Here is a 134530-nt window from a genome sequence, read left to right as displayed (position 1 = left end):
ACAGCTGTTATGACCCTGTGGGGACTATTGGTAACAACGCAATGTTAAAGGTCCCCACAGAAGACATTGGCTGGAGGTAACCTGCCATGTCGCTCACCGTTGTTCTTCAGGGACACAGTCCCACTAAAGGCTGAGGGCTTTATTTTACTGCCTGACTTGTGTTCAATTCACAGGGCAGTGGAAGGGCCAGGAAATGCACACTCCCGATCCCAGAGCAGCTGTAAGCAGCGGTGGGCAAGGCTCAGGGTCCACACCCTGGTATATGTGGGGTGACAGAGCTCTGGGTGTGCTTTGTGCCAGCTCACAGGGTCTTGCCAGCAGCACAAAGCCTGGCTACCCATGGGCCATCTGCCCCTCCCTGTCTCATCCCTTCATCCCACCAAGGACTTCTTTCTTCACCTCCCCAATGAATTCCTTGCACTTGGAGACTGTCCCTGGGGAAATTTTTGTGAGAGTAAGACTTAGGCAAGGAACTGCTATTTTACTTCGTCACTGTCCTGTGGTTCCCAGCTACACAGTAACGTGAGAAAAAGAGCCACAGATGGAAGGGTTGGAAAGGAAAGAGCAAAACTTGCTTGTTCTATGATTTGTTGTGTCAGCAGACCCCAAAGAAACACTATCCAGTTAGCTGACTGCAAAATCAATATAAAGGAATCAATTCTATTTACAATGAATGGTTAGAAAATGAAATGCTAAAAAGATTTACTTCTACAAAGCTTGAAAATCAAGTGGAATAAATGGAAAAGATACGTAAGATTACCACGGAGAAAATGATAGGGGAGAAGGTAAATACTACTTGAAATAGATATGCTCTGTGTGGACATAAAACTCAATATTGTAAAAGTGCCAATTATCCTCCAAACTGCTACATAGATTCAATGTCACCCTAATAATGTCAACATGCTCTTTCCTCTTGGATTTTCTTCTTGTTTTATGGGAATTGACAAGGTGATTCTACAATATGTAGATATTTGTAAATAAGACACTTTTGAAGGAAAAAAAACTGTCCAGGTGGTTATTAAAACTTATTATAGAGCTTTAGGAATGAAGACAAACAGTGCATTCTCTGGACCAGTGTGGTGGCATAACAGGCTAAACCTCTGCTTGCAGCACTGGCAACCCATAGGGGCAACAGTTTGAGTCCTGGCTATTCCTTTTCTGATCCAGCTCCTTATGACCTGGAAAGGCAGCAGACAATGGCTCAAGTCCTTGAACCCCTGCATTCCATGTGAGAGAACCCTCAAGGCCCTCAGGGAGGCCTCTGATAATCAGGTTTTTGCTTCTGAGCTGTTGCCTGGGGCTGGGACACTGTGAGTTCCCATGATCAGGAGGGGGCCAGAGGAGAGCAGGAGAGGGTGGGAAAGCTGGAGAATATTCTGCAGGCAGGGGTTCTAAAGTGGGGAGATTAAAGTGAGAAGAGGAGTCTGACGCGGTAACCTAGTGGCTAAAGTCCTCACCTTACACACACCAGGATCCCATATGGCCTCTAGTTTATATCCCAGCTGCTCAACTTCCCATTTAACTCCCTACCTGTGGCCTGGGAAAGCAGTCGAGGATGGGCCAAAGCCTTGGGACCCTGCACCTGGGTGGGACACCCAGAAGAAGCTCCTGGTTTCTGATTGGCTTAGCTCCAGCTGTGGCAGCCACTTGTGGGATGATCATCAGACAGATCTTAGTGTATCTCCTTCTCTCTGTATATCTGCCTTTCCAATAAAAATAAGTCTTAAAGAAAAAATCAGTGGGAAGAGAAATGGGTTCCTGCAAAGACTAGGGGTGCAACAGGAGGGAAGGAGGTGACCTTGGGGCCACCTTGGGAATGGAGTGATGACAGGAAAAGATCTCTGACCCCTTCCCTTCTAACGTGGAGGCATTGGCAGGTAGGCTGCCTGGGGTCTTCCCAGTGCCCACCCTGCTCCACGGCCCCTCCACCTGGACTCAGAAGCCGCCCACACCAAGTCTTCCTCCCGTGATGGGGGTTCATCACGTGCTGTGAGAGTGAGGTGGGGGGAGGGGCACAGCCAGTAACAATGCCCATGCACTGGGCCTTCTCTGCCCGACAGCCATTGGGGACCACAGCCCACAGTGTGGCACCAGACTCAGGCCTGGTGACTGGAGCATCCAGGGTCCCTTCCCCTGTTGCCTATGAGCTCCAGAGACCCCCCCCCCCCAAGCCCTTTCCCCAAGGCAGGATGCTGGGCAGGGCGAGAGGTACCCTGCTCTGATTTTTTTTAATGTTTTTTAATGTTTTGTTTTTTGTATAATGAGCTTCTATTTATGTATAGAGACATTAGTTTTCCACTTAAAGTGACAATTTTCATTCGAGTAATTCTCCTTAAATAAATTTTTAAAAAAATGCATGAATCAACTTAAGGAGTCAGGAACAGTGGCAGAAAAATATGCCCTAATTCTGTCGGTGTTTCTCTAATAACCGGATTTTGGGAAAATTATGTGAAAGCTATAATGCTTGCATTTTGTGAAACTAAATCTATCAGTGATTATTGGCAACTTTGGTACAATCCACAGTTGTAATTCACCCATTTAAAATGATTTGGGGGGGGATAGCATTGGAGCATGGCAGAGCAATCCTGTGCCTGTGGTGCCACCATCCCATATGGGTGCTGGTTCAAGTCCTAGCTCTTCCACTTTGATCTAGCTCCCTGTTCATGGTGGAGGGTGACCCAAGTCTTTGGGCCCCTGCACCCACATGGGAGACTGAAAGAAAGCTCCTGGCTCCTGATTTCAGATCAGCTCACATCCAGCCATTGCAATTATTTGGAGAGTGAATCACTGGATGGAAGATCTCGCCTTTCTATAATTCTGCCTTTCAAATAAAAATGATTTGGTGGTATACTTCCAGTGTGCCCACGACTGCCATCACTTTGGTAACATTTTCTTCATCTTGTGCTCCCATGTGGTCACCCTCCATTCTCCCCTCAGTCACCCCAGTCAGCCTGGGCCAGTCACTATGTCTCCCTGCAGGTGCCTGTTCGGAACATTTCACAAAATTGGAATCATGCAGCAGGCATTCTTTTGTGTTCAAGGCCATCCATGTTGGAGCATGATGGGTCAGCACTTCATTTGTTGTTGCTGATGAATAATTTATTGTACGGATAGAGCATGGCTGCTTTACCCATTGCTCAGTGGATGGGTCCTTGAATTGTTTTCAGTTGTTGGCTATTGTGCGTAACACAGCTGCGAGCATTCAAGAGCGAGTTTTTATATGGACGGATGTTTTCTGTCCTCAGACTGTGAATCTGGGTGTAACCCTTTGAGGAACTGTTGGCCTGTTCTTGGCAGCAGGTGCACCATTTTTTTTTAAAAGATTGTTTACATAATTGAGAGGGATGCATGCCCATATGGCCTCAGCTTAGGGTGGAGAGAGTTGAGAGATATGGAGGAAAGTGGGTGGAATAAGTGTTTCAACTTTCTTCTTTTTCTCCTGTATCTGTAGAATGTGGGGATTGGGAAAGGGAGGAGAAAGTGTCACTCCTTGCTGTCAAACTACATCAGCACCCTGGGATGGGAGGTGGCCCTTTGATGATGCCTTAAAGATCCCGAAGGTGGGAAAGCATGTTCTCAGCATGTTCCTTGAGTGGTTTTGATAGTTCTAACACATCGTTGGCTTCATTGTTCCAGGGTTGAGAAGTGTTTTCAAAATCTATTGGTTGACAATGTCCGCCTTAGTGAATCGACAGACCCAGACACTTGCTGCAAAGCTTGGCCAGGAGAGCCGTCTGTCCTGCTCTGCTTTCCCTCCTCTGATGATACACTTAATATCAGCTGCTGGCCTAGATGAGCTGGCTGCCATGTCCTTGTGTGCATCTGTGTATGTTTTTCCACTGCATGGGCATCAGGAACTGAGGGGTCCCAGACCTGATATGTACACGCCAAGGTTGGATCACAGATCCTGTGGATTTCCCCGTTGCCAGGGTCTGAGTCCAATGGTCTAGTGCCCTTTGCCTGGGACAACCACAAACTTGACTTGTGTGCACGAGCCAGTGCAAGGTCAGGCTCTATCTGCCACCTGCACCAGCCAAAGCACAAACCAGTGGATGCAGTTTCCTAGTCAGATCCACCCCAAGACCCATATCTCATGCAAACCAACAGGTGCTATGGCATAGCCCAACCCAGTCCACCACAAATTCAGCCTTTATACACACCAGCAAGAACTTCAGCCTAGTCAGGGCAACTCCTAGTAACCCCTACCAGGCCTGTCCCAAGCCCCATTCCTGCATGTACTGGTATGTGTTGTGGCCTAGCCTGGTCCATCCCATATCCCACTCAGCTTTCATACATATTCACCGTTGTTGTAGCTTAGCTCAATCTGCCCCTCCTCCATATGTGTGGCCTAGCCCACACATATGCCAATGGGTTCTACTGTTTTGTCCAGCCTGGCACAACCTACCCACAGCTCTGGTTCTCGTGCTCACCAGTGGGAGCTGCAATCTAGCAAGGGAGTGCCCACAGCTCCCGAATCAGGACTGCTCCTAGCCCTGGATCCTGAGTCTGCCCCTAGCCCTGGATCCTGAGTCTGCCAGTGGGTATTGCAGCCCAGCCTGACATGACTTGCACCCACTCCTGGCTCATGCCAACAAATGCTGTGTGGTAAAACTCAGTTGACCTGCACCTAATCTGGCTCATGTGTGGCCAGCTGGTATGAATGCCCTGCCCAGCCCAGCCCAGTCCTCCCCCAGCTCCAGCTCACATGCCAGTCAACGGGTATTGCAGCTCTGCCCGGCCCACCTTGCCCCAAGTCCAAGCCCTCACGCTTACCAGTGGAAGTAGCAACTTAGCAAGGAAATCACTGAACTCCCCTAACAGGTCTACTCCCAGCTCCAGATCTTATGAATGCTGATAGATGCCACAGCCCAGTCTGGCAATGCCCACCCCATTTCAACATTTGATGCTGGGTGTTGCAGCCTCGCTCTGCCTGGCCTGCCCTTGCCCCAGCTCACACTGAGGAGTGCTACAGCCTAATCCAGCCTGGCCAGTACCTAGCCATGGCCTTCATGTGAACTGGCAGGTGTTATGGCCCAAGCTGGCCCAGGCTGCACCCTATCCTGGCTCTTGCACATGCCAGCAGGTTCTTTGGACTGGCCCAGCCTGGTCCACCCCCAGACCTGGCCTACACACATATGCCAATAGGTACTATAGCTCTGCCTTGCCTGAGATGCCCCCCAACCCTGGGCTCTTGCACTCACCAGCAGGAACTGTGGCCTACCAAAGGAGTTTCCAAGTTTCCTTCCAGGCCTGCTCCCAGTCAAGGATCTCCTAAGCACTGGTGTATGTGCAGCCCAGCCTGATATGGCCTACCTGGTCTGTCACTCACCAGCAGGTACTGAGGTCCTCCCCAATAGACCTGCACCCATTCTAGTTCTTGCTAACAGTGCAACAGATCCAGCCCTGCCTGGCCCACTCCCAGACCTAACTCTCGTGTACATCTGTGGATGCTGTGGCATAGCCTAGCCCGTCCTGCACCCACTCTGGTTCTTGTGAGTACCAGTGGAATACTGGGGCCTAGCCCAATCCAGCCTGTCCCTGGACCCAGATTATATGCATGTTGAGGGGTGCTACAGCCACCTTCAGTCCAGTCTGTCCCCCACCTTAGCTCTCATCCTCACCAATGGGAGCTGCAGCCTGGCAGGGGACTCTCCCCAGTTCCGCCTCACAGCCCCAGTCTTTCCACCTTTAAACGCCCTGGTGGGTGCTTCAACCTAGCCTGGTGTGGCCCATCCACAGGCTTGGCATTTGTCAGCAGATATTGTAACCTCACTCACCCCCAGGCCCAACTCTTGCTGGTAGGTGCTGCAGCCCAGCGCAGACTAACCTAGCCTGCCCCCAGCCCTGGCTCTCATGAGAACTGGCAGGCACAGCTGACTAAGCCAGCTCAGCCCACACCATGTCCTGGCTCACAGATGAGCCAGCAGGTGCTAAGACCAAGCCAAATCTAGCCCACTGCCACATCCAGCCCATATAGGTGCCAACCAGTGCTGCAGCCTTGCTTGGCCTGGCCCGGCCTACCCCTAGTTCAAGTGCTCACCAGTGTCTGGGGCTGGGTCTGCTATACGGTGTGGGCCCAGGCTGGCACACAATATTATTCTCCTTCAGAAACACCTGTGCTTCCAGTTTCCCCACATTCTCACCCCCTTGACTTTTTTCTTTCTTAGAGTCTTCTTAAGAAGATTCACTTCGCTAAGGCATTTCACTGTGATTTTGATTTGTATTTGTCCAATAGCTACTGGTGGTAACACATGTGCTTCGTGCCAATTTGTATGTATTTTTGGAAAAATACCTGTTTGGATTTTTCCTCATTTTATCATTTTAAATTTATTTATTTGAGAAGGAGGAGAGAACCTCACATACTAGTTCACTGCACACTCTGGGCTGGAGACAGAACCTGGAGCCAGGAACTTGGTGCAGGTCTCCTGCAGGGTGACTGGGACGCAACTGCCAGAGCCATCACCTGCTGCCTCCCAGGATCTGCCTTAGCAGGAAGCTGGAGTCAGGAATTGAACCCAGGCCCTCTGATGGGGGATGCAAGCACCCAACCACACTTAACCACTAGGCCTAATGCTGACTCGCTTCCCCTTTTAAAAAAAGATTTATTTCATTTTTATTTGAAAGGCAGAATTACAGAGAGAAAGAATCATCTGTCCCTGGTTTACTTCCCCAAATGGCTGCAATGGTTGGAGCTGGGCTAGTCTGGAGCCAGGAGCTTCTTTTGGGTCTTCCATTTGGGTGCAGCATGCTAATCAAAAGTAGAGCATCTGGGATTCTAGCCAGTGCCCACATGGGATGCTGGTGCTTCAAGTAGTGGCTTAGCCTATGCCAAGGTGAAGGTCACCCACTTTTCCTGTTTTTAAGTGAAATGATTTGGTTTTCTTAGCGGGGCCTTCACCTTTTCAGAATCGAATTTGGTTGTGAACTCGGAAAGAGAGATCATGAAAGAAACACACACAGCACCCTGGGTCTCTCCCACCTATCTGGATTGAGGGTCTGTGTCACAGAAGGGTGCATGCCCCACCCCATGGTGTCACTGGGTGTACTGTGGCTTTCAGGGACAGAATCTGGACTCACCAGCCTTGTCTGAGGTCAGGTGCGCTAGGCTTTTGCACTTCCAGAGATTCCAGCACCCCTCTGAGGGAGCAGCTGAACTTGAACCCATCCCCAGTCTGCCCACCATCTGTCCATTCAATTGTCATGGTCATCTGAGGCTCTGTTTACCTGTCCCTCCACAGGCTGCCCCTAGAGCCGAAGACTCTGCTGTTGTCTGGAAATTTGTACCAACAGTGACTGAGGGGCCCGGCACATTGGCTCAACTAGCTGATCTGCTTGCAAACACTGGCATCCCATAAGGATACCAATTCATGTCCCAGCTGCTCCGCTTCCCATCCAGATCCCTGCTTGTGGCCTGGGAAAGCAGCAGAGGATGGCCCAAAAAAAACCTTGGGACCTGCACCTACCTATTGGGAGACCTGGAAGAAGCTCCTGGCTCCTGGCTTTGGATTGGTTCGGCTCTGACCATTGCAGCCACTCAGTGGGTGAACCAGCGAATGCAAGATCTTTCTTTCTGTGTCTCTCCTTCTCTCTATAAGTCTGCTTTTGTAATTTAAATAAATGTTAAAAAAAAAAAAGTTACTGAAACCTGGAGCAAAAGAGGCAAAGAATGGAGGTGAAGGGAGAGAGGCTGGCCAGGAAGAGGGGAGAGGGGAAGGGAGATTTGGCACTCTCCTAATGACAAGGGAGAGGTCCCTACCCCCGGAAGCTGGGGCCTGTTGAAGATGCTGGCCCAGGGCTCCTCCTGAGGCCCTTCTCCTGCCCGGAGAGGGGCAGACCCAGGTGGGAGAGTGGCAGGCAGGTCCCTCTAGGAGCTCATCTGCTTGGTCTCACAATCCTGGCAAGGGGTCCCCCAGCAGCTCCTGCCCCCAGTGAGGCCCAGGAGAGCTGCAGGTGCAAGGCTGGGCTCAGGCAGAGGATAGGGGACACTGAGATCCAATGACCCCCATTTGGCCCCAGAAAGCACCAGAAGTTTCTCATGCCCACTTTGGGAGCCTCCCCTACCACACGCAAGGCAAGACAGGTGTCACAGTCGGCCTCAGTTGCTCCCACTTGGGGCTCTCTGGAGGTGCCTGGGAGAGGGCACCAGGAGGCCCTGGAAGAGAGCAGCAGCCATTTTGCTGGGACTGGATCCCTCGCAAGTGCTACTCCAGAGCCAGGAGTTGGGGGTCCTCAGAACGTCTCTGCTGCGGTTCCCCTGCCAACACACACACACACACACACACACACACACACACACACACACACACAACTTTGAACTGGAGCTGCAAGTAGGTCTGAGGGGGGTGACGGTAAAGGATCAATGAGAGTGGATAGTGAAAGTTGATTCCTCAGGGAGAAGTACTCCTTCCAGAAAGCACAAATGCTAGGACTTTAGGCTATAGAAGGCAAATCTGCTTTGAGTTCAGGTTACCACTGAGAGCCAAAGGGTCCCATACCTAAACAGAGAGATAGATTGTCTCTCTGCTGCTTTGTTCACTAAATGGCTACAATAGCCAGGTCTGGGCCAGGCTGAGGCCAACGGTACTGGTTCACTCCCCAGGTGGCAACAATCGTCAGAACTGAGCCAATCCTAAGCAACGAACCAGGAGCTTCCTCTGGGCTCTCCCACATGGGTGCAGGGTCCCAAGGCTTTAGGTCATTCTCTGCTGCTTCCTCAGACTACAAGCAGGGAGCTGGGTGGGAAGTGGAGCAGCCAGGACATGGACTGGCACCCATATGCAATCCTAGCACTTGGAGGTGGAGGATTAGCCAGTTGACTCAATGCACTGGCCCCAGGGGTGCCATTTTTAAACTCCCCCTTCCCACCTGCTTTACATCAAGCACTTTGCTTTGCAACATATGCATGTCATCTCCTTTAATCACTCAATAATCCAAGGAGTCACTCATTTTACATGTAAATCTCTCAGGTCAAAGAGCTACCTCATGGAGATGCTGTCGCACAGCATATTAAACCTCCCACATATTCTCAACTGCTCCATTTCTGATCTAGCTCCCTGTTAATATCCCTGGGACAACCACACAGGATGGCCCAAATGCTTGGGCCCCTGTACTCACGTGGAACACCAGGATGAAGCTCCTGGCTGTAGCTATTGTAGCCATATGGGGAGTGAACCAGTGCATGGAAGATTTCTCTCTACATAATTGCTTTTCAAATAAATGAATATTATTTAAAACCAGAGCTGCCTCCATGCAGGAATTCACCCTTACCCTTAGCCCCAAGGAGTCTCTAGACCCCTTCTCCGATCCTCTGCTCTGTGGCCCCTGTGAGGTTTCTGGAAAGAAGAAATTATCATCACATGCTAGTTTCTGGAAGGGGTTGGAAGGATCAATGAGGCCATGACAAGGTCAACTTGGTGCTTTCACCCTGACCTTGTAGGACTGTTTTGGAAGGCTGGTTCCCAGGTGCCCCATACCCCTGGCTTGCCTGTGGGAGGAAGGAAGACTTTCCCACCAAGCCCCCAGGGAGTGAGGTGTGTGAGGGCAATGCTCTGCCATGCTGCACAGTCTGGCAAACTGAGTTAGTGGGAGGGCTGCTGGCTGAAGTCCAGCCAATGGGACACTGACAATGTCCATCTGAGGGTGGCCAAGGCATTTGTGAGCCATTAGTGATGTCTGGGACAAATCTGAGGAGAAGCGAGGCATCTTGCTCCCCAAGGTGATTTCAGAACTCCACACGTGGGCACCATCTCTCTCCTCTCCTGGGTCCAGTAGCCATTTTCTCCTCACCCTTGATTGACTCCTTGCTTCCCTCCCTCAGAGCCCAGGGACCAGGATGGACCTGAAGGGGGTCTTCAACTCTGACATGGTTCCTAAGGCCCAGAAAGAGGAGGTGACCCACAGGGAGGAGGCCCTGATATAGGTGACGGCTGACCTTGGCCAGGCACACAGAGTCCAGCCCCAGGGTGACAGAGGGGGCCAGGATGGCTGAGAGAAATGTCTGGAAGCTTGGCCTTGCAAGGAGATTCCTCATGTGGCCACTGGAGGGTGCTCCCACTTCCTCTCACAGACCCTTTTTGATATTCAAAGTACAGCCGCAGTGTGATAGGCATTTGATCAAGATACAGTGGTGCTGGCAGACAGTGGTTTGAGAAGTGGACAGGTGTGGAAGCAGGGGCACTGCCTGGGGCTGAGATTGTGCAGGTGGGATATGATGATGCCTTGGACTCCAGGCAGTGATGGAAGGGTCGCTTGGCCCTGTCCTCCCTGTCCTTGGAGGTACCCCAGCCTTTTCTCCTTTCAAAGCCCCTGTCACCATGGCAGCTGTGCTCCTCCAGAGCTGGGATTGGTTGCTAAGCCACGTCCTTCATCCTATGGCTGACCTCGCAGCAAGGACTGGTTGCCATGGTTCTCTCACATAGGCAAACAAGGAGCTGCTATCCTCTCCCATCTCAAGGGACCTGACTAACCTCCTCATGTGTCATGGAAAATTCTGGAGAGGGGATGGCATTAGAACTGGAGGACCATGGAAGGGCCAGAGTCAGCTGGCTCGGGACTTCCTGGGATGGAGCCGGGTATTGAGACTGCCAGGAGGGGAGTGAGGCAGGGGGCCAGTGGCAACCCCCACCTCAGCACCAGAGTGCAAAGTCCCATTTTGAAACTTTACCCCTCCTCCTCTGAGCTGCAATAATTCCTCAAAACTTCTCTGATTGTTTCAAGAAAGGCTTTGACCCAACTTTGGATTTACTCAAGTCAGTTTCCAAGCAACCTCTTTCCACAGACTTAACTGGAGGCAGAGTAGGACTGGACCAGGTGAGAACCTCAGAAACAAGAGCAGGAGCTGAATGTAGGGGTTGCGGGGGTAGGGGAGGGCAGAGGACACAGGACCAGCTGCCTGAGGTCCTGGTCCCTGAGCCCTCCTGTCATTATGGGTCATGTCTAAAGCAGGTGAGAACAGGTGGATCAGAGTCAACCTGCCGTGGCCTTCCAGTGCATCCAGCTGGTCTCCCTTCCTCCTTCTCCCACCCCTCGACCCTGGGTCAAGTACGACTGTGACATGCCCTGCCTTCCGTTGTCTCTCAGCATTGGGTCTCTTAGACTGCAGACCTGCCAGCGCCATAGGAGAATCTTGCAGCTGAGGGCTGGGCATGTGAGACGTGGTGTGGGCCATTGCTCCGGGGAGTGGGAGCCCAGCCAGGCACCCAGCCCAACCAATCCCCAGTTGTCCTCTGCTTGTGTGCTCTCTCTCTCAGCACCTCTAAACCCAGATCATTTGATTTTCACAAATGGGCACACCTGGGCAGGTGTCAAGACTATCCACTATGGAATGCAGAGGAATGAAGACACTCTTGCATTGAGGTGTTGATGCTACCAACATTTGTCCTCTGCTTGTATGACATAGCTAAACATGACACAGCCCTATACTTATTTATACATAGTTATTAGCTAAGTTGATCTTTTTCATGAACCCTCCTTTTTCTCATCACACCTTTCTTTCTTTGTTATTTAACTCACATTTGTAAAGGTCTGAGCTTCACTCCACTTGGTCAGTGCACTCAACAGGGAAGTATGACCTGCAACATACAAGGAATCAGGAACTTAGCTGCAATGGGACCAACAGGTGTCTGGCCTCGTGTCCTATGGCTCTTCTGAGATCGCTCAGAAGATAGCAGCAAGTAGGCAGAGTCTGCAGGGGGACAGCTTCTTCCTACAGACCCTGTGAGTTTTCTGGAAGCCAGAAGAAACCATACGACTGCTCCAGGAAGCTGTGGAGCACCAAGGATGGAATCACCTCAGAGCTCATCCTCCGTGTCTTCAGGACTGAGCTGGTGCTGAGGTACTCCAGCATTGCCTTCAGTTGGTGCAAGCAAGCTGAGGCAGGTCCCATATGAACACTCTAGGGCTGACTCCCAGTTGCCCTGGCAGTGACCTGCTCACCATTCTTTTCATTTGCTTCCTCCTTCCCCTCTCTCGCCTTCCCCTTCCATCATTTTTGCTTTTAGTTATAACCAGCCACTAAGCCACCTGCATCCAACCTTGACCTCAAGTTTCCTTTGGATGAACCCAAACTAAAATGTGTTTTAGACTCAACCCTAGGTTTAGCATACAGTGGGAAACAAGACAAAGTCCCTGCTTCCATGATCTTGGAATTACTTCATGACATTACAAGTGACAAGAAAAGTCCCAGCTTCTCACCTGGTCCACATGACCATCAGCACCTTGTCCCCTGCCACACTGTCTCTTCTGAAGGTATTTCATACTTCCAGCCTAATGTGTGTGCTCACAAATCAGTCTCCTCTGTTCTTGTCAAGTTCAGCTGGGTTGGTTCATATTGCCTACCCCTATTTATGCAGTTCTCTCTACCCATAAGAATACCCAATATACCTTGTCCATCTGAGGCTGAAAAGTCATCTCAGTATCCCCTCTCCTTACTGTGTCTTCTCCGACCCTCTCAGCACCTCTTATACCTGATTTTATGCCCCCCTTTCACTGTGCAAACACAAGGTTTAACTCTATACCTTGTAGGTAACTACATAGCTGCTTTTGTTCCTCTTTTGGGTCAGGGCATTGTGATGTAACTCATTTCTGTATCTCAAGTTCACAGGATAGTGCCTAGACACAGGATATGTTCTCAGCAAATATTGATCTAACTGCAGTTGAATACATATGGTAGAGGGGGAAAAAAGGCTACATCTGAGAGGATATTAGTGGTCCCCTTGTCAAACTGGTATAAAGTTTTCACTAAAGTATCTTCTAGGGTGCAGTGCATTGGCTCAACTGGCTAATCTTCCCCCTACATGCACCAGGATCCCATATGGCCTAGTATCTGTCCTGGCTATTTCATTTCCCATCAAGCTCCCTGCTAGTGACCTAGCAAAGCAGCAGAGGATAGTCCAAAGCCTTGGGACCTTGCATCTGCATGGGAGACCTGGAAGAAACTCCTGGCTTCAGATTGGCTCAGCTCTGGTCATTGCAGCCATTTCTTAAGTGAACTAGCTGATTGGAGATCTTTCTCTCTGTCTCTCCTTCTCTCTGTGAAATCTGACTTGCTAATAAATTAGACAAATATTGAAGAAGGAGGAGGAGGAAGAATAGGAGAAGGAGGAAGAGGAAGAAAAGGAAGAGGAGAAGAAGAACTTGCCTACCAGTTTGACAGCTTGTGATCTTGACTGACTTCAAAGGCGAGAGATTTGAGAAGGCCTCAGTAGTAGAGCAACTTAGGCACTGGCCCTTGAGGCCTGGGCTGGATTTCATTAGAAAGTGAAGATGTATGAGTAATGTGGAAGAAGATTAAGACATTGGAAATCAGGAAGACTTGGTGACTGGGTAGTTCTGGGACAGGTGGAGGTAAAGCTGCAAACGTTAGGTTTGATTGCAGAAGGAGAGGCTGCATGATTTAGACCTGATTTTTAGGAAGCACTGAGAAACCACTGAAATGTTGTAGTCAAGGAAATAACGCAATTACAGGATAGCTTGGAGAACAGGGACAGAGAGGAAACAGGTGAAAAAACAAACAAAAACCCAGTTAGCATAGTGAGGCAATGGGTTACATGTGCTAGCCTGAAATTGAGCAGAGATGGGGCAGATAGACAGGAAACACCTTTGAGACATGGATTGTAAAGTATGTTAGTAGACCTTGACAATTGTCTGGGTTTTTGGTGGAGAAACAGAAGCCATGCCAACATTTTGAGAGCTGTTGATTGGAAAAATAATCATGCTTCTCCTAGAAAAAAAAGGATGACTAGAGAAAGACTGACCTGGGGGAAGCCTTGTTGGAAAGCCAGATGCCTCTCAGGAACAATATTCCACAAGTATCTCCTCTTTCCTCTGGTTTAATGTTTCCTCTTTAACTGCTAAGCAGCTCTTCAGAACAAATATACTAGTATAGCTCCCATGTGAAACGCAAAAGTGTAAAAAAAAAGAAAGAAAAACTTGATTTCTGCTCCTGCTAATGTAGAGTGTTCTGTGCAATGATGCTGGAGAGCAGGTGAGGGGAGTGTGGGAAACTAGAACCAGAAAGTGGGAGGGGAGCTGGAACCAGTCCTCACCTCTATGGACAACAAAGGCTCAAGCTCACCAGAGACTTGAGGAGCTGTGCAGAATATGCCTGCAGCTGCTTGCCGGAAATCTGCAGGGGAACTCGGCTCCCTGACCAGCTTCTCAGCCTTTTTGGTTTGAGATAGCTCAGGCCAATGAGACCTGCATGGAGAGGTTTACGCATGCGTCAGGATGGCTGCATGGCTTGGGCGGGGTAGGGAAAGGGCAGGCCCTCACTGCAGGGATAGCTAAGTCCTAGGGGTAGAAAGCTGGAGAGGTGGCAGACATTTGGGACGACAGTTAGGGGCTCTTGCAATACCCCATGTCTGTCAGTGGAGTGCCTGTTTGCTGCCTGACTCCTTCCCTTTCGATCAGCTTCCTGCTAATGTACCCCTTGGGAGGAGCAGGTGAGCATGCTCTAAATAATTGAGTTCCTGCCATCCACATGAGGGACCAAAATGGAGCTCCATACACCTGTCTTTGGCCCACTCAGCTGGCATTTGGGGAGTTGAGCGGTAGATGGAAAACCTCTTTCTTTCTCTTTCTCCCCTCCCTGCCTTGCAAATAAAATAAGGATAAGTATGTAAAAAGTAAACAAAGATGCTTAGAGCTGAGCTGGGCAGTGGAGGCAAGGTGGTGCTCCCTGGCTCTGTGGCTCCTGTTTGGGTCCCATGCAGCAGAGGCTGAAGTAGAGAGATGGCTTTGGAGGAGGAAGTGAGACAGGTTGCCAGCTGTGTGATGGCAACATGTTAAAGCCAGATTAGCTGGAGTCCACACCTTCCCAAGGCACCAGGAACCTGCAGCCAGCAAGAAAGTTGAGGATACCAGGCAACTAACTCCCAGGAGGGCACAGAGTCCAGTGCTGTCTGAAAGATCCCTGTTGAGAATTATGCTTGCATGGAGACATTTACTGATAGTGGAAGCCGCTGAGTATGCGCTGGAGTTCTGACTACGGGTGAGACTGGGGAGGGGAGGCAACAGGGCAGCTCACAGTCTGAGAAGAGTAAGGTCTCTGGTTTAGAGCAAACAACCACAGAGTCTTCTCATTTTTGCCTGGGGTGGCAGAAGGCCATGACTTTAAACGAGGGAATGGCAGCAGATTGGTTCTTGTTCATGAAACAGTCAAGCCCCATGCCATCTGAGGAATCCTAAATTAAAATTATCTTAAATTTCTAAAGAAAAGAAAAAAAAAGGTAGGACACAGTACAATAGCTCAACTGACTAATCCTCCACCTCCAAGGGCCAGCATCTCATATGGATGCTAGTTTCATATTCCATCTACTCTACTTCCCATACAGCTCCCTGCTACGGCCTGCAAAAGCTGGAAGGAATGGCCTAATGCCTAGGGACCCTGCGCCTCCATGGGAAACCCAGAAAAGGCTCCTGGCTTCAGATCAGTTCGGGCCATTGTGGCTGTTTGGAGATGTAAATTTGTCTTACAAATAAAAATAAATAACTCTTAAAGAAAATAAAAAAGGAGAGGAAAGAAAAAAGGTAAAGACCAAATGAAAGAAAGAGACATACAAAGATACAAAGCCATCGACTGCTCTACTTCCCAAATAACCACAGCAAGCTGGGGCTGGGCCAGGCCTGAGCCAAGATCCAGGAACTCCGTCTGGGACTCCCAGCTGGGGGCACGCATCCAAGCACATTAGCCCTCATCTACTGCTCCCTGGAAGCTGGGATCCAAGCCCTGGAACTCCACTAGGAGAGGTGGGTGGGCCACACTGCCGAATGCCCAGCCCTGAGTAATCCCCCAAACATCTGAAAGAAATAAGGAAAAATCCTCTCTAGCAGAATGTATTGAGGTATGTCTCAAATTATATCTGAGTTTTTAAGAACATCATGTGCAGTACATAATTAAATAGTCACAAGAGGCAATAAGACAGTTGGGGTGAAAAGCAGCAGAAATGACAAAGTCAGAAACAGAACCAGGGGTGCAAATGGAGCAGCTTGCTGCTTACTCTGATCAAGGCAACAGAAGGAAAATTGAGAAACGTTTAGCAGAGAAAAAGGCATTGACACTTCCCAAGTAAGTTTGGAAAACAAAAGAGATCTTCTAGAATTTTAAAAAACGCTATTCAAGTTAAAACTTTATGAGATTGGAGGCTAATACAATCAAACAGCTAAACAGAGAATTCTCAGAATTATAGCCTAGGACAAAAACAATATCTGGATGAAGTATGGAGAAGCAAAGGATGATAATGCAGAAGTGAGAACAAAAACAACATGAAGACGGTGTTGTGGCACATCGGTAAAGCAGCTACCTGTGATGCCTGCATCCCACATGAAAATGCTCCTGGCTGCTCCACTTTGATCCAGCTCCCTACTACTGTGCCTGGGAACCCAGCAGAAGATGATCCAAGTGCTTAGGCTCCTGAATCCCCACCGTGGGAGATACACATGGTTGGACTTCTGGCTCCTGATTTTGGCTTGGCAGATCCTAGGCTGTGGCAGCCATCTGGGGAGTGAACCAGCAAACAAAAATCTATCTACAGCCCGGCACAGTGACCTAGTGGCTTGGGAAAGCAGTCGAGGACGGCCCAAAGCCTTGGGACCCTGTATCTGCATGGGAGACCCAGAAGAGTTCCTGGCTCCTGACCGCGGATCGGCGCAGCTCTAGCCATTGCAATCACTTGGGGAATGAATCATCAGACAGAAGATCGTCCTCTCTGTCTCTCCTGCTTTCTGATATCTGACTTTGCAATAAATATAAAATAAATCTTTTTTAAAAAATCTATCTCTAGTTGTGCATTTCTTTTTCCTTTTTAAGATTTATTTATTTTTATTTGAAAGGCAGATTTTCCAGAGGAGAGATAAAGAAAAAGTCTTCCATCTGCTGGTTCACTTCCCAGATGACTGCAATGGCCAGAGCTGAGCTGATCCGATCCAAAGCTGAAATCCAGGAGTCTCTTCAGGGTCTCCCACATGGGTGCAGGGGCCCTAGAACCTAGGCAGTCCTCTGCTGTTTTCCTAGGTCATAAGCAGAGAATTGGATCAGAAGTGGAGCAGCCAGGATACAGACCAGTGCCCATATGAAATGCCAATGTGACAAGATAGAGGATTAGCTTGATGTACCACAGCACTAGCCCTTAGTTCTAAATTTCAAGAAAAAAACACACACACACATATACACACTCACACTCACACATAGGACCAGGACAATAGCTTCTGTTTGCAGTGCTGGCATCCCACATAGGCATAGGTTCAAATCCTAGATGCTCCACTTGCAATTCAGCTACCTGCTGATGGCCTGAGGAAACACTAGACAATGGCGAAAGTCCTTGGGCCTCTGCAACCAAGTGGGAGACCTAGAAGAAGCTTCTAGCAAAGTCAGCTATATATAGAGAGAGAGAAGAAGAGACAGAGGAAGATCTCCCGTCCACTAATTCATTCCCCAACTGACTGCACTGGCCAGAGCTATGCCAATCCATAGCCAGGAGCCAGGAACTCTTCTGGGTCTCCCATGCAGATACAGGGTCCCAAGGCTTTGAGCCATCCTTGACTGCTTTCCCAAGCCACAAGCAGGGAGCTGTATGGGAAGCTGGGCTGTCGGGATTAGAACCGTCACCCATATGGGATCCTGGCATGTTCAAGGAGAGGACTTGAGCCGCTAAGCCACATGCTGGGCCCTAAACATTTTGAAAAAAAAAACAAAAAAACAAAACACCTATGATACTGTAATCGTGTTCAACACATGTTTTACTGAAGACCTAAAAAGAGAGGATGAGAAGATGCAATGCTCAGAATTTGTGGCTTAGAATTTTCTTTCTTTTTCAAAGATGTATTTGTTTGAAAGGCAGAGTCACACAGAAAGGAGGAGAGACAGAGAGAAGGAGACAGAACCTTCATCTGCTGGTTCACTCCCCCAGTGACCACAAAGTCAAGTCAAAGTCGAGCCAGGAGCTTCTTCTGGATCTTCCACATAGGAGCTGGGTACCAAGGACTTGAGCCATCCTCTGTTGCTTTCCCAGGCCACAAACATGGAGCTGGAGCCGATGTAGAGCAGCTAGGACATGAATAGGCACACATATGGGATGGCAACAATGCAGGCTGAGGCTTAGCTCACTATGCCATGGCACCAGCCCCTAAAGGGAGTTATTTAAAGCAGATAAAGCATGACGATCTTCCTCGAAAAATTTAGCATTGCGACGTAGAGCAGGAGCTGGTGAGAGCAGGTGCTTTGTTCCTGCTCCTAGGGAAAGATTTTCTTCGCTGTGTGTGCTGCCTGCCACCAGGAAGCAGGCGTCTTTTCCCATGTGCCTCATGGTGCTGCTCTGCTCACTGTGATCTCATGGTGGCTCACTGTGGCTGGTTTGCAGACGGCCTTCGTCAGCGTGAGGTCCCTTCTTTTGCTGCTTTGCTCATAGATATGTTTCTTTTTTTTAAGATTTATTTGTTTTCATTGGAAAGTCAGATATACAGAGAAGAGGAGAGACAGAGAGGAAGAGCTTCCATCCTAAGTGGCCGCATGGCTGGAGCTGTGCCAATTTGAAGCCAGGAACTTCTTTTTTTTTTAAATATAATTTATTTTTATATTCTTTACATACTTAGTTAGAGTAAGAAGGTTCAAGGGCTACAGGAAAGTGGATAATACTAGTATGTTTTCCATATTGTTACCTTCATGTTTAAAAGGGGGGTATTAAGGGAGAAGGCCAACCCAATTTCCCACCCTCCCCAAGTCCCGGGTGTAGGGCATGCTCTGAGGTTCTTGCTCGAGTGGTTTTGATGTTGCAACAGTTATGAATCGCTGTCAATCTCGCCACTCCAAGCACTATGAGGTCTTTGAAGAATCCACTGATTGACATAGTCCATCATAGCTGAGATGGTTGGTTGACCTGTTCTGTCTTCTCTCTTTTCTTCGTTAGGGTTCTGAGTCCAGCGTTTAGATTAGGAAGATCTCCAAAGAAACTTCTTGTATGTGCTAACAAGTACAGGGCCAGGCACCGTCCATCGCTCCAATCAGCTGGTGGTTGTAATTGCTGGGTTGGTTCTGTTTTCACTCCCGACTTCCACTGGAACCAATGGGTGTTGCAGTCCAGCCTGGTTCTGCCCCGCACATATTTGGCCCTCACATAAACCAGTGGGAGCTGCAGCCTAGTTGGAGCGACCCACAATAACCCCCACCAGGACCGCCCCTACCCTGGTTTGCCAGTAAGTGTAGCAGTAATCCAGTCTGCCCCACACCCCATTCCACCCCAGCCACTGTTTAGTTTTATGTCCTCCCGTGGAAGTGGTAACCCAAGAGGGATGAGCCCACTATTACCCTCCCAGGCCTCTCCCACTCCCAGATTCCAGCTGCCCAAAACAACCCTCGCCCACTTTAATTCTGTTTGCACCAGTAGGGATAATCTGCCCAGCCTGGCTTTTCCCTGATCTAGTCCACATGAGGCGCACAGGTGTGGTAGCTCTGCCTAGTCTGGTCTGCCTCCATCCCAGCCTATGCTCTCCTGCGGGAGTAGCTGTCCTGCAAAGGAACCCTCCCTTATTCCCCTGCTGGCTCTGCCTACTTCCTTTCTTGTTCTCAGGCTGGTTGGGCGCTGCGGTCCCCTCCGGTACAGGCAACCTCACCTTGGCATTCCATATTGTGCACTAGTCTTTGTTGCAACCGAACCTAGGTCGACCCACACTGGTGCCTGGATTTGCCAGTGGATGACGTGGACAGATTCAGCCTGGTCTTGCCCCTACGTCTGCCAAGTGTATGCCAGTGGGTAGCTTTCCATGGCCTGTTCTGGGCTGTTTCCTATCGTGTTTCTTGCGCTGACCTGCCGGGTCTATGTCCTGCCAGAGGAGTTGCCCAGGCTCCTCCATCAGAACCTCTCCCAATGCCAGGTTACACGCTTACCAGTGGGTCCATGAGCCAATCCTACTCAGTCCACCTCCTGTCATAGCAGGAACTGTGGTGAAGCCAGGAACTTCTTTTAGATCTGCCACACAGCTGCAGAGTTCCAAAGCATTGAGCTATCCTCGACCGCTATCCCAGACCACAAGCAGGGAGCTGGATGGGAAACAGGGCAGCTGGGATTAGAACTGGCACTTATATGGGACCCTAGTACATGCAAGGTGAGGACTTCAGCCACTAGGTTACCGTGCTGGGCCCCAGAGGTATGTTTTAAGCATGAGTGTAAATTCGATTTCGTCAAATACTTTGTCTGCATCCGTTGTTTTGCTTGTGTGGTTTCTCCTCCTAAACTGTTAAGATGTTAGATTCTAGAGATGGATTAGAGAGAGAGAGAGAAATAGTGTGAGTGTGCATGTGTGTGTGTGTGAGAGAAAGAGAAAGAGAGAGAGAGAAAAAGAGAGAGAGAGAGAGAGATCTTCCATCCTCTAATTCACTGCCTAATTGGGCATAACAAACAGTGGACTCATGTTGGAGACCCAGAAAAGGCTCCTGACTTTGGATTGGTTCAGCTTTGGCTCTTGTGGTCATTTGAAGAGTGAACCAGCAGTTGAAAGATCTCTCTCTCTCTTTCTCTCTCTTTCTCTCTCTTTCTCTCTCTTTCTCTGTGTCTCTTCTCTCTGTAAATCTGCCTCTCAAATAAAAAGAAAAATTAATCTTTAAAAAAAGGAGAGTAAAGGAGATGTTATGGTTCTGCTTTCAACAAACAAGTTTTAATAACTCACAAAGGGAAGAACTTAAAATACTTGTTCAGATATTGTCTATTTCCTTTTTTAAAAAGATATATTTATTTATTCAACAGGAAGACTGACAGTTCACCTCCCAAATGCCCTGAACAGCCAGAGCTGGGCCAGGCTCAAGCCAGGAGCCAGTGACTCCATTCAGAACTCCTACATGGATGCAAAACCCCCATCACTTAATGATTTACAACAGCCAGGCTGGACTGAGCCTGAAGTCCATAGCTTCAATCCAGATCTCCCATATGGGTGGGGGCAGGAACCCAGCTACCTGAGCCATCACCCCTGCCTCTCAGGATCTGCGTGGTGAGGAAGCTGGTATCAAGATCTGGGATCTGGATTTGAACCCAGGCCCTCTGATGTAGACCATACATGTCTTAGGGGCTAGATCAATTGCACGCACCCTAATTGGGTAATGTCTATGGATCCATTTTCAAGTTAAGTGATTTTTCCGTCATTCCTTACCATGCTGTTGGCCTCTGCAGTAGATTTTTCTCGTGTTCAGCCTATTTGTCTGTCCTTGAGTGGCACATTAGAGAAACAGAACAGCCAGAGCTCAGAACTGATCCCAGGGGACTCACAGATAATAGCAAAGGGTACATATGTAGGCAAATGCACAGCAACCCACTGAGGAGTCTAAGGAAGAGAATGTCAATGTCCAATTTTAAAAGACCACAGGGAACTGTTGGAAAATGTATTGAATGGGGCAAGGCTAGAACCCATAGATCTGTAAGGATGTATTTGTCTTGGTCTAGGAGCTGAGCGCCTGGCTGTGCATGCTACCCAGATTTCACCTGAGGCTCAGGGTTCTGCAGAGCCCCCAGCCTTTCCAGGAAGCTGCTGCAGACTGCTGTCACCATGGCAGCGGTGCCTCTTGGCCCGGATGGATCACTGGAGTGACATCATTACAGAAGCAACCCCCCATCCCTGCCATGAGAGAGCTGGTTGCCATGGTGCCACTAAGTAGGCAAACAAGAATCTTCCATTCTTATCCGGGCTCTGTGTCCTTGCACCCACAGACAGGGGCTCTGTACCCAAAGAAAAATTAGGGAGAGAGAGTGGATCACGATATAAGAGCCAGAAAGAGGCTGCCAGGTAGGTGGTTGTGAATCACCATAACTTAAGACTTACCTAGCTCAAGGTTGCTGGTACAGCCTGTGATGCATTGGAGGAGGCAGGGGAGCTGACGTGGAGTGGGGAGAGCCCACGGCAAGGAGGCTCATGAACTCCAAACCCCATTTTCCTCTCACTTCAGAGGGCATCTTCATGCTGTTTCCTCCTCTGAGCAAAGCTGTGTAACAGATTAAGGCCTCCTACCTTCTCCCCATTGCCCTAGGAGAACCTGCGGATAGACTTCAAGAGTGGGTTTTGTGAAATTTTAAAATATGTATTTATTCATTTATATTATTTTACATTATATCATTTGTGTTATTTATATTTATATTATTCATATTATTTTATTTATTTTATATTTATTTATTTTTATGGATTTACAGAGAGAAGGAGAAACAGATAATAGATCTTTCTGTTCTGCTGGTTCACTTCCCAAGTGACTGCAACAACCAGAATTGAACTGATCTGAAGCCAGGAGCCAGGAGCTCCTTCAAGGTCTCCCTTGCCGGTGCAGGATCCCAAGGCTTTGGGCCGTCCTCGACTGCTTTCCCAAGCCACAAGCACGGAACTGATGGGAAGTGGAGCAGCCAGGACACAAACCGGTGCCCATATGGGATCCTGGCACATTCAAGGCAAGGTTTTAGCCATTAGGCTATCATTTAAGGCCCTAGATTTGTGAAATTTTTTTACTTAGGCTTGTCTGGAAGCAGGGCTGTGGGTCCCAGCCAAAGCAAGGCAGGCTAGGACAAGGCAGGATCCCAGGCTTTCTTCATCCTCTGCCCTCCAGCCATGCTCTGCAAGGGTCTTCATCCCCTTGGGAAAGGAAGTCCCTCTCTAGGAGCCCTGAGAACCTGCTTGGCCTTCAGAGGGCATTGCTGTATGAATCAGAATCCCTATCACCATCCCCACCCCCAGCAATGAGCAGTAGAAAGAAGCGCAGCATCAAGGCTGGGACTCTTCATCCTTCTGCCAGCGATGCCCCAAGTAGCCTGAAATCTGAAAGGGGAGAGAGGATCGCCTTGGCTTAGCTCACCCCAAGGCCATATGGCCCTCTTTCTCACAGTGTGTTCTCTCAATTACTCCTTGGCTTCAAATGATTTCTATAACTCACTTAAAAATGACGTGTCCTGGGGCCTGGCGGCGTGGCCTAGCGGCTAAAGTCCTCGCCTTGAACGCACCAGGATCTCATATGGGAGCCGTTTCTAATCCTGGTAGTTCTACTTCCCATCCAGCTCCCTGCTTGTAGCCTGGGAAAGCAGTCAAGGACGGCCCAAAGCTTTGGGACCCTGCACCCGTGTGGGATACCCGGAAAAAGTTCCTGGATCCTGGCTTCGAATCGGCATTGCATCGGCCGTTGTGCTCACTTGGGGAGTGAATCATTGGACGGAAGATCTTCCTCTCTCTCTCCCCTCCTCTCTGTATATCTGGCTTTCCAATAAATAATAAATAAATCTTTATTTAAAAAAAAATGACGTGTCCTGCACAAGGTGATAATCCAGTAACCCTCTACTTCCTAACATGACCAAGCACCTTGAAGCAGAGTCACATAATGAAACTGGAGATATGTATCATGTCCTAACCAAACAAAATACAAAAATAACTGCACAAATGCGTGGAGGAGCCCAACCGATGGTGAGAGAAACTGAAGGGATTAGAATCCTTGGAAAAGGGGGAGCCCCCGGGGGAAGAGAGGGGCTCTCATTAGCCTAGAGATCTCTTGCAGCTCACCCCAGCACAGAGACCGAGGCCTCATGGGGACACAGAGGTCCTTCTGGCTGGCGAGGAGAACCCACAGTGCCCATACACACAGCCCCCACACCCTCAGCTGTCTTCTCAAGGGCACGTATTCAGGGTGAGAGTTCAAGGAACTAAATGGGAGAGTCATTAAAGATCTGGATTTTAGAAGCTGCCACAGTGTTGCGGAGGCTGAGATTGGTGTTCAGGACTCATAAATGCAGAAGGCCTGGGTCAGCCTTGAGGTTTGCAATGCAACCTCTGAAGGAACACGGATCAGGTGTGAGTGCCACATCCCAGGACTAAGGGATATAGCAAAGGGTTAACAGCACAGATGAGGGGCTGGTGTGGTGGGACAACATGCTAGGCTGCCACCTGCGACAGAGGCATCACATGTGGGAACACCAGGTCAAGTCATGACTGCTCCTCCTCTGATTCATCTCCAGGCTAAAGTGCTCAGAAAGGCAGCAGATGATGTTCCTCGGGCCCCTGCCACCCACATGGTAGACCTGGATGAAGCTCCTGGCTCCTGGCTTCAGCCTGGCCTGGCCATTGTGGCCATTTGGTAATTAAACCAGCAGATGGACAATCTCTCTTTCTTTCTCCCTCTCTCTCCATACACTCCCTCTCTCCCTCTCTTTGTAACTCTGCCTTTCAAATAAATAAATCAGTTTTTTAAAAGGAACATAACCGAAATATTCCTACCCTAACCCGGCTTATTCAGGATTCAGATTTTCTGCCCAAAGTGTAATTTCCTGCCAAAACAAACTGAACAGCCTTGAAGGGAAGATAATGTTATTTAGAATTTCCATAATATGTCAGCCCAAAATGTCTAGCAAGCCTCAGAGTAACATGTAAGTGGCAGGGCTTGGAAAGCTCACACACAGGTCTATAAGTAGACAGGGGAGGTAAGCGGTCCCTTAGAGAGTTAGGTGTTACAATAACTGTGTTTAAGAAGCGGGCCTTGAGGTCAGGGTGGGCGTAGTGGATTAAGCTGCTGCCTGTGATGCTGGTACCCTATATGTCCCAAGTTATGTCCCTACTGTTCCACTTCTGAGTCAACTCTTCAGTAATGGCCTGGGAAAAGCAACAAAAGGTGACCCAGCAGTTTGGGCCTCTGCCATCCATGTATAAGACCTGGAAGAAGCATTTGGCTTCAGCCTGACCCAGTGCTGGCTGTTGTAGCCCTCTGATAATGGTCATCTGGCTGGAGGAAGATGACCCTTCTCTCTGTCACTCCTTCTGTCTGTAACTCTTTCAAAGAAAGGAATCTTTACAGTATATATGCATAACAGTAAAAAGTACCTATCTTTTAAAAGAAGAAACTGGCCTTGAAGTAGAGTGGGTTAAGACTCCTGTTGTGACTTTGGCATCATATGAGTGCCAGTTTCAGTCCCTCGCTGTTCCACTTCTGATCTAATTTCCTGGTAATGTGCAGGGTGGAGTTCCAGGTTCCTGGCTGCAGATAGCCCCAGCCCCTGGCCCTTACTGGCATTTGGGGAGTGAACCAGCAGATGGAAGTGATCTCTCTGCCTTTCAAATAACATGAAACCTAATTAATGAATTAATTAATTAAAGGGCTCAGTGGTCTGGACCTAGGGTGACAGCAATAATGCTTGTGGAGTAAAGACAGAATCCACAAGATTGCCAAAGATCTTTGAGAGGGTGAGGGTCAGGTATGAAACAGGAATAATAAAATTCGAGTGTCCTTTCCTTACAACAAGCCCAGGAGGTAGGTACTGTTCCTGCCTATGGCCCACGTGGATTTACTTATATAATCTGGGACCTGCGGGTAGAACTGGTGGCCTCTGCGGCCTTGCTGACGTCAAAAAGGCTTGGACTAGAAACTGCCAGAGGTGCTGGATGCGGGAGGGGAGGCGATAAGGAGAAGGAGGGGTTGGGTAGGAGTCTGCAAGAGCGAGGCCGGTTGCGATTGGCTCGCTGGCAGTGGGAAGCGACCGCCCGGTTCAGTCCCTCCGGCCGCTGTCGCCACCTGCATTGCGACTCTGGTGGAGGTGAGAGCGGCCAGAGCCGAGAGGATGCGGCGCCCGCCGAGGCTTGGGGGCTTCGGTGGTCTGCGGCTGCTTGTTGGCCTCCTCCTGCTAAACAGCAGCCCTGGGGACTGCGGCGACGTTGGTACCCACGGTCAGGAGGAACTTGGGGGTGTGAAGGGGTGGAGAGGGGAGATGGCGGGCTCTGGCAGGGTCGGGGCATGATTCTGAGAGAATTGGGTTGGTGGCCAGGAGGCTGGGCAACTCAAGAGAAGAAAGTTCGGGGCGGTGAGAAGAGGTGGGAGTGGAGAGCGTCCCGCCCAAAGAGGCGGAGGCTTGCGAAGGGGCTTGGCCCAGGGAACCTGGACCCACGCAACGGGTTCCCAAAGAGACTGGGGGATTTAGGAAGGGGACGGGAAGACAAATGCACAGAGTTACAACCGACCTATGTGACCACTGGAGAAGCGAGAGATCCCTTGGTAATAAAGAAGCTGAGGCCAGGGCCGAGGCAAGGGATGTGGTCTGCAAGGTGCCCGCATCCCGGCCCCAGGGAGAAGGCTGGACCGGGTGTTACGATTTCCAATAAGAAAAACACGCCCCCCCCCCTCCCGCCCCGGCTTGGGGTAAACATCCCCACCTGACTCCCGCCTCCTCATTGAGGTAATAGGCGACGCTGACTCACGTCTCGTCTGTTCGAGTGCGCAGACGCTGCAATTACGAGTTGCGCGAAGGGAGGAGCTCAACCTGCTAGTCACACGTCGAGTCTCCCCCTCCTGATTCCCGGGTTCAGGGGCTCCAGCAGAGATTTCGTAGGTGCAGAGGGGAGGTGAAAGATGGGGAGCAGAGGACGAGGGGGCCTCCCAGAGTGGTTACTGCACCGCGTCTTGACCACGTCTCAGCACCACGGACAGTGCTAGCCAAGCCGCAGGTGCCTGCAGGGCGGTTTCCTTGCCCTGGGTGCATATTTCTTTCAGCTCTTTTCTTTATGGGTAGGGTGCTGGAGGCTTCACTGACTACTAGGTCTCTTCTTAAAATCAGTCCAGAACGATTCTACAATTCCGTGACAAGAGAGTTGACTCTTCGGTAGCTCTCCTCAGGTTCCACATTAGGGAATTCAAACAATTGCGGATGAAAAATGTTTAAGAAAAAAAAAGTGTTTGTGTTAAACCAGATGTATGTCTTATTGTTACTCCCTAAACAAAACAGTAAAACAGCTATTTACATACCATTTACATGTTACTTAGATGTTAGAAGCAAGCAAGAGATGATTTAAAGTGTATGGGTTAGGAACATTGCATAGGTGATATACAATGCCATTTTCCATCACAGACTTGAAAGATTTTGGTGTCTGTTGGGAGGAGGCTCTGGAAGCAATTCACTGAAGATACTGAGGAACCCAGAAGAAGTCTTGGAACATAGGATTAAAAGATAACCTCACTTTTGTGGAAAGCTTTGTAAAAATTTGCTCATGGGTTTATCATAATGCACATTTTCTATTAAGTGTTCCTTTGAAACATTTCAAGCCTCCTCTAACCCCTCCAGGCTCCAAAGCTTTCCTTAAGATTCAACTCACCTGCTTCCCAGACTCTACCTAGCCACCTAGGTACCCATTCCATGTGGTAGCTTTCTGAGTCTCTGTTCCCCTGACCCTACACAGGCTGCTTTTTGTAAGTTTGGATCTCCCTTGGCCGTTGGTCCTAAGGATGAGTGAGGCCCAGGGCTGAAGAACAGGCAAGGTGATAAATGGGAAAAGAAAAGATGAAATGGAAACGTGAGGACTGGAAGATGGGAAGGAAGCCTGGTGCAATGGGATAGGATGGGTAGAAAAACAAACAGGGGTTCCCGCAGTGACCCTCGAAGGGCACTGCTTCTCTTTAAATGGGATCTGGAAGGCTTTTGGGATCCATGCTGACACCACCATCTTATCTTTAGATGGCCAGGGCCAAGTGGGAGTGGGACAGCTCTGGTCTCTCCAAGGGCTCACCGCTCCAGTCTTCCGGCACGTGCAAGTTGTACTCCAGCAGATCATACCTCATGGTAAGTGAAAGCTGGAGAACAGAGGCTGGAGCTTGGAAAGATGAGAACAGTGTGATGGGCTTTGTGAACTAACAATAGGATTTCTTTTTCCTGAATGCCTCTACTGGAAACTTTGTCAGCTACACCTCATGGAGGGAAGGGTAAGGCAGAAGCTAGATGCGTGGGCTGTTTGCAAGAGAGCCCAGTGAGAAACTTCTAGAAGAAACTCCTAGAAAAGGCCAGCTTGCAACTACATGATACTAATCTTAGTCCCTGCACTGACTCAATTCTCAGCTGGGAGGCCACACCTCACCCTCTAAGAAGGAAGCAGGGAAAAGTATATGAGACATAGAGGAGAGGTTGTGAGAGAGTGGAGACCTACTGAGACAGACGGCTGATCCTTCCCTGGAGAAATTGATGAATGAGTGGGAGAGTTATATAGGAAATCTGCTTTGAGTTCATATTGCTATAGGTATGTCTAGTATGTGTGTAGTGCCTTAAAGCAGTAGTTTCCTAAGTGAATTCTGGGCCAGCAGCATCAGCATCCCTGGGGATATTATTGGAAGTGCTAAAGCTTGATTTTCATCCCAGACCTCCTACACCAGAAACCCTGGATGTGACAAACAGTAACCTGTGTTTTGAGAAATCTTGCAAGAGATTCAGATGAGAGACACAACCTTAGTGTTTTCTAAGCTCTGTTTACATTTGTAAGTTCATTTGATCTTCACATGGTAACTCCAGTGAATCAATAAGAGATTATCATTATAATCCCAATTCAATATGGCATGTCCAGAACTGCGCTAAACAAACTTTATGTCAGTTCATTCTTATCACAAAATGTAATCTGACATTTACATGAGGCAGAGGTCACTCTGGTCCCTAATGTGGGTAAAATAGTGTCCCTCATGTAAATTCAACCTATGCTTTGTTCTGCAGGTCTGTTCTGGAAGAATGACATCACCCAGGATGTGATGACCCAAAAGATGGGACACATCAGCAGACTCTACCCCCAAGATTCATGTATGAGAGACGGGAAGGCAGTCTTCCCCACTAAAACCAATGGGGTGAGGTGGGTAAGGCTGACAGCTGACCCATGCTGGGTGGTAGACAGAAACTGGAGTCTCTGTGTAGATCCTGAAACTGGAGTTAGGAGCCAGTTGGAATGGCAGGAGGAGAATGAGGCAGAGGTCCCATGTGGAGTCTGTGACCCATTGGTAGTATCAGCAAAAGGATGGGAGGTGGGTGGTAGCAAGCCTGGATCTTGTTTGTCTTCTTGTCTCCTCCAGAGGCAAGAAAGAGGATAAACTTCAACTCCTATTCCCCAAGGTGAGATGCATGCATCGTCCCAGCAGTTGTGAATCCCTGACTTCCCCTTTACTTTCCCTCTTGGGCACCCTCATCCTTCCTATCTTCTTGACTACCAGCTTCTCTCCTCACAGAGCCCAGTAGCCAAGATGAACAAAGATCAATGCTTTACCTCCAATGTAGTTTCAAAGACCTTGAAAAGAGAGGCAGCGCACCCTGCCAAGGTGAGGGACTCACTTTCAGTATGGACGCCAACATATCTGAGTGAGGGAGGCAAGCATGTGGGAGGTAATCTGAAGCAAAGCACCAATCTAAAGGGATCCCCACTTCCCTGTATCTCCTAGAGTCTTCCTGTGGAGGATAAAGCATGATGCAGGTGCTAGGAGCAGCTAAAGAAGAAATGCTTGCTAAGATCATACATGGATATCAAGCTTGAAATAGGCCTTGAAAGGCAGGTGTTTGACCCAACGGTTAAAGTGCTGGTTAAGACACCCATTTTCCATATCAGAGAGCCCGAGTCTAATGCCTGGTTCCAGCTTCTGAGTCTAGATTCCTGCTAATGAATACCCTGGGAGGCAGCAGTAAAAATGCAAGTGATTGGATTCTTGCTACCTGGGTGGAAGATCTGGACTGGGTTCCTGGTCCTGGCCTCATTCCCCTTCCTGTCCCATTCTTGGCACTTGGAAAATGCGCCAGTAGATGGAAGTGAGGGGTGAACTGTCCCAAACAGCCTCCTCCATGTTCAAAAAAGTCTTTTTTGTTTTGATATGAAACTTATATTGCAAGAAGAGGACAGTCAGAGGCAGCTTGAAAGGACATCCTGGGCAGAAAGCATTGCAGCCACCAATGCCCTGAGCCAGGGATGTCACAGACAGAAAAACCAGTGTGGAAGAAGCAGGCTCAAGGTCAAGGACTTGGCTTTTATGCTAAGGACAGAAAGAGATTAATCAGGAAGCTTTCTGGAAGAGATATCACAGTGTGAGACATCATTTTGAAAGGCCTGTGGGTGTTGGCGAATGACAGATGAGAAGAGCCAGAGTGGAGGCTGAGAGACCTGTAAGGAGCCCACATCCTCTCCTGGGAGATGGGGGTGTCTTGGTCTTGGGTGGTTGGGGAGAGCTGAGTGGAGCTGAGCATCCCACTCCCAGCTGTGTGCCCTCCATCCAGAGGCAGCACGAACCTTGGGGTTCCAGGCCCTCCTGCTCTTCAAAGAATCATCTGTCTGTCATACCCGTAATGTAGCAGCTAGGCTTTCTAAGGCTGGGATGGTTGCTGAGGCAACCTGATCAGTTCTAAGTAGCAGAGCCTACCTGTTCAGACTGGCTGCCTTGGCACTTCTGGGAATGCAAACATGATATTCCGGAACAATACTCCCATTTTTCTCCAGCTCCAACCTGAGGGAAGATCAAGGAGAGGGTGGAGCTTGATGTGGGAGCCAAGGGGCCGCGTCACTGCAGTCTCATTATAATTGGGCTGCTGTTGAAGCATTGGGGGAGAAAGGGCAGGGGACACATCCTTGTTCAAATTCCTTGTTTCTTCTTGTGACACAGGGCTTCTTCGAGCCACTCCCCACTGTAGGCCACAACCTGGTCGCTGACTGAGACCTCATGAGACATCTCCCCACTCCAGGCCTTCCCAGGGAACAGTTCTCAGCCAACCCACATCTGGATCATTAAAGTGAAATTTCATGCAAAACACTTCTGTTTGCTTGTGCTGTTTGCTTGTGCTTGTCTTGAGGCAGGATGGGTGGGAACTGAACTTGGCCAGAGCCTCCTAAGCTGGAGCGCTGGAATCCCAGCACAGCTCTTGGTGCTGAAGGAGAGCAGCTCTCTGCCCTTTCCAGCCCCCTCCCATTGACCCTTCCTGAAGTGAAGTGGAGAGCGAGGGAGGGCCTTCCCTGCTCATTTCCCAGCCATGCTTTGTTGTCTGTCTGCCCATATCCTTGTGTGTCATGGAGGACAGAATACTATTTGTAGCCAATCATTCTTCCACTTTGAAACCAAACAGGCCTGAATCATATTGTTTTCTGAGGGTCTCTACTCCAGCTGTATAAGCCTTGCTGGAGCTGCCCTCAATGATCAAACAGCAGTGTCAGGGTCAAAGTGTGCACACACTTAACACTTCTTTGGCTCTTCTATTTAGTTTATTTCTGTTAGCATGAAATTTTGAAAGACAGTGGTAATCTGCCCAACCAAACAGCAGAATGTTGTATTTGCAAAGCACTTTCTTTCTGGAAACACTTTTAAAATTCATTAGATAGTGCTCAGTGTGGAGGCCTAGTAGCTAAAGTCCTCACCTTGCATGTGCTGGGATCCCATATGGGCACCGGTTCTAATCCTGGCAGCTCCAGTTCCCATCCAGCTCCCTGCTTGTGGCCTGGGAAAGCAGTCGAGGATGGCCCAAAGCCTTGGGATCCTGCACCCACATGGGAGATCTTGAAGAAGTTCCTGGCTCCTGGATCTGGATCAACACAGCTCTGGCGTTGTGGTCACTTGGAGAGTGAATCAATGGATGGACGATTTTCTTCTCTCTCTTTCCTCTGTATATCTGACTTTCCAATAAAAAAAATAATATAAATCTTTTAAAATATAAAAAATAAATAAAATTCACCGGATACTGACAGGTGTAAACCAGTGGGCAGGTGTCAGAATTGTGCTTCGTCAAGACATTAGGACTTGGCCACACCATCTCTCATCCACTTAAGCAATCTAGAGAAATAAAGCAACTGGTTCATGGTAGTAGAGATGCCCAGTCATGCAGCTGTGTTTGCTCTCTCCTCCCTACTAGTTGTGTTCTAGGACATAGCTAAACTTAATACCAGGTCAGTAGTACTCACTGGAACCCAGGTCCCACCAAATCAGTTCATCACTGCCAGTCACCCATTATTTCCTCTATTTTTTTCATTCATTCTCAAACTCTGGACTTCATTATGCCTTTCTCCTGCGAGCATGTTAGATTCCACAGGGAGTGTCCCCCGCCTTCTTTCCTGCTCACATCTCCTTTCACCGGCAGCTGCAAGTAGACAGTCCCTGCAAGTGGACATCTCCACTTCAAGCCCTGGCACTCATCCTGGGAGTTTTCTGGAAAGCTGGTGCTTTCACATAGCCCTTAAGTACCTGGGATTTGACATCACCAGAGAAAACCCTCAACTAGTGTATGACTGAATAGAGTGCAGGAATTCCATTCCTTAGTTTACAATGCTGAGAAATGTTTAGTACTATTCTCCAAAGAGTGCCCAAAGAGTCAGCTTCTGTCCACAGCCCCGCAATGACACCCATTTAACAAGATGCCTGCCATGACTGACCAATCTCTCATTATTGGTCCACCTCCCTGAACCTCATTTATGCTACCTGGGCTCATCTCCCACACAAGCTAGCTGCACTCAAATTCTTATCTCAGTTTGCTTTTGGATCAATCCACACTAAGCCTACTATGTGCTGGACACCCTTGTATAGGATGCAGCTGTAAATAAGGCAAAGTACTCACTGTCTTGAATTTTGGTTATAAATCATTTATTAACCATAATGCTCACGGGGGAAAAGCCTAATATATTGACCTGGCCTACAGAAAACTCAAGTTTTTGCCTCATCCACATCTTCAGTACTGGAGTCTTCCCTTACTCTGCCACCTGTTTGCTCCAGTTGGCCAGCCCTGCTTATATTTTCAAAATGTCCTCAGATGGTTCATGCTTCTAGGCCCCTGTGTATGCAGTCTCCAACACACACTATCACCCTCATGTTAAAAATCTAAATTCTTAGGGCCAGCAGGTATAACACCTGAAGATACTGCCAGCATTGCTGGCATCCCCACCTGGAGTCCTGGCCACTCAACTTTTAATCGAACTTTCTGCTAATGTGCCTAGGAAAGCATCAGAGGATACCCAAGTACTTGGGTCCCTACATTCATGTGGGATACCTGGAAAAAGCTCCTGGCTCCTGGCTTTGTCCTAGCTTAGCACTGGCTGCTGTGGCCATTTGCACAATTAACCAGTGGATGGAAGATTCCTCTCTCTTCTATCTCTTTCAAATAAATAAAAAATAAATAAATGTCTTTGGGTCCAGCACAGTGGCCTAGTGGCTAAAGTCCTCATCTTGAACGCACCAGAATCCCATATGAACTCTGGTTCTAATCCAGGCAGCTCCACTTCCCATCCAGTTCCCTACTTGTGGCCTGGGAAAGCAGTTGAGAATGGCCCAAAGCCTTGGGACCCTGCACCCAAGTGGGAAACCCGGAAGAGGTTCCTGGTTCCTGGCTTCGGATCAGCACAGCACCAGCCGTTGCACTCACTTGGGGCAGTGAATCATCGCATGGAAGATCTTCCTCTCTGTCTCTCCTCTCTGTATATCTGACTTTGTAACAAAATAAATAAATCTTTAAAATAAATAAATAAATAAATGTCTTTAAAACATTAAATTTCCTCTGTAGTGTACTCTCCGACCATTCTAATATCTGCAGATTCTGGAAAAATAAAATTGATAGGGGAAGTGAAGCAATGAGATAATTCTGACTGAGAAAGTGAGTAGAAAAGGTGGGAAAGTAAAATGAACTTTAAAGGCAAGCAGACTAGTTCTGACTGAAAAGGACTGGGCTTTTATGATTTAGATCTGATTTGATAGACAATGAGGAGCCCCAAAGGTTTTTGTTTTTGTTTATTTATTTTTTTAAGCAAAAGAATCACACCATAAAATGCCGGAGGCCTGCTCTGGCCGACTCGAGAGCTTGCAAAGGATGTGTGGATCAGCGAGACAATAAGAAGAGAAGAGATATGAGGGAGAGGCAGAGGAGGCATGGACCATTACGGCATGATGCTCATAATGGACAACTCAGAAAAATTGCCTTCTTTATTTATACACAAATCATCACAAGCTTTTACACAATATCCAATTGTTTCATTTTTACTTCATGGTTAAAAGAATGATTACAAAAACAATTGTAAAAAAGCATTATTATTTCACTTCAAAGAAAATATATTCAGAAAATCATTACTCATTCAAACCTGCAGTCACCCGGCAGAAGCCAGGAACTCCATGGTTGGCAGCACATGTGGTTACATAGTGACAAGTGGTTTACTTATATCCAAAATCAATTTTTGCTAAACACAAACTAACTAATATTGCTTAAAATATTAGGAGTACAGAATTAAAAGATCATAAATGAAAGGATTTTATAAAAGCATATAACATATTCTTTGCTAAACCTCATAATCAAATCATGCATTAATTACTGTCATCTTCACCTAGTGCTGATTCAACTGTTTTTGTTCTTAGTGCTGATTCAACTGTTTTTTTATTCTTTTGTTAAAGGGCAGTGAAAGGGATCAAGGCAACTCAGCCAATCTACAGAGGGCCTTTACAAGAAACTTCCTTTTATCTTTATAAACTGTTTTCTTTCCCTAAATATGAGTGCCAATATAAGATAGAAGCTTTTATAAACTGTTTTCTTTACCTAAATATAAGTACCAGTATAAGGTTGAGATTTTAAGCCATTTTTGGGGTGATTCACATTTGTTTCCTTTTAGAAGATGCCCCATATACTTTTTGCTTTCTGTGGTGAGAAACTAAAATACGTCATATCATGTGTTGTAACAGTTGGAGGTGCATGGTAAACAAACTCTTTGTACCTCCATGATTGCCATCTGTTCCAAGATTTATCAAGCCATTTCTTAAGGAAAACATTACTTATATTAGGGCAAACTTCAGGACAAAGGTGAGCACATAACAGGATTTTGGAGACATTGTAGGCTCAATTGTACTATTGTATACTTTTAGCTGTGTGTCATAGCCTGATGTCGCTAAAGATGTTTTTTATCATAACAGGATTGATCAATTTGAGGTATTATACCAGTTACAGGAATCATTTCACATTAACAGAAAAACAACAACACCCTCAGGAAAATTCTATGAAACATCAGAGAGGTGATTGAGTGTCCTCACAATGGGGTGAGGCAGCAAGGAGGTGACCAGAGACATTCTGCCGGGCCTTGCCACGCAGCCAGAAACTCCCCGTAGCCTTGCTAACCGAGGAGTGGTGCTCATCACACACCCATGCCATCCGACCCAACTGCATGGCTCACCACAATGAAAGATGTATTTAAGAATAATCTATGGGGCCCAGAGTGGTAGCCTAGCAGCTAAAGTCATCATCTTGTGTGTGTCAAGATCCCATATGGATGCCGGTTCTAATCCCAGAGCCCCCAGCTTCCCATCCAGCTCCCTGTTTGTGGCCTGGGAAAGCAGTTGAGGGCGGCCCGAAGCCTTGGGACCCTGCACCTCTGTGGCAGACCCAGAAAAAGTTCTTGGCTCCTGGCTTCAGATTGGCTCAGCTCCAGCCATTGCAGCTGCTTGGAGAATGAATTATGGAACAGAAGATCTTCCTCTCTGTCTCTCCTGTTCTCTGTATATCTTTCTAATAAAAATAAAATAAATCTTAGAAAAAAAAAATCTATGGGCCTGGCACAAGAACCTAGTGGGTAAATCTCACCTTGCGTGCGCCAGGATCCCATAATGGCGCCGGTCCATGTCCCAGCTACTCCCCTTCCAGAACCCTATTTTCAGCCTGGGAAAACAGTAGAGGATGGCCCAAAGACTTGGTATCCTGCATCCACGCAGGAGGAAGAAGCTCCTAGCTTCAATGGTTGTGGCTATTTGCCGAGTGAACCTGCAGAGGAAGGATCTTTCTCTCTGTCTCTCATTAACTCTATAAATCTGACTTGCCGATAAAAATAATAAATAAATCTTTAAAAAAAGAAAAAGAAAAATTAGAGAGCAGATGAGAGGGAACATTGGAAAAGCAGTTGGAGGGTGGGTTTGCCACAAGGGGACCTGGCTGTGAGGACATTATGAGAGATAGTTTAAGTAACGAGTTAGCAGGTCTAGGAATGCATTGCAGAATAAATTCTACCCCCTTCAGTGTTTCTTTTTTTTTTTTTAAGATTTATTTATTTTATTGGAAAGGCAGATGCACAGCAAGGAGGAGAAACAGAACGGAAGATCTTCCATCCAATGGTTCACTCCCCAAGTGAGCGCAACGGCTGGTGCTGCGCCAATCTGAAGCCAGGAGCCAGGAACTTCTTTCCGGGTTTCCCACGCGGGTGCAGGGTCCTAAGGCTTTGGGCCATTCTCAACTGCTTTCCCAGGCCACAAGCAGGGAGCTGGATGGGAAGTGGAGCTGCCGGGATTAGAACTGGTGTCCATATGGGATCCTGGCTCGTGCAAGGCGAGGACCTTAACCATTATGCTATTGCGCCGGGCTCTCCCCTTCAGTTTTGATTGTTGATGTCCTAAATGCCAGGGGCTCAGAATGTAGCCTTATTTGTAAACAGCTGTTGCAGGCATTACTTAAATTAGGGTGAACTCATTAGGATAGACACTCATCCAATATGACTAGTGTCTTTGTTAAGAAGAGGAAGTTGGAGACAGACACCCAGTGAGGGAAGACAGCGTGAGGAGATGAGGGCTGTGCACACAGCAAGGAGAGCGGCCTCAAGCGGATTCTCACTCACGCCCCTCAGAACACATCACCCTGCCAACACCTGGGCTGCAGATTTCCAGCCTGACTCGGAAGGTTGGGGCATGGAACCCTAATTTTCTATTGCTCAACCAGTGAGGCCTGGCGTACTTTGTTCTGGTAGCAAAACAAGTAAATTTGGACAACTCAGTGTTGTCAGCAAGAGGAGCCATTCCTGAATTTAGAGCTGTTTTGCCTAAGACAATAACAGTAGCACTCACAGAATAGCAATGTTTGCAGAATTGGTTGAGGAAGGAAAATGGATATCACTGTTAATGGTTAAAGCAAGGAGCTTATTCAAGGACATGACATTGCAATTTCCTCTTGCCACCTCTCTCTCTTACTTTTTTTTTTTTTTAAATCTCTTGGCTTATTAGTTTTTCCATGGATGCCTGACTACTTCCATCAACATGTAGTTGTGCCTTAATGTCACCTAGACTGAAAGCTTCTTCTCACTTTCTGTTTCAGGTAATGGTGCATTAAATAATTCATTTTGCTCAACAGCCTGCTTAGGACAATTCACCCCTGTGAAAGATAGCATGGCTTATTCTGATTCCTCCCCAAATCAAAGCCTGTGATAAAGGCATACTTAGCGATCACTTAATTTAGGAACTCACAGATTGAAAGTGGAGAGGTGCCAGCATGATGGCTCAGTTAGTTCATCCTCCCTTTACAAGTGCCAAATCATTTTCGGGAGCTAGTTCACATCATACCTGCTCCACTTCCCATCCAGCTCCCTTTTTGTGGCCTGGGAAAGCAGCAGAGGACGGCCCAAAGCCTTGGGACCCACATTCACGTGGGAGACTCAAAAGAAGCTCCTGGCCTCTGGCTTCAAATCATTTCAGTTCTGGCTGTTGTGGCCTTTTGGGGACTGAACCAGCAAATAGAAGTTCTTTCTCTCTGCTTCTCCTTCTCTGTAAATCTGCCTTTTCAATAAAAATATATCTTTAAAAAAAAGTGAGTGGAAAGACTGAAAGTGGGAGAATGGAAAGAATCAAGGAAGAGAAACTTGTAAAGCCAACTGGAGAGCACATCAATGAGTTGTGGGCAACCAGGCACCTGTTCTTTTTCTGGGGACTCCAATAGCATCACCAAGATGTACTTTAGAATTGCCCTGCTGTAGAAAAGTGTGTGTCCTCTGGTTCACATACTGCATTGAATCAAAATGTCCTCGTACACCCAAGTTATCACGGATGTGAATGACTTAACAGATTCCCAGAGATGTCTCTGGCTGTTAAGCAGGGAAGACCCAAACCAAAAACCAAGTGAGATGGGTGATGTCAGATTGTTGATAGAAAAAGCAGGAAGATTAGCAGCAATATACACGTCCAGGACAGAACATGTCAGTCAACTTAATCTGACATTGAGAAGATACCATCCAAAAACAGAGAAAAGAGAAAGCTAGATTTAAGCTGCATAGCCCATTTTCCTATCCTTATTCATGTTCCACCTTTCTGTACCTGGTCTGTGTTCTTGAACGGATATATGACCAGAGGTCATTGTCACTGATTTGCCCAGTAGTAGGTACTCATGAGAGATCAGAAGCCAGAAAGAAATATAGATCAAAGTAGACACGTCTCTGGCTCCCTTCATGGCTGGCTGGGAGTTGGGCAAGGTCTGCATTCCTTTGCTTGCATGCAATAGTACCTTCACTATGCTCTTCTCATCTACTCTGAGTGTGACATTTGTTTCCAGCCAAGTTAAAATCTGACACTTTTTGTTTGTTTGTTTTTTATTTTTAGATTTATTTATTTTTATTATTACAAAGTCAGATATACAGAGAGGAGGAGAGAGAGAGAGGAAGATCTTCCGTCCGATGATTCACTCCCCAAGTGGGCGCAATGGCCGGTGCTGCGCTGATCCGAAGCCAGGAACCAGGGACTTCTTCAAGGTCTCCCATGTGGGTGCAGGGTCCCAAGCCTTTGGGCCGTCCTCGACTGTTTTCCCAGGCCACAAGCAGAGAGCTGGATGGGAAGCAGAGCTGCTGGGATTAGAACCAGCGCCCATATGGGATCCTGGCGCATTCAAGTCAGGACTTTAACCGCTAAGCCACGCCGCAGGGCCCTGACACTTGGTATTAGTACCCAAGAATGTATATAACTGAAGTAAAAATTAGCTAACTGGAATGCAGTTCAAAGAGAAGTCTCTAGAATGAAATGTAGAGAGACATCAGAATGAAAAATAAGAGAAAAAATGGAAAATAGGGCCTGGTGTGGTAGCCTAGCAGCTCAAGTTCTCACCTTGAACATGCCAGGATCCCATATGGACACAAGTTCTAATCCAGGCAGCCCCACTTCCCATCCAGCTCCCTGCTTGTGGCCTGGGAAAGCAGTTGAGAATGGCCCAAAGCCTTGGGACCCTGAACTTGCGTGGGAAACCTGGAAGAAGCTCCAGGCTCTTGGCTTTGGATTGGCGCAGCTCTGGCCATTGCGGTCACTTGGGAAGTGAATCATCGGATGGAAGATCTTCCTCTCTGTCTCCCTCCTCTCTGATATCTGATGCTGCAGTAAAAATAAATAAATCTTAAAAAAGAAAAGAATGGAAAATACAAAAATTAAGACAAAACCAGAGATGAAACCACATAAAAGTCTAACATACATTTGTTCAAAGTCTCAGAAAGAAAGGAACAAGAAAATGGGGAAGAATTGCTATTTAAGGAGACAGTGACTGAGAATATTTCAAACTTGATGAAAGATATCAAGCCACATATTCAACAAGCCTGTTGACTCCTAAAGAGAATACACAAAAAGAAATCTCTAAGTCGTTACATTCTAGTGAAACTGTTGGTGATCAAAGACAGGTTGCTGACACAAGATCAGAAATTATGCTTACAGGTGACCTCTGAAATAGAGTTGGGGAAAGAGAGACTCAAGTAAATGTATCCTAGTTAGCTCCTATCCACTCTGCTGCTATCTGCACCATGTCTCCTGTTCCAGCAGGCTGATCTTGAATGAATTCCTTCTTCCCCTGGATTCTGATTAGATCAGGACTATAGGAATACTAGAAAGGGAGGAGAATGAGAATAGTATATTTATTTCCCTAACTACCTTTGTGTGAAACTATTTCAGGCTAGCTGCTTCCCTGAGATGCCCATGTGCAACAGAAAATTAAACCCCATTCATGATAACCCAAGACTAGAAATAATACAAAATCCATCAACAGTTAAGAATGTATGCTTAGGTTATAAAATTGTAAGAAAATCAAAGAAACATGATTAACCAAAAAAAAAAATCTGAAAATGCTGACCTTTGGGAACAAGTAATGACTAGGGAACACAGCAGGCTGCTGACTCAGGTTCCTGCCAATGCACACCCCGGTGACAGCAGATGACGGCTCAAGTATTCGGGTCCCTATCCTGCCCCCACATGGGCGATCTAGACGGAGTTCCTGGCTCCTTCCTTTGACCTTCTCTCTCTCTCTCTTAGAATCTTATCTCTGTGCACCAAAAGAGTCCAAAAGCAGCATCACCCTCATAACCATGATCACCCCTAAACTCAGATTGTGGTCTCTGAAATCAGTCCTTACCAAACGCCACCAAGTCTCTGCAGAGAAATGTCCAGCTTCCAGTCTGGGGCCGAGAGTACAAAGAGACCAGTAGGTCTTAAAGTGCTGGAGAGCAATGAAACTTACACTGATTAATGGTGCATTTCAAAAGGACATCTTAGCCAGGTTACAGGAGCTTTCACTGACATATCTATGACAATTTCAGTGTCCAAAAATAATTACTGTGATAGACTAATGCATACTGAGTAAACGAATAAAGAAGAATCTGTGTTTTTACACTAACAATTAAAATTGGCCACTGACACAGATAACTATTACAACTTAGTACTCTGCAAATGACTAAACGGAGAAAACAAAGAATACATTTTACCTTTACAGTTGAAATTGCCTGGTAGGGAAACTAAAACCAGCTAATGAGAGAAAATTCTTCTTTTATAATATAAACTAATAAACAAAAAATTGAATTATAGAAGAAGAAAATTTATTATTTTGCAACCATTAATGAAGTAATTCAGTCAAGCTGGCAAAACTATTCAGTGAAAAACTGGTGTGGAACTGGATTTTCTCACTGTGCCCAATATTCAACCCATTGATTCCATGCTGGTCCCCTTAGCAAAAGATAAGTTTGTACCCAAAGGTTTGGCTTTACCTCAAACCTTGGTCAATTTTAGCTTTACTAATAGTAAGATAGCTGGACATCATGCATTTTCTGAAATGACACAATCAAAAGTGCTTTGCTTAAATAAAAAAAAGAAAAGAAAAGAAAAACCCCACTTGCTCCAATCAGGACTTCAGGTGCAGTTTCTAGTTTATAATCAATAGGGGGACTACATAGATACTGGGAAACACACTGCCAGGAGACAGACATATACAGAAAGCGAGATTTTTGAAAGACAAATTGATCTGATCTCTTCAACGAGATAATGGCAAAAATGAGAGGGGAGGGGACTCAGCGTCCAAGGACCTTGACTGGCTCCTGCTTTGAACAAAACAATTGAGGAAAGGACATTTGGAGTGAATCTGAGAAGTGTGAATATGAACTGAGCATTAAATGGCTAAGGGAATTATTGAACATCTTACTAGACATCCTAAACATGTTTTGGTTAGATAGGAAACTATCCTTGTTTCTTGGTAACGCTACTGAAATATTTATAAGGGAAATATGCCTATCATATCTCCTGCTTTAATACTACAAAGCAAATATGGCATAATCTCCGATATTGTTAAGTCTAGATGACGAATGTATGAGTTTTCATAAGGCATTCCCCCTTCTATTTTTGTATTTTAGTAGAAAGCAGAGAGTAAAAATATTAAATTTGACCTTTAAAAAGCACAGTTCCTGGCTTCTCGGGGCGGGGGCAGTGAGGGGGAGACAAAGAATGAAGGCAAAAGACGAGTTAGGATAGAATGCTTGCGGCGGTGCCTACAGCACAATGGTTTAAGTGGAGGGGGCAGGATGCAGTGAGATCGCCGGTGGGAGCTGGGATCGTGGAGAGAACCTACAAGGCTGCCGAAAGGCCGGGGGTGGGCCAGGATGCGGTGCAGTAGGTGCCAACCCAGCCACGGTCTTCAGTGCCGCACCGAAGCCTCGAAGCCACCTGAAGGCGTGAGTCCAGCCAGCACATGCACTTTGCAGGAAGGGAGCTTGGGCGCAAACAGGTTGTGCGACTTGCCCACGGTTCTCCCCTTCGTCGGTAGCCCTGTTAGAAGGGGAGCCAGGCGAGCTCAGGAGGATGGCAGCGAACTTGTCACTTTCGAAGGTACAGGAGGGGGCGTATTCTACTCGCTCTGGACTCATCCTGGGGTGTGCACTTGCCGTCCACGCGTCTTTCCTGCTCCTCCTCCCCAACTCCTGCTACCCTCTTGCCAACTCTAGGACCGGGGGACAGAGGCTATAGTCCTTGGACGGGGAATACAGGTCAAAAGAAGGTGGGCCCATCCGGGTGTTCTGGTGAGGCGCCCACTACTTAGCAGAGGAGGAACCGGTCGGGTAGCGGCCCCCGGGTAAGACGCGGCTCTTACGCCATCTGTGACGCAAATGAGCGTAAGAGCTGGGGGTGGAGGTGTCGTCAGCACCCCTCGCAGTTGGCCGAGTAGAGAGGGGCTGTAGACCCCGCCTCTAGGTGGGTGGGGAGTGCCAGGCCCCGCCTCGACCCCGCTCGCCCGAGCCCGCCAGAGTCGCTGTGGTCCGCCGGGGAAGCAAGCACGCAGAGCCCGGGAGGATGCGGCGCCCGCGGCGGCCCGGGAGTCCTGGCGGCTCCGGGGGTCTCCGGCTGCTCCTCTGCCTCCTACTGCTGAGCACCCGCCCCGGGGGCTGCAGCGCCATTAGTGCCCACGGTCAGGAGGGAACTTGGGGGGCGGGTGGAGGATGCCATTTGGGCCCGAAGAAAACTCGGGGGTCGGGGGCGGGGAAGAGATGGAGGAAGTTCTGCGAAGGTGGGAAGCGCAGATAGATTTGGGGCGGAGGTGGGGGAAGGAGCACCTTGCGAGGTGGCAGAGGAGAGGAAAGGGGCGTAGGCCTGGAGGTGGGGCCGGAGAGACGGGGGCGGGACCTAAGAAGTGGACTGAGGAAAGATTGTGGGTTCCGGAGGAGCCATGGGGTTGCATGTGCTCCGGGGGACCCGCTGAGAGGCTAGGGGAGAAGCAGTTGTCCGCCGAGGTACCAGCGAGGCGGTGACCCGCGCCGGGGAGGGCGAGGGAGGAAGAAGAGGAAGCGCGCAGTGGGAGCTGGGGTTTAAGCCTAGAGAGGTGGATTGCTGATCTCCTATAAGAGGGAGAGTTGGGTGGGAGACCAGAGAAGGATGAAGAACGGAATATCCGCTCCTGTCCCCCTCCCCACGGCCCGGCCTGGTGCTGATTCACATCTGTGTGGACACAGTCAGCGCTGACTCACTGGCCGGGAGTGGGGGTGGGAAGGTGACGCGCGGGGGAAGGGGCGCAGCCTTGCCAACTGGCGCCCCCTTTCCCTACCCGGGAAGACCGACGCGGGGTACTTCCTGTGACGCTGTGGGCTGGCAGGATGGAACGGAGGGTCGGGTCCGTGAAGACTCTTCGCTCCCGCCACCCTCTGCCACCACGCCAGCCCTCGGCCGCGCCGGGCCAGGGTTTCAGCACCGCGGACAGTGTCCGCAACCCCGGGCTTGGGGCAGTGCTGCACACTGCCTTAGAAGAGAGCCCACCCTTCCCTCATACCCTCATACTCTTCATACCCCCCACGAGGAGGTGTGCTAGGGTTCCCACTTTTTATAAGTTCCATGCTATCATAGTTAGGATGCTTTGGGAGGCTTAGAAGGAAGAACGCTCTCCTTCCAGAATTTGACCTCAAACTCTCATAGTAGCAAGTGTGTGAGATGGGAGCATGTGATCCTCCCCCTCAGCCACGAACCTGGAAGGTGTCTTCTCGTCATTCAGTTAAGCACAGTCTTGTATAGATCAGACTCACAGATATAAGTCCAAGGCTGTATCTCATGCCTCCTTCTTTGAAGAATGCTAGACCTCTTCTCTCTTCTTTCTTCAGCTTGAAGACTCCCTAGAATGAAAGAACAGCCCCCTGTCTTCTTTTCCCTGCTCCTCTCCCCTTGACCTTAATGATCATTCTCTGTGTGTGACTGTCTGAGCTTCTGCTGTCCCCCTATAGGTTGTCTGTTTGACCGCAGACTCTGTTCCCACCTGGAAGTCTGTATTCAGGGTGAGTGAGACTCAGAAGAAACAGGGAGATACAAAAATAAGTAGGTGGGTGGATGGGGCTGAGAAGGGAGGAGGGTTACTGGGCTTGAGGGAGCAGGGGGACAGACCTGGAGGATCAGAGCTCTCTGGAGCTATGAGGAAGTAGAAAAATACCAGTTTGTTACCTGAACTTTGGAAGTCCTTGTCCCCTGCTAACACCACTTTTGTGCTTGTAGATGGCTTGTTTGGACAGTGCCAGGTGGGAGTGGGGCAGGCCCGGCCCCTTTTGCAAGTTACTTCCCCAGTGCTCCAACGCTTGCAAGGTGTACTCCGACAACTCATGTCCCAAGGTGAGGTCTGGTGCACTGGAGAAGAAAGATTGGAGCTTGGTTAGATACTGGTGAAGAAGTGAGAGGGGTTTGACTCAAGGATTGTCATGAAATACACGCATTTCCCAGATGTCACTGGAGAAGGGGGCAAGACTAGAGTGAAGGTGAGACCCTAAACATAGAATACCCACTGTGGAACTCTTGAGAGGAGTCCAGAGGGAATTTGTAGAATAAGTCATTGAAACAGGCCAGTAGTCACATCTTGAGGATAATTTCCACTCACTGGCCTAAATGTTCCAGCAGCATGAATCCTGGAGTCCTCAGTAAGGAGAACACCCCATCTTACTCAGTTCACTCAAACAGGAAGTATATTTGTTGAATACTTAATATGAGACAGGGATAGTTGTATATGTTTAGAATGTATCTGAAAATGGAACAAAGATCTCTGCTTGATGGAGTTTCTGATTGTCACACAAGGGGAGGGACATCCTGTGTAAATTATGAAATATACAATATGTTGGAAGGTAAGTGCCATATAAAATCACAAGATAAAGGCACCAGGAATGGTAAGGTCTGAAGTTGCAGTGTTAAGTTGGGTGGTTAAGGTAGACATTATTGAGGCTTTGAAATCTGAGCAGACTCTAAGGAGGTGGAGGAGTTTGTCGGAGCATTCAGGAACAGTGTTTTTTTTGGGAAGTTGTCTAAGGAAAGAGTGTTTTCAGGGAGGCCTAGCAGCTAGCTCAAAAGCCACAGGCAGAAACTTGAGGAACATCGTGGAGGCCAGTTTGATTGTCAGGAAGTAATGGAGAGGAACAGTTGAAGGTGCAGTCAGATAGGTAATGGGGGAAGGGGCTCAATTCATTGTGAGCCCATAGAGGAGACTGTGTGTGGACACTATCTCTATTCTGAGCAAAAGAGGAAACCACTACACCTGCTGGAAAAGAATCACTCTCTTGCTGGGTTGAGAATGGGAGACCATTCAAAGCTACCACAATAATTCAAGAAGACTGTAGATTGGATCAAGGATGCAGAAAAGTACTGATGAATGATAGAATTCTTCATATATTTTTGAGAGAGTCATCATGATTTCCTGAAATATTGGAAATGATTACAAAGAAGGCCATTAAGAATGACACCCAGGTCTTATAACCTAAATGACTGGGGCAGTGAAAATGTCATTAATTATGATGTAGAAAAAATGCACAAGGATCAGCTTTGGGGTGATATCTGACCACTTTTGAACATAGTGACTTCAAGATGTCTATTCAAGTACAATGAGAATTTGAGTACTGGATATGAGATTCGATTGAGAGAAAGGTCAAGAGTGAATATAAAAAGATGGAATTCTTTGGCTTACAGATAACTAAATCCTTGAGGGGTAAATAGACTTCAGTGTAGATGAATTGTAGTATTAGAAAGCTCAGAGAAAGGTGAAGAACTATCAGTAGAGATTGACAGGCAGAAGTTAGCAAGATGGGAGAAAAAGTGAAAGTGTTTGGAGTTATGGACGCCACACGGAAGTGTCTCAAGAAGGAGGGAGGCGGGGACAGTGAGGGCCAATGATGACAAAAGGTTAGGAGACCTGGGGATTGGCCACTGGATTAGAATGCGCAGAAGTCACTGGTGACTTTGATTCAAATAGCCTTGGTACACTAATTATGAATAAAATCCAAGTAGAGGATTAAAAAAGAATGGGAGGGAAATAAGTAGGAGCAGCTAATACTCAGGGAGCTCTTGCAGGGATCTCATTGAAAAGAAAAATCCAAGAAACAGAGGGGAAAGTTAGGTCGAGCAGTATTTTTTCAAGATGGAAGAAACTGTAGCATGTATGCACAGTAATAAACGTAATTCAATAGTCATCAGACAACAGGATGATGTAGGGAACATAGAAGGAGTGTAGGGAATGTTCTTGAGTCATTGAAAGAGTAAAATTTAGTGTCCAAGTGGAGGGACTGACTTTAAATAGCAACAAAGTAGTTCATTTAGCATTGATAGGCAAGAAGGTAGGTTTGTGTGTATTAATAGATCACAGATCTATATCAATATCAATAGATTATGAATTAAGAACAACACTGGTTATAAATCCAAAAAGGGAAGAAGAATGGGGGGTGAGAGAGTATGTCTTTAGCATGGGTGACTGATCTTCCCTAAGCGCAAAGTTCAAGGGCAGAGACTCCACCAAAGCACTTCCTCAAGAGATGATCATGATAACGACCCAACAGCAGTGAGGACAATCTGGGTGTCTTTCTGAGCATTTTCGTTTCCACACTTGGTCTTCATAATAGCCTCACAAAATATGTAGTATTATTATTCCCACTTTATGAATCAAGAAAACTGAACTTCAGGATCAACAAAAAGAATGATAGTAACAATAATTCTGGTAATGATAGCGTTTGTGGAAAGTTCTCTGTGTGACAGGCACTGTGCTAGCCATGTTGATAAATGTTTATCAGTTACTACACCGGTTTTGGGAAGTGTCAGTACCCATTTGACAGATGGCAGAATCGCAAATCAGAGGGAATTGAGGCTCAGCAGTTTGTGTGCAGTCAAGATAATTCATCAATAGCTGGGACAGGACCAGAATACAGGCTGACTGCTAAGAGCCATCCCTGAAAGCAGGAAGGGAACAGCTAGGATCACCCACTTAGCCCCATGGCCCTCACCACTGCCCCTCTGGGCTGCCAAAGCCAGTGCAATGCAGGAACATGCGGCTGGGATGCCCTCTGGCCCCTGATCCTGGGGCCCTAAGCCCACCTCCCTCTGTCCTTTGCCCGACAGGACTGTCCTGGCACGATGACCTCACTCAGTATGTGATCTCCCAGGAGATGGAACGCATCCCCCGGCTTCGTCCCCCAGAGCCCCTTCCAAGGGACAGGTAGGCAGCCCTTCTCAATAACCACAGTGTGGTAAGGTTGGTGATCTGCAGTCCTCCACGTGGGATAAGGGGAAGGAGGGGACCCCAAGGTCTCTGGACTGGATCACAGAGAATGGTAATTCCAGCATACTTACATGCTCAAAGGAACTGAGCCCATTCCTAAAAATCCAACAAAATATGGAAACTTAAAAAAAGAGTTTTGAAAAATACTGACACTTAATATCTTAAAGGAAGCATCAAAGCAATCATCAAGGACAGGTTGGGCTTTTATTTTGCCCTCAAGTTGCACGATGCCCCATTTCATTACCATGTGGGATCACCTGTGGTGGGAGGCGCCATCACCTTTTGGTGGTTAAGGCAAATTGAGGCCCCACAAAGTGGAGGAAAGGAAATGAGGCCCACAGGGCTCAGATGACGCTGGGATGAAGAAGGCCAAGTGGCAAGGGAGCAGAGGGAGGGGCAGTCCTGACCATTTGAACACACACTCGGAGAGCCAGGGATGGGGACGAAGCATGGAGGATCAGCTAGGCCAGCTGCAGGCAGTTTCCTCAGACAGGTTATCGGCTCCTATTCTCCCCTCCATCCCTAGTCTTATGGTTTCCCCAGCCTCTGCAGCTGTATGTCAGGGACCCAGGTATCCTAAGTGGGGAGGCAGGTGCCTCTGCACAAGGCTTGGCCCTTGGCCTCACCCATCTGGGCTGTCTCTCTTCCCCATAAGGCCACTTAAAGGTCAGACCTGCTCTACACTGCTGAGCTTGACAATATCTGTCAACACACACACACACACACACACACACACACACACACACACACACACACACACTGCTGTCTTCCCCAGATCTGGTGTGGTACCCAGGCGACCTGCTCCAGCTGGGGAACTGCTCTCACAGGACATCCCCACTGGTTCCGCCCCTGCTGCCCAGCTCAGGCTTCCTCGACCTTCAGTGGGAGGGAGTGGAGCTGCGGGGGGCTCCTCCCTGACTCCTCTGCAGGCTGAGCTGCTGCCACCACTCTTGGAGCATCTGCTACTGCCCCCGCAGCCTCCCCATCCTGCTCTGAGCTATGAGCCTGCCCTGTTGCAGCCCTACCTGTTCCACCAGGTAAGCCCTGCACTCTGCCCCCACCCTTACTGGTCCCCTAGCCCTGACTGCTGCATCTTCTTACCTGCATCCCTGGTTTCCCACAGTTCGGCTCTCGCGATGGCTCACGGAGCTCCGAGATCTCCCCGAGCACGGGCAGTGAAGGCCCCCCACCCAAGGCTGAAGCCCCCGCCCTCTTCAGCAGAACCACCTCCAAGGGCATGTTTGGGGCCCACTCTGGCCACTCCTTTGGGGATCTTCCTGGACCACCACCTTCCCAGCTTTTCCAAGACACAGGGCTGCTCTACTTGGCCCAGGAACTGCCGATGCCCAGCAGGGCCAGAGCGCCACGGTTGCCAGAGCAAGGGGATAGCAGCCAGGCACAGGACTCCTCAGAGGGCTATGAAGAGAAGGAACTAGGGGGTCATGGGGAGAAGCCTCCTTCGCTGGCAGTGCAGCCAGGTAACTAAGTCCCCAGCATCCGCCCCTTTGCCTATAGTGGAAATCATAGAATGCATTTGTCTGGGGCTGAGCTGACCCTGCTGAGCATTAACGTGAGTGGGGATAGAACAGGCGTGGAAAAGTTATTTTCTTCAAAACCATCCTTGGCGGGCCTGGAGCTTAGTCTTGGGTCCATGAGAGTGAAGGGAAGGGGAGGGCTTAGAGTTTAAGCAGCAGCTCTGACGTGTGCAGGCCACACCCACCCAGACTCCCACCTCTCTCTCTCTCTCTCTCTTTGTCTGTCTGTCTCTCTCTCTCTCTCTCTCTCTCTCTCTCACACACACACACACACACACAACCTGCCATCTGCCCTAAGCTCTCTGCCTGCTTCCCAACAGATGGGCCGCTGCTGAGACTGGCTGCTGTGCTGGCAGGCTATGGGGTGGAGCTGCGTCAGCTGACCTCGGAGCAACTCTCCACTCTCCTGACCCTCCTGAAACTGCTGCCCAAGGGCACAGGAAAGAATCTCGGTGAGTGTCCTTGCAGAAAGCTCTCAGCACCCCACGGAGTAGCCTGGAGGAGGAAGCTTAGACTCAAGGTTAAGGGAAGAGAGTAAGGACATTGCCAGCAAAGGGCAAAGGGGCCAAGTGTACCAGGTTTTCAAAGTTGTTCCAGGCGGTGAGCTGAGGAGTTAGACCAGAGAAGGACTGGAAGGTGCAAGTAGAAGGTGGTGTGAGCAGGGAAAAGCAGACAAGAGGGACGCTAGGGAGAACCTGCGGAGGACATGGCCAGGGCTAAGGGGAAACCCCCAACTGATGGGCAAAGGGGGTAAGGAAGGGAAAAGGAGCCCACCCTTAGGGTGGGGCCATTGCCTGGGGCTTGGCAGCACAGAACAGGCTCTGGGTTCGGATCCTTCCTCCCCCACCATGTTGTGCTTTCTCCCAGATTTTGTTTTTTCCTGTCTCCTCAGGAGAGGCAGTCAATCTGGGAGCTGAGGTCAAGAAGGTGAGTTCCCAGCCCTTCCCCATGGCCACGTACTCCCTTGCCCAAGCCTGATTTTCAGGACCAAAACCCAGAGTCAGCTTCCTCGGATCTGCCTGATGGGCAAGCATGGGTCATTGCCCAGAGCTTCCCATCAAATTCACAGCAGAGCTGGGGCCAGAAACCAGAATTCTTTTTTCTTTTTCAAATTTATTTATTTTTATTGGAAAGGCAGATTTACAGAGAGGGGAAACAGAGAGGAAAATCTTCCATCCACTGGTTTATTCCTCAAGTGAGCCAATATGAAGCCAGGAGCTTCTTCCAGGTCTCCCATGCATGGGTGCAGGGTCCCAAGGCTTTGGGCCATTCTCTACTGCTTTCCCGGGCCACAATCAGGGAGCTGGATGGGAAACGGAGCTGCCGGGACATGAAACAGTGCTCATATGGCTCCTAGAACATGCAAGGCGAGGATTTTAGCCACTAGGCTACCACGCCAGACCCAGAAACCAGAATGTGACCATCTGCTTCTGCTGTGAATCGGTCAGACCATGCCCTGAGTACTTAGGGCGAAAGGAAGCTGCTAGCAGGTGGCCTCCGGGCCCTGGAGCCGGAGGGCCTCAGCTTCAGTTTTAACCGCAGGGACTTCTGATATTCTGAGGTTAAACAGTCTAGACTACAGCCTGCCTATTCCCCATCCCACCTTACTCTAGCTTCCCTCCCAGCCCAGCCCTAACCTGTGGCATATTAGAGACTAAATTTCCTTCATTCAGTCCTGCATGCATCTGTTCACCCACTGGCTTACATTTTGTCAGTGCCCTCTGCACAGCCAGCAGTGCCCTGGCCCCTGGGAGTAGCCACTATGGAGAGGGGATACAGCCCCAGTCCCCCAAACCCATCTGCTGCCGGATGCTACAGCTACACCTCCATCCTTCCTTCTCAATAGGCCGCAGAGGAGCAGGTACTGAGCAGAGAGGTGGCTGAGCCTCCGGCCCCCACCCCTTCCCTGCCCGGACACCCCACTGCCAGCCCCACCTCCAGCAAAGTCCAGCAGGTGGTGAGCCCTGGATCCTCTGAGCCCCTCAAGCCCTCCAACCCCCCTGCTACACCTCTCCTGCTGGAGAAGAAAAGTCCCCTGGGCCAGAGCCAGAGCCAACCCCCCGTGGCGGGGCAGCCCTCCGCACAGCCAGCAGCGGAAGAGTATGGCTACATTGTTACTGACCGAAAGTAAGGGCTACAGCCTGGGATAAGTTTCCAGTGCCTGGGAGGTGGGGGGAAGAGAGGGGGAGAAATTGGGGGTGCACGGCAGGAAATGGGCTTGCCTGCCTGGCAGAGTTGGCTACAATAGGTTTCCCACTTGCCTCCGCCCTCCCCAGGCCCCTGAGCTTGGCTGATGGAGTGAAGTTGCTGGAGATCCTGGCTGAGCACGTGCACCTGTCTTCCGCCAGCTTCATCAACATCAGGTGGGTGGACACGTGGCTGGGGTGACAGCGGGGAGCTGGAAGGCAGCCCGGTGAGGAGGCAATGGCTGCAGGGTCTCGGAGGCGTGGGGTGATGGGCCTTCGAGGAGGAAAGGAAACGTCAGAAGCGCTCTCAGCCCTATGCAAGTTTCACCCACACCTAGCCCCCGCAGTCGGCCCCACCCTCAGCGGCCACTAGAGGGCACCCTCGGCCTACTGCAACGTCTGCTGGAGCGAGGCAAGAGGCAGAGTCTAGAGTCTAGGGGTGCAGGTGGACGAGGCAGTAACTTTTCTATTCGGCAGTGTTGTGGGGCCAGCCCTCACCTTTCGGATCCGGCACAATGAGCAGAACCTGTCCCTCGCAGATGTGACTCAGCAAGCCGGTAAATAGTGCCCCAACCTCATCCCCAGGCTCATCCCCAGCTCTGGCCTTAATAGGATCTATCCAAGCCTGTGATATACATTGGGATGTAACCAGCCCACATGGCTGCCTGGCATGGCATGGCATGGAGCATAGCCCAGCTGGGGCTGCGGAAAGTTTGCCGGGCGTTCTCCCTGCAGGGTTGGTGAAGTCTGAACTGGAGGCACAGACGGGGCTGCAGATCCTGCAAACAGGAGTGGGGCAGGTAGGCACCAGCTGCAGAAGGAGGGAAAACCCCAGAAGGCTGACCCAGAGTCAGGGAAATGTGGAACTGAAAACCTCCTCTACTTGTCTGCCCCGCTCCCAGCCAACCTGCTCAGGCAAGACCGGCCCCTCCTGACCACGCAGTGGGCAGGCTTCTCCCAATGAGACCAATCTGTAGTTAGTTCCATGCTTGGCAAGAAGCAGCTGAGATGTCCTTAGCCTTCTGGAGCCCAGTCTACATTCCGAGAGAAAACCTTGCACAGGAAGGACCAGATCCAACACGCTTCCATTCTGCAGCCACACAATGCCTTGCATTCTACCTTTCACTTCTTTGGGCTCTGTCTACACTTCCCCATGCCCTGGCATAAGTCACCCATTAGGCCTTGGGTGCTTGAGTTGCTCCCATGGGGACCCCTGGATTCGCTCTCCCCCGGATTTCCTCCTTGTCCCAGAAAAGTCCTCACAGCCATTACATGCCCTGATTCTAGCCTTGTGCCCACAGAGGGAGGAGGCAGCGGCAGCCCTTCCTCGAGCAGCCCACAGCGCCTCTCCCATGCGCTCCGTGCTTCTTACTCTGGTGGCCCTGGCCGGGGTGGCCGGGCTGCTGGTGGCTCTGACGGTGGCTCTGTGCGTGCGGCAGCATGCGCGGCAGCGGGACAAGGAGCGCCTGGCAGCCCTGGGGCCCGAGGGGGCCCACGGTGACACTACCTTTGAGTACCAGGTGTGCAGCCCCCAGTGGGCTGGGGGAAGGTGGGGAGGGGAGGGAAGTGGGGGAAACTGGGTTTTGCATGCAAATGAGGGTGGGAGTTGAGTGAATGGTGGTGGAGGGGCAACTGCGAAGACTTTATCCCTGTGAGTGTTCGGGCAGATGCCATGGGACATCTCAAACAGATGGCATTGGAAGCAGATGGTTCTAAGGTAGTGGAATTTCATCTGTGATGCCCTAAATCATCGCCAGAGGTACCTGCTGAGCAGAACAACCCTCAGCAGGATGGAGGCCCCAAGCAGATTCCATTTAAAATCAAGATCAAGTCTAGGGGCCCAACCGGGAACCCAGGACCCCTTTGAAAGGCATCACCACTGCTCCCTCCCTCCACAGGATTTGTGTCGCCAGCACATGGCCACAAAGTCCCTCTTCAATCGGGCTGAGGGTCCCCCAGAGCCTTCCCGGGTGAGCAGCGTATCCTCTCAGTTCAGCGATGCTGCCCAGGCCAGCCCCAGCTCCCATAGCAGCACACCGTCCTGGTGCGAGGAGCCCGCCCAGGCCAACATGGACATCTCCACAGGCCACATGATCCTGGTCAGGACAGAGATGGGGAAAGGACAGGCTGGAGGGAGAGGCAGGGCAGGTGGGGAGTGGGGGCGGGCCAGAGCCAGGCTGTGGTGCCCTTGCAGGCCTACATGGAGGACCACCTGCGGAACCGGGACCGCCTCGCCAAGGAGTGGCAGGCACTATGTGCCTACCAGGCGGAGCCGAATGTCTGCGCCACTGCCCAGGGGGAAGGCAATGCCAAGAAGAACCGTCATCCTGACTTCTTGCCCTGTGAGTGAGCCCCGCACAGAGCCTGGCCCCTTGCACACCAGCTGCACAGATACACTGGGAGAGGGGGGCCGGTGTCCGGTACCACAGTAGCCCAGCCCTGCCCATCTTGGCTGGGGGTGCTGGATGGAGGGAGGGAGGAGGGGTGCTAGGAGGAGCTGGGTTCCTGGCTCAGTGACCACTGGGGCCAATGGGGGGGGGGTCTATGCAGATGACCACGCCCGTATCAAGCTGAAGGTGGAAAGCAGCCCTTCACGCAGCGACTACATCAATGCCAGCCCCATAGTGAGTGGCTTTGACTCTAGCCCCCACCTCCATTCTGCCCTTACATGTACTGCTTCCCTGTGTTCACACCCCACAGCCTAACCAAGGCCTTGGACCCCCTAACACAGAAATTGGGGGGCTACTTCTCTCTTTGACCAAGCTGCTCCATCACATTATTTCCCATCCAGACTCACCATGTGTCTCTTCTGCCCACCCCCAGATTGAACACGACCCTCGGATGCCAGCCTACATAGCCACCCAGGGACCACTGTCCCATACCATCGCTGACTTCTGGCAGGTGGGTTCTGGGAGGGAGGGCTGCTCTAAGGACCAGAAGCCTTCGTAGGCAAACAGTGTTATCCCAATGCCCAAGAGGTCACAGTGGAGCTGACCCCCCCAGTGTCTGTCCCTAGATGGTGTGGGAGAGTGGCTGCACCGTCATCGTTATGCTGACCCCATTGGTGGAGGATGGCATCAAGCAGTGTGACCGCTACTGGCCAGATGAGGGCTCCTCCCTTTACCATGTGTATGAGGTGAGCAGGTGCCCTTGGGCGAGGGGACATTGGCAGTGGGGAAGTAGATGTGGTGGGCATATGCAGATAAATATATATAAACACATGCATGGGTATATATGCTATATAGGATCAAAGCATTCAAGAATCAAAAGTTTATAACAGAGGAGAAAAGTACATGCAAGTACTGGATTTAAAATTGGACTTTAAGCCAGATTAGCTCTAAGCTCCCTAGTGGCCAAAGAAAAAAATATTACCAGTCACAATTCACATAGGCTGCTTATGACAGATAGAAGCAGTTTTTCTTGAGATGAGAGAAGATAGAGATGAACTAGGCACAGGCAAAGCAGAATAAAGAAATTCCAAACAAATGAGAGAAAGTGTCCCAGCAGTCAAACGGGAGACCTTGAGATTACAGCAAAAGATTCTCGTTCCCAGATAAAAGTGCATAATTCCCCTCCACCAAATGAGTACTTGATAATCTTATTAAAGTTTTTTTTTTAATTGATGATGCTCATGGTTAAAGGAAAATATCAAAGCAAAATATGACAGAAGTTCATCAAAATTTGTGGTATGTGTGACAGACACTGGGGTAGACCCAGTGAGGAAGAGGAGGGACGACACTCCCCCCAGGTATCTCTAGCAGAGGACCAGTGAGTGACACAGTGGCCAGGGGTTCTGGGGGCCAGCTGGTTCAGGTGGGCGGCTCCCTTCCTGGAGGATCTGGCCCGGCTCCGCAGGTGAACCTAGTGTCGGAGCACATCTGGTGCGAGGACTTCCTCGTGCGGAGCTTCTACCTGAAGAATGTGCAGACCCAGGAGACGCGCACGCTCACGCAGTTCCACTTCCTCAGCTGGCCGGCAGAGGGCACCCCGGCCTCCACGCGGCCGCTGCTGGACTTTCGCAGGTGCACTAGGAGGGTGGGACCCACACCTGGCCCGCTCTGCGGGAGGGGCCACGAGGAGGAGACTAACAGGGTCAGGGCGATGTGAAGGGCTTTCTGGATTCTCCGGGAAGCCTCGGAGCCAAGGGCAGAAGCAGAGGGACTCATTATGTTCGTACATGAAATCTGGAGCAGCTCAGGCCTGCCGCCCCCTCTGCTGAATAGCGGGCTCCCAGCAGGGAGGCGAGGCAGTGACACACTGAGCCTCTTGCCCTGCTGGCCTAGGGGCTCCAGATGCGGGGCTGAGGGTGAGGCCTGGGCATGCTGGGATGCCCCCCAACCTCTGGATGAGGCCTCTAACTGGGATCCTTAAGGCTGTAGGCACTGACCCCTGAAAATGAGGGGGGTCTTGAGCTATTGTCTATCTTCCACATTTTCAAGTTCCCATAGAGCTAGTGCGCACAGATCTGCTTCCAGGTCATACGGGTCAGCTCAACTATTCATGTGGTCTTCACTGAGACCCTGTAGACTTCAGATATCTGGTATAAACTGTCACTTTGTAAGTGCAGTTTGGCGACAGTCCTCCAGAGGGAAGGCCAATGACCCGATGGTTGTCCTTACAGGGCACCTCTTACAGTAGTCTGTAAGAGATGGGCCAAATTACTAGGGGGCCTCTGATGTGGGGAGACACCCCCACTCCTGGCTGAGTCGTGGTCAGGGTCAGTATAGGAGTATCATTTTTACCACCACCCCATTTGTACAGATCAGAAGACAGAAGCTTGAAGCTCCTAAGGGACTAGGCTGGCCCAGTGCCGGCAACACCAGCTCTGGGCTTCGACTGTAGCCCTGTAGTCCTTTTCCCCCGGGCATGGGGAAAGCAAAGGAAGCAAAGGGGGCCCCCGCACCCCCGATTCCACTCCTCCTTCCTGTGCTGCTGGTGCCCACTGGCCCTCACCACCATTTCTTTTGCAGGAAAGTGAACAAGTGCTACCGCGGCCGCTCCTGCCCCATCATCGTGCACTGCAGGTGGGTGTGGAGGCTGGGGGTGAGGTGACAAGGAGGCCCCTGGCCACAGGATGCTCGTGTGGGACCTGGTTGGTCTGCACCTCGCTTCCTGTTTCCTGTGCATGCTGCTCAACCAGCCCCTTGAGGCTGGTAAACTGCAGCCCACAGGCCCACAAAGTACACCATACATGAGGTGGGCGTGGTTGAAGGAACGAAGGGAGAATGTTCAATAAAACATGAAAGAGTTCTTGGAAAATGGAATCAAAAGTTTATTTGGGTGCAAGTAATCATACATACAATGATGTCTTAAACAGTTGATGGAGATGCATTTTTTAAAAATTTTATTTTATGTATTTGAAAGGCAGAGTTAGAAAGAGATCTTCCATCTGCTTGTTCACTCCGTACATGGTTGTAACAGCCAGGGGCTTGCAGGAGCTTCATTTGGGTCTCCCACATTGGTGCAGGGGCCCAGACACTTGGGCCATATGCCACTGCTTTCCCAGGCACATAGGCAAGGGGCTGGCTCAGAGAGCAGCCAGAACTCAAACCAGCACCTTAATGGGATGCTGGTAGTGGGTTTACCAATTATGCCATACTCACAATGTAACAGAAAAGTGTACAGATTCCAAATGTTTTACACCAGAATAATAGTATCTTATAATTCATTTTCCACAAATTTTTTTGAAAGATTCTCAGAGTGGCCAAGAAAGTAGAAACTAATGTGCAGAAGTAAGCTGGCCCCAGGAAGAGGCTGGTCCTGCTCCCTCCTGCTGCCTCCTCCTCACAGCTGGGCCCCACCCTCCTTTTCACTTATGTCCAGTGGTACCTCACAAGCCACCAGCTCCCCACCCATCTTCCTTGCCTCATTCCTGGCCTTCCTAATCCATCAGCCAGTACCCTCCCTGGTCTAGACTTCTGTGTCCCCTCTGCCCTTCCTGCTGACCCCTAGCTTAACCTGTCCCAATTCCTGTTTCAGTGATGGTGCAGGGAGGACTGGCACCTACATCCTCATTGACATGGTCCTGAACCGCATGGCCAAGGGTAAGGATTGTCCCCTCAGGGCCTGCAACCCTAGGCCCTGGAGAGCTGGCAGAGGAACAGGCTGTCACAGCTCCAGGCCTTGCTCCATCCTCTAAGCCTCCCACCCCAGGAGCCACTTCCCTTTGTTCCCTACATCCCCTCCCTGCAGGAGTGAAGGAGATTGACATTGCCGCTACCCTGGAGCACGTCCGGGACCAGAGACCTGGTCTTGTCCGCTCCAAGGTGACTATGCATGCCTATGACCCCTCCCCACTTTCCAAGGCAGACAGTACCAACAGCAACCCCACACCTGCCTGGGAACCTCCTAAGAGGATTCCTCCTGGGGCGGGTGGTATGGGTGGTCTGATCCTGCCGGAACTGCTCTTCTACAGGACCAGTTTGAATTTGCCCTGACTGCAGTGGCGGAAGAGGTCAACGCCATCCTCAAGGCCCTGCCCCAGTGAGGCCCCCCACCCCTGTCCCAGGGCCCCTGTGGGCAGCCCGACCCGTTGCTCTGCGCTTGAGTGAGCAGCTGTCTGCATAGCCACACTTGGCCTCCTCGCACCAGACCACTGGGCCCCTCTGTGGTTCACACAGCCCATCCAGAAGGCGCTGGCAAAGGAGGGGGATGTGGGGATGAGGGGAGAGTGGCAGCTCACAAGGAGCTGGCAAGCAGCCAATAGGAAAGGCGAGCACGTGCCCAGAGCTTTCCTTGCCAGAGTCCCCCAGCCCCTGTTGAGTTGCCTGTGATTCTGGATGCTTCCAACATGTCTGTGTGCTCCCCCAGCCTCCACTGTAGACAAAGCAGGGTGGGGTGGTTAGTCCCAGCTTCTCTATACTTCATCCCACCCACCACTTCGGCTTTTCCAGCCCAGCTGCCACTGGCCTGCGGCCTTGGTCCACATGTTGGCATCTACCCTCCTTGCCCCCACCCACCCTCCTGCTGTTGGCCCATGCGTGCCTCTCAACCTATTCCCTCTGGTGTGAGAGAACATTTCTGGAAAAATCTACTTTTATATCTGTGTGAATAAAGTTAGTGTGTTGTCTGTGCAGCAGCAACCCAGACTTGTTTGTGCTCACACTATGCCCACCTGCAGTGGGCCATGCTCTGGGCCAGGAGACGGGGCAGTGGGCAAGCCCCCGCTGTGGGTAGTCCTGAGCTGCCTCACATGTTTCATCCTCCTAAAAATGCTACCAATGAGCCCATTTTCCAGAGGAGGAGACTGAGGCACAGGAACCACAGTAACAAGGCTTGAATTGGGATTTGCACCCTTGGCATCCACTCCTCTACACTGCCTCTGCCCTCAGTTCTCAGGCAGCTGCCACCTGCCTTGGGGATAAAGGCACATTGTGGGGCATTGGCAGAGTGCCTGCCACACCTTGGGTAAAACTAGCACAGGCCCTAACAGTCCCTGGGGGCCCTAGCTCCCAGAACCTTCCCTGCTGCATAGTCCCACAAAGAGCCATCCCCTGCCTGTCTAGGAGGAGGTGTCCTGGAACAATCATGGTGGGTGGGGCAGTAAGACCAAAGCAGCCCTGGGCCTGGATGGCCTCTGGCACTGAGGCATTCAGAGCTCGGGTAGTGAAGGGGGGCACAGGCAGCTCTTCCTGCCTCACCTGGGCCCTGCTCAGGCTCAGCTCCGCTGTCCTCAACAGCATCCCTCCCTCCCTAGAACAGGGAGGGCACCAGATGTTTTTGCAAAGTTCCTGTAGATTTTCCCTTCCCAGGATCGGGAGACTGGACATGCCTCTTTCTGAGCAGGTGACTTTTTTGCTTGGAGAAAAATATACCCTGTGCCTTTGGCTTTGGAAGGTGGAGCAAAGGGCTGGCCTGCAGGTGGTAGAGGCAGCGGGAACCCCATGTCCCACTTGACGACAGCTGCTAGTGCCCTGGCCAGACACACGGGGGGGGGGGGTGGCAGCTAGAGGCTTCCTCACTGGGCCCTGAATGGGGTGGACACACACAGGCCTCTGGCTGTGAACTAAGCTGCCTAGGGTTTGGAGACATGACGATGTGTGATGAGCTTTTTGTAATGCCTGTGCTATCCGTTAAGTCTAAACTCGCCCTGGTCACAACCATACTACAGAGTTCTGGGTGATGGATAGGGCAGCAGTTGATGGGGAAGCCAGCTCCCTCCACGCCCAGTGTCCAGAGAAGTGAAGGCAAAGAAGCAGGCCTTCTCAAGGTCCCATATATGTGGGGACGGATGCTGCCAGCTAGCACGACGGGCACCTCCAGCTATTTGGGTATAAGGCAGTGTGAAGTCAGACAGGTCTCCTGCCAGCTCCACTGGGCCACCCTTGAAAGCAGGAAGCCGGGAACACGATGCACCAGCGAGCTGTCAAAACTCAACTTTATTGACGTCCAGTGTTTCCCTCTGGGTCTGAGCTCAGCCCAGCTGGCTTTAATAGGTCTCTGAGGCTCAATGTGATAAGGGCTGGTGAGTCCCCCAGTTCCCCACTCCCCCACCCTGGCCGCTGGGCACTCTAGGCAGGGAAGAGAGGCGATTTTGCTGTGACATTAGAGAAGAAGAATGGGCAGCAGGGTCAGAGGCCAAGAAAGCCATACAAGCAGCAGCATGCCTGCGGCCTGCGTCTCAGGCCAGCTCCGGCCACATACCTGTGGGGCAGCCTACCCTTCCCAGCTCATCACCAACTCCCAGAGCCACGCCCTGCACGGCCAGTCCGTGTGGCCTGGCTTGATCCTTGGATCCCCGAGGCTACCCGCAGGAAGAAAACCTCTCCCAGACGCTGAATGTACCCACTCCAACCAACCCTGGAGCTAAGCAAGAGGTGTCAGGGGAACTGACGCTTGCTGTCATTCCCTGTTCATCCACGTTCTTGCCAGGGACTAATCAAAAGACAAGATGTCCCCCACCTTACAGCCAGTGACAGGCTAGCCAGGGCTGGAAATACATGTCCCAAGATGCGCAGCTCCAAAACCACGTGCCAACACACCACTGCTTCCCCCAAGTGCAACTTATCAGAAATGAGGCTGGGCGCCTGGCATTCTGGGACTTGTAGTCCCCCAAGAAACAGCAGTAAACATCCGGAAAAGAGAGTTCACAGGCTAAGACTACTGATGCCTCCTCTCCCAGTGCCCACCTGCCACCCAGGTCCCAACTCTATGCTCAGCATGGGTGAGGGAGAGGACTGGAATGTCCCCTCCCAGCACATGGGGAAGGCCGCTGTCCTGCTGGAGCTGTGCTGCGGCTCAGGATCCTGGACATCCAGCTCAGAACACATCTGGGGAGAGAGCGGGGGTGGGGTGACAGGAGAGAGGGTCAGCTGCAAGCCGTGGAGGAGGGAGCCGAGCATGCAGCCCTGGGCTGGCCACACAGCCTCTGCCTGATGATACACGGAGGCGAAGCAGGCCTGGGCACAGCTCCCACCAAGCACCCTCCCACCCCTGGGTCCCCACCTCTCCCAGGTCAGCCAGCCTCACCTCGGCCTGGTCCCACGGCCAGGGCAGGCTGAGGCAGCAAGAGGAAGGGAGGAGGAGTGGACTCCGGTTCCAACCTGGACAGCTGAGAAACCCACCCCAGCACCCCACCACCAACACCACCACCTCTGCCGCCAGCCTCCCTAGGTGAGCTCACGGCCCCAACCGGCCCCAGCATCTTCCTCTTGGCACACTGAGGCCTTCTCCAGGAGGGAAGGAGAAGGGAGTCCTAGCCAGGTGGCAATGAAAGCAAGCGATGTGGCCCTCAGGGAGTTGCAGAGAACAGAGCGGGAAGGAGAAGCAGCAGCAGAAGGGAAGCAACAGAGACGGTCAGAGCTCAACATTGCACAGCAGACCAAGGGGTATCTGCAGGTGGACGAGGACAGCGAGAGGACAGCCTGCCCTGCTCCAGGGGCAGCCCCTCCCCATCAGGTGCAGAGGCCATGCCTGCCTCCTTTAGCACTATCAGTGACACAGGCATCAGAGGACCCGGGGCACAAAAAGCCCACCCTAAGCCACTAGGCTCCTCAGAAGCACCATCCCCCCACCCCCAATCTGATGAGAGCCTCCAGGCTCCTCGGGCCCTTCCATTGTCCCCAAGTTCCCACCCCGAATGCCACTCCAGGGACCTATCAGCCCCAGGCTGACCACAGCAAATCCCAAATCCACATGGCACTGCAGGAGGGGAGGGCCTGGGAGAGAAACTTAGACAGGAGCCTGGAGAAAGAATGACACTCCTCTCAGATCTCCTGGCAGTGCGCGGACCCCCCAACAATGGGATTATGACCCCATTCAGCTTCCCTGAGTGCTCAGAGGAGGAGGCAGCGAGAAGCTCTGTCCTCCGGGGATGGGCTGCGGCCGGCTGCGTCACCCCGAGCGCCTCCCACACCTGGATCTTGGTGCTGCATCTTGAGCCGCCCCTGCCGTGCTGGCTGCTCCCCCCGCCCACCTGCCGGCTTCTTCCCAGCTGCCTCCATCTCAGACAGGCTATAGGCCATGGCAAGCTGCAGGTCCTCATCGTCCTCAGAGAGGTCACTGTCGGAGGGCCGGGAAGCAGGGGCCTGCCGCACGTGCAGGTCCCCGGCCCTGGAGGTGACAGAAGGCTGCTGCTCGCGCCGGCTCAGCTCCAGACCCAGGGCCAGGTCATCGGGGACACCTGCAAGAATTCATGGGCCCCCTGAGACCCTCCAGCCAGGCTGCCTGCTTCCAGCAATGGCAGCTCTGACCATGTACGGCCTGTCCAGTACAATTGGTATGCAGGTGTGATGGCTCCTGTGGCAGGGTTAATGTGTGTGGGGAGGTCTCGGGACTCCATCAGGAAGGAGCTATCTCCTTGGACAGCCTGATTCAACCTCCTCCTCGCCTGTGAAATGGCAGTGCCCACATCCTGAAACTATCGCTGTGATTCAATCAGACAACCCAGGCCCAGGCTGGGCACACGGTGTGTGCAATATCAGCAGGCACACAAGGTCCTCCCATTAACTCCTATGTGACATGCTCCTGTGGGAAGAAGGCCACTTGAGGACTTGGGTGTCCTGAGTCTAATTCCTGGCCCTGTCCCCCCTTTCTGGGAAAGAGTTTTGGACTGGGCAGTCCTTGAAAGCTAGGGCCAGTAAATCGCACAGTTCAGTCTTGCCAGAAAGAAACTAAGCAAATACCATCTGTCTGCTTATTTAAGAATACACTGGGGCTGGCATTGTGGCATAGCATATTAAGCCGCTGCCTGTAGTGCTGGCATCCTATATGGACACAAGTTCAAGTCCCAGCTGCTCCATTTCTGACCCAGCTTTCTGCTGAGGTTCCTGGGAAAGCAGCAGCAGATGACCCAAATGCTTGGTTCCCTGCCACCTTGTGGGAGACCTGGCTGAAGTTCCTGGTTCCTGGCTTCAGCCTGACTCATCCCTGGCCATTGTGGCCATTTGCAGAGTAAACCAACAAATAGAAGACCTCTCTCCCACTGTCTCTTTCACTGTCTCTCTGTAATTCTGCTTTTTAAGTAAATTAACTAAATAAACTCCTATAAAAAAAGTCTACAGGAGATACCATATAAATTCAAGTGCTTTAAAAACAGTCAAGTGTGGGGCAGGTATTCAGGGAAGCAGTTAATATGTGCTGCCCACATCCCAAGTTCAAGTACAGGTTCCCTTCCAGTTCTAGCCTCCTGCTCCTAGTATTCCCTGGAAGGCACAGGTGATGGCTCAAATACTTGGGTCTCTGCAACCCAGTGGGAAACCTGGATTAAGTTCCAGCCCAGCCCAACTCGAGCTATAGTAGGCATTTGGAGAGTGAACCAGTGACTGGAAAATCTGTCTCTTTCAAATAAAAGAGAACAAATCAATATTAAATCAACCAACAGGGATAAAACATTTGCAAACAGCAGGCACTGCACGGAGGAGGCCAGCCATCAGCCTGCCCTGGGGACCCTGTGTCCTTGCTCAGGACAGGCCTTCTCTAGTCCTGCCACTCTGACCCACAACAGACATTCCCTCACAGCTCTGCTCAAGCCCATGGAGGGGCATCTGGGGACGGGGCTGCAAGGGGCTGGATGGCAGAGCAGCTCCTCACCATTGATTGTGACCGACTTGAGCTGTCCATCCTCCTCCACTTCAACCCGCTCCTGCCCGTTCTCCATGATTCTGTGGGAGGCAGCACAGGGCAGTCAACAAACCACAAGCAAAGGCTCGAGGTACGTAGGGCCAGAGTCCAGGCATCAGCATGCACAGGGCAGACCTGGTGGACGCACAAGGCTCCCACCCCTGCCCCCATCCCTCCTCCTCCCTGTGCAGCCCCCGAGGGAAGCCCCAACCTGCGGGTGGTAATGCGGCGTCCTTGCACAAAGGTGGTGGATGTGGACACAGAGCGGAAAGCACCAGCCCCAGGACTGAAGGAGAAGGACGAGGAGGAGAAGTCTGGCATGGGAGGAAAGGTTGTTAGTCAGGGCCCCATGCTGTCTGCCACAATCACCCAGCGCCAGGGGCCTCAGTAGCTACAGAGTTATCTATAGGCAGATCTCTCTCTCTCACACACATACACACACACACACACACACACACACACACACACACACCCCATACACACGTGGCAGGCCCAGGGGTGCCAGCTGCCTATAGACCTACAGACAGATCACACACACACAGGCCCAGGGACACCTCAGCTGATGCTTCCACAGACACACTCAGAGCCTGTGAGGCTATGAGGAGCGAATGCTTACCTGAGTGCCCAGGGAAAGCGGAGGAGAAGGTAAAGAAGGGGCCTGAGGGTCGGGAACTCCGGTTCTGAAGCTCGGCAAAGGGACCCAGGTCATCTGCAACAGCAACAACAAAACAGATCAACAGTCACTTGTGGAAAAGACTCCAGCCAAAAGATGTATGATCTGGACTAGACTCTCCAAGAATAGAAGCCAGGGACCAGTGTGATGGTTCATCTGGCTAATCTTCTACCTGCAAGCACCAGCATCCCCTATGGACCCCAGTTTGTGTCCCAGCTGCTCTACTTCCTGTCCAGCTCCTTGCTTGGGGCCTGGGAAAGAGATAGCCCAAAACCTTGATATCCTGAACTTATGTGGCAGACCTGGATGAAGTTCCTAGCTCCTGGTTCCTGGCTTGGGACCGGCACAGCTCCAGATGTTGTGGCCATTTGGGGAGTGAACCCGTAGACGGAAGATGCTACTCTGTCTCTTTTTCACTCTCATTAAATGTGCCTTTCCAATAAAAACAAACAAACAAACAAACAAACAAAAAGCAGCAGCAGCAGCTAGGCAACCATGGACCCTTTCAGTTTTTACTCATTTTTTTTTTTTTAATGAGAAAAACAGAAAGAACTAGGTCTTCTATCTGCTGGTTCACTCCCCAAACACCTGCAGCAGCCAGGGTTGGGCCAGGTGAAGCCAGGAGCTGTGAACTCAGGCCCGGGCTCCTACATGAGCCGCAGGGACCCAGCTACTCGAGCTGTCAGTGCAGCTCATGGAGCACATTCACAGGAAGCTGGAATCTGAAAGGGAGCCAGGACTCCAACACAGAATGCGGCATCTGAAGCGCTGTCTTTCTAAGCTGTTGCACCAAACGCCTGCCCTTGTTTTTCCATCTTTGCCTGCGCTTACTTACCAGGCAAATTTCTTTTACAAAATGTTTTCTAAAAAGCCAGAGTGATAGAGGGGAAAAAAGATTGGCCATCATCTGGTTCACTCCCCAAACGCCCTCAACAATAAGAGCTAGGTCAAAGAGAAGCAAGGAGCCTGAACTTCATGCAGGAATCAAAGTACTTGGGCCACCTCTGCTGCTTCCCAAGCACATCTGCAACAGCTGGATCAGAAGGGCAGAGGAGCCAAGACCCAAAGCAAGTGCTCCAATATGAAACATGGGCATGCCATGTGGCCGCTAATCCACTGCACATGACAATGCACTCACCCCTCTGAATGCCTTTTGGATACTACACATTAAAATGCTCACTAGTTAATCCAATCCACAATAAAGAATACAGGAAGGAAGAGGAGGGAGGGAAAGAGAGAGGGAGGGCAGACAGCTCCCTCAGACAGATCAGTGGGATGCGATGACAGGCAGGTACCACTAGGTGTCTGTCTGCTTTGTGACTCCAAGCAAGTCATCTGCACCTCAGTTTTCTCATCTCTGAATGGGGCCTAAATGATCCAGAGTGCACTGGAAGATCGGGGGAAGATAAAAGTCTGGGCATGAATTAATCATTCCCCCAATGGGATCTGCTTTGGGTGGGAGGTATCATTATCATCCCAGCAAGTTCCTCGGCTTTCAGGGCTGCCCCTGTGGCAGCCTAACAATGTGTCAGTGTCACTCAGTCAGGCCGGTCTGCAAAGTCTCGAGGTCAAGTCACGTGAGTGCTGGCCTGAGAGGGTGTCACAGTCCTGCTCTCAGTGCTCCACCCCCACCACGCAGACTCTCCAGTTCTCCCCCTCCCCCTTCACACCCTATGCAATTCTGCTTCCCTCCAACTGCTGCCCGAGATCCTCCCGGCAGTGAGAGAGCTGGAGCTGTTCCCAGGCTGCCCATCCCACTCACCGAAGAGCTCGGCAAAAGGGTCCCCGCTCCCGAAGAACTCCCGGAAGACCTCCTCGGGGCTGCGGAAGGTGAAGGTGAAACCAGGCCCACCAGCACCAGCACTGCCAGCTTCTGCCCGGGAGGGGCCAGTTCCTGGAGAAGAGGCAGGATGAAAAGGGAGCTTAAGGCATGCAACCCACCCTGAGCAGGGGACCTGCTGCCTGGTGCCTCAAGGGGGGCATCCTATTGCAAAAAGCTGCCCTCCCCCTGCCACCACCTCCTCCTCCCTGACCCACTTCCATCCCTGGCCCCGCCCCTCCACCTACCTGCCCCAGCCAGCCCTTCCCGGCCATAGCGGTCGTAGATTTCCCTTTTATGCTCTGCAAAGAGAGGCCACGTCATTCCTCCTCCCTCCAGTCTTCCCTGTGGCAGCCTCCACTCACAGGTCAGGACTCTCCAAGGACTATCTAGAGACTGACACTGGAGCAGGGCGGGCAGGCAGTATGTGCCCCAGGGAGCGGGAGCAAGGGGCCTCAGCAACAGCTCAGCCTCCTCCACACAGCTAGCTGGCTCCTCCTCATCCGGGTGCTGGACACAACAGCCCCTATCTGACCAGGCTGCTGCAGGAACTACATGAGATGATAGCTCAGCCCACTGAGTGGCACACAGTAAGGTAAGCACCTGCTAGTCATCAGCACACTATTTACCGGGGCTCACCCTAAATGTCTCTGTGACCACCATCACTCCCCCATCACACTGCCCTGCTCCCCGCTGTCTGCAGCCCTGTCTCCGTGTTTGCATCTCAGGATATGATGAGCCCCACAGGACTGGGCCATAGCCTGACTTCCTGCCTTCCACTATTCCCCAACAAGGGTCTGGCTCCATCAGCATCCGGTGACTACTTGTGTGTGAATGTGTCAAACACAGACCAGGACTCCCAGTCCAGCTCTAGGTTATCCTGAACAAGTCATCTCTCACCGGCCCATTTCTCTGCCTGTAAAGTGAGAGGCACATGGCCACCTTGCAGGACACCTGGGAGGGCTCACAGAAATGAGACCCTCAACACCTGGCTCAGCACAGGGGTCACCTGTCCTGCTGCTTACTCCATCCCACCAAATCAGGACTCCTGTTGCTCTCACCACACTGGGGGATGGACCCCCAAGCTATGCCACCGAGAGGAGCCTGCAAGGCACGGCAGTGAGACTGGGCATGGAGGTGGGGGCACATGCTGGGACTCCCTCCCCCGTCCTGCCCCAGGGCCTTACTGTCAGACAGCACTTCATAAGCTTCGGCCACCTCCTTGAACTTCTTCTCGGCAAACTCTTTATTATCTGGGTTTTTGTCTGGGTGCCACTGCAGGGCCTTCCGCCGATAGCTGCAGGAAGAGGATGCAGACAGTTCCCACCTGGGACCTGAACCCAGTGACTGCCCATTAGCCGGAGCCTGCTACTGCCCTTCTGACTTGCATCGCTGCTGCAAATACTGCCTCTCCAACAAGCAGGTCCCAGAGTTCTTCCAGGCCAAGGCTATGACTTACACGGAGGTACTGATGACAGCACAAGGGTGACAAAGTTCCTTGGCCCTCAGCCCTCCCTTAGGGCTGGCTGTACCTGGGCAGTCAAACCAGGGGCAGGCGTGGGCCCGCCCTCCCCCTCTGTGCACTGCCCCGGCATCTGGGCACAGCACGCTCAGAGCCCAGGCCTGGCAGCTGGGTGTAGGGGCGGGTGGCGAGCGGCGCACTGCAAGACCGAGCACAACTTCACACTCCGGACTCCCTCCTCTTATCAGGGGTCTCCTCCCTCCCAACAGTTGTCCTTCCGGGGGCTGTGCCCCGAAGGCTTTCCGAGGGAGCCAGTTTCCAGAGACGCCAACAGGTGCCACTCGGAAGGTACCCGGGGAGGCGCGGAGGCGGAGGACAGCAATGCCCAAGCACTTACGCCTTCTTGATGTCGTCAGCTGTCGCACTCCGCGGCACGTCTAGAATCTCATAGTAGGATGCCATGGCAACTCGGCAGGCGTCAGGCGGGCCTCCTCCAGGCTGCGGGAGAGAAGCCGTCAGACAGACCCCAAAGGCCCTCCGAGCGACGGAAGCCCCTTGGGGGCAAGAAGCGCCCCGAGACGGGGCTGGGCGTGCGGCCCGCGACCGGGTTCCCTCCGGCAATCTTATCTGAGCCCGCAGGCCGGTGCCCGGGGCTATCTGGGTGCGCAGGCTTGGGGTGCCCGGCGGCACCCCCTAACTCCGACAGGCCGCACCTCCTCCGCCGGGAGTCCCCGGCCTCTGGCGGCGCACCCCCACCCCTGCCCCGCGCCAGGAACCGTCTGGCAGCGGCGGCCCGGCTCGCGGCCGCAGTGGAGGACGCGCTGGCCCAGCTGTGCGCGCCAGCATGCGTCAGCGGCACGGAAACTACTAGAGCCGGGGAGGGCCGGCCCGGCCCGGCCCCCCTGGGTGGGGGGGAGGGCGGTGCAGGGGCTGCCGGGAGATGGGGCGGAGCCGGCTATTTTGGGCCAGCACCGAGGCGACGTCATGCCCAGAGGGCAGCCAGCTGGCTGTGACGCACTCATACAAACAAGGACGCAGGGGCTGCCCACCGGCCAGCCGCCTGGGCTCGGCCCTCTGTCCATGCCTTCTCAGCGCGCCCCCAAGATCCCCGGTTGCTGGTCCCCAAGGCCATCGCCACTTCCAGGACTCTCCCACCCCCCCCCCCAACTGCTCCCCCTCCGGAGGCCTCAGATCCTCAAAAGAGGACGCCCTGGCTTCCCGGAGTAGGTCAGACCTGCCTTTTATAGCCTTTCGTGGCATTTCCTTCCTCATGCTTGTCAGAGCAGCAAATTAACATTCAGGGGTTTATTGGCATGCCACTCACCTGCCCACTAGGATGCAAAGGATGAAAATCGTGCCTTAAGCAGGAGCACAGATGACTAAGTGATAAACAGCTATACCAGCCTCTTGACGTGTGGGAGAATGGGACTAGAGAAGCTAAAGGGGCCTGTAAGAGGAAATGCCCCAGATCTAAGCTTTTGCTTCCTATACTGGTCCTGAATAGGCCTATACCACTCCAAAATGATCCCTGAATTCAGGACTTACAGGAGAGCTACGGAAACCTTCCAGGACGGGCTGCTGTTTGCAACCATCCAAAGAAATTGACAAGCATTAGTTGAGCACCTTCTACATGGTAGGTACTGCCAGGGTGTAGAAAGAGGACTGTGGCCCCATGCCTGCCAGTGGAAAGCTTAACCTTGCTAAGATCCCAGCCCAAGGCTTTGCACACAGACCTAGATGTGCAACCTGGCACTGCCAGGACGTCAGATGTATATATTCCTAAATAGAAATCACACCTGAGGATTTCAAGCTGAGGATTGAAAGTCAAGTGGTGCAGGGTGCAGAGTGGAATTAACTAAGTAAAAAATGGTATGCCTTGGTCTAGGCCTGCTGACTGCCACCATCTGAACCTGCAGGTTAAGAAGTATCCACCCATTGGGATATTCTGCCATCACGTGGACCCTTTGTAGGAGACAGGTCACCACTTGCTACAGCACTTGCTCTCCCAGGCTTCTCAGTGCTCAGACGGCCCCCGAAACACATAGCTCTGCCAATCTGAGGTTGCAACTGGGACCCCAAATCTGGAGCGGGTCACGGAAAAGCCCTGGCAAGCCTCACGGCGGTCCATCCATGCCTAGCTTGGTGGAGGCCGCGGAGCCTGCGGCGACCTCTAGTGTCGTGAGGGGGAAATGTCAGCCTCAATGCCTGGGCAGGGGAGGTGGACACTATAGGTGGTTGGAGGAGACAGAGGTCTCTTGCAAAGGCTGCCCCTGTGCCCTGGCCTTAACCACAGTCTGGTTGCTCGGCTTCCATTGATGCCTGTTTCCTGCCTGACGGCCTTTACATTGATTCTGTGCACTATATAACCTCTCATTAATTGAGGGGTGAGGTAGGGAGCAAGAGGGTAGGTTATTTTTGCTTTTATAACCTTGCTGGAGGTACTTGTGTTCATTACAACAAGTCTTCTTTGACCCAAGACCTTATAGAAGAAGGAGTAGGGCTCGTCACGATGACTCAATAGCTAAATCTTCACCTTGCACCTGCCCTGATTCCATATGGATCATGATTTGTGTCCCGGTTGCTCCACTTCCCATCCAGCTCCCTGCTTACAGCCTGGGAAAGCAGTACAGGGTGGCCCAAAGCCTTGGGACCCTGCATCTGCATGGGAGACTGGAAGAAGCTCTTGCCTCCTAGCTTCAGATCAGCTCAGTTCCGGCTATTGTGGCCACTTTGGGAGTGAACCAGTGGACGGAAGATCTTTCTCTCTGTATCTCCCTCTCTTTGTAAATCTTACTTTCCAATAAAAATAAATCTTAAAAAAAAAAGAAGAAAAGTAAGTTAGTTTAGGTCACTTCAAACTTTTCGGATCTCTGTCTTTTCCTCTTCACGTCTCCTATATCCATATATTTTCTAGCCCCTAATATGTGGGCTATATGATATTAAGAATAAGAACACAAAGACACTTTTTTCTTGGGTCTTTTCCTGTGCCCAAGGAAATGAAAATCCATGGGATATAGACAAATGACAACCTAGGGAAGTTATATGGAGCATATCCTATAGAGAAAATGTTAAGTTTCCTTACTCTCAAAGAAATTGAACAAATTAATAAGACAAATGATACAATGTTTAAAAGATTGCTCATTTATTTGAGAGGAAGGATGCCATAGAGGTGGCATCTTCCATCCACCAGTTCACTCCCTAGATGGCTGCAACAGCCAGGGATGGGCCGCCCTAAAGGGAGGAGCCAGGAACTGCATGTGCACATGCTAGGATATCTGTGGCCATCCTTGGATGGAAGCATCAAGAAAAAAGTTAACAGCAGTGGTTGCCAGGAGGAGAACAAGGGGACCAGCCCATCTGAGGCAGAGTAAATTGAGCCGCCACCTGCAGCATCAGGACCCTATATGGGCAGCGATTCAAGAACTAGCTGCTCTGTTCCCCATTCAGCTCCTTGCTAGTGGACCTAGGAAAGTAGTGGAGGACAGTCCAAGGGTTTGGACCTTTGTACCTGTGTGGGGGACCTGGAGGAAGCCCTGGCCATTGCAGATGTTTGGGTAGTGAATCAGAAGATAGGAGAGCTCGCTCTCTCTCTCACACTCTCTGACTGCCTGTCATATTAAAAAAATCTGCTTTAACAAGAGAACAAGATGAAAAGCCTTATTTTTCTCTTGAGGTACTGCTGTTCTTATTCATTTCTAAATTGTACATATCCATGATGTACCATGTGGCATTTCAATACCTGTACACGGTGCATAATAATCAGGTTGTGATAATTGACGCATCTGTCACTTCTAACGGATATCTTTTCTTTGTGTTGGGGCCATTCAACAGCCCCTCATCAGCCATTTTGAAATATTTAATTGTTGACACGTGCTATAGAATATTAGAAGTTAGTTCTCTTAATCGTACCCCTGTACCCATGAACCATCCTTTCTGTACCCTCATTTCTCACCTGGGAAACCTATTTCACTGTCAGCACATTGATTAATACCTTTTGAATTCTGAAGCCCATGTACCTGACAACTGTTTAAAAACACCCATGACTTAGAAATGATCCAGCTGGGAAAATGCGGCCCTGACAAGTAGCCATATGCTACTACATGAGGCAGCCCACGCCAAGCACAGAGTGAGTGAGACAGAGAAGGTAGGTGCTAGAGAAGCCAGAGGAGGGAGTGTGGCGCCTGGGGCTCAGTAGGTTTTGGATGGCCATGACCATGACCTCAGCTGGAAGGAACGGTCACACTGAGACTGATAGGGGGTGGAGTAGCCTTCCAGATGCAGGAAATGGTGAGAACTTGGCTTTGGAGGCAGGCATGGTTCTGACACATCAGAGGCAAGAGAATAAAGTCGCTGGGTAGGATCCAAGGTCATGTCTGTCTGCAGGGGGTAATTGTACCCTGGCTTTAGAAGTGGCAGGGATGAAAGCATTCTTCTGTACAGAAGGAGTCCTAGGAGCCAGTTTGGGTGAGGCTCCCTGCTGCTCCAGGTCTAGGCTCCAGCTCCCCACACCCACACCCAATTCAACCCAGGCCTACTAGTGCTGCCAGTGGAGGTGCTCAGTGGGGTGCCTTGTAGGGTCTGAAAGGAGGTGACCAAGGAGCAGCTTGGGTGACCTAGTGGACACAGTGCACAGAAAGAGAAGCCAGCGGCCTCTTGGCACAACCAACCATCTTGACAGGTAAAGAGCACCTCTCCCTCTCAGCCCTTCCCAGGCCCTCACCCTACCTCCTGCTAGGAGCAAGGGAACCCTTTCCAGAGGGCAAAGAGCCCCCAAGCAGCCTCTGCCCTAGTTCCACCCCAGAATGCATGACCCTGTCCCCAATTCTGGTGGCACCCACTCCAGAGCCCAGGCAGAGGCGTACCAAGCGTCACCCACACCCTGCCCTTGAGGGACCTGAGTCACCATCTGGGTATTGGTGTCTGGAGGGGTGCCTAGAACCATCTGTGTGGGCAGGAGTGAGGAGACCAGCACAAGCATTAGCTCTGACTTACCTGGGCTTGGATCCTGGCTCGTCCATGTCCTAGCAAGTTAATCTTGTGCAAGCTACAACTTTTCTGAGCCTTGGTCTGACTTCTGCAAAGTAAGCATTCAGTTAACCAGCACCAGGGCAGGCAGCATCCAGGAGGCTGAGGTGAGAAGAGGCAACATGGATGCCCGCCTTCTGCCCACAGAGCTTTCATTCCAGTGGATATGCTAACTGTGCTCAGCTCAAGTCAACAAAGTAATTCAGGTGTCAGGCTTTGCCTGTGCAGGTGCACAATAAACAACAGTAGTTTCTTGGGGCTTAAATGGTTTGCAGGAAAAAAGACTAGAAGGAAGGTGTGGCTCCCCCATGCTGTTATGGCCCCACCATCTTCCACTTACTACAAGGTGATTATTAGGAACCGAGTGACAGAGTCTGGCAGTGAGGGCTGGATGGAGAAGGGAAGGAGTCCCTCCAGGCCCTGGGAGGCAAGCTGGTGTGAGGCCTCATCGGGGGAGGGACTGGGGGTATGCCCCCTCTCTCTGGACTCTACTCCTCACTTTCCCTCTCTACAGTACCCTGGGCTGGGATCACCCACTGCACCCCCCAAAAAAAAATCATACATCAGGCCAAGGCCATCCAGGGTTCTGTCCAGACTCAGATAATGAGAAGAAAGTGGTTAGAGACTGAAGGTGGCTAGAAGGGAGATGCTAGGGTTTTCCTTTCCCTCGCTGCAAACCAGGTAGCCTCCCCACATGGTGATGGTGTCCCCTCCATGACTTGGATTCCTGCCCAATGTCCTTTCATCCCTCTGGCTCCCACTGGGTGGTTCCAGCTTCAAGGCTGCAATGTGATATCACAGCTCAGCCCTCAGGAAGTCAGGCCTCGGATAGCTTTCCCAGCTTGGGAAGGGACTGCAGGAAAAACCATGCTGAGGGAAATACTGAGAACTGAACAACCTGTGGGGTGGGGTTGAGACTGCTCTAGTTCCCGCACCGACGAGGGTCAGGGATCACAGGAAGCCCTTAGGAATGGATTTAAGGGCAGCCTTTTTTTCCACTGTGCTCCACTGTGTTACAGGAATTAAGAAACTAGATCAACTGTCTTCATTAGCAAGTGATGAGTGGGGTGAGCTTTGTGGCAGAGTGAGTTAAGCCATCGCTTGGCATGCCTGCATTCCATAAAAGAGTGCCAGTATGCTGTTCAGCTACTCCACCTCTAATACAGCTTTTGGGGGAAAGCAGCAGATAATTGTCCAAGTACTTGGCTCCCTGCCACCTACGTGGGAGACCAGGATGGAGTAGCTGGTACTTGAACAGGCACCCATGCAGGATTCTGGCACCACAGATGGCTTTACCCAGGATGCTACAGCATTAGATGCCTAATTCCACTTCTTACTCAAGTTTTTCACTAATGTGCAGAATGTGCACTAATGTGCAGTAATGTGGGAAGCTGCCAGTGATAAGTGATAACTCAAAATAGTTGGACTCCTGCTATTGGTGGGAGAGACCTGGGTGAGTTCCTGGCTTCTGGCTTCATACTGGCAGACAACTGGGGAGTGAACCAGATGAAGGAAGATCTCTCTATGCCTGTCTCGCAAAGAATTTTTTGAAAAAGTGAATAAATTTGATCCAACACAATGACTCAATTGGCTAATCCTCCTCCTTTAAGCACCAGCATCCCCTATGGGTGCCAGTTCAGGTCCCAGCTGTTCCACTTCCCATTCAGCTCCCTGCTTGTGACCTGGGAAAGCAGCCGAGGATGGCCCAAAGCCTTGGGACCATGTACCTGTGTGGGAGACCTAGAAGAAGCTTTTGGCTCCCGGCTTCAGCTCAGCTCAGCTCTAGCTGCTGTGGCCATCTGGGGAGTGAACTAGTGTGGATGGAAGATCTTTCTCTCTGTAAATCTGATGTGCCTTTCCAATAAAATAAATAAATCATTTTTTTACAAACTGGCTAAGCTAACCCTCCCTTGCCTGCCCAGTCACCCATAGGTGTGCTCTTTCAAATTTCCCTAAAGTTTCATGTGATCTCTGGAAGACTTCTCCCAGAGCACAGAGATTCACGTAGAAAGGTCTCCTTTTCCTCCTCCTCCTACTCACTCTTGCTCTCTTCAATTTCCTGGTCTGTTTAAAAGAACTCTCTCAGTGCTTACTGCCAACTCATTTTTGTCCCCATACCTTGCCAACTTCCTCCGCACTCCCCTTCCCCACCTCCCCAGCCCAGAAGTCCCCTACCACTTCCCACTCCCAGTGTGTTTCTGGAAGGTTTCTGTCAGTGAGATCAACAATCCAGGAATCGGATCCCCATCCTTGGCAGTAGCCAACATCAGCCACAGAACCTGGGGCTAACATGATTCCCATCTTAGAATCTCACAGGGCCTTTGTTGGCATCCCTGCCATCACAGCTGCTGTTTAGGGGGGGTGTTTGTTAACTTGGCCAGGTAGTTCATTTTCCCACCAACACTAGAGGTCATTCTGCTCAACACCAGGGCAGCGACTGTGGAAGATCCAAAAGACACTGTATGCTGGGGTCCACAGTCGACCACCCCTGAGCCAAGTATAGTATCGTCCTCGCCTCCCTAGAGCTGATCCTGTGTCCCAAGACCTACTCAGGAACTCCTCCTCAGTCCATCCCTCACCAGTTGCCAGATCCGGTCCAGCACCAGGTCGGTGAGCCCCTTGCCAACGGCATGGTGACCTCAGACATAGTTGTTCAAACATCATCCTTACCTGTGAAGAGCTGCTCAGGATGGAAGAGCTAGTGCTGTAACTTCCCCTGCCATGGGCAGAGGTCTGGATTCTAGCTCCCCTTTCAATCTGGCTCTCCTGGACACTCAGGGTTATCAGAGGGCGTGGGATCACTAGGCTCCTAAAGGAGTTGAATCCAGGCAGGTCTAGGTACATACCTGGCTATGGCGTTAACAAGAAGGACATGGGTGGGTTAGCCCAGGGGCTCCGGAACTGAGTGATAGTGATTTTCTATGTCAGGAGTTCCAATTTGGCTACAGCAACTGAGAGACAGACACCTCAAAGTCTAGTGCTCTCCAGTGATATGACAGGACCAGTGGTGACTCTTGGGGCCAATGCCTTGGTAGGGCCAACACCACTCACCAGCCATGGTGGAATCTAGGTCCACCAACACTTGTCTGGAACACACATCTTCCAGCTTCACTTTTGCTAAAGAAGCTATTGAATGGGATTAGTATGGAATCCTGCATCCAAGTGGGAGACCCAGAAAAAACTTCTGGCTTCGAAATGTCCCAGCTCTGACCATTGCAGCCATTGGAAGAGTAGGCCAACAGATGGAAGAAGATCTCTAGCTCTCCTTCTCTCTGTAACTCTACCTTTCAGAAAAAAGTAAAATAAATAAATAAATAAAGGTATTAAAGAAGTTGTCCCGTCCCACAATGGTCTTGTCATTGAACATCTGCCCATTTGGTGAGATCCCCTGTTCCCAAGCAGAAGCAAATAAAACAGGCACTGCTGACCTACATGCTTGCCTGCCCCACATCGCCCAAGATGCATTCATGCTGAACGGGAAAATGGTGGTTGAACACTCTTAGAAGAGAGAAGCGTATCGTGCCCAGACATGCTTCCTTCCTGCCTACCTTCCCTGGTCCTCTGGTGGAGGGCCAAGTTCCTGTTCTGCTCTCCTTGCCCCACCTCCTTTATCCAAGCCATGACTGGCAAACTGAAAACCGGTGGCCAGAACCCAAGGGGGAAACAGATGCGGCCAGTTCTGTGATGACAAAGTCTTGCTCTGTGACTAAGCAGCTCAACAAGTAAGCCTGCCCATGTCCATTAGTAAGAGGAGCAAAGAAAAGATTGCAAAGATAAAGCAAGCCTGAGAAATGGATGCAAAAACAAAGTGCTCTTCTAGGACATCATGAGGATTGGATGAAATGAAGCATGCGCAGCACCCATTGCCTGACTTGTATACTACATTGGGTCTCCTGCCAATTCCTTATTGCCCAATCCCTGGTGTCAGGCGAAGGGAGGTACTGAGTGGGCCCAGGAGGGATTTAGAGATTCAAGAACACCCCCACAGCCAGGATAGGAAAGTGTGGAGTGGGGCACAGTGGGCAGGCTGACTGAGCCCACCAACCACTTGACAGGGCCAGCAACAGCTGTGACACCTGACAGCCAGCTCAGGTCCTGGCCAGGAGACCAGCCTCTCCCCCCTCCCCGGTCCCTGGAGCTGCTGACCCCTACAGGTGCTTCTGATGTTGCAGGGACTGTTGCCTCTTTCCTGTGGGGTAGGGGCTTTGGAGCAAAGACCTGATCCTCTGGAGACATGGCACCTGACCCTCTGTTCCTGTGTAACCTCAGACAAGTCCTTAACTCCTCTGGGTCCTCTTACTATAACCTCCCACCCTGAGGCTGTTGTGTTGTTTAGTTCCCATTGAGTAATAAGCACTAATTAGGCACCTGATGTGGGTCACCACCACAACACTCTCCTCAGGGAGGAACTTCTGATTCCCATTTTACAGATGAACAAACTGACCCTCAGAAAGGTTAAGTAACTTGTTCATGGTCAGGAGTGAAAGCAGGCATACCCAGAGCATGGACAGCATGGTTCCAACCAGACCCTTCACTACCCTCCTCCCCTGCCTGCTGAGGAGACGATTAAAGATATCAAGTGCACCCCCCCACGTACAGCTGGCTGTCACAGATGGCAGCACTTCCCTCCCCTCCCCACAGCTCTGTAACGGAAATGAAGGGTTATTCACAGGTGTGCTAGGAAGCCAGGCCTAGCGGAGAAACCCAAGGGCAACCTCTCATGTTCCCGCAGCTGCTGCAAGGTGGGCCCAGGCCCCAGGCTTGGAGCTTCTATCAGGGGAGCCAAGTCCTCACATGTTCAAACATGTTATCTCACACTTACTACCCCTAAATTCAGAGCCCCTCGACAGCTGTGCTCCTGAGTCCAGGCTCAAACCCAGCCTGGGCCACCGAGCCCTTTCCCTCCGCACTCCCTTGGCCTGTCACGCCCTCCCCAATCCAAGCACACTTGGAGTTGCTCACATCTGAGAGTCTCTCTTCCCTTCCTCACCTCACCATACACCATAAGCCCCTGAACATCTGGACACCTGCCATCTGGCCGCATCCCCACCGCTCCCCAACACACACACACTTGCAAGCACAGGCCCCTGGCCCTGCTCACCATGCTGCCTGGCTGGGGCCCTCTGTCTGTCTGTCTGCAGCTTGAAGGAAGCAGAGATGAGTCCATGAGAGACCGTCACTGCTGTCTTCCTCCCTGTGTGCTCTGGCCGACTCTCAGGGGAGAGGTTGTTAGTGACAGCCCCAGGAGGAGGACAGGCCTGTTGATTTGGTTACAGGGTAGCAGGTAAGCATCACCTGGGCTCCAACAGGTAGGCCAGGTATCTTCCATCTGCTGCTTCACTCCCTAAGTGGCCACAATGGCCAGAGTTGAGCTGATCTGAAGTCAGGAGCCAGGAGCTTCTGCCAGGTCTACCCTGCGGGTGCAGGGTCCAAGGCTTTGGACCATCCTCCAGTGCTTTCCCAGGCCACAAGCAGGGAGCTGGATGGAAAGTGGAGCAGCCAGGGCACAAACCAGCTCCCGGCTTGTGTAAGGCAAGGACTTTAGCCACTAGGCTACTGCACTGGGCACTCTTTAAACTTGCTTTGACTAGCTTGTGTTTACTTGTGCATTACAGCTCTTAAGGCAGCTTTGCCTCTTATCTTTGAGTCCCTCAGCAACGTGGCAAGGTAGACAAGATGGTCCTCCCTCTCCCATGACAAAAACAAGGAAATTGAGGTCTCTTGTGTTTTGTTCAGGATCACATGGGGGTTCATTAGTGGTGGAATTAAGATTCATCAGGGATCGGGCTCTGCTTCAGGTCTTCCCTCGTGACAGAGTGCTCACAGCCCCACAACCCCTTCCTTTGTCTTCACCTGCACCTTCCAGGATCATGACCGGCTGACAACACTGCTTTCAGACCCCTCATCTCCCCTGCCATCTCCTAGTTTCATTCTCTTGTTTACCTAAACATACATTCCTGGTCAAACCTGACTCCTCACCAATTCTGAAACAGTGGCTGTAGGAATACCTGGGTGGGGCTCAGCACCATGGCTCAATTGGTTAATCTTCCCTTTGAAAGTACCAGGACTATATGGGCACCAGTTCATGTCCCCAGCTACTCTACTTGCTATCCAACTCCCTGCCTGTGGCCTGGGAAAACAGCAGAGAATGGCCCAAAGCCTGGGGACCTTGCACCCATGTGGAAGGTCCAGAAGAAATTCCTGGCTTCAGAATGGCTCAGCTCTGGCCACTGCAGCCATTTGGGTGGTGAGATCTTTCTCTGTCTCTTCTTCTCCCTGTAAATTTTTCTTTTACAAAAAGAAATACCCAGAGGGCCTGTGTTGTTGCATAGTGGGTAGAGCAATTGGCTACATCCCATCTGGGTACCGGGATTCAAGTCCCAGCTGTTCCACTTCCTGATAGTGTACCTGGGGAAGTGCTTGAGCCTCTGCACATAAGCGGGAGACCCAGAAGAAGCTCCAGGCTCCTGATTTCAGCCTGGACCAGCTGCAGCCTTTGTGGCCATTGGGAAGTGCATCAAGGAATAGAAGATCTCTCTGTCTTTCCCTCATCATATAACTTTACCTTTCTAATTTTAGAAAGAAAGAAAGGAAAGAAAGAGAGAGGGGGAGAGAGAGAAAGAAAGAAAGAAAGGAAGGAAGGAAGGAAGGAAGGAAGGAAGGAAGGAAGGAAGAAAGAAAGAAAGAAAGAAAGAAAGAAAGAAAGAAAGAAAGAAAGAAAGAAAGAAAGAAAGAAAGAAATCAAATGCATAGCCACCCAGCTCCATCAGGAAACTGTATTACTATTACTCGTGCCAATAGCAATCTGAGCCTTAAAGTGTTGCCAGACTTAGCACACAGACCTGTCTTATCTAGCAACCGCATCCAGGAAGTAGTTGCTAATTCAGAATCTCAGTCACTTTGGCAAATGATGGAAGTACTATTTGGAGGGTTTTTCTGGGTCCCAGCTCATCCTGGGTTGCCCAAGAACACCCTAGAATTTCAAGTTGGTTAACTTTGGCTGTGAATTGTGATTAGCAAAGCCAGAACACTTTTTCTCTACCACATGGGACCAACCAGAAAACCCAGGCAAGACTCAGTTCACCAGCCACCTGCTGGCTTGGCCCAATTGCCTAAAGTTCAGGAAATATCATTCACATGCAGGAATCTGGGGCGCACTGGGAAGCACTTAAATATATGCCAGCACTTAAATATGGCTTGTTCATCAGCAATGCTGGGAATTCTTCTCATGGTAGGTAAGTATCTTGTGTTAACTGTTAAAAAAAAAAAAAAGGTATTTTAAACGCATTTTAGCACATGAAAAAATCAGTTGACGTATAGAGGAACCCCAATGGAACTCACAGCTGACCTCTCAGAGGAAACTATAGGCCAGAAGATAATGAAGCAACATATTCCAGATTATAAAAGGAAAAAATTATCAACCCAGAATAATGTACCTGGCAAAGCTTTCCTTTGTCTTTGGAAATGAAATAAAATTCTTTCTCTTAAAAGAGTTATTTATTTTTATTACAAAGTCAGATATACAGAGAGGAGGAGAGACAGAGAGGAAGATCTTCTGTCTGATAATTCACTCCCCAGGCGGCCGCAATGGCTGGAGCTGAGCCAATCCGAAGCCAGGAGCCAGGAGCTTCCTCCAGGTCTCCCATACGGGTGCAGGATTCCAAAGCTTTGGGCCATCCTTGACTGCTTTCCCAGGCCACAAGCAGGGAGCTGGATGGGAAGTGGAGCTGCTAGGATTAGAACTGGTGCCCATATGGGATCCTGGTGCATTCAAGGCAAGGACTTTAGCCGCTAGGTCACACCCCCAGACCTGGAATGAAATAAAATTCTTCCACAGCAAAGAAAAGACCTGCCCTACATATGATACTTAAAGATGTTTTCTTGACAAAGAAAAGGAATAGCACCTACCAAAACCAAAGGCAAATGTGGAGAACATTCAAGTAAAATGACAGCAGAAGACTAAATCAAACAATGAACAACCCATTGCTAAAATGGCAGGACCAAACTGCCATCTATTCATATTAACCGTGAATGTAAATGGCTTAACCTCATCAATCAAACATAGTTTAGTGGACTGGATCAAAAAACAGGAGATACATCTCACCAACAAAGATCAGCAGAAATCATATCTCATGGATTTTTGTGTTTTTGCTGTTTTTTCCATTTCTTCAAAACAGTTTTTTTCTCATATTAAATTTTTTTTAAAATATTTATTTTATTTTTATTGGAAACACAGATATACAGAAAGGAGAGACAGAGAGGAAGATCTTCCGTCCAATGATTCACTCCCCAAGTGAGCGCAATGGCCAATGCTATGCCGGTCCGAAGCCAGGAGCCTCTTCCGGGTCTCCCACGCAGGTGCAGGGTTCCAAAGCTTTGGGCCATCCTCAAATGCTTTCCTGGGCCACAGGCAGGGAGCTGGATGGGAAGCGGGGCCGCCGGGATTAGAACCGGTGCCCATATGGGATCCTGGGCGTGCAAGGTGAGGACCTTAACCACTTGCGCCACCGCGCCCAGCCCCTCATATTAAATTTTTCCCTGACTCACAGTAGCATCATTTTCTCCAAAAAGCTTCTTGATTTTCTTTTTCATTTTTCAGTGACACATTAGTCATTCACCATTGCAAATTTCAGAAGTGTCATGGTGGACTAAAAGCCTATGTTATTTTCAGACCAAGGATGGTCTCCCAATGAAACTGTTGAATTTATCTGGACATTAAGATGCTGAACTCTGCATGGTCCATGCCCACAATGAAGGAATCATGACTGATTATGAACTGTAGTACTGTAACAATATGGAGAAATTCAATATGGAGGGAGGGCTTGGAGAGGAATTGGGGGAATCGCAGAGCCTATGAAGCTGTGTCATAAAATGAAATAATAATAATACAAAATATTAAATATAATATTCCGCAAAATTTTTTAAAACTTATGTTAAGTAGCATGTTATTTAACTTCATAGCATTGTATATTTATATTTTTCTTCCTGTTGTTAATTTTGTTTTGTGGCTTTTCATTTAAGGGGTTGTATAGTAACAATGTAATAGACTTTCATATCGATGTGAGCATACAATGCTGTATGCATCTCTACTTCCAGATCAAAGAAGGATTCCCAATGAAACTGTTAAATATATCTTGACAATAGGATGCTGGACTCTGCCATGTCCATACCCACAATATCAGGATACTCTTTAATAGCAGAATGATGAACTTATGACTGTTTATGGAGTACAATTGTAATAATAGAGGGATGAGGGGATTTGTGGAAGGAGTAAGGAAAATCCCAGAGTTATGGAATTGTATCATTTAATAGGTCTGGACATTTGGCACAATAGTTAAAAACTGTCATGGATGTCCAAATCTCACAGCCAAGTACCTGGCTTTGAGTCCTGACTCTACTTTCAATCCCAGCTTCTGGTTGGTGCACACCTGGGTGGCAGCAGGGATGGTTAACGCAATTTGATTCCTGCACCTGTGTGAGAAAGTTCTGGGTGGAATTCTAGGGTCCTGACTTTGGCCTGGTGCAGCCCTGGCTATTGCAACTTTTGAGGAGTGAACCAGTGGATGAAGGATCTTTTTTTGCTTCTGTCTCCCTCTTTCAAATGATTAAAAACAATTTCTAAAGTATGTGTAACAAAATAAGAGGCATTCAACACTCTCTATTTTAAAAGATTTATTTATTTACATCTTTGAAAGGCAGAGTTTAGGGGGAGAAACAGAGAAAGATCTTCCATCTGTGAAATTACTCCCCAAATGGCTGTATCAGCTGGAGCTGAGTTGATTCAAAGCCAGGAGCCAGGCGCTTCTTCTGGGTCTCCCACATGAGTTGCAGGGGCCCAAGGACTTAAACCATCCTCTGCTCAGGCACATTTTTTGCCAGGCACATTAGTGGGGAGCCAATTGGAAGTGGAACAGCCAAGACATGAACCAGCGTCTATATGGGATGCCAGTCCTGCAGGCAGCTGCTTTCCCTGCCGTGCCACAGTGCTGTCTCCCATTCCACACTCTTAGCTCCTTCAGTACTACTGAGGGCCTGCTCTGTGCCCACTACCATTGCAAATTTCAGGGGTGCCATGATAGACTGAAAACCTATGGCCCTGAGGAGCTCACGCTTTTGTGGGGTAGACAGGCTGCCAACAGCCAAGAACATTTCAGAGGGCAACAAGCATGAGAGGAAAACAAAGCAGGATGTTGGAGTAGAGAGAGCTAGAAGGGCTGTCCTTTCAGGTTGAACATGGAGCGTGCCAAGAAGGTGACATTTTCACGGGATAATGGTGTGTCAGCCAAGCCATGATGTGGAAAGCAGTGCTCTGGGCAGAGGGAAGGGCAAATGTAAAAATTCACAGGGAAGGGCAAATCCTGCTCATTCAAGTAAAGAGATGTATCAAAGCCAATGGTCCTTGGAAGGGCAATGGTGTGATTAAGTGCAGTGGAGGCACTTGCAGCAAGTGTTGTTGCTCAGTTTGTGTGTCAGAGCAACTACTGCAGCTACTGTCTGGAGGACATGCTGTAGAGGTTCCAAGCTAGAAACAGTAAGCTAGCTGAGAGGCTGTAACTGGGGGCCGACATTGTGGGACAGCAGCTTAAGCCACCACTTAAGACCTTGGCATTCCATACCTGAGTGCCTGCTTCAAGTCCTGGTTGCTCCACATGCAATTGAGTTTCCTGCTAATGTGCATAGGAAGGCAACAGAAGCTATCCTGGGTACTTGGACCCCTGCCACCCATGTGGGAGACCAGGATAAAATTGCTGGCTCCTGGGCTTTGACCTGGCCCATCTGAGAAGGGAACCAGTAACTGGAAGATTCATTTTTCTCTCCACAACCCAGTCTTTTGCCTTTCATGTAAATAAATAGATACATCTTTTAAAAAGAATAACTGGGTGGGGCACAGTCTGTGTCATTTTAGCCTGTGTGTGTGGTGGGTGCCAGGTCTGTGAGCACCCAGGGCTAGGAGTCTGGTGGGGACAGGTCAGACAGCCCTGGGCAGTAATGGTTCAGTGGCATGCTTGAGGGAGCTTGGTGTGTGGACTTGCAGGAGGGTCTGAGGTATGGCAAGGTGAGAGCATGTGGGGACATGAGGGCTCACATGCAGGATTTGTGGTCTGACTGTATAGTGCAAGTGTCAGAACTGGGCCTCCTCAGTGGAAAAAACAGAACAGTGGATGGCCATGGAGGATATTGAAGCCCATTGGGGCCTGCAGAGGACATCTGGTACCGTAGGAGAGGAAGAAGGGCAGAAAAAGTTGGACAACTACCCCAATCAAGAGATGATACCAAATATCTGGGCAAATGGAAACTCTAAGATCAACTATGTCAGCCAATGGATGTTGGAAGGATTTCTTCATCATTGGATCAACAAGACTGACAGCATTTCAGTGGTCAGAAGCAGCCAGGGTAAGAGCTAGAAGCAAAGGGAAAATTGTAAGGAAGAAGGGATCAGCTGTGTTAAAACATGCCATGACAGGGTGAGGAAGATGAAAATGGAGATTTGGCCTTGAGTTGCAACATGGACCTCGATACCGGCATCCCATATGGGCTCTAGTTTGAGTTCCAGCTAATCCATTTCTAATTTTTTATGCTTTTTTTTTTAAAAAAGGATTTATTTATTTTTATTGAAAAGTCAGATATATAGAGAGGAGGAGAGACAGAAAGGAAGATCTTTCATCCGAAGATTCACTCCCCAAGTGAGCACACCAGCCAGTGCTGTGCCGATCCAAAGCCAGGAGTTAGGAGTTTCTTCCAGGTCTCCCATGTGGGTGTAAGGTCCCAAGGCTTTGGGCCGTCCTCAACTGCTTTCCCAGGCTGTAAGCAGGGAGCTGGATGGGAAGTGGAGCAGCTGGGATTAAAACCGGTGCCCATATGGGATCCCAGCATGTTCAAGGTGAGGGTTTTTAGCCATTAGGCCACTGTGGTGCCAGGCCCTCTTTTCTTTCTTTCTTTTTCTCTTTCTTTCTTTCTTTCTTCCTTTCTTTCTCTCTCTTTCTTTCTTTCTTTCTTTCTTCCTTCCTTCCTTTCTTTCTTTCTTTCTTTCTTTCTTTCTTTCTTTCTTCCTTTCTTTCTTTCTTTCTTTCTTTCTTTTCTTTCTTTCTTTCAGATTTTATTCATTTCACTTGACACAGTTATACAGCCAGGGAGAGGTAGAGAGAAGCAATCTTCCATCTTCTGGTTCCACTGGTTTATTCCCCAAATGATTGCAAGGGCCAGAGCTAGGGCAGCCTAAAGCTGGGAGCCAGGAGCTTTTTCTAAATCTATCGCATAGGTAGAAGAACCCAAATACTTGGGCCATCTTCTACTGCTTATCCATGCACACAGGAAGCTGGATCAGAGGTGAAACAGCCAGGACACGAGCCATTGCCCATATGTGATGCCAACACCACAGAATGAAGCTTAACTTGCTATGCCACTTCACTGTCTCCTGTCTTCTCCAGTCTTCCTAGTAAGAGAGCCTTCCCAGGGTTAACAACCTCTGAGCACCCAGGATACCATGAATGGGTGACATGGGCTGAGCATAGGAGGTCACAGGATCATGAGCAGGACTGTGATGAACCAGAGGAAGCCAGTTGCCCATCTGGAGGAGGAGCTTCCTGCCAGCTCCATTTGAAGCTGCTGTGTGAATTTCCTGTTATTGCCCTAACAACCTGCTGCAACCTAAACCCAAACAGGGGCATTCCCTTGTGTTAGGAGCTGAATGTTGCAGGCAGGCTACCAACTTCCTGGAGAACCTGGGGCAGCATGCGTTCCTTACAGTCTTCTTCCTCCTTTTTCTTCTAAGATTTATTTGTATTTTAAAGATAGATTTACAAGGGGAAAGGTCTTCTATCCACTGGTTCACTCCCCAAATGGCCACAACAGCAAGAGTTGAGCCAATCTAAAGCCAGGAACCAAGAGCTTCCTCTAGGTCTCCCATGCAGGTGCAGGGCCCCAAGGCTTTGAGCCATCCTCCACTGCTTTCAAAACCACAAGCAGGGAGCTGGATGGGAGGCTGAGCATCCAGACAATGAACCATATGGTCATATGGGATGTTGGCTATCGGAGGTGGAAAATTAGCCCATTGAGCCATTGCACTGGCCCAGTCTGTTCTGATCAGACCCTCTTGCCTATATGTACACTTGTTACATGGAAATGTGAGTCTGATAGGGCCAGTTTTTTTCAAGGTGGGTAGGTAAGAAACCTGGAATGGCACCCAACTATGTGGAAGAGGATTAAATGCCACAGGCCAATCAGAGCATGCCATCACCGCAAAGGCGGCTCCCAAGGCTGGCTCTGGGCTGCAATCCAAGGATTCGGTGTTCAATCACCAGCAGGAAAGGATGCCTCACTTTGCCTAGACTGTGTAAACCAGAAGGCTTATGTACAACACCTGCTTCTCTCCCAGGCAGTTAACCTTTAGCTTTGTGCTCAGCAGGGTTGCCCACAGGTCAGCCCCAGTAAAAGCCCTAAGGAGCTGCTAAGGGGCCTCTTCTGGCAGCAGCTTCCTTGCAAGGACTTGTTGCTGCATCTGAGAATGCTGGAGAAGCAGCACCCTCAGGGGGAGCCCTGTGGGAAGGTGAGGGCATAGGTGCCTCCAGATGCCTCATAGGGTGACCCACTGTGCCTCCTTACTACCTCAAGGTAACCAGTTGAAGCTGTGAGTGCATGGCATGCCAGGTCCCGGGAATCCTCCTGGTCAATCTTCCAACGTGGGCGTGGTTTCGGGGATACTCCATATGTAGACAAATCCTGACATTTCCACAGTCGATATGTTATGAGAGATCAAAGCGAAACAGAGGGCTTCTGAAGAAGACATATGGCCTCCAGTCTGCCAACTTTACTCTTCTTACTATTCTCCCCTAAATGCAGGCAGTTAAACCATTCCTCTGACATGCACCTGCATACCATGCATGCCAAGCACCATGTGACCAATTAGATGAATAAGGCTCAGTCCTTACTGTCAACAGCTTGCCACGTAGGCAGATGGCCATGCAAAAAGTCTAACTGCAGGGCCTGGCACAATGGCTCAATGGCTAATTTCTCACTTTGCAAATGCTGGTATCCCATATGGGTGTCAGTTCATGTTGTGGCTGCTCCACTTTTCTTCCAGCTCCCTGCCTACAGCCTGGGAAAGCAACAGAGAATGACCCAAAAGCCTTAGGACCCTGCACCCATGTGGGAAGCCTGGAATAAGTTCCTGGCTCCTGTTTTTAGATTGGCTCAGCTCTGGCCATTGCAGCCCCTTAGGGAGTGAACCAGTGGATGAAAGCTCTTTATCTCTGTACAATCTTACCCTGGTCTGCCTTTCCAATAAAAATTAAAAAAAAAATCTCTTTCCTTTAATCTAAGTTCAGCACAGAGTGAACCAAGTGCTCTAAAGACCAAGACAGCCACTTATATAGGGCACACACATGTCCTTAAATTCCTGAGGTCTTCACACCAGAAGTTGTTACAGCAGTTTTACAACAAAGAACCAAGAGGGATGGGCTTTTACCTAAGCTAGCTCAGGCCTCTAACTATATCCATTCTGCTCAGGGTTGGGGGAGCCCAAGAGAGAAATGAATGGGAAAGAAGGTGTGCCAGCCACCATGTGTCCTGGAATGACCACGGCTTCTGCCTACAGGAAGGCCCCAACCTCCTTTCCCCCCAGGCAGCCTCGCTGGATGCCCTTGTCAGTTTTGATTTTTATGAATGAATCATGTTCTCCCAACCAAATGGCAAATTTCCTCCTGGGGGTGAAGAGACCTTATCAGATTTCACTGCATTCACTTCTTATGCCTTTCCTTTCTTAAATGCCAATTAGCTACTTTGTTGGTAGAAAACTGCCATGCACCAGTGCTGATATGGAATGGTGCCAAGCTGTCAGGTGGCCCTGGCCTGGGGCGGCCAGAGAGGCAGGCGAAGCCTTTCCAAGTGATGACTAGTCTGGGAGACAGGTTTCTCAGTCACTCAGGGCACCGCCTGGTGGATTTCCCCAGCAGAGGGAGGTGGTTAGAAAGTGTTAAACAAGTTGGACGACACAGAAGCAGCCAGGCTTGTAAAAAATGGGAATGAAAGCAGATAGAAGAGTCAGTGTGTGGCTTAGCAAGTTAAACCTCAGTATGCAGTGCCAGCATCTGGGCATGAGCTGGGTCCTGGCTGTTCCACTTCCAATCCAGCTCTGTACAAATGCACCTGGGAAAACAGCAGAGGAGGACTCAAGCTCTTGGGCCCCTGCTCCAGCTGTTGCTGCCATTGCGAGAGTGAATCAGCAGCTGGAAGATCTCTCTGTGTGTCTCTCCTCTTTCTGTAACTCCAAGTTTCAAAGAAAACATTTTTTAATGAAAAGCAGAAAGATGTTAAGAACTTACATGTAATTTTAACATATTGTTTACTCAACATTATGTCAATTAATTCTGTAACGTTATATATTGTTGATGATGGGGCTTTTAATTGATCGGGATTTTACTCTTTTGGCCCTACCTTCAGACCAGAGAAGGTCTCCCCAAGAAGCGGTTGAACTTATCTGGACAATAAGATGCTGGACTCTATGTTTGGTATATGCTTACAATGAAGGAATTGCAACTGAACTTGAACTGTGGTTACACAATAAGGTGGAGGAATCCACCATGGGGGGAGGGTTAGGGGAGGGGTGGGGGGAAATCCCAGTACCTATAGAACTATATCTCATAATACAATGTAATCAATAAAGAAAAAAAAAAGCAGAAAGGAGTTGCGATGTGGCTTGCACCTTCATACATCTCAGATAGAAAGAGAAAGGCCACGTTAGCCGTGATACTAACACCTTTGACTTAAGAGAAACATATAAACATCGTGTCAACTCACTAGTCTACTCCTAGGATTGAAAAACTCTCCTCTTACTGGGTGAAAACGCCAAGGACTCGGTTACTAGTTACTTTCTCAAGGTCAAACGAGGCAGTCTGGATGAGAAGCCTGGTTCTGAGGGCTCCGGGGGCAGCCCGCCTCGCGGGCCAGGCGGCCGGAGGAGATGGCAGGTGGCGGGGCGAGGCTAATAGTGACGCCGCCGGTGACGGGCTCCCTGGCCGGTGGGCCGGCGAGGAGCAGCATATTCCCGGCGTCGACCCTCGCAGACGGGTTGCGGAGCTTAGTCTGCGGGAAAATCCAAGAGGGACGGGCACCCTGGGGCTCAGGCTGTGCAGCGCCCGGTCCTCGGTCGCCCTCAGGTGGGGGCGTAGGCCTGTTGAGTCGGCCGGGGACCCGCAGACGGCGTGTGGCGGGCAGGGGCTCCCCGAAGGCCGGCCGGAGCCTCCAGGAAGCGAGGGCGGACAGAGCCCCGGCGAAAACCAGCTGCAACCGTCTCGAAAAGTCGACATCAACCGCAGTCGGCCTAAATCAGAACACCTGGAAGACCGGCGCCCCCATGGGTCAGGTGCCGGCAAGGTGCGCCCCTTTACCGCACCCTACGTGCCAGCTGCGGACCTCAGGGACCCGGAGTGTCGGCCTAAAACGGGCAACAAAGGGTTAAAGTCTGAGTCGCAGCTCGGAGCCCCAAACCGACAGGTGAGGCCCCCTACCCGGCGCTGCGGGGGGGGGGGGGGGGGAGAGGAGCCCTGGCAAGCTTATTTAGGGAGAGGGCGCGGCTAACGGGATGCCGCGCCCCGGCAGGGGAGTGGCGCACACGGGCCCGCCCCTTGAGTATAAGAGCGGTGCGGCACTGCAGCTAACGCAGTTCTCACCGAGATCCGTCACCCAGACTCTACGTGAGACATAAAGCTCGGACTCACCATGGTGAGTGCGGCCCAGCCGGCTTCGTGTTCGACCCCGGATTGCTCCAGTCCTTCGGGGGACTCTCTTCTGCGGGGATGCTTGGAGCCCTGTACCTGGCGCTCCCGATCTGGAGGGGGTACAAGGGTGTCTCACCTTGCCCCAACCCCCGCTCCTGGCGACTTTGGCTAAGCTAGGATGGTCGCCTTCGCGGGGTAGGGGGCCGGGATGGTCACTAGCAAAGAGGGGCCCCCTAGCCACCCCTCTCCGGTTTCACCCAGCATGTGTTCCCCAATCGGGGTCACGCGGCCCCGCGCCCCCGCGCCCTCGCGCCCTGTCCTCTCTGTGGGCCACGATCTGCTTGGCTGCCCGCCCCCGCTCCCTGGGACTGCCCGAACGTGTGCTTGGCGCCAGAAGACGGAAAGGGGTCAGGGTCCTTAGAGGCGGGGCGCATCCCCTTTTCCTCTGACTGTGGGAGCATCCCTCCTCCCCAGAGCGGGCCCCCATCCCCCTCGCGCGCTTGGTGACTCAGCACCCCGCTTCTGGGCCGGGAGGGCTGGCGGGAATGGGGTTCGCCCTCGTGAGGCGCGCGGGCCCCTCTCCAGTGCTCCAGCCGGAGCGCAGAGTGCGTGGACGGACGGGCAGGCACAGTTGGCGCAGGAGCGACAGCCAGGTTGGGGGAAGGGAGGAGAGGTGTGTGTAGGGGGGAGGGAGGTATTTATAGCTCGAGAGCGGGGGCTGAAACCCAATCCCTACTTTTGGCTGGGATTTAACTGGAATGGCTCCGGAGGGAGAGCGGATGTAGGGGCCCCCAGAGTGCAGGATGGCCCTCACTCTGCCCCGGGGCCAAGGCAGGTTACTTCTGGGGCCTTTCTGCAGGTTCCGCTTCCTTTTCTGGGCTTTTAGAAACCGTCATCCGTGGCCGTTTCATTGTGGGTTGGGGGAGCAAGGGAGGCTGGCGGGTCCTGCAGACTTCGGTGCTTCGCGAGTTAACTGGGACACTAACAAGAGAGCGTAAGGCAGGAGCAGTGGCTCTGGGTGCCCACGCAACCCGCTGCTGCCCAACCCCTGCTTAACAGGATGGCTGCGATTTCCGTGGGGGCTGCCTGTGCAGTGGATGAAGGGGGTGAAGCCACCCCGGGGGCAGAGGCGAGGAGAGCAGCCAGATGGGACTGATTCCTCCCATGAACCAGATGGGTTTGGGGGGGGGGGGGGGGGAACACCCTGGTGGCCAGTGTTGGGGGAGGGCAGTGCTGATGCCAGATGGAAAGACTGACACTTCAGCAGCCTGCGGGCAGAAAGGGTTGTAGGGAATCCTAGTTATTCACCTGCAGAAGGATCCAGGATAAGCGAGGCCATGAACTCCATGCTCTGGAAGAGCTCCTGCCCCTTGCCAATCTCCAGAGAAGCCCCGTGTTTTTGGACAGCTGTGTCATGCCTGCAGTGCCTGCCTGTCACTGCACGTGTCCTCTCCGTCTGCCCTCCCTCTCCTGTGAATGCAGCAGGGGTCATGTGGAGCCGTGGCTCTTAATTGATAAGTTCGCCAGCATGAGGCTAACGAAGGGATTGGCTAGGCCTCCTGGGTGCCTGCCTTTGGGGTGTTCTGTGTGTAGGGGAGCCTGGGTAGGTTGCCAACCTCTGGAAGGGCATCAGCCAGCCTACCCTAAAATCCCATTCTTGGCAACAGTCATTTTGGCTGGTAGGTAACAGGGTGAGAGAGGATCCTGTGAGCTGAGAGCTTGTGGAGGTGGGAATTTATTACTGTCTCCTCTCTCTCTCTCTCTCCTTCAGCGCGAATGCATCTCAGTGCACGTGGGGCAGGCAGGTGTCCAGATGGGCAATGCCTGCTGGGAGCTCTACTGTCTGGAGCATGGGATTCAGCCTGATGGGCAGATGCCCAGTGACAAGACCATTGGTGGAGGGGATGACTCCTTTACCACCTTCTTCTGTGAAACCGGTGCTGGCAAGCATGTGCCCCGGGCAGTCTTTGTGGACTTGGAGCCCACTGTCATTGGTGAGAAGCAGGGGAGTGGAGGGAAGGGAATAGAACCAAGCTGGGGGTGAGGAGTCACTCAAAGCTTCTCTGGAAAGAATGTCTAGACTCTCCTAGCCACCCTCCCCCCATAAATTCCTAGCCCTGTTGGAAGCTGACCTCTGGGTTACTCCCTCCCCCACCCCACCCCCACTCTACTATCTCAGACTGGCAGGAGGATGAACCTTCCCATTCATCTGACCACAGCTGCCAGCCAGGGGAAGGGAGGTCCCCTGTGGGTTTTGACCCAACAGTGTGTGGTTTGTGCCCTGCCAGATGAGATCCGCAATGGCCCATACCGCCAGCTCTTCCACCCAGAGCAGCTCATCACTGGCAAAGAGGACGCAGCCAATAACTATGCCCGTGGGCACTACACCATCGGCAAGGAGATCATCGACCCAGTGTTGGATCGTATCCGCAAGCTGGTAAGAATTTGGCATGGGAGGGAGGGAAGCAATATTAGAGGTCAAGAACATTTTCAGATCGGTGACAGGGTATGATGCCCCTACAAGAGACTTCTCAGCTTTCGCTCTAATGTCCGAGATATCTTAGGCTTTATGGAGAGCCAGAGCGAGAGCTCCACGGCCGCCCCCTCCCATAGTCTCACATTGTTTTCCTTCTTGCCTTTCAGTCCGACCAGTGCACGGGACTTCAGGGCTTCCTGGTGTTCCACAGCTTTGGAGGCGGCACTGGCTCGGGCTTCACCTCGCTGCTCATGGAGAGGCTTTCCGTTGACTACGGCAAGAAATCCAAGCTGGAGTTCTCCATCTATCCAGCCCCACAGGTGTCCACCGCTGTGGTTGAGCCCTACAACTCCATTCTGACCACGCATACCACCCTGGAACACTCGGACTGTGCCTTCATGGTAGACAACGAGGCCATCTATGACATCTGTCGCCGCAACCTGGACATCGAACGCCCTACATACACCAACCTCAACCGGCTCATCAGCCAAATCGTCTCCTCCATCACGGCTTCCCTGCGCTTCGACGGGGCCCTCAATGTGGACCTGACGGAGTTCCAGACCAACCTGGTGCCCTACCCCCGCATCCACTTCCCCTTGGCCACCTATGCGCCAGTCATCTCTGCTGAGAAGGCCTACCATGAGCAGCTGTCTGTGGCAGAGATCACCAACGCCTGCTTCGAGCCGGCCAACCAGATGGTGAAGTGTGACCCCCGGCACGGAAAGTACATGGCCTGCTGCCTACTGTACCGTGGAGATGTTGTGCCCAAGGATGTCAATGCCGCCATCGCCGCCATCAAGACCAAACGCAGCATTCAGTTTGTAGACTGGTGCCCCACAGGCTTCAAGGTTGGCATCAATTACCAACCACCCACTGTGGTGCCTGGGGGTGACCTAGCTAAGGTGCAGCGTGCCGTTTGCATGCTGAGCAACACAACTGCCATTGCGGAGGCCTGGGCCCGCCTGGACCACAAGTTCGACCTGATGTATGCCAAGAGGGCATTTGTGCACTGGTATGTGGGTGAGGGCATGGAGGAAGGCGAGTTCTCTGAGGCCCGGGAGGATATGGCTGCCCTGGAGAAGGATTACGAGGAGGTGGGCATCGATTCCTATGAGGACGAGGATGAGGGTGAAGAATAGACAGCTGCCCAAAGCCTGTTCATTATGTTTATTACAAAATACTTTCAAAATAAAGTCTCCTTGCACGCTTTGGTGTCCGTGTGTGTGTTTAGCTTCTGCTGCTGCTTTCTTCTGTTGTCCTTATCAATTGCTTCTCATGACCCTTTTCCATCCTACAGCTGAGACCTGCGGATGGGCCTTCACAGGGCCCTGAAGTATGACCCTAGGGACCTTGAGGTAAGGTCTTATGAGCACTCAAGACAGGGAAAAAAATTTAGGCCCCATTCTTGCACCTGCCAGTGTTGCCAATCACTGTTAAGACACCATCTTCACCCTAAGCAAGAGTTCTTCTGTCTGGAAGTTGCTACTGTTTCCTGAGGCTTCAGCATTCACCAGCTCTGGAGGCAAAGGTTGGCTCAAGCTCCTCTGCCCATCAGAAGGATTTGGGAATGGGGCTGGGCAGGCCAGAGTTCCTGGGCATACCGCCAGTCATAAGCTTTGGGGGAGGGGGGTGGGAAGGAACAAGGGCCACCTCCTGGAGTTGTTTGTGCAACTACAATTCACAGCAGCTCTGCAGAGCTCACTGGCTGGCTGGTTGCTTTGCTCAGGCTGTGCCATTAAGTCAGGTTGTCTGCCTCTGTTTGTGCTTTCCTTCAGGCTTCAAATTCCAGGCTAGCTGGTGGAAGCCTTCTGCCCAGGGCCCCCCAGGGAAAATTTCAACCTTGCTAATAGGCACCCCAGGACCCACTCTGACGTCAGTGTGTGGAGGGGGCTGGGAGGCATGGCTTAGGGGAGGAAGTCTCCCTCACTAGAATTAGAGATGTCAACCCTACCCTTGGCTCTCCCTCCCTAGTGACAGGGACGCAGTGCCCTTCCCGGAGGAACAAGTTCCAAGCTCAGCTAAGACCAAGTCCCTGTTTACTTATCAGAGAAGGTAGGAAGTGGCTGCTGGGTTCTGCCATGCTACACTGGCCTCATTAATCATTAACCATGTGTGAGCCAGAACCTATGTGGGGGGGGAGGGGAATGGGGCACAAGCTCCCCACACACATCCCTGCCCCCAGGCTGAGGATGGGAGACCTGTTGTGTAGCTCCAGAGCTTCCTCAGGTGTCCCCACCCAAATGCTCTTACCTGGCAAACCGGCTGGGCTGCTTTGACTAAGCTACCCATCCCGGGAGTGAAGGAAAGAAGGAACTGGCTGAGAACTTTCAGGACACCCTGGCCCCAATTCTTGGCATAGGTGACAGACAGCAAAAGCCGCAGCAGCTTTCAGCTTTTGACTATGATGACACAGAAGAAATGCCCATGGCCAACTAGCCAGATCTAAGGTAAGAACACCTGTCCTCTTACTAGGAATGTAAAATCACACCAACTGCTGACTCTAAGGCTCCTCTTCCAGGCTGTTCTCTTGGAACCTTCTCTGTAGGAACACCGAGACTAAGAGCCACTCCGACCTGCTTCACTTTATTCTTCTGTTGATACATTTTCCTGCTCCCAGACTCGGAAGCAGAACATGATGTGAATTAAATAGTCATGCTTAGACCCACATAGCACATTCTCTCGGCGTCCCTTTTCCAACCTCGATGCCCACCCCTGAAGAAGTCAGGTCCCTTGATTGGGCTGGGGAATTAGGAACCCTGGGTGTTAAGAGAGCAGAGGAAAAAATATGAGATTGAGATGACTGTCCCCACCCCGGCCCCTAACTGTAGAAGAGTGATCCTGGATAGAATGGATGGAGATTCCAATGCAGAATAGGAGCCTCTTCCCAAGGCACGAGGGGCCACCTTCTCAGTGCAGCCACTGGACTGTTCAGATCTGGGTAGTGTGCTGGCCAGGGGCTGTGGGCTGCAATGCCTCCAACTGACTGAGGAGGAGAGGGACATGAGGGCGCTGCTGAGGGTCCACGGTCATCATGGAAGCCAGCAGCTGCCGCAATGCTGGTGAATGCCTGTGGGGAAAGAGGCTCAGGGTGAGTAGAAGACACCTATAATCTGGCTAAGGGTAGCTGAGTAGGCGAATGCCATGGAGGCCTCTGAAAGGCTCAGGCCCCTCTTCTTGTTTTCACCTGGGGCTCTGTGGAATGCTGAGTTGGTTCTGCACAGCAAGGGCCACACTGTCACCCTTCTGGAACACCATGTCATACGGGCCTTCCCCAAACATCATGGCATACAGCACACAGCCTAGGGACTAAACATGAATTTGGTTAGTCTCTGAGAGAGGGTCAATGGAGATGATATCTTTTCCCTTTAGTGGTGAGAGGAGCCTACACAAGCTAAAAAGAACACATGGCACTCCCAGGACTCGGAGAAGCTAGAAGCTTCTGCAGCCCTTACTGAATGGGAGTTGGAACACTTCCTGAATTGAGTACAGTGTCAGTAACAGTTCCCGGGAAGGAAGTTGAAAGGGATGGCAACACACTGGTTCCTGAGGCCCCTTGCAACAGAAACCAAAGACCTACTTACAGAGTCACACCCCTCCCCATGCAGATCGCCCCACACACCCCCCATGCTCCTCACCCAGACATCAGTGCGCTCATCAATAACACAGTGACTCTGCACGGAGAAGAGCTCTGGGGCCCGGTAGGAGATGGTGCACCGCTGGGCTGCCCAGTCCTACAACAGGAGCCGAGCTCAAAAAATAGGGCACAGGCCACAGTCAAGAGGCCAAATGTGGTTGTGTGACATTAGAGGCAGGGGTGTGGAACAGGTGAGCACAGGGACTCAAAGGCTCTTACTTGCAGGGTCAGCGCCTGGCGGGATCCCTCCACATGGATGCACGCTTGGTTCATGGAACCCAAGTCCATTAAAACTGGCTGTCCTTCATCTCCAAGCAAGATGTTGGTGGGTTTCAGGTCTCTTGCAGGGAAGTAGAAAGGATACATAAGCCAGAATCCCAGGGAACCAAAGAATAAAACAAAAATTCCAGGGGCTGTCTCTGGGAAGAAACACAGAGACAGAGACAGCCCCCGTTTCTCATGAGGCTCTTGCTCTTGGCCCCACAAGTACATGGCGCCCTGCCACTGACCTGTGGGCATAACCCTTGGCATGAATGGCCTCGAGGCCTCTACAGATGCCCAGTAGTAGCTGAAGAATTTGATCCTCAGACAGGAAGTTGCCTTTGTCCTTGAGCCTTTCAATCTCGGTCCATAGTGTACCTCTCTGCAACACAAGTTTCCCCACAGGAAGGGTGGGGTGAGGTGGATGTTTCTGGAACTTCTGATCTCTGGGGCCTGCTCCTTGCCCTCTGACCCACCCCCTCCAAACACACACACTTACCCCAAACCCCACAGTCTCACATGGACTTCCTCTAAAGCTCAAAGCCCAAGTGGCCAAATTCAGGACATGGCCCTGCTTCCCAACTTGCTGGAGTGTTCACACAGGCCCCCTGGTAGGCGGCTCTCTCCATAGCCAGGAGTATTTCTGACCTTAAAGAAAGGCAGCAGCAGCCAGGCCTCATGCTTGGCATCCCGCTCCCTCAGACAGTAGGCCACAAGGCGCAGGATGTTGGGGTGATGAAAGAGGCGATGCATGTCTGCTTCTCGCTGGGCGTCCTCTCGGTCTTGCTGCTCGTGACACAGGATTCGCTTCAGGGCGTAGAAGTGTCCATCATGTAACCCCTCCACTAGGTCCACATAGCTGAACCCTCTGTGGGCCAAAGGGTCAGGGAAGGGTCATGGTCATCCCCCACCTGCCTCTGATGTGGGGGTAGATGGCAAGGGGGTGGCTCTTCCATTCAGTCAAAGCCCTCCCAAAGATGTGGCTGTAAAAGAAGCTTGAAGCTCCCCAAGAGGGGACATAGGACTCCCTGAGGTCCCATGGCCCTAAGGTAGGGCTGTGGACATGCACGCAGTGCTTCGGAACCAGGCACCACACAGGACATTCAAAATTCATCCACTCCTCCCAACTCCTCCAGCTGGGTGTGATAAGCATCTCCATCAAGCAAACAGATGATGGCTCATCAAGATCACACCACATGGTTCTAGGAGGTTCCAGAACCTACTTTCTAAACTACCAAGCAGATAGGGAGGGTCAAGTGGGCTAGATGACTGGGAGAAAAAAAAAAATCCTGAGCCCCGAGTCTGTGCAGGACATTGCTGTCTGGGGCTTCAGTATTTTCCAAAAACTCACCCTTCCCCCAGCTTCTGGATGAAGAGGTAGCGCTTATTGTCAATGAGGACAGTTCCCCGGGAGCAGATACAAAGCGCGTGGCCCATGATGTCTCCAACATCCTCCTCAAGGACGAGCTGAAGCTGCTAAGGGACGTGTCCAGAGTGAGAGAGCTCTTCTTCCAGGCCAGGCGCAACGGGCCCAGAGGTTCATGCTGGAAGGAAAACAACGGCAGGGTCGCGGCTCCAGCTCGATCCTTCCGACCGCTGAAGGATCAAGGCGGAGCGTTCAGACCCAGGTCTCAGACCCTAGATTTCCGTCTAAAGAAAAAGGGTCCTGGCCAGACCAGGTCCGAAAAGCCTGGAGTCAGGTGCCTCAAAGCCTCACGACGCTTCCTCCAATCCCAGCCCGCCTTTGGGTGGCCCCTTTTCCCGAGCCCGTGGGGCCGCGCACAGGAGGAAGGGAATAGGTAGTTCCCGAGGACGCGCGGGCTTCTGGCCCACGGCTTGCAGAACCCACTCCCAGCCTCGGAACACAGAGTCAGCAGTCCACTAGCCGGACCTCCTCACACTGACCTGGTTAGGGAAGGCACACAGCCAGAAACCGGAAGCAGTGGTTTACATCATCAATCCGCGCCGGCGTAACGGCCCGCGGTATCCTAGCAACTGCTGGGCTTCGGGAGGATGTCGGGGTGTGGAACTAAGAGGCGGGCTAGACCTGCCGGTGCACGGGTCGCAGGACCCAGGTGAGAATTTCCTCTACCTGGGCTTCAGTAGCGGTCAAAACGCATGCTCTTGGCAAATCCGGGCTCGGCCCGAGGCCCCCAGGATCTCCATCTCCTAATGTCGGAGGTAGGAGGCCTCTCACTGCCCGTCCCTTGGGCCAGAAAGTGCCTGACCACAGTCCAGCCCCTAACGGGGGATCCAGGGAGGGGACAGGCTGGCAACATCCTAGCCCAATATCCCACCACCCTTGTCTCAGTGGTTAAAAGCTCAGGAACCTGACAGTTTCTAAATGGGGTCTGTGTGTGCTAGGGCAGGTTAACCTCGTGGATCCTAGCTTTTTGTGGCTGCAAAATACATGAAATAAATAGTACCTTAGATTTAGGGCATCCATCATGGGGCCAGACTACTGACTCACATTGCAGCTCTACTAAACTAGTAGTGTGAGCTCAGATGGGCAGCTTCATATTTGTGTCCTTCATGGTTGTTGCTTCATGACAGCGTTTTAAGATTGGGATGTCATGTGTTTAGCACACTGTCTGGTGCATAACCCTCAGTGTCACCACCGCCCTGGTCCTCACAGTCCAGGTCTGGGACTCTGAGGGTGGCCTCATTGGGAGTCCCCGGATTCTCCAGCCTTGGCATCAAGGAATTGCCTTAGACATCTCTTGCCTAAATGGGGGGCAGGGGCAAAGGTGTAAAAGGGGTGCACTTCCAGAGAGGAGGGAGTGGTCAGGATTGGCTTTTGAAGCAGGGTTTTCTAGGGAAAGGGCTCATCTTGTGACTTCTGCTGCTAAGGTCCTGATCACCATGAGGGTTCGCTTTGGATTTTCCTGGACTGTGAACCCATTTGTTTGTTTGTTTGTTCATCCTTCCTTCTTCTATTTTCTTTTGCCATTGTTGTTAAGATTTATTTATTTTCACTGGAAAGGCAGATTTACAGAGTGGAGAGACATAGAAAGTTCTTCCATCTACTGGTTCACTGCCCACAAGGCCACAATGGCCAGAGCTGAGCCAATCTGAAGTCAGGAACTTCTGGGTTTCCCGTATAGGTATAGGATCCCAAGGCTTTGGACCATCCTGTGCTGCTTTCCCAGGCCACAAACAGGGAGCTGGATGGGAAATGTTGCAGCCGGGACATGAATCAATGCCCATGTAATATGCCAGTACTTGGAGGTGGAAGATTATCCAGTTGAGCCACTGCATCAGCCCTCCCCTGCCCCAGCCATTTTCTTACAGATTTAACCTGCTGTGTGGAGAGCCCTATGCTTGATGCTGAGGGTCCCAGGTAGACAAGGCATTCCTGGTCTTCAAGGAGTCTAGTTAAGACTCTGCTTCTTTGTCTCCAGTGTCCCTGGGAAATCTTAAAAACACACATTCTGGGTCCAGTGAGGGTTCGATTGGCTAATCTTCCCCTTTCAAGCACCAGAATCCCATATGTGTGCTGACTCTTGTCCTGGCTACTCCACCTCCCATCCAGCCTCCTGCTTGTAACCTGGGAAAGCAGTAGAGGATGGCTCAAAGCCTTGGGACCCTGCACCCATGTGGGAGACCTGGAAGAAGCTCCTGGCTCCTGGTTCCTGGCTTTGGATCTGCTCAGCACCAGCTTCTGTGGCCACTAGGAGGTGAACCAGTGGATAGAAGATCTTTCTCTCTGTGTCACCTTCTCTATACAGTCTGCCTTACCAATAAAAATAAATCTTAAAACACACACATACATACATTCTGATTCTGTAAAGTCTGAGGTAGGACCTGAAAGTGCATTTCTAACCAGCTCCCAGTTAATGTTAAGGAAGCTGGCTCGAGGCTGCACTCAGAATGGCAAGATGTAGAGGATTTTTACAAGTTAGTGGGGTCTTGGGCGGGCTGCAGGCTGCAGTCCTGGCAGACTGCCTGGCAGCCAGAGGTGGTCTCCGCCCCCTTGCTGGCTGAGGTTCCCTCCCAGGAATCTGACACGTGACCGTCAGACCTCTGTCTCGGAGAAAGGAGCCTTGGAAGCGCCATGGCTTGGAAGAAGGCTCCCTGCTTTCCCTCTCTGCTCCTGTCGCTGCTCTTGTCCCAGGTAAGAAGAAAGGGTGGAACCAGCTGGCCCGGGTGTGGTGAGGTGGAGTCAGATCTGGCAGATGAGGGAAAGTCAAAGCCACCGCAAAGCAACTCAGGGCTGGTTCCTCCCCCGAGAGGTGTGCTGAGCCCGGTCTCTTGGCCTTGGCAGGCAGACGCTCGGTCGTTTGTGGTGGATCGGGAACATGACAGATTCCTCTTGGACGGTGCCCCATTCCGCTATGTGTCCGGCAGCCTGCACTACTTTCGGGTCCCTCGTGTGCTTTGGGCAGACCGGCTTTACAAGATGCGACTGAGCGGTCTCAACGCTGTCCAGTTGTAAGAGGGGCTCCCTAGAGCCACGGAGGGACAGGGCAAACCATCACCACCTCCTGGTTAGAACGGGACGCTGCAGCGCAAGATTGGCTGGGTTTGAAAAGGACCTAGTTCCGGGCTCTGTGGCCAAGGGGTGGGAAAGAGAGGACCAGGAACTCGCTCCAGCTGCTTCCTGAAGTTTCCTTTGGTCCTCCCTGGCTTCTCCACACCCTGGGCCTCTTCTTTAACCTCTTCTTTTCTCAGTTATGTGCCCTGGAACTACCATGAGCCAGAGCCAGGGGTCTATAACTTTAATGGCAGCCGGGACCTCGTTGCCTTTCTGAATGAGGCGTCTAAAGCAAAACTGCTGGTCATCCTGAGACCAGGACCTTACATCTGTGCAGAGTGGGAGATGGTGAGTTAGCTGGAGAAGGCACTGTGGCGTTTCTAGAACACTCGCATTTGCCCACACTCCAGGGCCATTTCCTTCACTGTACTCTACTCCTTCCCTTTCCACATCCCCCACCCACCCCAAAATAACATGATCTGCATGCTTCTTTGTTGTCTTTATGTTTGGCTCAGGGAGGTCTCCCATCGTGGTTGCTTCGAAAACCTAAAATTCATCTGAGAACCTCAGATCCAGGTGAGTTGAAACAAAAGATGCAACAAGGAAAACGAGCAAACAATAACAAAAAAAAACGGGTCCTTTGGGTGCCAGGACCAGGACAGAGCATCCCCAGATTGGGAGCCATTCCTTAAAACTATTGATTGTTTCCTTTATCATCAGCAGGATACTAAAAGCTGGGGCTTCACAGATCCAGTTCCTACGCCATGCAGTTTATAACATAGTGAAAGAGATAATTTAAAGAGAAAAATCTTACATGTGAAAGTATGGCAAACTATAATAATACTATGCAAAAATTAGTAATATAACGAGTTGAGATAGTGACAGAGAGAACTTCTAGATGGGGTAGCATAAGGGTAAACTCTGAGATGAACCTGCAGATGACTGCTAGATCTTAAGAGTAAAGCAAGAACCTTCTTAGTAGAAGGAACAATACATTTTAAGGCTCAGAGATGAGAAATAAACTGGCATGATTGAAGAGTTCACAGAAGAGGGAGGTAACTGGAGTATAGCAGGAGATATGAAAATTGAAGATGACATGAGACAGTTGGTGCTGGGTCTTATAGACCATTGTAACATGTTTATGTTTTATTGCTAGCAAAAGTCATGACAAAATCTAACCAGAGGTATGACATGATCTGACTTGGTATAGATATCATTTTAGCTGAGGGGTAGGAACTAGATTCAGGGGAGCATAGGTGGAAAGGAAGAAATCAATTGGTAGACCATCACTCTAGTTAAGCATAGAGATGACGGTGCCCGCAAAGGGCCAGCCCCCATGCCGTATGCTGATGTGGTTTAACAGCAAGAAATAGTCCTCTAACCTTCCTGCCCTGCTGGCACAGGGGAGAGAGAGAGAGAGAGAAAAGAAACATAAGTTCTGCCCACCTCTCTCCATACCTGACCTTCCCCACCCTAATCAGAGAGCTACATGGCTGTATATCCCTCTCAGCTATGAAACAATATTAAAAGTAAAATTAATTTTAAAAAAGAAGAGATGATGGTGCTTGGACTAAGGCAATGTTGATGGAAAGAGGGAAGAACTGAGATATGGTTCAGGAGGTAAAGCCAGCAGGATTTTTGTTTTTTTTTTTTTAATGGAAGAGAAGGAGTGGGGCTATGTAAGTAAGGTTGGGAAAGGAATAAAGTTTCTGGTGAGCCAAGAGGGTGATGATGGTATATAGATGTATGGGGAAGGTAGAGAAGAGTATGTGGCAGGTGAGCAGCTCTGGAGAGAAAGCAGTTTTATTCTAGTCATATTAAGTTTCTAGCCTATCTCACTCAGGTAAAGATATTAAAGAGGCATTTGGATGTGTAGTGTGGAACTTCCCAGGGTGGTCTGACCTAAATACCACAAATATGAAAGCCAAGAGTCTAAAGATGTTTTTCAGTCACTGTGACATGCATCACTTGGGGAACCAATGGAGAGAAAGAAAAGATGGTACCTTACAATAGCCTAGTGCCTAAATCCTTGCCTTGCATCTGCCAGGATCCCATATAGGTGCCAGTTCGTATCCTGCTGCACCACTTCCCATCCATCTCTCTGCTTGTAGCCTGGAAAGTAGTAGAGTATGGCCAAAGGCCTTAGGACCCTGCACCTGCAAGGGAGACCCAGAGGAAGCTCCTGGCTCCTGATCAGCTCAGCTCTGGCTGTTGTGACCACTTGGGGAGTGAATCAGTGAACAGAAGATCTTTCTCTGTGTGTCTCCTTCTCTCTGTGTATCTGTCTTTCCAATAAATAAATATTAAAAAAAATTCATCTTGGAGAATGCCCCGTATATCAGTGTTTAGATTTCATCTCCGGTGCAAATAACAAGTCATTAGAGAAAGGGGATGAATTATAACATTTATTCCTCTTAAAACGATCATTCTGGGGCCCGGCGCAGTAGTCTAGTGGCTGGGGTCTTCACCTTGTCTATGCTGGGAACCCATGTGGGTGCCGGTTCTGGTCCCAGTGGCCCTGCTTCCCGTCTGGCTCTCCTTAGAAATACACACACTTCTCTCAGCTTTCACGATAGCCTCACTTACCAGCCACTGCCCCTGAACCACCACCCATACCCCACCCCCCCAGTCTTCCTGACCACTTCTCCTCAGTCTCTTAGAAGTTCTTTTCTTTCTGTTAAGTGCTGGGGTGGGAGGGTGGAGTTACCAGGGTTCAGTCCTTGGATGATTGTGTTTATTCTCATGCCTTAGGTAATCTCATCCATTTCCATCAGGGAATTAAAGTCCATCTAATAGCTAATGATCCCAAAATATTTTATCTTAAGCATGTAGCTTGATTACATAGCTTTATATTCTGGGCCTTTTTGTTTGCTTTTAAAGAATTTGAAAAGCAGAGTAAAGAGAGAGGGAGACAGAAAATCTTCCACCTATATGGATGCTAGGAGTGCAAGCACTTGGGCCTTCTGCTGCTTTCCAAGGCACATTTCCAGGGAGCTGGATTAGAAGTAGAACAGCCAGGATTCAAACAAGCACACATACGGGATGTCAGTGTCTCAGATAATGACTTAACTCCCTGCACCACTTCACTGACCCCGTCACCTTGTTCTTACATACAAGGTCTTCTGTGTGCATATTCCATTGATATGCAGATGTGCATGTGCTTAGGGTTGAAAGTTCCTCTGTGTCACTGCTTCCCAAATTTAGATGTGGGCAGGTGGGTTGGAAATTGCAGCCCAGGATCTAGGTAGCACTGAAATGTCTAGTAAGGATGCTGGGGCAGCGGGTTGTGGAGGTGGTGCTGGCCCTTGATGAGCAGAGTCATGCTCCTTCCTTTAGATTTCCTTGCTGCCGTGGATTCCTGGTTCAAGGTCTTGCTGCCCAAGATATATCCATTTCTCTACCACAATGGGGGCAACATCATTAGCATTCAGGTATAAGTGGGAAGTTGACTGGGCAAGCAGAAGGAAATACAAGGTACCTTTGACCTTATACGTCCCCTGACTGGGCTCCACTTTCTTTCCCTTGACAGGTGGAGAATGAATATGGTAGCTACAAGGCCTGTGACTTCCACTACATGAGGCACTTGGCCGGACTCTTCCGTGCATTGCTTGGAGATGATATCTTGCTCTTCACTACAGATGGGCCAGAAGGACTCAAATGTGGCTCCCTCCAGGGACTCTATAGCACTGTAGATTTTGGCCCAGGTTCCTTGAACAAGGGTTAGGAGTGGAGTCTGGGGCAGGGCACCCCCTCTATGCTATTTATCTTTTGCCTTTGTTCCTTTTTGCAGCTGACAACATGACCAGAATCTTTAATCTACTTCGGAAGTATGAACCCCGTGGCCCATTGGTGAGGAACCAGAGAGGAAGGAAGTCTAAGTGAGAACTGGGACTGGGAGTGGGTCAGTGAATCGTCTTCCTCACAGTTCTCATTTCACACCTTAGGTGAACTCTGAGTACTACACAGGTTGGCTGGATTACTGGGGCCAGAATCATTCCACGCGGTCTATTCAAGCTGTAACCAAAGGACTGGAGAACATGCTCAAATTGGGAGCCAGTGTGAACATGTAACTTGTGCTGCTGGTGCCAGCATGAACCTGCAATGGAGGCTGGGGTTGAAAGTTAAGATTCAGGATTCAGTGTGTCAGTTTATACGTTTCCCCCTTACTCTCCCCTCAGGTACATGTTCCATGGAGGTACCAACTTTGGATACTGGAATGGTGAGTCTAGAAGGTCTAGAAGGTCTCTGGGGTCAAAGCAGGGCTGCACATGATCAGCACTGCCCATTCTGCTGGCACTTTCCCATATGATGCTCTCTGCTTAGTATCAGTTATCTGAAAGCTGTCTTAATTGGTTCAACTCCAGGTGCTGATGACAAGGGACGCTTCCTCCCAATTACTACCAGCTATGATTATGATGCACCCATATCTGAAGCAGGAGACCCCACACCTAAACTTCTTGCTATCCGAAATGTCATCAGCAAGGTGCCCTACTTCCTGAAATTCCAGCCTTATTAATTTTGGGCGTTGGGGGAAGAGTGATTCAGGGTGGAGTGCCCCAATTTGGTGGTGGTCAAACATTTCCTACTCCCCTATGGAAGAGGCACACTCAAGCGAGTACAAAATTGTAGGATCTTCATGCCCTCTAAAGCCCTTTCCGGGCCCTACTCTAGAGCCTTGGGGTTATTCCTGTGGTGACCCCATTGCTCCTGAGAGAATGTGGGCTTAGTTCCAGGAAGTTCCCTTGGGACCGTTACCTCCTCCAAGCCCCAAGATGACACTGGGACCTTTGACTCTGTACCTGGTAAGTTGCATATCTTTTCAGATTCTGTTCTTTGTAAATACTCCAGCCTGTCCTACCCTCTATCCAGAAACTTCCTTCTTTCTCTGATTCTTTACTCTTCTCCTAAAAGGATGGAGATTTGCTGGCTTTCCTAGATTTTCTCTGCCCTGAAGGACCCATCCATTCAGTCTTTCCACTGACCTTTGAGGCTGTCAAGCAGGTAAGTTAGGTAGGCCTCTAACTGGCTGGGATAGCAACTGCCCTCCAAAGCTGTACCTGAACGCTGCTTCTGGCTACCCATCTGCATCACGATTTCCTTTCCTACCACCTTTAAGTTTATTTTACAGTGCTCATTCTTCCATATCCAGGACCGCGGTTTCATGTTGTATCGGACCTATCTGACCCATTCCGTTTTTGAGCCAACGCCACTGTGGGTGCCAAATAATGGAATCCATGACCGTGCCTATGTTATGGTGGATGGGGTGAGAACCTAATTGTAGGCCCCAATTTCTTCCTGTCCCCAGCACCCTTTCCTACTTGCTTGTTCACATTTGCAGAGCTGAACAGAGTCTAGGGTTAATCTGGGATGACAAAGTTTAGGAATAAAGAAAACTGATAAGTGGCTACATTTTTTCTGCCCTCCAAATTAAACTTCCTGTACTATGACCAAAAATTGAATGCTGAGCCTATTCTAAAAAAGAAAGAAAAAGAATAACAGAGATCTTCTATCTGCTAGTTCATTTTCCAAATGGCCACAACAGCTAGGCCTGGGCCAGGCCAAAGACAGAAGGCAAGAATTCCATCCTGGCCATCCAGGGTGGCAGAGGCCTAAGTACCCATACCATCCTCTGCTGCCTTCCCAAGCACATTAGCAGGGAGTTGGATCAAAAGCAGAGCAGCCTGGACTCAAGCCAATACTTCAATGTGGGATGCTGTTGTAACCTGTGGCTTAATGCCAATCTGAACCCTTCCTTTCATAAAGTACATCTCTTACTCATAGGTGTTCCAAGGTGTTTTAGAACGAAATATGAACCACCAATTGTTTTTGATGGGGGAATTGGGAGCTAAATTGGACATCCTGTTGGAAAACATGGGGAGACTCAGTTTCGGATCTAATAGCAGCGACTTCAAGGTGAGCTTTGTCTTTCCCCTCCCTTTAGTAGTCTTATTGCATAACTCCCCTGAAAAACTAGAGGCCTAATGTAAGTTGAACAAGAGCCATGTCATTTAAGAGTTAAGCAGAAAACATCTCTGTGTGATGAACTGTGGTAATTTGAACAGTGGTAATGCAACAAGGTGGAGGAAATCCACCATGGGGGGCTAGGGGAGGGGAGGGGGCTAGGGGAGGGGAGGGGGTTAGGGGAGGGGAGTGAGGAATCCCAGTGCCTATAAAACTGTGTCACATAATGCAATGTAATCAATTAAAAAAAAAAAGAGTTAAGCAGAAAACAGTGGCTTGCTGGGGATCTTAACATGGCTACCAATCATATGCAAGGTTGCTGTGGGATTAGTAGGCCCAAAAGTCCAGTGAGTGATGACTTTTCATTTGCCTTCTCCACAGGGCCTATTACAGCCACCCATTCTGGGGCAAGTAATCCTTACCGAGTGGATGATGTTCCCTCTGAATGTTGATAAGCTTGTAAAGTGGTGGTTTCCCCTCCATTTACGGAAAAGGGCAAAACCTCAAACTCCCTCTGGCCCCATCTTCTACTCTACAACATTCCCAGCTGCAGGTCCAATTGGGGACACATTTCTCTATCTACCTGGATGGACCAAGGTATTGCATTATTGCTCACAGTTGTAGTGGTAGTGGGAGGTGTTATAAGAGAAATATCATGGAAGCAGCAGGAGAGAAGCAATGACTCCTCAGATTTGATTCCCTCCCCTGAAGAACTGACTTCTCTTCCTCTCTCTTCCCTTCTCTCAGGGCCAAGTCTGGATCAATGGGTTTAACTTGGGCCGGTACTGGACAAAGCAGGGGCCACAAGAGACCCTCTATGTGCCAAGACCCCTGCTTTTTCCTAGGGGAGGCATCAACAAAATCACAGTGTTGGAGTTAGAAAATGTGCCTCCTGAGCCTCTGATCGAATTTCTGGATAAACCCATCCTCAATAGCACAACACATAAGACATACATCTATTCTCTCTCTGTTGAGGCCCAAAGCGCCTCAGAACCAATGCAGTTAAGTGGGCACTGAAAGCAAAGGTAACCCTTGGACCTTGGACATGGAGTGGGCAGGACCCTTTGTTGGCCACAGTGACCCTAAGGAACCAAAGGCCAAAGTGCCTCTGAATGTAAGTCTGAATGCAGTCTCTTTGCCAGCCTTTATTGTGATTAAAGTTCCAGAGACAGTACCAGTACTCTGTGGCTCTGTCTTTGCCCTGGTTCCTGAGTCCCTCCCCCTGATTTTCCATATACTCTCTGTCTTGGGGAGGAGACGACACCTTGGGCTGCTGTAGGTAGGCCCCTTTCAGGATGTAGAGTTGGCCCCAGGTGGAAGTTGTAAGAACTCAGGAAGATGGCTTCCCAGCCTGACAGCGATGATGCTGGAGGCAACGGGTGGAGCAGAAAGAAAAGTCGAGGTAGTGAAAGGGAATGAGGCCTTGGAGGGATGCCCCACAACTCCAGCAGCGTCTGCACAAGAGGAAAAAAAATGGTTGCACAGGTAATCTAGAACATTCCAGGGCAGTTCAACTCCTCTCCATTCCCCACCATCTCTGCACCCCACAGATTCCAGAACATCTTTAGGTCCTTCAACAACTCTTCTGCATACTGTTTGGGCTCTCATTTCCCTTCCCCAGATGGTTCCTGCATTCGAGTCCACCCCATCATTCAGTCCCTTGCCTCATACCGAACATTGCCAGCTGTAGAGTCAGGCGTCAGAGGGCTGGGGACTCCCAATTGGGCAGCGAGGCGGCGCTCTGCGGCTAGAGCTCTCTGATAGAGAAGTTAGGTTAAAGACAGGGCCGCAGCAGTGAACAGGGACCGCAAGAAGTGTCAGCTGCACATTGGGGCAGGGATCACACCTGCAAGGTGACCTTGCTGTGGAACTGCCCATATAGCCTCACCTTCTCCCGGTCACTGAGGGCAGCAAATCGCAGCCGCTCTTCCTGCTCCCGCTGCTCCTGCTCCCGCTGTTTCCGCCGCTGGTCCTCCCGTTGCCTCCGGGCTGCCTTCTGCTCCTTCTTTCGGGAAGCCCGGCGAGCCTCCATTTCCGCAGTCAGTGGCCCTGGCACCTAGAAGATCGCCAGAAGGTGCTGAGACCCCCATGATCCATCCTTTGCGAAACTGCAAGGAACAGAAACTCTTAACTGGGCTCTGCAATGCCTTCCCACACAGCACTTCCCTCTTATCTTCCCAGCTAACCTGAGCCTTACGGTAATCACAGGCTTCTGGATTCTTCTCCATGAACCTTCGGAACTCATTACGTGTCGATTTGTCAGCGGCTACAGTATAAGGTGGCCGGCCACACGAGTCTCTATGTGCAAAAACCCAAAACGACAGGTTCAGCTTGCCTTCTGCCTTTCCAGACATTGCCCAACCAGATCAAGGGAATACTGCAAAGTAGCCAATGCAACATTAGCCTTCAGCTTCTCTTCTCTAGTCCCAAGATGGTTCAGGACGAGGACCCCCACTTACTGCACGGTAGGGTCAGCACCTGCCTCCAACAGCAGACGGACCACCAAGCCTCTTCCAGCTGCAGCTGCGGCGTGCAGAAGAGTAGAACCACCAGGGCCAGAGGGGACACTAAGTAGAGACCTAATTCCTGGGTCTGTAGGGCTGGCAGCTAAGTGCAGCGTCAGCACTCCAACATCTCCAGCTCGACAAGCAGCTAACAGCACTTCCCAGAGGCTTGCCTGACCGTGGGCCTCAGCTTCATCCTGCAAAGGCTCTGAGGAGGCTACCATGATCTGTGCTGACTGCGAAGTGGGCTCATCTTGAGGGAGCTGCTGGAAAAGAGCCTCCTGCCCTCGACTTCCCTCTTTCTTATTCCTTTTTCTCCTCCTCTGCTTGGGCAATACCTCGAACTCACGAAGATCCAAGGTCCCCAGAGTCAACTCCACTAGCTCCAGCTCTACCTGGGAGCTGTCTTCTTCCTCTGACCCTGAACCTAGGAAAAAGCCTGACATGTCAGATCCATCTAACGAACAATAAGCAAACCAGCCAGATCACCTTGAAATGAAGTTGTTTTTATTTTGTCCCTGAACTCCCGATGAGCATCCTTTGGATGCTGTATGGTAGAGGAAAGCATAAAAGCATCAGCCCACATCCACAGCATCCGCTAAGACAGATAAGTGTTGGGGGATTCAGGCTACACACATAAGCATTTAGTGCAGGCTAAGACTTTTCACAGAACTGTGAACAGAAGAGGTAACAGACTTGGAAAGGTTACAAACCTTGTCTCAGAAATTGCCATTTGAGGAGCAGGCCCTGAGGTGGGAGTGGGTGTATGTGTTGTGTGATAGCCCATTTATAAACTGGGAGGTGGGTTAATTATGACCCATTCACCACTATGTAACAAGGACAATTGCCAAATGGTGCTCAAACCCTCATTCATTCTGCCCAAGGGCCTCACCTTCATTGCTGGGAGCCTCTCTTTCTTTCTCAGCAGCCTCCTTTCTCTCTGCTCTTGCTGTTTTCCAATGTGCTGGAGTTGAGGGCAGCCTGACTAGCTCCCGAGGGTCTTCTCCTATCATACAACAAAAGACCTTTCTAGAACATAACTGAAGAGCATCCTGCCCAGGCTTCTTAAGGAAGTGTATACAGAGTTACAGTCTGTGGGCTACAGAATCCCTTGAGAACATGGCTTAGGTTGAACAGTACAGCAAGGTCCAGGGGGACTGGGGATCTACATCAAAAGACTCACCATGGACATGCAAGGTGGTCAGCTTCTGGAATGTACGCTGTACCTCTCCAAAGGTGGGTCTGCGTGTGGCCAAGGGGATAGCCCAAAGTCTGGGATCACCCTTTTGCAAGGGCGCGCCCTGGCCTCCAAAGAACAAGGAGCCACCAGAGGAAGGCGCACGGAGTAGTATGGTGTCCATCTCCGCCAGGGCCTTCGCCCAGTCTGGCCCTGCCAGCAGCTCACGAACTTCCTGGAAAAGACAGCTGCTCAGCCCTGTATAATTTTAGACTGTAGCCAGACATAAGAAGATCTGGGAAGGTACAGGAGTCAAAAACCTCCTGGACTGTAATATTGAGTGAACTGAAATGACAATCACAAAAGGAGGAACAGCAAGGTCTGAGCACCTCACTCACCTGTCTCAGTGTGGCTTCATTGTAGCGCCGCAGGCTGGCTCCTGCTGAGCGAGGGGCTGCACCACGGGCATCCTGGAGGCCCTGGGCTGTGCCTCGCTTAGCCCTCACTGTGTAGCGATGAAAGGTTTTGTGTGTCACCACTTCCCTTCTGTAAACAGTACAGACTCAGTGCTGGAGCCCAGGTGGCACTCCCAAGCCAACATGATCCTTTTATCCTCAACCCAGGCAGGCAGCATCCCCTTACCCTCGGAAAATGGCACCAGCAAAATGCCCTGCTGCAGCCATGAGGACCACGCAGTGTGGGGGACCTCCACCTTGCAGGTTTTTAAGCAGCAGTTCCTCCTCTTCTGGGGGTACCTGGATAACAAAGAAGCAGCAGAGTATCTCTGTCACATTCTGTTATAAGAAACCACCTGCAAGCACTAAATGCTCCATATGTACTCCTTTGTTTAACACAAGCACCCCGAGGCTTCTTTGAACTGCATGAATAGGGAACGTGAGGCTAGAAGACATAGCTAGCACCACAGTTCAAACAGACAGATCTGTTTCCACACTTCACTGCATGACAGCTAGTCACTCCTAAGATTTAAACCAGTTTCACCCCACAACTGAACTCTCAAGTGTGACATCCACACCCAATAGGTGAGAGAAGGCCAGGATTGAGTGACTTACCTGGTGAGGGCCTAGGACGCAGCGGTAGGCGAGCAGAAACTGGCCCTGGGCATTTTGGAAAAGAACCCGGTGTGACGGGAAGCCTTGGGGTCGGTTCAACTTCTTGGATTTAGCTCTCTCCTCCTCTGGTGCCTGGCAGTCCTCCTCACTGGCAGAGTCAGATTCTTCAGATCCTGAGATGCTGGAAAGATCTCCTGAGAACAATCAGCAGGACATACACACATTTGATGCCCTAACTCTGATCTTTCTTCAAACTCCTACATTTTCTTCCACCCTCCACTCACCCCCCCATCGATCCTAATCCCACTCTGGTCTGCCATCAGTCATCACCTGTGGAACTCCACTTTTCAAAGTCCAAGGCAGACAGAACAGGTTTGTTCCTGAGACGCTGCTTTAGGTTAAACCGGTGCCAGTCAAGCTTATAATGTTCTCTCTGGGATAAAAAGAAAAGGGCAACAAACTGCAGCCTCACCTGTATATTAGCCACAACAGGTGACACCGACCACCTGAGCCAAAGCACAGAACTTAAGACCACTGTCTGCCTCCTCCCCACCACTGTTGTACTTTTGCTTCTAAGATTAATCCTGGTAACCATGGCCTTTTACCTGTTCCTGCTGGTTCTGGAAGGTCTGGTTACAGGTTACACAAAACAACTTCTCCGAAACATCCAGGGGAGCCTGCAGTGATTTTTTTTGTTCAGGGCGTGTGTTCTCCCCTGAACCTAAACAAGGATAATGGAGATAGAAAGCAAGGCTGTTCCACAGGCCTAGAGTTGCACTGAGTGTCCAATATACAGGGATGAGTTAACAAGCCCCCTGCCTTTCAGGGACTTACAATCCAGTAAAGCAATTGATGGCCTGACAGCTACTTCATACAAGAAATATGCTTGTCTCTGCATGATCATACATGCAAAGATGTCTGGAGGAGTATACATCAAATAGTATACCTAAATTAACCAAAGGAAAATAATTTCTGGTAAGGTCTATTTTTAAAACTTTTTAACTGTACAAAAATTACCTTTCAGCTTTTTAAGCTTACATTTCCAAGTACCCTGGGCAGTTTAAAAAGAGGTGCCACAGAGCACACCTATATGTTGTAAAAAAAATAAATAAATAATAACGATAAAAGTAGTAATATATAGTTATAGTCAGCAAAAAGGAATGATTTGGAGTCCAGTTCAATTTCAAATACATCAAGGAATTTGAAAATGATGTCTTTTCCCCCAAGTGTAAAATAAAAAAGGTTAACGTGAAGAGACATAGCAATGTCCAAAGAGCTCCGGCAGCATCTGAGGGGGCTGTGCTGGAAACACCCAGAGAAGACACTCTGACAAAGTTTACTCAGCAGAGAAAAGTCAACGTGGATATCTAGGGTGGGGGTGGGGGAAATTGCCAGGAAGCACGTGTCCCCGCCCGGGGGGGGGGTGTGTTGAGACAGGAGCCCCATCACATTCCCCAGGTGTCCCCCCGCCCCCAACCTTCCAGGATACCTGGGCAGGAGGTGCGCGGAGCTTGGTCCAGAGCATCCCCTGCCGCGCGGCTCAAAAGGTTCACTCCTCGAAGGACTGGAGCATCGGCGCTGAGGTCAAACAGGGAGACAGATGCGGGAGCCGGGGCTGCAGCCGGAGCTGGCGACATGACTGAGTGGGGATCACTGGGAAGCGGAATATGGGACAGACAGAGGAAATGAAGCAACAGTTCTCCAGGGTGCGAAGAACTCGATCTCTTCCGGTGCCCCTCCACCTGCTAACATAAGTCGGCTCGGCATTAATTACCGGACCCCCTTCCTCCCAAACCCTAGGTATCCAATCCTAAAAGTGAAATCCCAAATCGAATCCAGCAAAGTTGCCTAGCCGATCGCGTTTCGTTACCCGTGCTCCAAAGCCCCGGCAAAAACTGACCACATAGACGTGTTCGCGTCCTCAGGAGCCGTACCAGATGTCCCAGGAACCCAGCGCACGTACGCCTGGAGTTCGAAAGCTGATTCTGTAACACCACAAGGCCGTCACTACGGAACCGCGAAGAGGACAAAACGCCGCGCCCGCACCTGCGCTCCACCCCGTGTGGAACACAGCATTGGTCCTCCCAGGGCCCAAGAACCGCCTCGAGCCTGTTAGTCCCACCCCAGGAGCCGACAATTGGCCGTCGTGTCTCCACCCCTCATGCTCATTGGTCAGGCTGCCTGCGGGTGACAGTGAGTGGCAGAAGCCGGGGCCTAGCGCTCCGGATCAAGCCGAGTCCGGCTGAGCAGACCCCAGGAATCGCTCGGGTCGCGGTTCAGGAGGTGACACGCGAGACCGATTTTAGAAATCCAAAGGCCAGGGCTGGGTCTGGCCGGGGGTGCCTGAGGAGTCCATAGGTGAGCTCGCGGCGAGCAACGGGGAAAGGGGGTGCAGCGGGCGCGGCGGGGGCGCGCAGCCGGAATGTTTTGATAGCGGGCGCGCGCGCTGGGGGGCGCGCGTGGGCGGCGGGGCCGCGCTCGAGGGTGGCCGCTGTTGGGAGCCGAGCCCTTGGCCCCGGGGCCGGGCGACCCTGGGGCGCTCTGGGCTCGGGTCTGGGAGGCTGGGTATAGGGAACCCAGCCCAGCCGGGGTATCTGGCTCGGAACCCCCCCCCACCACCACCACCACGACCAACAACAACATCTGCAGGAAGTCCCAAACCTAGGCCCTGCCTACTCAATGGTCCCTGGGTCTACACTGACCCGGTCAATGGTGAGTTTCTTGAAGGGCTGGGTTCCTACCAACCCATGGAATCCCACCGGGGCCAGACTGAGCCAAGATCCCCAATCCCCAGGGCCTACGCTGCCTGGGTGAGTACCACAGAGACCCTGCCTGGCTCCAGAACCCGTGAACCCACGGATTCACGCACGATTTGGAGTGTACACGGACCCAGACAGGACTTCCCATCCCAGAGCTCTGCCTGCCTGCCTGCGGGGTCTAATGTTTTCCCTGCTGGGGAAAGAAGTGCCCTCCAATAGGTCCTCTTCAGCAAAGACTCTGAAGGGGGCCATAGTGGGGCTCCAGGAAGCAGGTCTTCATTGCTGAAGCCAAGGTCAGGCTCTGGACAAAAACAGTGTCCTGGTGGGCTGCTTGACCTCAGACCCAGAATGGCTCAGTCCCTACAGAATCAGGAACTTAATTTGCTGCGATCCTGCAACTGAGTTGAGTGCTCCCAGACCTGGGGGCAAGGAAGTTTGCCTTTCCCCCTACTTGAGCCTTTGGGGGCATTGGCCTCCTTTTGGTGGGGCTGGGGTGGGTGGCACAGTTGGGTTCCTCCCCAGCCCCTCTTCCCCACTCCCCTACCCTGGTGCCTGACAACTTCTCCTCCAGCAGCTGCCGAGCCAGGGCACCGAGGGCTGGAGTGGAGCAGAACCCTGTCCATGGAACTGGTAGGGCCATGTGCTTATCTCAAACCTCTGTTGAGAGAATGCTTCCAAACTGCTGGTGTCTCAGGGAGACCAGGGCTCTCAGAAGGGAAGCCAAGGGGAAGGGACCCTGCTCTCCGTGAACTGAAGATTAAACAAACAGCCCCTTTCCCCCCCCACACTCATCCAGCAGGGGCAGATTCTGAATTCAGGTCAGAAAGGCATCGGAGACAGTCCTAAGCAAACTGTTTCCTGAGGTTTCTCCTCTTTGAGCCAATGAGAGGGATAGGGATTCTGTGCTCAAGGATTCACTTCTGGCCTAGGAGGTGGGGCAGCAGGTGCATAGCATCTGGGTCTAAATCGGGTTTCTTCTTCTTGTCCACTGGCAGGTGGACAAGGTGGACAGGGGGCTGTGGTGATGGCGCAGTTTGACACAGAATACCAGCGCCTGGAGGCCTCCTACAGCGACTCACCCCCCGGGGAGGAGGACTTGCTAGTACACGTTGCGGAGGGGAGCAAGTGTGAGTCCTTAGTTGGGAAGGCCAGAGTTGGCAGCGGGAGGAATCTGGGAGAGAGTTGGAGGTGCCCTGGGAGAACGAAGGTCTGACATTTCTGTTCCTGTGCCCACAGCCCCCTGGCACCACATAGAAAACCTTGACCTCTTCTTCTCTCGAATATCCTTTGTGTCTCTCTGTGGGAACCCTGGGACCTTTAGCCTCTCCCTAAGTCAGGCCCATGATGAGAAGCAGGTGCAAGAAGCATGGCGGAAGCGAGGGGGTGGTGCTCTTATCTTGGAAGGAGGATCAGAGCTTGTCTTGAGGCTGAAAGAGTCTGCTGAAATTATGATTGTTAAAAATAATGATGCCCCACATTTGCCAAGAGAGCCACTGCCTGCACGTACTTGGCAGCATTCATTTATAAGGAAACTTTCTAAGGGTGACCCTTCTGTTTGATGAGATGTTAATAATCATGATAATTAATGCCTTTTGACTCATTCGGTGTTACTTCTGTGTTAAAGATTTTACACGCAGTATTTCAGACCTCATAATCTGGTGGTGAGGCAGGTATTGTTATTTCTAACTTAGTCCAATGGACAAAAGCTAAGGAACCAGGGCAAAGCCACATACCTGGGAAGTCGCCAGGTCAGGACTTGAGTTCCGATGCCTTAACTGCTGCCTTTGCTGACTGCTTTTTCTTAACAATGACACGTTTACAATCTACACCAGAAGAATGGCTTCACATGTATGCTCATCGGGGAAGTCTTCGAGCTTATGTAAGTAGCAAGCACGTGGTATGGACTATGACAACACTCCATCTCCTTTGCTATCACCTCTGGCCCTACTCACCAACACAGCTCAATCCCAGACCCAAAACTCTGGTAGTTTTAGAATTCGATGTGACACTAAAACTTTCATGTTAGAAAAGCCTTCCAGAATCATGACTGGTTATGAACTGTACTACTGTAACAATATAGAGGAATTCAATATGGGGGGAGGGCTTGGGGAAGGGCTGGGGGAATCCTAGAACCTATGAAACTGTGTCATAAAATGATACAAAATAAATAATAATAATTTTAAAAAAAGGAAAAGCCTGCCAAATATTCTCCCATGAAGAGAACTCGGTCTTTGACCCCTCCATCCAAGCTCCAGGAGAATGTCCCTGGTTCAGTCGGGTGGTCCCCAAGATGCCAGCCACTGACTGGACGGAGCGTGGGTAGTCCCCAAGTTGCCAGCCACGGACTGGACAGAGTGTGCGCCTTGCCTTCCAAGGGGGAAGGAGTGATAGGGTCTTGCCAAGGGGGTGGGGGGTTGGAGAAGCCTTCGCTCAATACAGATCACCAAAAGTTGGGGCAGGGGGCCATTCTCAAAAGACAGTTGGAGGCTGTAGATTAAAGACCACACTCATAAGACCTTTGAAAGAGTACAGGTGGAAGAGAAGACTGTAAAGTGAGGAAAAGAGGTGCTGTGGCTAACCACAAAAAAAGAGTCAATTGGGGTCTGAGAAGGTCCCATGGGTTTCAGCTATAACAAGAGCCATGAAGAGAAATCTATGGCCCTTTCCATTTCCCCACTCAGCTTCCAGACTCTTCTCTTGCCCTGCTTTATTGCACTAGTATGTCTCTGTGTCTCAGGCCATACCCTCTCTTCCCAAATCCCCAGGCAGTTCCTCTTTGTGGTTGCCTTCACTACCTTCCTGGTTAGCTGTGTGGACTATGACATCCTATTTGCCAACAAGATGGTGAACCACAGCCTTCACCCTACCGAGCCTATCAAAGTCACGCTGCCAGATGCTTTTTTACCTGCCCAAGTCTGTAGTGCCAGGTAAGGTCTCTGGGTAGGAGGACACCCCCCTGTGATTCTCACAGGTGGTGAAGCAAGTGTAACATGAGGCAGTAAATCATGTCACAAAATCCTTCCTGATGGCACTTATGTCTGTCGAGACCCCTGGCTCCAGGGGCTCCCCGCCTTTCCTTCTTTTCCCACACCAGGATCCAGGAAAATGGCTCCCTGATCACCATCCTCGTCATCGCTGGTGTCTTCTGGATCCATCGACTTATCAAGTTCATCTATAACATTTGCTGCTACTGGGAGATCCATTCCTTCTACCTGCATGCTCTACGTATCCCCATGGTAAGACACAAGTTGGGTAGTTAGCATTGCAGCCTCAGGTGTCTTGGATGCATTCCTAGGCCTCAGATGTCCTTACTATCATCTGTTAAGCCAGGCAGCATCTGCTTAATGACTCTATCTCCCACACTTTGTCTCTCTCCACCTCCCCGCCACCGCTGCAGTCTGCCCTCCCATATTGCACATGGCAGGAAGTGCAGGCCCGGATTGTACAGACCCAGAAAGAGCACCAGATCTGCATCCACAAGCGGGAGCTCACCGAGCTGGACATCTACCACCGCATCCTCCGTTTCCAAAACTATATGGTAGCATTAGTGAACAAATCTCTGCTTCCACTGCGCTTCCGCCTGCCAGGACTTGGAGAGGTTGTGTTCTTCACCCGTGGCCTCAAGTACAACTTCGAGCTGATCCTCTTCTGGGGACCCGGCTCCCTGTTTCTCAATGAATGGAGCCTCAAGGCTGAATACAAACGTGGAGGGCAAAGGCTGGAGCTGGCCCAGCGCCTCAGCAACCGCATTCTGTGGATCGGCATTGCCAACTTCCTGCTGTGCCCCCTCATCCTCATCTGGCAGATCCTCTATGCCTTCTTCAGCTATGCTGAGGTGCTGAAGCGGGAGCCTGGGGCCCTGGGCGCACGCTGCTGGTCCCTCTATGGCCGCTGCTACCTGCGCCACTTCAACGAGCTAGAGCATGAGCTGCAGTCCCGCCTCAACCGTGGCTACAAGCCTGCCTCCAAGTACATGAACTGCTTCCTGTCACCGCTGCTGACCCTGCTGGCCAAGAATGGTGCTTTCTTTGCCGGCTCCATCCTGGCTGTACTCATTGCCCTTACGATCTATGATGAAGACGTACTAGCCGTGGAACACGTCCTCACCACCGTCACGCTCCTGGGGGTCACAGTGACTGTGTGCAGGTGGGCAGGGCAGGGGAGCAGATGGATTCCCAGGGCCGGGGAGGAGACCTACAAGTCTCATCACCATGGCCCTGCTCACTCTGCACCAGGTCCTTTATCCCGGACCAGCACATGGTGTTCTGCCCTGAACAGCTGCTTCGTGTGATCCTCGCTCATATCCACTACATGCCCGACCACTGGCAGGGTAATGCCCACCGCTCGCAGACCCGGGACGAGTTTGCCCAGCTCTTCCAGTACAAGGCAGTGAGTGGAGTTGGAGTTAGGGCCTGCTAGAGACCAGCTGGGAGCTCGCTCGGTGGTGAGGGATACACTCGCCCTGCTCTCTCATGACCTGGGTTTCTCCCTCCCGCTCCCCCTTATTCGCTCCTCTCCCGATCCCCCCAACCTGCTCCTTTTAGGTGTTCATCCTGGAGGAACTGCTGAGCCCCATAGTCACCCCCCTCATCCTCATCTTCTGTCTGCGCCCGCGAGCCCTGGAGATCATAGATTTCTTCCGCAACTTTACTGTGGAGGTAGTCGGCGTGGGAGATACCTGCTCATTCGCTCAGATGGATGTTCGCCAGCACGGGCACCCCCAGGTACAGGCAGAGAAGGGAGGCCAGCAACTGGGGTTGCTGCTGCCCTCCACGGCACCTCCAGGCAGAGTGCAAAAAGGGTACCTCCTTTTGAGCCAACAGGCTACTGTGAAGGTAGCCCTGTACTGGGGACACACTGCTGCTGAATTTCAGCCCCAAGCTTCCTGGCATGTGGTTTATTTTTGGGGTTGGTGCCTGGGGACTCTAGATAAATAGGGTGATGCTGCGTTGCAATCTGTGTCCTTCAGGACACATAGCTACACCCACACACTGCAGGAAAGGTACAGGGAGGGTCCCTGGGAGAGGACAGGTCCTGCAGACTGCCACTTTCCTTGTGCAGTGGCTGTCCGGCGGGCAGACAGAGGCCTCTGTGTACCAGCAAGCTGAGGATGGGAAGACAGAGTTGTCCCTCATGCACTTTGCTATCACCAACCCTGGCTGGCAGCCCCCACGTGAGAGCACCGCCTTCCTCGGCTTCCTCAAGGAGCAGGTGCAGCGGGATGGGGCAGCTGCCAGCCTGGCCCAAGGGGGTCTGCTCCCCGAAAATGCCCTCTTCACATCCATCCAGTCCTTGCAGTCGGAGTCCGAGGTATGTCAGGGGTGGGTCAGGGAGCTAATGGGAAGAGAGGACATGTGGAGTAGAAGCAATCTTCCTGCTTATCTCATCTGTGCCATTGAATCCAGTGGCCCCTCTCTTGCCCTGAACTTTCTACCCACCCCTTTGCTTACACAGCCCCTGAGCCTTATAGCCAATGTGGTGGCTGGCTCATCCTGCCGGGGCCCCCCGCTGGCCCGAGACCTGCAGGCTTCCAGGCACCGGGCTGAAGTCGCCTCTGCCCTGCGCTCCTTCTCCCCGCTGCAACCTGGGCAGGGCCCCACAGGCCGGGCTGCCAGCACCATGACAGGCTCTGGGTGAGTAGAGGTGGACCAGGACGGGAGGGCACGGCGGGACCTCCGCTCCCCCTCCTGCCTGCCAGCTACAGCTCGCCTGGGTCTCAGAAGTGCTGACGCTGGCTGGCTATCTGTGCCGGGAGGGACAGGGTGGACGCCAGGACCGCCAGCTCCGGGAGCAGCGTGTGGGAAGGACAGCTGCAGAGCCTGGTGCTGTCGGAGTACGCATCCACTGAGATGAGCCTGCATGCCCTCTACATGCATCAGGTGAGCCAGCAGCCGGGGCTCCCACACTGAACAGAGAGGTTTTATAGGGGTTTTGATGCAAACCAGCAGAGCATGGTTTCCAGTCCCTTCTCTGCGGTCTGCCTGCCCTGTGCCCCCCCATTTGTGTCAACACTCTCTTAATGCCTGGATATCCTCTCTCGCCAAGTGTACTCCTGACCAGGGCCTCCACACCTGTGCCATCTTCCCTCTTGTGAGTCCTCTCTCCCTAAGCTAGCCAAATAACTTTGTCATCTTCATCCTCAGCTCTCTACTGTGACCTTTGCCCAGAAACTTCTCCTCTCACCTCCCTTGGCAATGGTCTCCCTTGCCCACCTGCCTGAATCCTCTTATTCTGGTTCTCACCAGCTGACATCATCTGACGTGCTGCCATTGCTCCCTCATTGAATTGTTTTTGGCCTGCCCCTCCTGTCCTGCCCTCAGCCACCAGCAACAGCCTATGAGCCCCACAGGGATCAGCCTGGTGGGCTCTCTTGGTCACTGTAACATTCCCAGCCCCAACAGTGCCTGGCACTTGGCCTTTGGCATGTTCTTGAGTCATGTGGGTAGATCAAATATGAGCCCCCCGCCACAGCCCTGCACACAAGTCTTTCCGGGGATCGGCTGAGCTTGTCACCCACAGTGAGTCACATCTGTGGCACACCAAGAACATCACAGGGATCTGGGTCAAAAGTTTCCAGGTGAGGCAGGATAGCAGTGGCAACTGGCTGACTCTAGGGCAGGGGGCATGAACATGTGTCTCAGACAAAGCTCCCATCTGCTTTTCTCCCACAGCTCCACAAGCAGCAGACTCAGGCCGAGCCTGAACGGCACGTGTGGCACCGCCGGGAGAGTGATGAGAGTGGGGAGAGTGCCCCCGAGGAAGGGGCAGAAGGGGCCCGGGCCCCCCAGCCCCTCCCCCGCTCAGCCAGCTACCCCTGTGCCACTCCCCGACCTGGGCCCCCTGAGACCACTGCCCTGCACGGGGGCTTCCAGAGGCGCTATGGAGGCATCACAGGTAGGCAGCATATCCGGAGGCAGGAACCTGCAGAGCAGGATGGAGGCCAGCCCCAACCCCGCAGCTCCTGCCACTCCTCACAAACCCTCCTCATGTCTGTTTTCTTTGTCTCTCTAGATCCTGGCACAGTACCCCGGGCTCCTTCCCACTTCTCTCGGCTGCCCCTTGGTGGCTGGGCTGAAGATGGGCAGTCAGCATCAAGGCACCCAGAGCCCGTGCCCGAGGAGGGCTCGGAGGACGAGCTTCCACCTCAAGTACACAAGGTAAGGTTTCTTGTGGGCCTGGGAAGAACTGCAAAGAACCATCAGAGTGGTGGCTCATGGGCTGAGCGGAGGCAGGTGCCCCCCCGCACAAACCCATCCTGGATATGCACAGTGCTCTCCCCTGCCATACACACACCCTATTCTTGCCTCCACAACGCTCCTGTCCCCTCCTTCGCTCACATCTATAGGAATCACTCTCTGTCTCCTGGATCTCTAGACTTCCATGGGCACAAAGGTAGCCAAGGCCCAATCTCCATGACCAACTGTTCTTTCTCTCCCCAGGTCTAGACGAAGCTGAGAAGGATACCCGTGCCCCAAGGATGGAGGCCACTGCCGCCCATCCGCGTGCCATGGGAGAGCCTTTGAGCATTGCCTGGCTCCACGTGTGTGGTGTGTGTGTGTGTCCGTGCCTGGCCAAGGGAGGAGGTGCCAATGGTGGACTTGCCACAACCCCAGCAGACAAACCTGGGGGCATGCAGGCCTCTCACCTCATCCCCAGAACCCCCTTGGCTCAGAGTGTGGTGCTAGAAAACCGGTCTCCAACCCAGCCCCAGGACTGCCAGTTTGGCACTGAGAGAAGCTGCCACGCTGGGAGAACCTGTGCCAACTGTGGAGTGGGGGGGGGGCCTGGGCCTGGACCCTTGACCCCTGTAGCCCGCCCTCTCCCCAGCCCCACCTTGAACAGATGAGCACCTGTGGCTGTGGCCCTTACCTCACCCAAGTTCTTGCCCAGTGCTACAGCCAGCTCACCTCTCTTCCACCCTGGCCCCCTGCGCGCATCACTGGCATGTGTGTGCTGTTTGCTCCTGTTCTGTTTGCTCTTGGCCCCCTCTGTTGGGGTGGAGGCCCTAGCTCCCAGCTTCCCATACCCCAATGCCATCATTTGACACTAAGAAGGAAGATTTCTGAATTGCCAGACCAGGATGGAAGCTTCTTACTGGCCTCTCCAACTTTTGAGGTCCGGTCCCTGGGAGACCCTGCCCCCACCCCTTCCATTGCTGCTTATTGGGCCCCCTCACCACCTGCAGGTGGGATGGACAGGGCTAGAGCATGACTTCGGCTGTCTACAACCCAGCAAGAAAAGCTGCAGCCTACTTCTGGCTGTCACCTAGCAGGGGAGAAGGGCGTTGCCCCGGGCTTGGGCTACCGCATTGCATGCTGGGACTCAACTCCTACCCCGTGAAGCACCCTACGCCCAGCCCTGGTGCACTGAGGGGACAGGAAACTGCAAACCGGGTGGGAACCGTGTACAGCTTGATGACCCTTAATAAAGAAGGGACTTTGACCAGGTTGCTGCTTTTTCTGTGTCAACTGAGCTAGGAACTGGGGAGGCAAGAGTGAGGATGTATATGAGTTCCTCCAGGTGCCTGGGGATGGAGACAAGAATCTAGAAGAAAGGAATACACCAGCCCTCGGGCGTAACCAGTGGCCAGCTAGTGAAGGACTCTTGACTTTGACCAGCTGCAACCTCGCCCCCACTGTGCCCAACTTCGGTGTAGGTGACTGTGTCCAGCCGCGCGGTTAGATTTCCCGCCCCAGCACGTGATCAGGCTGGTCCAGCCCCTCCAGCTTTCCTTCCTCACGTGCACGATTCTCCCGCCCCCTTTGGAGACATTTGGCCAATGGGAACCTTGAAGAGGGGCTGGGGGCGGGGCTGTTGCCGTAGAGGACAGTGAGATACTGAAGCCCGACATTCCTGCGGGGCCTGGATTCGGCAGGAGGGTCCCCTGTCTCGAGCGGCGTACGCGCCGTGCGTGAGTGCGTGGCGGCGGCGCGTGCGTGAAGAGAGTGGGCGGTGTGGCCGGGTCCACGTGCGTGCCTACTCGTGACCCTCCCTCCGAGCGTCTTAGGGCCCTGCGGATCCATGCCCCAAGGCACACTGGCGTCCAAACCCTTCTGCGAGCCGCTGGTGCCGGTGTCCCGTCCCGCAGTGCCCGCCGCCCGCTACGCTTGACCATGGTGACTGTAGGCAACTACTGCGGCGCCGAAGGGCCCGCGGGGCCGGCCTGGGAGCAGGGTGGCTTGAGTCCCTGCTTTTTCTTCACGCTGGTGCCCTCTACGCTGATGGCCCTTGCGATCCTCGCCTTGGTGCTAGCCCTTCCCTGCAAACGCCAGGAGCGGCCCTCAGGCACCGATGCACTGTCTTGGGGCGCCGGCCCTCGAGTGGCGCCTTACGTCGTACAGCTGCTTCTCGCCACGCTGCAAGTGGCGCTGCCCCTGGCCAGTCTTTTCGGCCGCGTGGGTACGGCCGAGGGGGCCCCACTGCCGGGCTACGTGCTGCTAGCCTCCGTACTGCAGAGTCTGACCAGCGCCTGTGGCCTGTGGCTGCTCGTGGCGGAGCGGAGCCAAGCCCGGCACAGTCTGGCGATGGGCATCTGGATCAAGTTCAGGCACAGCCCAGGGCTCCTGCTCCTCTGGTCTGTGGCGTTTGCCTCTGAGAACTTGGCACTGGTGTCCTGGAACAGCCCACAGTGGTGGTGGGCAAGGGAGAACTTGAGCCAGCAGGTGAGGGGCCTTGGACGGGATGGGGGGCGGTTGAGGGGAGGTCTTGAGGGCGGAGCTGGGGAAGCATGCTGCCTGCCTGTCTGCCTGTGGAGGCTCCCTCTTGGCGATTTCTCTGGGAAGAGGAAGAAGGGTGGGGCTAGCACTGATAGCCACTTGGTGGGGAGGGTGTGTGCTGAGTCACTGTAGGAGATGGTTTGTTTGTTTGGTTTTTTCCCTCTTCTCTAAGCCTTCTCTAGGAGCTGGGCCAGGAGGAGGACCTGGGTGTGTTGCCTCCTGGAGTCCTTGAGTCTGTGCAACAGGAAATCCTATCACAGGTCCACCTATGATAGCCTGCCCGTATTGTGTTCCCACCCTAGGTTCAGTTTGGCCTGTGGGTACTGCGGTATGTGGTGTCCGGAGGGCTGTTTGTCCTGGGGCTCTGGGCCCCCGGACTTCGTCCCCTGTCCTACACCTTGCAAGTTCAGGATGAGGACCAAGACGTGGAAAGGAGCCAGGTACTGCTCAGTTTCTGAATCCTGGACTCTTAATTGCATTGCCCATCATCCTGCCATCCCTCACTGTGATGCCTTCCTGCACCAAGCACCATGTGTATAACCTGTTAGTTTGGCTGCCTCCCACCAGGGGCTATTTTGTGGGGTGCTCAGAGTGTCGCAGAGGAGCCGCAGCACCCCCACGATCTTCCCTAGAGGGGTCCTGGCTGCTTACTGCACTTCTTTTGCATGCCTGAGCTCCCTTCCGTTCTGTGTTTTACCATCCCAGGCTCGGTCAGCAAGCCAGCAATCCACCTGGCGGGACCTCGGCAGGAAACTCCGCTTGTTGAGTGGCTACTTGTGGCCTCGAGGGAATCTGGCCCTGCAGCTGGTGGTGTTCATCTGCCTGGGACTCATGGGACTGGACCGGGCACTCAATGTGTTGGTCCCCATCTTCTATAGGGATATTGGTGAGGGGCATCCTGCAATGGTCCAGAGGCTGCAGCCACCTTTCCCTAGGGGGAGGTGGGATGGAGATGAGGGGCGGGGCGGGGCTGCCACTGTGGGTTCTTGTGTTCTCTGCAGTGAACTTGCTGACCAGCAAGGCCCCTTGGAGCTCCCTGACCTGGACCGTTACCACCTATGTTTTTCTCAAGTTCCTCCAGGGGGGTGGCACCGGCAGTACAGGTAGGCAGGCCCCAGCAGTCTCCCTGACTGGCCTTAGCCCCGTCACAGGCATCATCTTGACTGAGGGCTGGGCTCCTGGTGTCCAAGCCCTGCTTACTGAGGTCTCCCCTAACTCCCCACCCCTGCCACCCCCAGGCTTCGTGAGCAACCTACGCACCTTCCTGTGGATCCGTGTACAGCAGTTCACGTCGCGGCGAGTGGAGCTGCGCCTGTTCTCCCACCTGCATGAGCTCTCGCTACGCTGGCACCTGGGGCGCCGCACCGGGGAGGTGCTGCGCATTGTGGACCGGGGCACGTCCAGTGTCACGGGGCTGCTCAGGTGCCATGCCAAGGGCATGTGAGGGACACTGTCAGAGCAGCAGACAGACCTGGCTGGGGGCAGCTGCCCCCAGTCCTTGGTGACATTGCTTTAATTATGGGATTACTGCCCATCTGCTGCCATTGTAACTCAGATGCCACAGGCACTGAGAGAATCTTTCTTGAATTCATCTCACCCGAGCTGCCCACTCTACTTTGTATATAGAGTGGTACTTTTTTTGTTTTTTGTTTTTTTGTGGAATCTTTGTGATATCAGGACCAAATTATGCCCTGTCTTAGGAGTCAGCCCCAGAGTTGCCTGAGGAGTCAGCCATGGTGGGGAGAGGTTTTTACCCATGGGTAGGGAGTCCCTTCCTTTGTTACACTGGCTGCAAAAGCGAAGAAGTCTGTGTTTTATTTAGCCCTCTACTTTTGAGTGGCATTTGGGTTGATTCCAACTTGCTGCTTGTTCTTTACCAAAGATCAAACACCACACTGAAGTTTCCAAAGGGTGGGATAGCTGGGAGCTAAACCACATCCCCCACCCATATAAAAACCTTCTTGGTCTCTTACCCCCTTAGCTACCTGGTGTTCAACATCCTGCCCACGCTGGCTGACATCATTATTGGCATCATCTACTTCAGCACGTTCTTCAACGCCTGGTTTGGCCTCATTGTGTTCCTGTGCATGAGCCTATACCTCTGTGAGTTCTGGGGCCCTGGGGGCAGGCTTCACCCCACCTTGGGTAACCCACCTTTCAGAGGCTGCTGAGGGAGCTCATGTCAAGTTGGACCTTAGCTTAACCTGGATGGAAGACCAGGGCCGAGCATTCTGGTCCTTTGACGTCCCTGCTACAGATGAAGGTTGAGAAGAAACCGCGTTTGCCTAGCCAGATGTTGCTCCCCTGCAGCCAGGAGTATTCTGTGCATCGCAGGCTACCAAGGTTGTCTTGGCCATAGCCTGTTCTCTCAAGAGAGCTTAATAAAGCTCTGCCCCCAGGAATCTGGCTCCCTGGGCCCCTAGACGGGACAGGCAGTGGCAGGTAGTGAAACTTTACCTTAGTCTCCGTTGGGAATGCTGTCTTACCCTGCACCTCACCTCCTCCTTCCATTATTTTTTCAGTCCTGACCATTCTTGTCACTGAGTGGAGAGCCAAGTTTCGCCGCAGCATGAACACACAGGAAAATGCAACCCGCGCACGAGCGGTGGACTCACTACTCAACTTTGAGACGGTAATGGAGACCATGGGGCCACCGTGTACAGCGCACAGGTGGTAGGAGTGTGGCTTAGGCTGCCAGGCTAGGGGAACGTAGGTGATGCTTGTGTGTATGGCTTAAAATCCAGGAGTGGTTGGGGCTCTTGGTGCTGTGTGCTCCTGCCCCACCTCCTAGCCCAACACCGAGTTTGAATGCCTTAGGTGAAGTATTATAATGCTGAAAGCTACGAAGTGGGGCGCTACCAGGAAGCCATCATCAAGTACCAGGTAAGGGCACCAGTTGGAGGGAAAAGTAGGAGCTAGCGGGCCCGGTGGTGTTGCCTGCATTTGGGAACAGTGAGTATGTGTCTGACATTCCACCCTTTCTGTGTCCCGTCCCCAGGATTTAGAGTGGAAGTCCAATGCCTCGCTGGTCTTACTGAATCAGACCCAGAACCTGGTGATTGGACTCGGGCTGCTGGCGGGCTCCTTGTTGTGTGCATACTTTGTCAGTGAGGAGAAACTGCAGGTGAGGCAGAATTGTGGAGTAGGGGGCAGGTGGGTGAGCAGCAAAGAGGAGCCCAGTATCTCCAGGGTGGCAAGTGAGCAGGACTGTGGGAAGTGCAGGTTGCAGGTCTCCCTGTAGTGCCATCGGCTTCCCTGGATCTCCGCAGGTTGGAGACTTTGTGCTCTTTGGAACCTATATCATCCAGCTGTACATGCCCCTCAACTGGTTTGGCACCTATTACAGGTAACCTCCTCCCTCGGCCCTCACTTGTGTAGATGCATGGGAATAGCCTGGCTGCTCACACCTGCCCGCCTGCCCCTTTCTTGCAGGATGATCCAGACCAACTTCATTGACATGGAAAACATGTTCGACCTGCTAAAAGAGGAGCCTGAAGTAAGTGAAGGGAAAGGAAGGGTATGGGGGACTGTAGGAGATGTTTCCGGTGTCTGGAACATTCCAGGCCAGTAATTCCAGACCCCTACGTGGCCCCCTTCCAGGTGAAGGACCTTCCTGGAGCGGGACCCCTTCGCTTCCACAAGGGCCGAATTGAGTTTGAAAATGTGCATTTCAGCTACGCTGATGGGTAAACCCTCCCCCATTCCCAGCTCCAGCTGCCTGCTGCCTCTTCTGCTCCAGAATGCCTGCCGTTCCTATGCCCGCCCATGCCCAGCTGAGCACTTGGGCAGGAGAAGGGCAGAGTCCACCAGTGGCTCTGGTGACCACGCCCACCCTTCCTTGCAGGCGGGAGACCTTGCAGGATGTGTCCTTCACTGTGATGCCTGGACAGACCCTGGCCCTGGTGAGAAGAAACCCAACCACTTGGCGCCAGGCCCCACACACTTCCCTCATACAGTGTCTGTGACCATGCTGGCTCATAGCCCAGGCTGGCTAGTAGAGCCACAGCCCCAGCTAACAGACAGAAGGATTGAATGGACACTGGGCCAGGAAGGCTTTCATAGGAGAAGCCTTTGAAGCCCATGTGCCTGAGAATGTCCTCCTCTGCTTCCAATGCCAATGCCACAGGTGGGCCCATCTGGTGCAGGCAAAAGCACCATTCTGCGCCTGTTGTTCCGTTTCTATGACATCACATCTGGCTGCATCCGGATTGATGGGCAGGACATCTCACAGGTAGGGTTGCTAGGGATAAGACTAATTCAGGGGGTGTGGGTATGGCAGAATGGCAAAGGTGGAACATCCTGAGAGTAGCAGGAGTTGTCATCCCTACAAAAGTAGGGGGCATCTGCAGCTCTGTGGCACCCCCAGCCATATGAGCAGCATAGCCTTGAGAGAGATTTGTGCGTTGACACTCAAAGGGTGAGGATTTCCTGTAGCACTCAGCTAAAACATGTAGAGGAAGTATATTTTATGTCTCTCTCTCTTTTTTTAAGATTTATTTATCTGTTTGAAACAGTGGCAAATACACACAGAGAGATCTTCCATCCAGCTGTCCTAACATGGGTGCAGGGACCCAAGGACCAGGACCATCTCCCACTGCTTTCCCAGGTGCATTAGCAGGGAGCTGCCCTGGAAGCAGAGCAGCTGTGATGCCAACCGGCATGCCAATATAGAATGCCTGCATTGCAGGAGGTGGCTTAACTTGCTGTACATGTGGCCATGCCCTGCCAATTTTCTTTATGCAGATGCCAAAATAGAGCAGTTGATTGATTTGTGCCTGTGAGTTGGGATCCGCAGTAGTGTTAGCAGAGTCCTTCCCCCAGGGCCTGGCCTGCCATCCGGGCCTGAGGGGGCCTTACAGACACACATGATCTTTGGGTCCCAGGTGACCCAGAACTCTCTACGGTCGCACATCGGAGTTGTGCCCCAGGACACCGTCCTCTTTAACGACACCATTGCCAATAACATCCGCTACGGCCGCGTCACTGCTGACAGCAATGAGGTGGAGGCTGCTGCCCAGGCTGCAGGTATCCATGATGCCATCCTGGGATTCCCAGAAGGTGAGCTCCACTGCAGATACTACTTCCTTGCCTGTCTGGTCCCAGAAGCCCAGTTTGTCCCTCATGACTGAGGAAGGTGGGCACTGTCTACAGGGTACGAGACACAGGTGGGTGAGCGGGGCCTGAAGCTGAGCGGAGGTGAGAAGCAGCGTGTTGCCATCGCCCGCACCATCCTCAAGGCTCCGGATATCATCCTGCTAGATGAGGTAAGGCCTCAGCCTGCCTGCTCCCCACCCTCCCTCAGCCCATGGGTGCACCAAGCAATTCCCACTGGGCACCCATTGCCACCTATTGTCTCAAGGCTCAGCTGGCAGCCTACATCCTCCTTCCCCTGGCCAGGAGTTATCAAGGTGGGCACTGGTAGCTTCACCCAGGCCTTCTCTATAGGCAACATCAGCGCTGGATACATCCAATGAGAGGGCCATCCAGGCTTCTCTGGCCAAGGTCTGCGCCAACCGCACCACCATCGTGGTGGCCCACAGGTATGCGACTACAGGAAGGGGGCGGCTGGCAGTGGGTACCTGCACCCACAGGGTAACGGAACACCAATCTCCGACTCTGCAGGCTCTCAACTGTCATCCATGCTGACCAAATCCTCGTCATCAAGGACGGCTGCATCGTGGAGAGAGGACGGTAAGGGCACACAGGACAGAGTCTCTGAATGGCGGGCTGGGGGGTAGGGGCTCACCCTTGCCCCACTGCCAGCCATCTGCGGGTTGGTTCCAGGCCTCCCAGGCCAGGCTGCACACCTCCCTCCTTGCACAGGCATGAGGCTCTGCTGACCCAAGGCGGGGTGTATGCCAACATGTGGCAGCTGCAGCAGCAGGGACAAGAGAATGCCTCGGAAGACAGCAAGCCTGAGACCACGGCACAATGACAGAAGGGAGCCCCTTCTCTCCCAAAGGCTACCTCAGAGGGCAGCGTGATGCGCCCCTTTTGTCCAGGGTTATTTCATCTTGGTTTCAAGGTTTGCTGCAAGCATCAGCAAGAGATTGGGACCTTTCAGAAAAGCACTTTTGGGGGAAATAAAAGGTGTGGACTGTGTGAGGATGACTGGCTTTGTGATGGGAGCTGCTGAGGTGGGCTTCTACCTCGCAGCCAGGTGGACATTGTGCACGAGACTTCCATCTGGGATTGCAGGAGAGAAAGGTACATGACACTGGAATGCCACATTCTTTATTTGTTGCGGACTCTTCCCTGCCCGCTACACATGGGGGAAGCCTCAGGGTTAGGGGGATAACATTCAGTGGGGTGGGGGGTGCCCAGAGCAACACCTCTCAGCACCCACTGCCACCTCAACCAGGGAATGCTTCTTTGCACGCTGTCCATCCCCCCCACACCTCCAGAGAGCTGGCAGGGCCCTCCACAGGCTCAGCTGGACCAGCTCCTCCTCGTGCCCCCCAGGTGGAGGCCTCCACATCACTCTTGCTTCTCCGTGTGCTCCAGGCCGCTCTGGGCCTTGTCCTCTCTCTGTGGACCCTAGAGGTGTGAGGGTCACAGTCCTCCTCAGGCGAGCCTCCCTCCCCAAGCCCAAGGCCCTAGCACAGGCTGCAGTTGGATGGCTTCAAGCTGCGGCTCTGCGCCTGGAGCAGGGAGAAGGGAAGACAGGGGGCGCCGTCAAGGAGATAAGGGCACAGCCCTAGGTTTAGAGCTTAGTACGGGCTAGAGTCTTATGGCAGGTAACAGAGAACCCACTCCCCACCACCAGTCCCCGCCAGCACACTCATGCACACGTAGTTCATACTCTCTCATCTCAGGACCCTGTCTTCACTCCATGCTCGTACCTGCTGCTGCTGGTATTCAGCTTCGCTGGCTGACAGTGCTTGTGCTAGCGCCAAGTCTTCTTCCTCCTGAGAACTGGGGGGAGGGGATGACACATGAAACCCAAACTTCTGGTTCATGCTAAGCAGTGGTGCTGTGGGCGTAAGTGGTCTAACCCCACAGGGGCAGCCCCAGCCCATGCCCCACCCCTTGCACCAGGGAGCACTACTACCTGGGCACCTGGGGTTTGGCCTCTGCCAGGGACAAGGCCAAGGCCTGCTGTAAGGCTTCATCCTCGGTCTGCAAAGAGAAAAAGGAGACTAGTGAGCTCATGGTTCAGGCCCCATGGGGTTTTGCTTCCAGCCGTCCAATTTATGCTGCACTCACCAAGCCATTCTGCAAAGTGATCACTGGGGGAGGGACCGCCCTGGATGGAGACTGAGTCGTTGTAGCTCTAGGGCAAAAACAGTCTAAGAGGTTGAGGTCTCAGATGAGAAAGGGGTGGGCGAGGAAAGGAGACAGTGGGTAGGCCTACCTGCTGGGTGTAGAGGAAGGCAAGGTCCTGCTGGGGCTGGAGACGGCACTGGCAGCAGAAGCGGCCAGGCTCTGTGCTCTGGAGATGGCAGCCAGTCTGTAGGGAAAGAACAATCTTGGCACATACTGCCCCCACCAACACTGCTCCTACTAAGAACAGGCCTTCCCCAGGATGGGAAGGAAAGAGAGAGTGGTGCAATCTGGAAGCACCAATCTGCAAATCTAGAACCCACCCCACCTCCTCGGGGCTCCTGGGGACAGACAGGGTGGAAAGCTCCCAGTTCATCAAGACCCAGGTTGAGCCTGCTTCCAAAGGACAGAGCAGTCACCAAGGCAAACAGGGCTTGGTGGCCATTACCCCGCCCGGCTGGTCGGATGGCTCTGCCCGGAGCAGTCATGGTCCAGTGGGTGTCGGTGCTTGATGCAGAAATTACGACCACAGCGTTCACAGGTGAGTTTCATCATCTCGCGCTGCCGGCAGCCAGGCCGCTCGCATTTATTGGTGAAAATCTGAGAGGGAGACGGGAAGAGTGTGTCTGTTGAGAAACCAGGCGAGTAAGCAAAGTACAGGAGGCGGGCCTCCCAGGAGGTCGCGGAGCTCCTCCCTGAGACGACCTGCTCACCTTCCGTTTCTGCTGTGCTGGATCAGAGCGACAGTCCCTGTCAATGTGCTCCCCCACAGCGCGGTCTGGGGGCTCCCCTCTGGCCACAGGCACCGGGACATTACAGAGGGGGCACACGGGGACCTGAATATCCTACAAACAAGGGAGAAGAATCAGTCTGTGGGGGACCTTCTCCAAGGCCAATGATTCTCTTGTCTTACAAGAATCTGAGTTCCCCCAGCCCACCTCCCTGTAGGACATTGTGACCCTAGAAGGTCAGCAAGCACAGGATTACAATTGATTGGATAACCTTTGCATGAGAATAACCGAATAGATACCTTTTGTATAACTCGTTGGATATCATTTGTATGGGAACAGCTGAGTGGACAGCATGTGTATGAGAACACTTGGTGGAATATACAAGACAAAGGAGTTCCAAGCAAAAGTATAGAAACTGGGTTTTGTTGATAAGCTCAATACCTCCTCCCTTAACCCATATGACCCTCAGTGCATAAAGTCTGATGCCACTAATAAACTGCTTTGACCAGTCAGAGTCCACCCGTGTCATTATCAGCTCCGTGCACCAAGTCCATCGCTGCAGGACAGCGACACCACCCGACACACACCCCAAATGCACAAGAAAACACAAATGTTCCCCAGCACTAAGTGAGTCCCGGAAAAGAAAGGTGTGATGAGGACAAGCAAAGCAGACAGACGGGGTAGGGTGGGACTTCTGGGTTCAGGCTCCCTCCGCCCTCCAACATACAAACACACCTTCTGGTAAGCGGAGCCACAGTGGTGCTGGGCGTAGGCCACATGGTCTGCACAGAAGATGCCTGAGCAGGCATCACACTTGAGCGGCAGGAAATCTGCAGGCAATGGAGTCAGACTGCACAACTCAGAGGCACCTCAGCGTCCTTCCCTCTCAGGGGACAGGAAAAGCCACCCGGTTGCCAACTCCACATCCCGCACTACTCCCCAATCGATCTCCTTAACCACGCCCCTCCGGCCGCGAGCCCCGCCCTTTTTCTGGTACTTCCAAATACTCCACTCGTCTCCCCTGGAGCCCACTGTCCAAGCCCCACCTGCAGTTCCAAGCCCTCTCCTCGTTCGGCCCTGCCCCTTACCCAAGCGCTGACAGCTTGGCTCGGAACAGTGAGCCCCGAGGTCCGGAAACTCCATTGCCGGGCCCGGCGGGGCCTGCAGGAAGAAGCAGCGAGCGCTGAGCGTGTCTAGGGCTCCCCCGTTCCGGTCCGACCGTGACTCGGCGCTCTGAGGGGCGCCCCGCCCCGCCCAGCCCGGGTTACCGGAGTCCTCAAGCACCTGCCGGCCCCGCGGCTCCCACTCCTCCCTCGGCGCCGGCGCGGGCGCGCTGACGTCACCACGCAGGGCGGGCGCATCCTGCGCAGTCTCCGGGCAGCGGGGGGCGCGGCTCTGTCTCCTCCCGGCTCGGCCCAGGAGCGGGCTTAGCCTGCCAAACGGTCTCTAATACGTAAGTGTGGAGCGGAAAGGCGGCCAAGGCCGGGGGAGGTGATGTCTTGGAGTTGGGGCGCTGAGGGTGGCTGGAGTCTCCCAATTCGCGCTTTGGCTCCTCTCTCTGCACCCTCTCCTGGCCGGATGTGTTTACTTTCTAGGAGTTGACAACTCCCTTTGTTTCTCGGTAATGCAAGTGTGTCTCCGGAGTTTCAGCTCCCTCGCAGGTTCCAGCTTTGATGCGCTTCCTGTAAGACTTCCTGACTCTCCTAAGTCTAGAGTAGGTGCACTTGATATGCGACCTCCCTACCACTGTTCCAGCAGCTCGCATTTTCACACCTGGCTGTACTCTGACACATGCACACAGACATAAATATACTTGACAGGCTGTTACCACATCTACCGCCTCTGTCGAATCCCAGCACCTGAGGGTGCCTAGAATAGTGTTGTTCTCAGACTCCGGTGTGAATGTAGGTCACCTACAGGCTTTGCTTAAAATGCAGATTCCTGAGCTCTAGGACTCCGGGGGCAGGGTGGGGAGGGGTAGTTAGAATTTAAACAAGTTGCCCATATAACATATTATGACAAAACAAACAATAAATAGACAACTAACCGAAATATTTTCAGTACATGTTGTTTCTCAGATTAGCCCTTGTAAAAGGGAGAGTTTTTCTTAGAAGGCTTGGGGTAGGCTTCGGACATGACCCTACATTCACCCTGTATGTGCTGGCAGGCCTCTTCTCCTTCAGGCACCTGGCCAGTGCCAGGAGGAGAACAAAGTCTGCATGTTTTGAGAAAAAGATAAGACACGGGTGCACATCCTTGCCCAGCTCCTTGGCCCGGACCCGGGCGAGGTCACGCCGCCAGCTGAGGTATGTAAACTTTGGGCATTAAGCCACCTTTGTCGGAATTAGCCTAAAATCCCCCCAGCCGCGCAGTGAGAGAGTTCTCTCTCCTCTCTCCCGGGAGGCTGTTGCGGTTGCAGAGAAAGACTGAAACGACCCCGTGATGTCGAAGGGGATGATGTGCTGAGTTCTCCCCTTCACCCCGGTGGTGTATGGTACGTTGGAGAACCTTTGCTCTTGCTTTTCTACATTTACTTTTTGCCATTCTTTTGTGCTTGATGTTTAATAAACATTTAACTTTGTATGTACTGGAACGGCTCGTGGACGTTTCTGCTCTAACGAATCCGACCCTCGAAACATTAAAGACCGTGCACGGCTACAGCCAAAATTATATTGCTGGGACAGCCCTGAGAACCCAGCTTTGCCCAAGTAGCTCTGGGGGCGGGGGAGGCCTTCCAGGCGCAGCACATTTTAGTGCTCCTGTGTCTCAGACCCCTCATGCCCAGAGTTGGTCACACTCCATCTTCATATGAGTCTGGTGATGGGATCAGATGAAACAGGTGAACTGTGTTTAGGGAGTTAAACAGTGTCCTCCAAAATGGAGAGGAAGCCAGACCACAGTGGGCAAGGGGAGCCAGTCTCCCCCTGTCTTTCTGTCTCTTCCTCCATCTCCAACTTCTGACTCTTTGCCCCTATGCTGAGTTGACTTCTTCCCCCCTCACAATTCTGAAATCTGTTGCTCTTGGCTCCTCAAGTAGAGGCCCCCCTCCAGCCTGTCCAGGGTCATGGCTAAGCCCCCCTGGGTCTTCCTGGTGCCTGATGCAGCTGGGTGCGAGGTGGCTGAGTGACAGAAGCTTGAGGAGAAGCCCTAAGACGCACAGGCCAGCACCTGGTGTTGGAGATAAGAGGCCTGCAGGGGTAGCTGAGGTCAGGGATGAGCCTGGCAGATGTGGTGCAGGGCACCAGGCGGAACCCGCTGTACTTGCCTGATCATATTCTTTCCTGGGAGTGAAAACAGCTGAGCTGATAATGTATGCACTACAGAATGGCCACCAGCCTCCCTGACCTCCTCTCGGTGGGGACATCCTGGTGGTTCTTTTCAGTATTCTCACTGAGAGAACACACACAGTATGCTCCATAGAAAGAGACTGACGGTAAGAACTTGGCAAAGGGCACCACTTACGATGCTCTGTTTTCAGACCCAAGTGCTTCGGTTTATCTTGGCTCTGCTTCCCAAGCAGCTTCCTGCTAATGCAGATCCTGGCAAGCAGCAGGTGACAACTCAAATATTTATGTCCCTGCCACCCCTGTGGGAAGTGAACCAGCCAACGGAAGACCTCTCTCTCTCTTTCAAAAAAAAAAAAAGAGAGAGAGAGATGCTAATCTTGTATCAGATTTAAGCCATAAAAGTGTTTTATTTTCTTCCAGAATCTGTAATTCCAAGGAAAACTCTTATCATTTAAGGGAACTACAAACCATTCCTTGGGATTTGGCACATTGTTGTAGGTTTGTCAAACTCTCTGGTTACCACCTAAACTCAAGCTAGTAATATGCGGTGGCTTTCTTTTGGCATGCTATAAGGGTCTTTGTCAAGGGGATTCACCTTTTGACACAGTCCCCTTTAGAAAGGTCAAGCATTGACAAGTTTATCCATCATGAACCCTGAGACACCGTTACCTATGAAACCAGCACTAGTTCTGTTCACTTGGGACACATGAAATTGCTACCAGTTGACCATTTTTTTTAATAAAAGCAGCATTTTCATACAGCTTAATCTAATCTGAACAGCACATGTCACTGGCAAGAATTATTTTTCTCTGACCATTTTCTGCCTGATTCCTAGCCTGTTGGGTTTTGGATCCCAGATGCAAAGATAAACACATCTTGTGTGGGAGTAGAGTTTAAAGTCCATATACCTAAAAGTCAGATTGCCAATGTTCACCTATATTAGTCCTTTAAACACTTGCCATTTTCTTTT

At 51.5% G+C, this 134530-nt stretch overlaps 10 protein-coding genes across 25 annotated transcripts; 6 read left to right on the top strand and 4 right to left on the bottom strand.

Moving 5' to 3' along the window:
• The first annotated feature begins 25556 nt into the window (after nt 1-25556).
• Nucleotides 25557-30519, top strand: RESP18 (regulated endocrine specific protein 18). Its single transcript, XM_040986444.1, has 6 exons — nt 25557-25653; nt 27441-27545; nt 28461-28593; nt 28811-28850; nt 28964-29053; nt 30380-30519. Exons 1-6 carry the CDS (start codon nt 25557-25559, stop codon nt 30428-30430), a joined length of 516 nt encoding a protein of 171 aa, XP_040842378.1. The 3' UTR covers nt 30431-30519.
• Nucleotides 30520-42061: 11542 nt separating this feature from the next.
• On the top strand, nt 42062-57639 carry PTPRN (protein tyrosine phosphatase receptor type N). 3 transcript variants are annotated; one of them, XM_040986558.1, is made up of 23 exons: nt 42062-42176; nt 43477-43527; nt 43742-43855; nt 46613-46709; nt 47548-47809; nt 47896-48250; nt 48628-48759; nt 49200-49234; nt 50154-50434; nt 50584-50670; nt 50971-51050; nt 51229-51293; nt 51795-52013; nt 52392-52592; nt 52688-52835; nt 53044-53117; nt 53317-53394; nt 53510-53629; nt 54349-54515; nt 55464-55517; nt 56473-56537; nt 56686-56759; nt 56909-57639. In XM_040986558.1, exons 1-23 carry the CDS (start codon nt 42062-42064, stop codon nt 56978-56980), a joined length of 2946 nt encoding a protein of 981 aa, XP_040842492.1. In that variant the 3' UTR covers nt 56981-57639. The 3 variants fall into 3 exon arrangements, with proteins under 3 accessions (XP_040842492.1, XP_040842493.1, XP_040842494.1); XM_040986559.1 differs by having other exon boundaries at nt 49200-49238; nt 50161-50434; XM_040986560.1 differs by lacking the exon at nt 50584-50670.
• A 1217-nt stretch (nt 57640-58856) lies between these two features.
• DNAJB2 (DnaJ heat shock protein family (Hsp40) member B2) lies at nt 58857-67424 on the bottom strand. 2 transcript variants are annotated; one of them, XM_040986561.1, is made up of 10 exons: nt 67221-67424; nt 66905-67005; nt 66233-66342; nt 65294-65347; nt 64989-65120; nt 63170-63262; nt 62765-62867; nt 62524-62594; nt 60908-61114; nt 59730-59762 (listed from the first exon to the last, which is right to left on the bottom strand). In XM_040986561.1, exons 2-10 carry the CDS (start codon nt 66967-66969, stop codon nt 59752-59754), a joined length of 846 nt encoding a protein of 281 aa, XP_040842495.1. In that variant the 5' UTR covers nt 66970-67005; nt 67221-67424; the 3' UTR covers nt 59730-59751. The 2 variants fall into 2 exon arrangements, with proteins under 2 accessions (XP_040842496.1, XP_040842495.1); XM_040986562.1 differs by lacking the exon at nt 65294-65347 and adding an exon at nt 59962-59989 and having other exon boundaries at nt 58857-59762; nt 66905-67323.
• A 20757-nt stretch (nt 67425-88181) lies between these two features.
• Nucleotides 88182-91930, top strand: TUBA4A (tubulin alpha 4a). The gene is made up of 4 exons (XM_040986552.1): nt 88182-88251; nt 90019-90241; nt 90536-90684; nt 90891-91930. The coding sequence occupies exons 1-4, from the start codon at nt 88249-88251 to the stop codon at nt 91860-91862; spliced, it is 1347 nt and encodes a 448-aa protein (XP_040842486.1). The 5' UTR covers nt 88182-88248; the 3' UTR covers nt 91863-91930.
• Nucleotides 91931-93290: 1360 nt separating this feature from the next.
• Nucleotides 93291-96552, bottom strand: STK16 (serine/threonine kinase 16). Of its 4 annotated transcripts, XM_040986553.1 has the most exons (8): nt 96524-96552; nt 95970-96162; nt 95267-95486; nt 94867-95000; nt 94577-94697; nt 94359-94454; nt 93908-94029; nt 93291-93790 (listed from the first exon to the last, which is right to left on the bottom strand). In XM_040986553.1, the coding sequence occupies exons 2-8, from the start codon at nt 96053-96055 to the stop codon at nt 93652-93654; spliced, it is 918 nt and encodes a 305-aa protein (XP_040842487.1). In that variant the 5' UTR covers nt 96056-96162; nt 96524-96552; the 3' UTR covers nt 93291-93651. The 4 variants fall into 4 exon arrangements, with proteins under 4 accessions (XP_040842487.1, XP_040842488.1, XP_040842489.1 ...); XM_040986554.1 differs by lacking the exon at nt 93908-94029 and having other exon boundaries at nt 95970-96542; XM_040986555.1 differs by lacking the exon at nt 94359-94454 and having other exon boundaries at nt 95970-96542.
• Nucleotides 96553-98930: 2378 nt separating this feature from the next.
• GLB1L (galactosidase beta 1 like) lies at nt 98931-106231 on the top strand. Of its 2 annotated transcripts, XM_040986551.1 has the most exons (13): nt 98931-99049; nt 99290-99440; nt 99608-99668; nt 102883-102941; nt 103037-103158; nt 103271-103311; nt 103457-103575; nt 103820-103894; nt 104004-104093; nt 104242-104355; nt 104874-105005; nt 105435-105650; nt 105801-106231. In XM_040986551.1, the coding sequence occupies exons 1-13, from the start codon at nt 99018-99020 to the stop codon at nt 106068-106070; spliced, it is 1482 nt and encodes a 493-aa protein (XP_040842485.1). In that variant the 5' UTR covers nt 98931-99017; the 3' UTR covers nt 106071-106231. The 2 variants fall into 2 exon arrangements, with proteins under 2 accessions (XP_040842485.1, XP_040842484.1); XM_040986550.1 differs by lacking the exons at nt 98931-99049; nt 99290-99440; nt 99608-99668 and adding an exon at nt 102553-102796.
• ANKZF1 (ankyrin repeat and zinc finger peptidyl tRNA hydrolase 1) lies at nt 106181-111767 on the bottom strand. The gene is made up of 14 exons (XM_040986549.1): nt 111675-111767; nt 111294-111457; nt 110410-110525; nt 110135-110237; nt 109805-109998; nt 109377-109489; nt 109133-109280; nt 108741-108969; nt 108450-108563; nt 107513-107984; nt 107240-107351; nt 106942-107109; nt 106725-106810; nt 106181-106507 (listed from the first exon to the last, which is right to left on the bottom strand). Exons 1-14 carry the CDS (start codon nt 111707-111709, stop codon nt 106384-106386), a joined length of 2178 nt encoding a protein of 725 aa, XP_040842483.1. The 5' UTR covers nt 111710-111767; the 3' UTR covers nt 106181-106383.
• A 258-nt stretch (nt 111768-112025) lies between these two features.
• Nucleotides 112026-121005, top strand: ATG9A (autophagy related 9A). 7 transcript variants are annotated; one of them, XM_040986543.1, is made up of 16 exons: nt 112026-112162; nt 113138-113193; nt 113559-113690; nt 113800-113843; nt 114378-114442; nt 115329-115490; nt 115658-115799; nt 115961-116709; nt 116799-116952; nt 117108-117287; nt 117625-117873; nt 118018-118196; nt 118325-118442; nt 119235-119457; nt 119575-119720; nt 120003-121005. In XM_040986543.1, exons 3-16 carry the CDS (start codon nt 113588-113590, stop codon nt 120006-120008), a joined length of 2520 nt encoding a protein of 839 aa, XP_040842477.1. In that variant the 5' UTR covers nt 112026-112162; nt 113138-113193; nt 113559-113587; the 3' UTR covers nt 120009-121005. The 7 variants fall into 7 exon arrangements, with proteins under 7 accessions (XP_040842477.1, XP_040842474.1, XP_040842480.1 ...); XM_040986540.1 differs by having other exon boundaries at nt 113135-113193; XM_040986544.1 differs by lacking the exon at nt 112026-112162 and adding an exon at nt 112278-112516.
• Nucleotides 121006-121462: 457 nt separating this feature from the next.
• Nucleotides 121463-128381, top strand: ABCB6 (ATP binding cassette subfamily B member 6 (Langereis blood group)). 2 transcript variants are annotated; one of them, XM_040986537.1, is made up of 19 exons: nt 121463-122225; nt 122582-122719; nt 122985-123165; nt 123281-123382; nt 123518-123701; nt 124261-124382; nt 124802-124911; nt 125097-125162; nt 125278-125403; nt 125549-125625; nt 125712-125775; nt 125880-125965; nt 126124-126181; nt 126406-126510; nt 127163-127337; nt 127431-127543; nt 127725-127819; nt 127902-127970; nt 128103-128381. In XM_040986537.1, exons 1-19 carry the CDS (start codon nt 121677-121679, stop codon nt 128212-128214), a joined length of 2532 nt encoding a protein of 843 aa, XP_040842471.1. In that variant the 5' UTR covers nt 121463-121676; the 3' UTR covers nt 128215-128381. The 2 variants fall into 2 exon arrangements, with proteins under 2 accessions (XP_040842471.1, XP_040842472.1); XM_040986538.1 differs by lacking the exon at nt 122582-122719 and having other exon boundaries at nt 121581-122225.
• A 116-nt stretch (nt 128382-128497) lies between these two features.
• Nucleotides 128498-131576, bottom strand: ZFAND2B (zinc finger AN1-type containing 2B). Of its 2 annotated transcripts, none has more exons than XM_040986547.1 (10): nt 131542-131576; nt 131362-131434; nt 131009-131103; nt 130256-130387; nt 129991-130142; nt 129634-129729; nt 129486-129552; nt 129331-129398; nt 129122-129194; nt 128498-128816 (listed from the first exon to the last, which is right to left on the bottom strand). In XM_040986547.1, the coding sequence occupies exons 2-10, from the start codon at nt 131414-131416 to the stop codon at nt 128757-128759; spliced, it is 798 nt and encodes a 265-aa protein (XP_040842481.1). In that variant the 5' UTR covers nt 131417-131434; nt 131542-131576; the 3' UTR covers nt 128498-128756. The 2 variants fall into 2 exon arrangements, with proteins under 2 accessions (XP_040842481.1, XP_040842482.1); XM_040986548.1 differs by having other exon boundaries at nt 128498-128920; nt 131542-131563.
• Between the last annotated feature and the right edge of the window lie 2954 nt (nt 131577-134530).

This window comes from Ochotona curzoniae, unplaced genomic scaffold, assembly GCF_017591425.1.
Source record: "Ochotona curzoniae isolate NIBS_2020 unplaced genomic scaffold, NIBS_Ocur_1.0 contig_4514, whole genome shotgun sequence".
NCBI lineage: Eukaryota > Metazoa > Chordata > Mammalia > Lagomorpha > Ochotonidae > Ochotona > Ochotona curzoniae.
Note: the sequence above shows the minus strand (reverse complement) of the source record. Positions and strands in the feature narration are given on the sequence as shown.

Coding starts and splice junctions, on each gene's coding strand:
- RESP18 (XM_040986444.1), top strand. CDS start 25,557: ATGCGGCGCCCGCCGAGGCTTGGGGGCTTCGGTGGTCTGCGGCTGCTT. Junction 28,594..28,810: donor ACTAAAACCAATGGGGTGAG/GTGGGTAAGGCT, acceptor TGTCTCCTCCAG/AGGCAAGAAAGAGGATAAAC. Junction 29,054..30,379: donor AGGCAGCGCACCCTGCCAAG/GTGAGGGACTCA, acceptor CTTGTGACACAG/GGCTTCTTCGAGCCACTCCC.
- PTPRN (XM_040986558.1), top strand. CDS start 42,062: ATGCGGCGCCCGCGGCGGCCCGGGAGTCCTGGCGGCTCCGGGGGTCTC. Junction 47,810..47,895: donor AGCCCTACCTGTTCCACCAG/GTAAGCCCTGCA, acceptor GGTTTCCCACAG/TTCGGCTCTCGCGATGGCTC. Junction 53,118..53,316: donor ACATCAATGCCAGCCCCATA/GTGAGTGGCTTT, acceptor GCCCACCCCCAG/ATTGAACACGACCCTCGGAT.
- DNAJB2 (XM_040986562.1), bottom strand. CDS start 66,969: ATGGCATCCTACTATGAGATTCTAGACGTGCCGCGGAGTGCGACAGCT. Junction 62,595..62,764: donor CGCCGCATTACCACCCGCAG/GTTGGGGCTTCC, acceptor TGCCTCCCACAG/AATCATGGAGAACGGGCAGG. Junction 61,115..62,523: donor CAAGTCGGTCACAATCAATG/GTGAGGAGCTGC, acceptor GAATTCTTGCAG/GTGTCCCCGATGACCTGGCC.
- TUBA4A (XM_040986552.1), top strand. Junction 90,242..90,535: donor CTTGGAGCCCACTGTCATTG/GTGAGAAGCAGG, acceptor GTGCCCTGCCAG/ATGAGATCCGCAATGGCCCA. Junction 90,685..90,890: donor TGGATCGTATCCGCAAGCTG/GTAAGAATTTGG, acceptor CTTGCCTTTCAG/TCCGACCAGTGCACGGGACT.
- STK16 (XM_040986553.1), bottom strand. CDS start 96,055: ATGGGCCACGCGCTTTGTATCTGCTCCCGGGGAACTGTCCTCATTGAC. Junction 94,698..94,866: donor GCCAAGGGTTATGCCCACAG/GTCAGTGGCAGG, acceptor CTTCCCTGCAAG/AGACCTGAAACCCACCAACA. Junction 93,791..93,907: donor AGCATTCCACAGAGCCCCAG/GTGAAAACAAGA, acceptor CTTTCCCCACAG/GCATTCACCAGCATTGCGGC.
- GLB1L (XM_040986551.1), top strand. CDS start 99,018: ATGCGACTGAGCGGTCTCAACGCTGTCCAGTT. Junction 99,441..99,607: donor TCTGTGCAGAGTGGGAGATG/GTGAGTTAGCTG, acceptor TGTTTGGCTCAG/GGAGGTCTCCCATCGTGGTT. Junction 105,651..105,800: donor ATCTACCTGGATGGACCAAG/GTATTGCATTAT, acceptor CCCTTCTCTCAG/GGCCAAGTCTGGATCAATGG.
- ANKZF1 (XM_040986549.1), bottom strand. CDS start 111,709: ATGTGGTCAGTTTTTGCCGGGGCTTTGGAGCACGG. Junction 109,999..110,134: donor TGAAAAGTGGAGTTCCACAG/GTGATGACTGAT, acceptor GATTGTTCTCAG/GAGATCTTTCCAGCATCTCA. Junction 107,352..107,512: donor GGTGCTGACCCTACCGTGCA/GTAAGTGGGGGT, acceptor TTTTGCACATAG/AGACTCGTGTGGCCGGCCAC.
- ATG9A (XM_040986546.1), top strand. CDS start 113,588: ATGGCGCAGTTTGACACAGAATACCAGCGCCTGGAGGCCTCCTACAGC. Junction 116,710..116,798: donor GTCACAGTGACTGTGTGCAG/GTGGGCAGGGCA, acceptor ACTCTGCACCAG/GTCCTTTATCCCGGACCAGC. Junction 116,953..117,107: donor AGCTCTTCCAGTACAAGGCA/GTGAGTGGAGTT, acceptor TGCTCCTTTTAG/GTGTTCATCCTGGAGGAACT.
- ABCB6 (XM_040986537.1), top strand. CDS start 121,677: ATGGTGACTGTAGGCAACTACTGCGGCGCCGAAGGGCCCGCGGGGCCG. Junction 125,404..125,548: donor TCAGTGAGGAGAAACTGCAG/GTGAGGCAGAAT, acceptor GGATCTCCGCAG/GTTGGAGACTTTGTGCTCTT. Junction 127,338..127,430: donor CATCCTGGGATTCCCAGAAG/GTGAGCTCCACT, acceptor CACTGTCTACAG/GGTACGAGACACAGGTGGGT.
- ZFAND2B (XM_040986547.1), bottom strand. CDS start 131,416: ATGGAGTTTCCGGACCTCGGGGCTCACTGTTCCGAGCCAAGCTGTCAG. Junction 129,730..129,990: donor CATCCGACCAGCCGGGCGGG/GTAATGGCCACC, acceptor CTTTCCCTACAG/ACTGGCTGCCATCTCCAGAG. Junction 129,195..129,330: donor GCCAAACCCCAGGTGCCCAG/GTAGTAGTGCTC, acceptor CCCTCCCCCCAG/TTCTCAGGAGGAAGAAGACT.